General features: G+C 41.7%; 5 protein-coding genes across 9 annotated transcripts; 4 read left to right on the top strand and 1 right to left on the bottom strand.

The window, feature by feature from the left end:
• Window positions 1-22514: 22514 nt before the first annotated feature.
• Window positions 22515-30024, top strand: LOC131577461 (poly(A) polymerase gamma-like). Its single transcript, XM_058835334.1, has 9 exons — window positions 22515-22572; window positions 25249-25407; window positions 25514-25580; window positions 26224-26305; window positions 26389-26498; window positions 27082-27135; window positions 28208-28319; window positions 29202-29291; window positions 29882-30024. The coding sequence occupies exons 1-9, from the start codon at window positions 22556-22558 to the stop codon at window positions 30022-30024; spliced, it is 834 nt and encodes a 277-aa protein (XP_058691317.1). The 5' UTR covers window positions 22515-22555.
• A 26662-nt stretch (window positions 30025-56686) lies between these two features.
• Window positions 56687-84299, top strand: REL (REL proto-oncogene, NF-kB subunit). Of its 2 annotated transcripts, XM_058834326.1 has the most exons (10): window positions 56687-56818; window positions 61648-61790; window positions 64435-64583; window positions 68421-68512; window positions 78325-78465; window positions 82117-82221; window positions 82515-82727; window positions 83016-83084; window positions 83187-83261; window positions 83575-84299. In XM_058834326.1, the coding sequence occupies exons 1-10, from the start codon at window positions 56812-56814 to the stop codon at window positions 84270-84272; spliced, it is 1692 nt and encodes a 563-aa protein (XP_058690309.1). In that variant the 5' UTR covers window positions 56687-56811; the 3' UTR covers window positions 84273-84299. The 2 variants fall into 2 exon arrangements, with proteins under 2 accessions (XP_058690309.1, XP_058690310.1); XM_058834327.1 differs by lacking the exons at window positions 56687-56818; window positions 61648-61790; window positions 68421-68512 and having other exon boundaries at window positions 64489-64583.
• Window positions 84300-88541: 4242 nt separating this feature from the next.
• On the bottom strand, window positions 88542-111465 carry PUS10 (pseudouridine synthase 10). Of its 3 annotated transcripts, none has more exons than XM_058834328.1 (18): window positions 111279-111465; window positions 109610-109746; window positions 108340-108606; window positions 106972-107058; window positions 102782-102816; window positions 102220-102331; window positions 100558-100619; window positions 98013-98058; window positions 95773-95837; window positions 95270-95355; window positions 93067-93192; window positions 92202-92258; window positions 91212-91288; window positions 91063-91118; window positions 90823-90940; window positions 89603-89745; window positions 88957-89056; window positions 88542-88680 (listed from the first exon to the last, which is right to left on the bottom strand). In XM_058834328.1, the coding sequence occupies exons 2-18, from the start codon at window positions 109733-109735 to the stop codon at window positions 88642-88644; spliced, it is 1602 nt and encodes a 533-aa protein (XP_058690311.1). In that variant the 5' UTR covers window positions 109736-109746; window positions 111279-111465; the 3' UTR covers window positions 88542-88641. The 3 variants fall into 3 exon arrangements, with proteins under 3 accessions (XP_058690311.1, XP_058690313.1, XP_058690312.1); XM_058834330.1 differs by lacking the exon at window positions 111279-111465 and adding an exon at window positions 111219-111275; XM_058834329.1 differs by lacking the exon at window positions 111279-111465 and adding an exon at window positions 111126-111156.
• Window positions 111466-111477: 12 nt separating this feature from the next.
• On the top strand, window positions 111478-116402 carry PEX13 (peroxisomal biogenesis factor 13). The gene is made up of 4 exons (XM_058834331.1): window positions 111478-111664; window positions 113660-114357; window positions 114833-114958; window positions 115193-116402. The coding sequence occupies exons 1-4, from the start codon at window positions 111597-111599 to the stop codon at window positions 115486-115488; spliced, it is 1188 nt and encodes a 395-aa protein (XP_058690314.1). The 5' UTR covers window positions 111478-111596; the 3' UTR covers window positions 115489-116402.
• A 4057-nt stretch (window positions 116403-120459) lies between these two features.
• SANBR (SANT and BTB domain regulator of CSR) lies at window positions 120460-141568 on the top strand. 2 transcript variants are annotated; one of them, XM_058836817.1, is made up of 21 exons: window positions 120460-120624; window positions 123590-123755; window positions 125619-125805; window positions 128931-129024; window positions 130017-130255; window positions 131098-131156; window positions 131790-131950; window positions 132751-132837; window positions 132955-133065; window positions 134799-134922; window positions 135089-135241; window positions 135426-135631; window positions 136009-136108; window positions 136587-136619; window positions 137273-137372; window positions 138358-138452; window positions 138572-138600; window positions 138693-138766; window positions 139395-139483; window positions 139844-139935; window positions 140346-141568. In XM_058836817.1, exons 2-21 carry the CDS (start codon window positions 123606-123608, stop codon window positions 140380-140382), a joined length of 2220 nt encoding a protein of 739 aa, XP_058692800.1. In that variant the 5' UTR covers window positions 120460-120624; window positions 123590-123605; the 3' UTR covers window positions 140383-141568. The 2 variants fall into 2 exon arrangements, with proteins under 2 accessions (XP_058692800.1, XP_058692799.1); XM_058836816.1 differs by lacking the exons at window positions 120460-120624; window positions 125619-125805 and having other exon boundaries at window positions 123621-123755; window positions 138569-138600.
• Window positions 141569-141858: the final 290 nt, after the last annotated feature.

Raw genomic sequence — 141858 nt, 5'->3', positions numbered from 1 at the left:
ATAAAAAAATCACTGAAAGGCAGATGTTTAATTAGCACTAGACCCACAGTTTAATAGGATTTCATTTAGGCTGGGCTTCTCACGAGTATAAAATAGAGCGTGTGATGTATATTTGCAGGATTAGGGCTCGTGGGCTGACTGCCAGACCTACACTACAGCTGCACTGGGGTTGCGTGCAGACAATGCCTCACACACTGCAGCCTGCACCAGCAGCTCCTGCACCCAGACAAGGCTTTTGTGCCTCTCAGTTACCTCTGAGGCTGCTTCCTTTACTCCACTTCACCAGCCCAGCACATTGAAAAAAATCCAACAGCCACAACTCACATTCCAGAAATGTCAGGGGTTTGGTTATAACCATGACATGGGCAGCCAGTCAAGGAAAGAGGGTGTCTTTTCTATTTGAACTCTTCAATTCTTAGTCAGTGGAACCTCATTACGTTTAGGATAGGTTTTCAAGCTTTCCCTCATAAAACAAGAGCTAGAAAGTGTAGAACAAAAGCTCTGGTTTTCAGAAAACTCACTGAACTTCAGTATGAAAAAATCCCAGACAAACAAAACCCACTGCACATGGTTGGAAATAAGATCATGAGGAAAAGCACTGCTGTTCTTTAACTCAGAGTTCAGCTCGGTGCCATTTCCAGCCCCTCTCATCATTGCTTCTGGCCCACCTTTCTCCTCACCGTGTTGTACATCCCTGACCTCCTCCTTGCACCTAGAAGTGGCATTTGTCAAATCCCACAGTAAGACATCCTAGGATGAGTTCAGCTGCCAATATGAAAACTTTTCTGCAGGTTGAGGTTCCTCAACCTACTTACCTTAGCATGAGACAAGCTCCTGAACCAGTGTACAGGAGGCAGGGGGGAACTTTAACAGCACCAACTAGAGAGGCTTCAACTGATCTAGAATCAAAATTACATTTAGCTACAGCAGCAAAGCCAAAGCCACCGGTATCCAAGGGTCCAGCAGAGTAATTACCCACCTAGAAGAATTTTTTCCATTTCTAAGAGGTGTACAACCAAGCTCCTCTTTCAGATGTGCCAGTGTAAATCAACAGCAGAGCCCATGACAGCAGCAATCTGTTCAGATCTACCTCAGAGTAATTGACAATAGCTTTTGGCACAACTGACAAATGCAAGCGGGACAGGGTTTTAAAACCACATCTGAAGTTCTTACTGCAAGTGTTGTTATATGAACTTCTCAGTAATTACAACATCACCTCAGTAATTACAACTTCTGTTTTAATTCAAGCCAGTCTCAATTAAGTGGCAATTCTGTGGTGACGTGATTAATACCCAACAATCAAGTCAATAGTTTCCTACTCTCCACATAACGAAGCCATGAGCTAAGCAGTGTTGGGTGAACTCTGAGCTTACACAGAAGATTTTCAGGGCACTGAGAACCTGATCCATTTCTCCCAGAAATATTAAATCTAGTATTTTAAAACCCTGACCCAGGGAAAGCACTGCAGGAGCCATAACCAAGTTCAGTAGGTGGCTCTTCCCTGGACTGAGATGACAACACAACACCATGAAATTCTCAGAGCAAGAGATATCACTGGGGATATTCCAGGTGGTATCAAAGATTCATAAATAACAGCAACACAAAAATGATGGAAATTCATGGGGCACTTCAGAGTTGGGATAATCCAGGCAAATTCCAGTTTGAGGAATTAAGATTGTACTGATTCCAAATAACCACTAATCAAATGTGTTTCATCCTGGTCTGAAGCGTGGTAGAGCCTCACAACACCATTTACCCGCTGCATGTTTGGGTGTAAGGTGATATAATCAATCTACCCCGTTTTTACACTGTTACAATATTAAAAAGCATTTATTAATGAAGAAATTTTCACTTAAAAGGAGTAGTGGTGACAGCACAGAGGGGAATGTTTGTGTGTGGTCTTCTCATCAATGATTCCTCACTGTTTAAAACAAGGCAAGCCTTAAAATTAAGAGTGAAGAGGACAGAGGAGTCACAAAACAGAAGTGTTCCAAATAAAAGGAGAAAAAAATGGAAAATGGTGTCAAAAGGAACACATGAAATTAAACAGTGAACTTTTATAGACAATCTATAAGAGAAACTACATGAGGATCTATGAGGAATAATTAGTTCAAAAGTTAATTCATATGCTTATACAGCACTAAAATATAAAGTGGCTATTCCTGAGGGTTTTCCATTTTTGTTAACTTTTTAACTAAGGATAGAAATTTTAAAGGCACATTAAAATTATCATCTATCACTAAATTACATATTATACAAATGTAAATGTGATCACACCACACTTAAATTCTTATAACAATAAACTATTCTGTTTTCTTCCCCCTGACATTTACAAAATTCATTTGGAGGAGTAGGATATACCTTACAGAGATTAGTGATAAATCATGTATTTTTAATGAATATCAATAGGAGAAACCCCAGGACATAACCCACCATCTAATTTGATTAAACTGTGCTTAAGGCAACACCACCTCTCTGGCTGGGGAATAGCACTATAATGACTTTGTGAGCATTATTGCAGGCTGTTTTAATGATTTAATGAACTGACTCTATATTTAGTTCAATAGCCTTAAAATGATTAGTGTTTAAGAAAAATTAGCTCACTTTGATCTGATTCTATTTGATAGTAAGTTTAAATAACCTAACCCTTCAAAACACAGTGGAAAAAAATTCCTAGAATCACAGCCAGCTAACTGCTAGAAAACATTATGGCAATCATTAATAACAGTTCATTTATATTTAGCTACAGCATATGGAATGACACACTCATTGCCCAAGATGGGACACAGCAGCATTTATTAAGTTGTATTATATTATTTTTTGGTGTTTTTTTTTTAATGTGAAAAAATAAACCAAGGAAAAACTCTCTCTCTCCTGTATGCTCATTCAGTGCAATTATTTTTTTCCTTCATCAACAGTACCACTTAAGAATTTTAACTTGTCCAGAGTATGGTTCTGTGTCATCTAGAGACTGGAAAACTGTGTTGGGATTCTGGAGGCACAAGCTATGCTTGATGACATTAGTCAGTGCTGGCAAGTTACTTGAAGTGCTCAAGCCATGAATGGAGCACAGTCACGCTGCTGAGAAAGGGAAACAAAAATATGCCATAGTGCTAAAAATAACACTTCCAATAGGAAGTTTACAAAATATGGAGCTAAATTGGAGCTGACTTTCTGGAAGGCTGAAGGCAGAAACATCCACTATGCAGGGTTATCTCTGCACTTTAACCTGTGCAGACACTGTCATCCTTTTGTGATCCAAACCATCCCAGGTATGTCACATCAGCACACTCCCTACAGCAAACTGATGGAAGCAACAGCTCAAACAACCAAAATTATAACCCACAGTGCAAATTCAAAACTAGGAATCCAATTCAACCAAGAATCAAACCTAGAAGTAGAATTTTTCTCAAGAAACAGCCCTACCAAGAGGATCTTTTGCTGGTTGTAACAAACACCAAGGGGGAAATGCCAAGTACAAGCTAAAACTAGAGACAAGTGCAAGATACCCTCAGACCTCGTGTGATGTTTTTCCACTTCTCTAATACTATAATCATGAGCTGGTCCTTGGGTTTTTAGTCTTAAGCAGTTCACCTACCCTCTAAAGTGAGCTCCAAATTGACAGGCAGCAAACACCTTTCTCTCCCCAGTGAAGAAATGCCAATGAATTTGTTGCAACAGAAATCCCGGAGCTGATCCCACCACCCCAATGAACATTTTTCCCATGTCTCTTTACAACTTGTCTGATTGTATCCTTTGCAAAGTACAAGAGTATGATTTGCTCAAAAGCAATTTATTGGTGGCATTCATCTACATAAAAAAATGTTTGGGTACATCCAGAATGCTCACACTGCTTTTACTTATGGTTATTCCTTTGTGTCTCAATGCTCTGGATTTCCAGCCATCCATCAGGCCAGGTTCTCCCTGAGGTTGGCTTTCCAAATTATTTTATATAACCTGCGTTGCTTCAGTATTTTTTCGCAGACTTCTGATTTTTACTGTGTTGGTCACCCTTTATGTTCAGTGAGTACTTGCCAATGTTTCATGTTTCCTGCAGAAAAATCTGAGACCACCACTTGCATTCCAGACTCACAAAATTGGTAAATATCGTTATCACCAATAGAGTTGATTTATATCAAAATTTGTTTTTTTTTTAAATCTGCCAATTCTTCCTCAAACTGAGGACAACTTATATTTTCCAAGAAATTCCAGCATTTCTAAATTTTTATTAGAATCTAATCTAGATGCTATTTTTTATTTTATTAGAATAAAATAATAAATAGTGACAGTGACAATCAATAGAAGTTTAGTGTCTACCCATATGTTCCACTTTAATATAATTTACACAAATTATTGTGTAGAAGATAACAGTTCTCATATATTCCAACTGGTATCTTGTTAAGAGTGCAATTACTCAAATCCTGCTTTGAGTTCCAACATGAAATATGTCAAATAGTTCAATAAGGCATACATTGTCCAAATGACACACTCATATTACTAAAGCACTGACAAATTTAGTTAATTTTCCATTTCTGTCAAAAGCTACAATCAGATTGACACAGTCCTGTGGAACACTCCAATTTCCACTAAACTGCATTTTCTAACAGAAAACTGTTCCATTAAAAAAAAAAAGAAAAGAAAAGAAAAAATCAGCCAGCTCTAATGTGCCTGAAGTCTATGCAATTAAAAAAGTTTCTAAATATAGCTTTAATCATGGCCGACCCCAATCTTCTCAGAAGTCCTTGCCCTCCAGGCCATCCCAAAGGGATGGGAACATCCAGTAACAAGCCAAAAGTCTCATGACAGTGTATTGACCCCATTTGATATTTATCTCTAGCCATTTGTGAGAGCTTCCCATGAGCTTAATTAAGCTCATTCATTTCCACAAATTGTGGCATCCTAGAAAATATCAGACTTTCCTTTGATAGATGAGATTCAGATGTGGAAGTCTTATGGGAGGCAAGGTGTCTCTCAGGCTATTTGACAGAGTAGCTCATGAAACAACTTATCTAATCCATCCCCTCCACAAGGTGGGAGTGGAATGGATGTAGGATTGTGCCCTGTCCAAGGCAGACCCCAGCAAAAAGCCACTTGCTCTGAACTGGGAACACTCCCCCCACTGTGGAAAAACTGAACCCTTTAACTACAGAGGCAAAATTGCAAAGCCACAAAACAATTTCTGTCCTTCAAGGCGGTATTTAGAAGGGAAAACTCTTGCATCGAGAAGCAAAGATGTGAGAAGCAAACAGGGTGAGTGTTTCTGCACTTTGGGTTTGGCTTTGAGCATCATCCTTGTCTTTCCCACATAATATTTTTCTGTTTGTGCTATATTTGACTGCCCTTAGGGAATTTGTTTTGTGCAACAAAGCCCACTTGAGGGGACACTGTAACAGCCTTCCACTGTGCAAAAGGCTGCTGCAAAAACCCACTACTTATTCTGCACAGATAAGGCAAAATACCAGGTAAAGTTAATCAAACATGAACAGAGGAAAGCAGGAAGACTCACTCTTTATCATAATGGTCTTAAAGTGAAGCCAGACAAGCTTCTGTCTTGAATAACAGGAAAAATTGATCCTGCCTCAGGGTGAAATAATAAGCTAGCAAACCTCTTAGAGTTGCTTCAAGTTGGGATTTTTTTGTTGTTTGGTGGTGGGTTTTTTTAATTTAAGAAAATCCATGATAACTGCAGGCTGGAAAAAATGTAACTTAGTACCCTATACAAACCATTTCTTAATATCAAACCTAAGCAGGAAAAAAAAAGTATTCCCCAAACATAGAAAAACATTTTTTTAAAAAAATCTACCTTTCATTTCACACTAAAACATTCAATCACCAGGTATAAGCTTAAACTTTGTTGATTACATACTTTCCTCCCACAAGTGTTTTCCTTTACAAAGCTGCTTCAATCTAGTATGTGGTCAGCTGGAGACCAGTGCAAATATAAGTATTTTCCTTTCTTGTGTATATTTAAGCACTTTGTTTACTTTGGAGTTTTGGTTCATAATTCCTATGCTACCCTAATTGCTCCATTTACCTTTAACATATGTACACAGAGTCCACACCAAGGAGTTCAGGCATTTCATGCAAAGGAAGAGCATTTGGTCACCACACTAGTTCCATCTTTCCTAATTTTTCCAGCTCATTTAACACTTTTTCTACTGTTTTATGCATACTGAGCACCAGTCTCATCTCAGCTGTGTTTCCACCTTTGCACTACATGTAACCTGAAAAACATTTCCCTCTTGGGGTCCTTCAGATCATATAACACCTCAAAAAAAAAGCTTTTTTCCACTCTTCATATCTGGATCATGACCCATCTTCTTACTGTAGCAGAAATACAGATCTGTTTTAACCCATACATGGAAGTTCAGGATTTCCAATGCTTCTGTTGTTCTGAGGTTACAGTGAAATGTATTTACCAAGTTGTATACCTGAAATACGACATCACAACATAGTGGCACCAAAAACAAAAAGATATCCATGTGAAGTCTCTTTACCTACAGGAGTTAAAAACTCATCTGTAGCCAAAACAACTTTTTTTCTTTAATGTTCTTCTTTCTGGACATAACTTACCTGGAAAAGTGTAATGGATGTAAAGCATCCTGCTTTTATATTTTGCTTTTTTATTATTTGACTTAGACAAACTAAGTGGCAAGATAAAACATTTCATGCAGATGAAGGTACTTGAGGAAGCTGCCTAAAAATAGTAATATTTAATGTATATAGTGACTAAAAATAATCATGGAGTCAGCAGGTATTGAACAGCTACAGAATATCTCAGCCATAAGGATCTGTTTACACAGATACTTCTGTCCCAAGACTAAACAATATTTGAAAAAACACAATCACCACACAAAACACATCTCTTTGGGGAGTTTTGTTTTGGTTTTTTTCCAGTTACTAATATATCAGGACACAACATGGGTGTGACAGATAAAACCACTACTGAAGGGGAGGGTGTGAGAAACAGAGCAAGAGAAGCAATTTTGCTGCTCCATATCTTGGCCCCACACCTACAAAAATAAATGGCTTGTGGACAGCTAACCTCAGGTCAGCAAAGCTTCCACTATTAAGTAGTTCCAGCTGGTAGGGATTTCCCAATTCCCCACTTATAGGAGCCTCTCAAATTACTTGTTCAAATTCATGCAGATCTGGGATTCCAGATGCAGATTTTTAGAACAGCAACCAAGAAAATATGGTACCATAACATCAAAAAATCCTGTAAGTGAAATTACAACAGCAATACCTCCAGGAAAACTACATGCTTCCCATATGAAGCTTTCAGGTATGAGATGCACACAAAGCACAGTCAAAATCTGAAGAAAAGTGAGAGCCAACCTTATTCTGTCAACACTGACCTATTTTGTTCAGGTCTAACAGCTCAAAAAGCTACAAATTTGGTGAAACCTGAATTGTAAAACCATAATACTCCTCAATTACTTTTCGTTGGCCACACAGGCAAACCTGTCATTTGACAACACATCATGATCCAAGATAGTAAACTTTATCACTCAGGGGTCATGAGAAAATGGCCACAGGTACAGCTTGCTAACCCTCCCTAGGTAATTTTTCACAGTTATCATCCAAAAAGTGTAAAAGCATAAAAGACATGTTATCTTTGAGCTCCGTTTATTGTAACATGGGTGAGATTCCCTATAAAACCACTTACTAAGTAACTGTTGTGTGTTCTCCAAGACAGAGTCAAATCAGTAAAACATCATCTTGACAGTGTGTCAGGAACAAGACGACACCTCTCCTCTCAGAGACCAACACATCATTTATCATTCTGCTCTGACTTACCTTTGCTTCCCACCCAGCACCCAAAAGCACTTCCCTGCCTGGTTTCTTAACACAATGTTTGAAGACAAAGCTGAGCCAAGAATTACAGAACTTGATTCACGTTTTCCCAAATGCCAAGAATCCATTAGAGTTTTGCTCTTACCTGTAAGTATATGCTTGATCACAGAATTTTCACGTATGTTCATCTTCTGAAATCAATTGAGCAGTTTCTGTGGGGGAGTTTGAAGAACAAATCAACTCAATTTCTCAATTCTCCTAATAAAACTGTTGTCTTCAGAAAGTTTTGCACTTCATAAAGTGTTGCTGTTACAGCCTTCTTAGTGCCATAAACTAGCAGAACTTTTAGTTAGTTTTCAGGTTCCTGATCACCAGGTTTCTGCTGGGGTTTTGTTTGGTTGGGTTTTTCTTCCCCAGAAATTTGAGGAATGTTAGGAAGAATATAAGTATTTCATTGTGTAATAATAGTATAATCAAAATAACTTTGATTGCTTGAATTTATCATTGCTAGCAGAACTCCAGGATTTAGAACTTACTCCATGCTATTCCACAAATGATTATTCTTGGTAGTTTGTACGGTCCTTTACCCTCATAGCTTGTGGCCACCTTTATTTGATACCTCCCTACAGTCACTGCAAGCTCCTTACCTCCTCTGCATTTTGGAATCAGATCTGACTTGCAAGTGCAGGTCTTTAGTTTGAGAATATTTCATTTATTCTCATCAACACATTTTTGGGGTAGCCTGTAAGTAATCCATCACCTGATTTCTGCTTCATGGCACACGAAGATTATTTATAGTTGTTTTTTGTTTGAGGGTTTTTAATAACTATGTATCTTACACTCCCTCACACCTGCACAAACAAACTAACAAACAAAACCACAGCATGTTTTCTTCCAAAAGGACACTAATAATAGATTCCTAGTAAAAAATCATAGTAATGAAATACCATTTATTTTAGGAGACCTACTATCTTGCAGTGGAGTAAAACCATGCTCAAAGCACACACCTAGGCATCACGTGAGCCAAAGCAGAATGGCAATCTGCATTTTTAAATCATGCTGTAGCCGACCCTCGGGAGCTGCAGTTGGTGCAAAGTAGTACAAAAAAACAGGATGAAATGGAAGTTACACATGACACAGAGCAATCCTAAAACTGGTCACAGTACATGTAGGGGAAGAATATCTTTGCAGGCACAATCCCCAAAAACATATCTTCAGTCACTTAATCAAGGAGCAGATTGACCATCTTGCCAGCTTTCTATTCACCTTTTAACCTTTTCATTGCACTGTTTTGCAGAGTGGATTAATTGAAATTCTTTGCTCAGGTTTTATTTTTGAGTTGATGATGAGTACAGATAACACTCAGATTTCTTCCTTACACCTACAGCTGCTTTTCTGACAGTGCTTTGTTCTGTACCTCCAGCTCATTTCAACTTAACCTTTTCCAAATACCCAGATCCCTGCAAGAGGATGTCTACATTAACAGTTTAAAGTGTAAAAAACTCGAGTATTTGGCGCAGTTAACTCCAAATTAACCTCCCACCTTGGCTAAGCACAGATATGCAGTGCTCAGAATCAAGTGCTTGGGGCCAATGCTTTTCTTCCATTACCAGGAGAAAGCTGTCAGTGTAAACACTGTCTGCTCCTCTGCAGCTTAGTGATTGCTTACAAACCTGAGCCAGGAGTATCTGGTAGTGCCTTGCACCCACTTCCCTCAAGTATAAATGACTGCAGGTGGTGAAGGGTAGTACTGAAAGATCATTGAAATTTTCTGTTTGTTTTTAAACTGAACTATTTTATGGCCCCTTCTACAGCTACATACTCCTTGTTGTTTCATGCCTCTTAGCATGAAAACATCTTTATTCCAATCCTAACACTCCTCTCCACCTAAATCAGATGCTGAAATGTGAAAAACAGAATCTTGGTGAAAAAGTAGCACCTTTTTAAAATACAGTGATTAAATATTCAATAATCTTAGGGCAGAAGTAATTTTTATTTGCACTAGCTAGATAAACTGAATGACAAAGAAAATTATTCCTTAGACAAGAGGGGAAAAAAAGATCTCTTCAGATGTGACTTTTTAAATGCAGGTCATATGTTTGCTTTCCCCTAGTTGATGCAGAGTATTAAAGGTACAGCATATTAATTACCATGTATATCAAGACTCTACCTAATCATAAGGACCATAACACTAGACTAAATAAAGCCACTAGAAATACCTAAGAAGAGAGTAAAATTTGATTACAAACAGGAATTACCAGCACCAATTTGAACCTGTTTATTAACAGGTTTAATCCATAAATGCTCAGGCAAACTTAGAAGTAAACATCTTTGAGGGTATCTCTTAACACAGAAGCTTAAAAACAAAATCATTCTCTATTTGCACAGTCAGTCCAGGATTTGCTTTTGTTTCCATGAGCAAGGGCTACCCAGGGCATCAGTGACTTCTCTGTTTCCAGATCTGCTTCTATATTGGTTATACATTAGGATTTGCCCTTTCAAGAGATTTTTAGAAGAATATACAGTTGGTTCAACTATAACTTGGCAACTCTACACATGCCAGAACAAAGTGTAAAATCAGCTGTAGAAAGTCCTAATACAGAGCAGCAGGACTTTGGAAGATTTGCATATTTACAGATACAGAGAATTATCCTCTGAAAGTTAAATGACAATGGGAGGGGATATGTATTTCTAGACATAGACATGTGTCTACACAGAGCATGTGTAACTGCAGTGGGCATTTTCATCAATTAACAAAACCTTTGGGCAAACCCCAGGTGAAATAGATAAAACCTCTGTCCACAAAGTAAGGGATTAAATTAGTCTGCAAATCACTTCTGATATTTAATATTCCATCTGTTATATTTGCTTTGGCTAAAGACTTTCAGCTTGAGCAATTTCTACTCTTCCTAAATGACAGGTCTAACTATACACTTATTTAATGACTTATTTTTCCTTTGTCTGAAAAAGCAAGAATGCCCCCTTTTGACAATTCCATATATTTCCCCTATGAGGCCAGGAGAGGGAGTAGTAGCTTGTATTTTTCCCCAGGAAAATCAACACTCTGGACGCTAAGTATTGTATTCAGTTCCCCGCAGACAACAATCACATCCTTTGTTCATTATTTTTTATAAAGATCATGAAGTGATTTTTTTGGGGAGAGGGTGAGGCAGAAAAAAAAAGTCACTTTGAGAGGAGAACATCTGCCACAAGGAGTTTTCAGATGAGAATGACACACTCTGTAAAAGCTTAATCTCTTACACTTTGATGGTTGGAAAGCTATGCAAGTGTCTGCACAGGTTAATCTGTGCTTGTTTGCCCTGCTGAAGGTACAGCACAAATCCAGATCGCCTGAGGTCATGTAACTGAGCAGAGGCTGGCCAAGACATGATATTAGGGTCAATTAAAAATAGACTTTGTTATTCTTCTGCTTTCAGTCATACAAATTCTAATAAAAAATCCAAAACACAGATTTCTCTAGATTCCCACCCAAAATCTCAAGGCTGATGCTGACAGAAAGCAAAGATTGTTTGGAAGCACTTTTGCTTCAAGTTTGTCTGCAGAGAAACCTGAAACATGACTTGATATTCTTCCAAGGTTCTGAAAAGCTCACCACCTGATTTTAAACCATTTAAATTCCAGTGTTAGGAAGCCAGTCTGAGCTCTCTAGACAGACAGGCAAATGACGTGGTCTTTCAAAAGATGACTCAGAGGAGGAAGACAAAAAAAAAAAAAACCCAAAAAACTAAAAACTTACTTGTGTATTTTCCAGCTCCTCCAGAGGACTGTTATCTCAGCCTGAAAAACAAAAGGGGAAAAGTCCATAGATGAAATCACACAATGTATCAAGTAAGGCATTTCCAAGAGAAACAAATAACACGGTAGAAGGCACCAGGCAGATCCCAGTTTAGGGCTTCTCTCGCCCCCATCCCAGGCAGCAGGACTGGAAGCAGCACAGTCCTTGCACCAGAGACTGTCTCCCCTGACCCCAGGGACTGTCTGAGGGACTGACAGGCTTAGAGAGATGTATCAGACACCTGCAGAGAGCAGCGCCAGTCTCAGCCTCTCACCGAGAGTCAGCGCTGACCTAAGGGTGCTGCATTATCCATCTTGGTTGATATCAATATTTTTTTTCTGTAGTTCAAGCAAGAGGCACATCCCTGTACCTGTGTGATTCTGGAAAACAGAGATGAGCACACTCTTCTTGATCCTCACCCTATACAGCAACCATTAAGTGAAACTGCAGCCTGTTTCTCTCAGAGACAGATGTGCTTAAGGTATTTAATTAACAATGCGCAACAGTTATGACAATTGCACGATGCCTTATTCAGCTGAAAAAGCACAAGAATCAAGGCAGCAGCATGGAATGACAATTGAGATTACAGCATGGGGAGAAATCTCAGGTCAAATCTGGGAGAAAATTTTTTACCTGATCCAATAAGAAGTTAGAAAAAAAAATAAAGTTAACTTACAGCTGCCAAAGCAAGAATATCAAAAATCCTGCTGTGTACTCCTGAAAAATAGAAGCGTGGCTCCCTCATGAAAGAAAGATTCTTTCTGCATCAGTGAGAAATAACTTGACTGATTTCAAATTCCAAGTTTTGCACCATTGGTTAAGTTTCCTCTAACAGCACTGAGTTACTGGTTTAAAGTGCTTATTGAGGTCACTATGGCTTTTTACCATCCAGCTACCATATTTTCCAAGACCCATATGGATATTTGGCCACATATCTCTGATTAAAGCTAAATCATAAATAAAAAAATCATTCTGTGTCTAACTACCCCTGCAGCTCCTTGAGAAATGTTAAGAAACTACATTCATGCTATATTCTCTTTGGTGAAGTAGTGGAGAGAAGAATCATCATTCTTAAGCAATATTGCTTATAAACTAAGTTTGGCATTGGATCAGTGGCATTCACCAATGGCAGGGGCCTCACCCACGTAAAAATTGCAGTTTTCACAGAAGTGCTTGAGGTGGCTACAATTAAACTGTGCAAGTTTGATTATGTATGCAGATTTTCTCCAGCTCATCCATTTTTGAGTAACAAGATCTACCAAATCAGCAACATGAAAATATGAAACTGTTTGTAAAGCATGGCATTGAATATACCATTTAGGAACAGCCACTCTGAATACCTTGTGCTTTGTTACTCGGTTTACTTCAGTGTGATATGACTTAGCACATACTAAAATTTTTAAACTCTGTTTTGCTCCCTGGATTCCTTCACAAATATTCTGAAACATGTTACCTACGTGAGGGAGTGCTCCAAAATAAAGATTTCCCTTACAACAAAAGCCAAGAGCACCATCAAGGACATCTTCCTCATTGCTCCACCTGTTGTTTTTCCTTCCCATTTGACAACAGCTAAAAGCACACCAACAACTTCTCTACCAGAATTGGAAGAACAGTTTCAGAATGTACCTGAATTTGGCTCCATATCAAATCCTGTTCAAATCTAAGCAGGATGCTCACTTTCCTAGTGACTTGCAAACTTAACTATAAAGTTAAAGATTTAAAGTAGCTTTTCATCTTCCATGTATTATACAGATTTTTTAGTTGTCTCCATAGCATTGTAAGAATTGCTTCTACTCCTGTTAGTGTTACCAAAAGTTTTGTTTTCTTCTTTAAGTGGAAAATAAGTACAGTTGGGTTTGATTCCAATTTTATAAAACAGGGCTGTAGGAAGAGAGAATAATTTTCTGGAAGATTCAGAAAATTATTTTACATTACTTCAGCCTTTTTCTCTCAACTCCAAGGACATTCATCACTACATTCCTCTGACCACCTTTTTCATTATTAAGCAACCTCATAAGGATATTACTCTGATTTAGAGAATGTTTTACTGGAAGCAAGTTCCAAAGAGCCTCTTTCCTACTACATTCAATGTGTTGAGCATTCACTATCAGCTCTGGGATTTAACAAGAACTCAGCAAAGTCTGTTCTCATTCTCCATCAAAGATTAGAAAATTTAGGTGTTTCTATAGTTACAAAGAACTAGTTTCTGGAAAGTCCTTTATCAAGAATGAACTCTGCCTCACTGAAATGAGATTCTCCTTCCTGCTATTTTAAAAATTCTCAAGATCACCTAGCCAGTATTAAAGGGATTCCACTAGTGGCTATGCAACCAGCTTCTGCTACGCTCTGGTTCTCTCCCAGGAAACTGAAGGCTTTTATCTGTTGCCAGCTAAGAAATATCCACTAGACTGAAAATCCACTGTATACTTTTTGGAAAGCTGCAGGGCTGAAGGTAAAAGTTGAACAGCACTGAGGTTTCTTTTCTAATCTGTTTCAAGTTCTGCACTCTTGGATGCTGTTAATTATAGTACAGTATGAAACTAGCAATATGAAAACCTATTTATTCTCAGTCTTAGTAGTTGAAGGTAATTAATACTTTTATCTTCCTACGTGCTTCATTGATGGGGCACATGAAAGGATAAATGAAATGAATCCACATGTAGTTTAAAGGAAAAAAAAATCAATTTATAAAGTTACAGTCCCAGGAAAGAGGCAGGGCAGTCTATGCATGCCTCTTGCTTAGTGGAAAATACAGATTTCTACATGAGTAAAAAGAACCATCAAGATGCTGAGGTGCAGGGTAACAGTTCCAGATCTGTGTATGTTACTGCTTTAGGCCCAGCCTTTAAGAGAGACCTTCACCCAGAATTTACATTCCACCTCTTACTATTACATGATAACAAGATTTACACAGCATAGTTATGAATCAAGTATTTGGCAAGCAGCTCCTTCCACAGCCATGACTAACTAGGGGTGGAGAACACGGACCACATAAACACCTGAATGCCTCACCGCTTTATTTATGCCTGAAAAAATTAATTTTACTTCCTGATTGTTGCCTCAAGAATTTGTGGGCAATGAAGGAAATCCTAAAGCAAAACCAGGCAACCCATAGATTCAGTTGCACTCAGGAGAATGCCACATTGAGGGTGATTCTCACACAGCAAGACTGCTGTAGCTTCATTGCTAGAAGCTCTCAGCCCCGAGCTTCAGAGCTCAGTCCTCCCCTCACAGCAGAGTCTATTTCACACACTATGAAACAGAAGCATCATACACCGAATAAAAACCCCTGCAGAAGCCTTAAGTTTCTACTTCAGTATTAAGATGATGATTCCAAAAAGTACAGCTTAAGTCACTGCTTTCTAGAAACTTTGCAACTAATTGTATTTATCCAGGCATATGGCATATATCCAGTGCTTTTATTCACGTGCATTACACAACAGTACACAGAAATATTAAGAACCTGCTGGTCATCCATTGGGGAAGGAACCAGCAGCTTAACAAAAAGGATACCTGCACAGATATACACTACCTGGAAAATTCACAAAGACGTGAAACCAGTTTTTCCCTCCACTTTTCCAACAGTTGTGATGGAACATTTCTTCCCCCTGCCAAGTTTTCAGCAATCAACATGACACACTATTTTTGTGGCTATGTTGCTGTGACCAAAGTGACTTTATTTACCAAGAGGTGTCTGATTTTACCTGTGCAATGAATCCTTAGCTTTACTTTCCTGTAGCACCTCTACAAACAACCAGCAAATTACAAAGATTATAGTGTGACTCCAAGATCACGCTGGTCCCTGTTTTCACATTATGGTAAAATAATCCCAAAGTTTGGCAGATGAGAGCGTAATTAAAAGCACCCTTGCAAAAGTTTGCATTATTTCTTAAATGTCAGGAATAATTAAATGCTCCTGTGTAAAACAGCAAAGAACACCTAGAGACTTCTCCTTAAAGACTGAGCTCAGCCATCCCAGAAAGGAGTTACTGTATCTAGTAAACATCAATTAAATTAGGACTCCCCAGGGGGAAAACAGTGCTTCAAAGATGGGAAACCTCTTTGGCAACAAACTCCAAGAGAACCAATTTTCAATAATCTCAGAAAACAATAATCCTGTGTGTCTGAAATCTTAACATCAATCTTCCCTGTGAACACCTCCCCTTTATTCCACTGTTGCACACAGCAAGCAAAAACAAACCAAAACCGGAAGCTTTCAGAATAAAATGAAATGTCTTACTAGAAAAAGGACCAAATATCCATTATTTATGAGAAACCAGGTAGATGAAAGTACAATAAAGACAGTGGGGGGGATTATTTGCACAATTGCCATTTTCTTCTTTTCATACAGCTTAAAGAAAACCAAAACCAGGAGTAATTTATCCCAAGTAGGAACCCTTTGTATTTTTATTTGTCAATGCACCCAAGAACGAACCCTGTATTCAGGAGCTCAACAACATTTCAGCATCCCAGGCACTGTATTCCTGAAGCAGACCTTGGACTGCCTCATTTAAAAGCAGTTGTCATCAACATCACACAGATTAATCCACTGTTGGCTTGCTTGTCTCTTGCTTTCTATTCTCTTACTCAATTTTTACCTGTAGCTAAGAAAATATATGATATATTAAAAAATTTAAAATTTTAATTTTTAAAATTTGGGGGTTTTTTAAATGTTTTAGGAATTTGAACCTATCAGGAAACACTTGCATATTTGTATGCAATATTGGTTTTGTCCTATGTTTGTTTGCCAGTCATCAAGGCAGAAGTAATTGAATATGCATATCTACTTATATACACACAGATAGCCAATAAGTCCTAAAGAATATGCACATGAACTACATAATTGCAGTAACTTTGTTCTATAATGTTCCTCTTGCTTTTTCCTAATTTTTCAGCCCATTACTTGTCACTCTTCTTTGCATTATCTCATCTTCTTTTTCAGTTAGCTTTTGTTTATTTAAAAACTCATAAGAAAGCATCGCTTCCATGCTTACCTTGCACATAAATTCCCTGACTAAATCCCTGTTCAAAAAGAAATTATTATCAATTATCTATGGTTTACTTCATCAACTACAACAAAGAAAGCCTGTGAACAATGCACCAGACTGGATACAAGTGCCAAAATCACAAAATCCTCTAAAAGAAGCTGCGCTCTACTTATGCTCTCTTTTCCTGTTTCTGCATAAAGTTGAACAAAACACCATCACATACAAAAAGGTGAGGGGAAAAAAAACCTTCAAGAGAGCTTTACCACAAGGTTAATGGATATGAAAATTTCTCCCCACTTGCACATACAATTGAGGTGTTTCGGTAATTATCAGTATCCATTCCCCTCTTTAAAGTTTCCCTGCAAGCAGCAATCAGAATTATATACGATCTCTGCATGAAACTAATGAATTCATGACAAAGAAGACTCCTCAACATGATAAGAGATGGTGTATCAGGGGTATTAGCATCAGGCTTTAATGCTCAAAAACAGGCTCACAGCCACGTTCACACCATAATGGAGCTGGAACAGTACCAGTGTCACACTCCAGCAGCTGCCCAAGGACTTGGGTTCCCATCAGAGGAGTAAAGAAAAATGCAAAGATTAAACAGTTTTGTTCTCTTCCTAGATCAAGAGAATAAAAATTACACTTGTCTGCTCTCCATGTAAAGATTTTCCTAAAGATATTAATCTGTAGAAACTTCAGATCAGAGAAAATACTTTTTCAACAATAACAATTTACATCTCTTCAGTACTCCTTTAAAAGAAATATTACCTGCAAAATGAAGGTAGTGTGCTGAAGAAAAAACTGTAAGAGCCATATCCTGTTAAATTTGGGCAATACTTTCCTGGTAACTATTTCTGACCCAGGAGACTTTCTGAACCTATACCTACCACATAAGATCTTTTTCTTCTTCATGTGCAGCTAGCAGAGATCACTGTTCTTGTTACAAAGGGGTAATCTTAAATTACAAGTGCACTTTTCACTCCATTTTCTTCCCCAAAAGGAAGCACATTAAAGGAAAATTGAAAGGGCAAGGAATTTTATGCACTTAATAGCTTTGGAGGGTACCAGAGCTCAAATCAAATCTTTACAAAACCACAATACCCAGGCTCTCTATAGGACATGCAAACACTTCACCACACAAGGTTTCCCCTAAGAGTGAAACCCCAAGAAAATGAAGAAACCTACAATTCCCTATGCCAGCTCCTTATCCAAATGCTATCATCCTTAGACCTTTTTAAGCAGACCCTTTGCTCATGTTTAAGCATCACAGGTCCCATCCACACTTCCCCATAAGTGGGTATCCCTAACACACCATCCCTACATCTGATTCATGCTGGTAGAATAAAAAAAATCCCACTGTTTCATGGGCAAAAGTGAGTGAAGAAGAAAGGGAGACGGGGGATTTGGGCACGATTGCAACAAACACACAGTTTAGGAAACAGCTGGAAAAGCAAAAAATCCTGAACATCCTCTGCTATCATCTTGCCAGTTCCCAGACATTTAGATATGTACCCCACTATCAGATGGCAGAACAGCAGCGTCCTTTGGATGACTGGCTCAGGTAATCAAAGCAGAAAACAGCCAGAAATAATACTGCCAAGTGATTAGAAGAGAACTGGTTGTAAATTTAAACACCCTTTTGATTCATTAATCTCCAACAGCTAAAGACAAACCTAAAGCGAAATTGCCGTGATTGTAAACCAAGCACTCCTGTCCTGTGGCTATTTTTCGGCCTGCTGAGAGAGAATGAGCTGATCAAAGACAGACACTTCAGTGAGATTAGTGCTGCTTCAGTGAGCTCACAGTTAGTTCCCATCAACTAACCTGTTTTAGGAGCTGGTAACACCGGCATTAATCTCTGCTTCAATTGGAAGCGAAACCAGGGAGCGACCCGTCCATCTCCTGGTGACAATTGCACCTGCCCTGCGAGCCTGTGCAGGTCCAGAGAAGCCTTTTGCTGCTGATGGGCAGGGAAGAGCGCTACGAATTTCACATCAAGGGCACGAGCATTCAAAACTTCCCTGGGAAAGCAAAGCAGAGGTTTCATTTTGCTGGCTCATCACCAGGGGCACGTGGAAATCCTAGCAAGTGACTGCAGTGAAGAATCCCCGGGAATGGCACATATGAGGAGCTAGCAACCATTAGGAAAAACCAGCCTGCAAGGACAAGCGGCAGTGTGACAGTACAGTCCCAAACGGTGTTTCAGAAGCAGCTAGGAGTGGCTGAAAATATAAAACATTTTATGCATTTACAGTTCTCAGTAGCTTGTAAGGTTACAGAATTACTGCCCTTCAGCAAATTGATGAAATTCGAAAATAAAGGAAAAAAACCCAAATCCACAACAAAGTACTCAAATCCTTCAGCCACCAATTATTTAAATCCATCCAAGATTGTCTTCAGTAGCCACACCTTCTACTGTTCAGTGTTATCTCTCAACATAGATCTTCCATGTGATAGATTAGTGAATCCTAGAAACATTTATTACAAAATGCAGCTTTCTGGAATTGAATTTCGTATTTTAGCTGATATTCATCAGAGCCTAAATGTATATATACAAATTATTGCTGACAAAAATCTCTCTAGTGAAATATAGTGCATTACACAGATAAGATCCTCTGTACAAAGTTTGAATAAACTATTTTTTTTCTGATAAATTTCTGTGATGTGGACAATATTTTAATACCACACAAATATTTTCTCTGCAGCAGTCTCCCTCTCAGGCATATCTCACATGTTGAAGCAGAGAGTCAGGTGCAGTAGCTGGTACATAACTTTTCATGCATAAACCCTAAATTCTTCCAGAGATGGCTGAAAAAAAATCTGTTTAGGCTCATTCATTTTTAAGCATTAAAATTGTATAACATTTAAATGTGATAATCAGAAAGCACTTTATCAAATAAAATAGTAATGGTATTTTGCTCACTTGGGATAGAGAAAGACAGTTTTTAAAGAGGGAAAAATAAACAAGGTTACCACTTCCCACTGAAAAGGGAGAGGCATTTACAAGCAAAATTCCCTATGGAATACAGGGTGGCACCTGAATAGACCCAAGTGGAAAAGGGGTAAGAAACAACAACAGCAAGTTTATAAGGAATATACAGACAACTCCTTTTATCCAGGAATAAGTAGACTGTCAAACTTCACGAGTCTATCAAGTGCTTGGTCTTGCACAAGCACTTTATAAACCACATGACACTAACATCATTAACTTCACAGATCAGATTAAAATAATACCTACAGACTCTGACAAGTGAAAATGCATAGCCTAGGTGTTTATGAAATATATAAATCAGTAATACCCTCTAACAGGTTAAAAGTACTCAGATATCAACACATTTTTACTACAGAAAAGGATATTGACTCCTTAACAACTTGGCAGCAAATAAAAAAACAAGACAAATAAACCCAAACATCCCCCCACTTCACATTACTCTCAAACTAATGCTATCTGGATGACACAGACACACACCAAGAAAGAACCCCAAATACAATTTTTAATTAGCTTTTAGCCTCCTCTATAAGCTAGGTGCCACACAAAAGAATTTTAAAGTAAATGTAACACTCTCAGCAAAGGAAAGAACTACCTTGAAACAAACTGCCCTCAAACTCTGCACACTGTGAAACATGATATGGTTTAGTTACTACTACACATAAACTGTGGAAGTTATATAGGCAGAATACAGCAGCTATACATTAGAAACAAATAACTAATAGTAACTAACTAATACTAGACTAAATAAATGGCAGACAATGGGAGACACTTATTTTCTGTAAAAAAATAACAAAACCCAAACTACTCTCAGAAGAACTAATCCAGTCACCTCACGGAAACTAAAATCGATGAACTCCCTAACAATAAGAACCTTATTTAATTACTTTTCTCAGCACTATCCTTTTTCCAGAACAAGTATTTTATTTGTGAATCCAAGCTCTATCCATCATAAGAGTTCAGCCCCCTGACTTTTTATTTCCAAAATACCAAAATACCAAATTTAACACTTCCTGTTTCTCAAACTCCTCCTACCTTTTCTCTTTATTAGCTGAGCATTGAAGATGGTTAAGCTTGATTAGTCTTCACTTCCATTTAACATTAGAGTTGCACGTGAAGAGAAACTTCTGTGCTTGATGAGCTGTTAATTTTTTCCTAAATGTTCCAGTTAATTTAAAGGAAAGTATCACTTCTCCGTTAAAAACCTTCCGTCACATCTGTGGGCAAATGCAGCTCCCGTTGAGGAAGCATGCAGCAGAAACAGGTTTAAAAAAATTGGGTAATGGGCCTTGTAAACCCAGGAAAAATAAAGGCAGGTGTTTTCCTCACACTAAATAGCTGGTATGAACCTGAGAGAAAAGAAAAACATAAGCAGTATATAAGTTTTCCTGATTGTAGGATCACAGTACTGTTGCAAGGACCTTAAATTATTAAAGAAAACCCTAATGAATTTCTGAGAATAAAAAATGCTTGGCTAGAGGTGTAACAAAAGTTCTCAATAAATTTGCTTGATTTTTTTTTTCTTTACTAATATAACTCCTTGCAGAAGCATCGATCATATCAAAGACTGAAATGTTAGCACAAACACTACCATGCAAATATTCTATAGATAAAATAATTTTAAACTCCCTATTAAGTTATTTGAGTAGGGTAGTTAAAACTATCCTGCCAAAGGTACATTCATTTTGTTAATTTATTAAAATTTCAGGACAAAAGTTGTGTTTCTTCAAAGCATCTTGCAAGATAATATGTATTTTACCTCAAAAAAGATCTTACAACTCAGAAAAGTATAGAAATAATGTACGAATCTCAGAGAAAGGCTCTGATGTGACAAGACACCGGGGCAGCAGGAAGCAAAAATTTTTCTGAAGATTTATTCAACTTTACAGAAACATTATGCTTTTGATTTTTTAACTTTTTGCAGACTTGAATGTGAGTGGGGAATTATCATTCAAATGCCATATTCTCAGGGTAGTTTGGCTGATTTAATACTCAGTTTGTAACACACTCTGTTGGCCCAAAATTATTATAATTGTGGCATGAAGGGAACTTCTAAGAAAGATGAGTGAAGACTACTTACAGGAGCACATAGTGACAGAAGGGGGAATGGGTTCCAGCTGGAAGAGGGTAGGTTTTGATTAAATATTAGGGAAAAAATCTTCACTGTGAGGGTGGTGAGGCACTGGGACAGGAGAGGCTGTGGCTGCCCCATCCCTGGCAGTGTCCAAGGCCAGGTTGGACAGGGCCTGGAACAACCTGGGATAGTGGAGACTGTCCCTGCCCATGGCAGGGTAGAACTGGATGATCTTTAAGGCCCCTTCCAACCCAAACAACTCCGTGTTTCTATGAATATTTTATATGGTAACAATGCTGTGGTGGGTACTCGAAGCTAAAAATCCTGAACATTTGCTGACACTAGCAATGTGCGTTAAATCCTCCCGATACCAGCTGTTGTCAAGGGATGCTGGGCCTGCACTTACTGGATGAGAATACACAAATACAACAGCGATTCCTGGGGATTTTTTCACCCGTCCTCTCTGGAAGGGGACGTCAGGAGGCTGTCAGGAGCCCAATTCGAGCGCGATTCCTGTTCTTTTTTACCCCTCCTCTCTGGAAAGAGGTGTCAGGAGCGGGAACGTCCAGCGGGAGGGAGGGGCGGGCAGGTGCGACGCGGGACCTCCTCATGCCGGGGACCAGCCCAGCCTCGGTGGGTCTGTCAGCGCCACGGGGAAGGAATACCCTCCTCGGGGAAGGAATACATTCCTCGGAGAAGGAATATTCTCCACGGGGAAGGAACACCCTCCCTGCAGAGTGCTCAGCGAGCCCGGCGGCGACCTGAAGGGACGGCGGGGCCGCCCTGAGGGGACACGCGCAGCCGCCAGGGGGCGCCGGGCGGGCGGCGCGGGGGCCGCCGGGAAGGGGGCGGCGGTGCAGAAGGGCGGGAAGCGCGGGCGGCGGCGCGGGCTGTGCGCGCGCGCCATGAAGGAGACGCGCGGGTGAGGCGGCGGCGTGAGGCGCCTTCCCGCCCTGCCCTGCCCTGAGGGGACGCCGGGGGTAGGGGGGTCCCGCCGGAGCTGCCCCGCCAGGGGCCCCGGCGGGCCGCGGGGGCCGAACCTGCCCTCGCCTGAGGGGAGAAATTCTCGGTTGAAATAAATGGTGGAGTGCGGGTGGCGGGGCTGCCTCGCCCGGGTCTCACCGCGTGTGGCGGCGACGCCGTCGCCAAGCAACGGCAATGGCGGGCGAGGAACGGCGGTAACGGGGCTGCGCCTTGGTCTGGGGCTGCGCGACCTGCGGAGCCCTGCGGAGCCCTGCGGAGCAGTGACTCTGCCCGAGCCTCGGGGACAGGGACAGGGAGATTTGACCTGGCAGCGGCCGCCCGCGGGCTCCGCTCAGCATGAGCTGGTGTGGCAGCGGTGAAGGGTGGAGTTGGGCTCCCTTCGTCGAAGGTCCCAGGTGGTGTGGGCTTCTTCTTCTATCCTGGTGTTTCCCGGTTTCTGCTGTGGGTTTTGGTGGCTCAGGAGCTGGTTTCTGGTCGTCCTACCCCGCACGGATGGCTGAAGGCAGCGCCCTGAGCCGCACAGTGCGAACTTAGCCCTCCACCCTTGGTGTGTGGGGGAGACACGCCTTGCAGCTTTGGGAAGCTGTAAATAAGGGGCAAAACGTGGAATAAATCCGTTTAGGCTGGCTTTTTGTGTAAAAGTGTGATTTACCAGAACAAACACGCACTGGAGGTTTTTGCTGTGGTGCACAGGTTGCGACAAGATTTGGCAGAATGCTGAACTGCAACAGGTTTCTTGTTTAAACTGAAGGCTGATGGGTGAATAAATAGCGTGCCATGTGTGTTAGGATCCATAAGATACCTTAATTATGTGGTTATAAGCTCTTGCTCTCTAAGAGCAAAGTAAGACTTTATTTTTTTATTTCAGAGGGGCAACAAATTCTATGGAATTTCCCTCAGTGAAACTTTCCTGGTGTTGTTTCCCTCACCTCTTAAGTTGTGAGGTCAAACTATCACTAATATGTGTAAGCAACTGAAAAATATCTGCTGTCGATGAGGGAATTTTATATTAATAATATTAAATTAATAATAAGTATATTTGGTGTTAATAATATTGGGTTTATCTAATTGATATTGTGTTTTACGTCAATCTCCAGTCATATTATCTGTAGGCAGAATGAGGCAATGAAAGGCAGGTGGTGCCTTTTTGTACCTTGGAAAGGTCTTAAATGCTGGTGTAGTCTAAATCCTGTTCTTGTTTTGTGCAAACTTTAGGAAGCACAAGCCGTACAATGCAAGCAGTGCATAAAACATGGAAGTAGTTGCTGCTGGAGGTGTTTTAATTTAGTTGTAATGCACAGCAATTAAGTACAGGCTTTCCTTCATGGTTTGTTATGGAAACTATATCATAGGAAGGAAAATACTCATTATGAATATTTTTACTTATGAAGTGGAAATTGTCAATCTCTATAAACAAGGTAAATTAGGTCAAGGCCTAGTTAGGCTTGTAAGTAAATAACTTTTCTGACTGGGGATGCTAGTTGATAGCACTGCAGTCCTAATACCTGCCTCCCCAGCTTTTTGGAAAGCACAAAGTTTTAAAAACAGGCTTGGAGAGAGGAAAGAGGAAGAAAAAAACCCCTAGGTGACTGCAAGCTCTGTGTGTAGTTGCATAAGGATACTTAAAAGAGAGGGAAATCTCTTTAAGAGAGGGAGTAAAGGCAACAATTAGAAATAAGGAGCTGTGTAATAACCTGTCTTTAAAAAAATCAAGTGGTGAAGCTGGCCTTTGAGCACTTCCTAGTCTACTACTAGACAGAATGGGGTCAGGTACCTTAAATAGGTATAAAAATCTCTTGCCTAACCCAGCTGATCTTTGAAGCTGTACATCTGTGAAAGAGGAAAATATCCAGCTTAAATAATGGCACAATTATCCCTTGAGCCTCAGGGTCTGTTTCTGGACCCTGATGAGCATGATGAGACCTTTTGGGGTGTTTCCCCCTCTTGCTGCTGGTGTTTCTGTAGAGACCCTTGATCCATTAAGCACCATTCTTCCCTCCTGTCCCACTCCTTTCTCCTGGTTTTAGCTGGTAATGCAAAATAAGGTGCTTTTTCTCCATTTCCCCTTTCTAAAGCAAGGGATTTATATAGTAATACACTGAATTCATTGCATCAACTCTGTTTAACAGGCCATATGCCTTTACAATCAATTATAATGCCCTTCTTGAATAAATTGAAACCTAAAAAAAAAACATTTAATTAAGAAAAGTTTAATTTTTGTGTTTGGTGTTAGCAGGAAAGTGTTGGGAATATCCTTACATTGAAACTGAAATATGTCCAAAACTTCTGCTGTCTGTAGGGTTGTGCATGGTGGGTTTCAAACCTTTTCACTTCACAGTGATTAGTTCTGATGGGCTGCAGCAATGCAAATAAATTGTGTTAAGATGGCAGCATCTTGGATCATTTCTTACATCCATAAATGCTTTTTTCATAAAAGTAGTTGTGGCTTCTTTTGAGTGAGGTCAAGTCATCTAAAAATGATAAGATTTTTTTTTTTCTCCTTTCTGTCAACATTGGGTAAAAGGGCAGAAATGGATTTCTAAAGTGTAAGCTAAAGGGTGTTTTCTAATAAGATTTTCTTCCTTTATGTACCCATTCCTTTATTTTCTTCCAGTACTTCCAGGCAGCAGAACCAGCCTCAAGGGCACTATGGACTTACCTCTCCAATTAGCTTGGCTCCTCCTAGTGATAAAGACCACATTCATACCCAGAAGCTGATTGAAGCAATGAAGCCATTTGGGGTCTTTGAGGATCAGGAAGAACTCTATCACAGGTATTACAAGACTGAAATTTGTTAACCTCTTGGGTTTTTTTGCTTTTGTTTTTGTTTGATTTTTTTTGTTTTTTTAAAGCAAACTTAGCATGAGTTTTCTTTACAGGACAACTGTTCTTGGTAAACTGAATAACTTTGTCAGAGAATGGATTTCAGAGCTTGCTGAAAGCAAGGTAAGAACTTTTTTGTTTTTGTCAAAACAGCTGAAGTCTTTTGATTCAAAGACTACGGTGCTGAGATCTGTGCTAATGTTCAACATTTAACTTCTTAAACATCAAGTAGAGGTGTAGTAACTGCTGCTGAAATAAGTTATAAAAGGTATTTCAAGATCAAGGTTTCAGAGTCTTTGGGGAACTGAATAAACTGAATAAATTCCTGGATTGGCTCAGTCAGTTGTCTCATAGCTGTTAACAAAGCCAAAACCAAGCATTGTGCATGAGAAAGATGGTAAAATTGGCACTAATCTTGCCCCAAACAGCCTACAGCACTTAGTCTAGTTTGAAATTATGATTCTAGACATGCCCTTTGAATGGCTCTTAGGCTGTATTAATTTATGTGCCTCTGCTGCAGGGAAGTCTAATAATAGCTCTTAATTTGTATAAATTAATAAAAGTACTGCTACATCACCTATAATATTTTTTTTGAGTTGCAAGCTTAACTTAGTTCAGAAAAACAGAATCAAAACTGTAGTAAACTGAAATGTAAGGGAGTGAGAAGACATTGCTTATGGAGGCTGTTACAGTTTTTGTAAATAACTTACAAGTCAAACTTGCACAGAGGATAATGTTCATCTTAAACTTGCTCTTCTACCCACAGAATCTTCCCCCTTCAATAACAGAACAAGTTGGTGGCAAAATATTTACATTTGGTTCCTACAGACTTGGAGTACACACCAAAGGTAGTACTTCCAGTGCCTGGTCACAGTTCTGATGTTGCAAAGTGGCTTCCAACAGTAACAGAAGAAATGGAATCTCTTTGCAGGTTCAGACATAGATGCTCTTTGTGTTGCTCCCAGTCATGTGGAAAGATCAGATTTTTTTCAGTCATTCTTTGAAAAACTGAGGAATCAAGAGGAAGTAAAAAACCTAAGAGTGAGTAAACTCTCTGCTTGATAGATTGTGTAAGTTTTACAATAAGAATATTCGTGTTAAAAACTTGCATTGTTAGTGAATATCTTACAAGCCAAAATTAAATCAGTTTTGAGTACCCTCTAATATACTAGTTTATGCAGCATGAAAATGTTGCTCTCCAGCTCTTGACTCCTATCCCCAGTGACTACATCATGTAAGAGTTTTTGTGGTCCCTCTTCCTTCCCTGTGTTTTGGGAATGAGTCAGCTGTATCAAAAAGCAAGGTTGTCCCTGGAATCTGTGTTTTCACCTTGGCTGTAGTAAGTGCTTACAGCCACTGATACTGATGGTTTGTTGTGCACTGTTTGTTACAGTACACAATCAGCCTCTGAATCTCTTGCCTAAATAAGATCTTTTAGTAAAATCTAGTATTGGTACCATAATAGTGCTATCCTGCCTGGGAGTTATTAGCATTTTTTGTGTTTGGAAGGAACTCAGTCTTTGGACTGAGTAGTTCAGTGTAAATTCTGTATTTTATCCATAGTATAGGAAAAAGCTTAAAGTAGCAAAAGGATATCTTATTACAGATATCCTCTCCTTCACAGGCCATTGAGGATGCATATGTACCAGTTATCAAATTTGAGTTTGATGGCATTGAGGTAAGAATTTTAATTTTTGTGGGTTTTTTCACCTTTAAGCGAGAATTTATTTTTTTTTTTCTTGCTTTGGAGTAGGATAACTTTTTTCAAGGTTTTATGAGGTTGTTGGTACATTGCAGCATATTTAGGAAACTGTAATTAAACAGCCTTGACCGCAACCTATCCCAGAAGAAGTAAAATGGGATCTGCTAGGAAAATAAGCCCCTAGCTAGCCTGGCGAGCGTGGGAACATGAGGGACATCGTTTTCTAAACCTGTGCTGCAGACCAGGGGAGCCTGCTTGGGTAGCATTTATCTCCCAAGGATGTGCAGAGTGGGAGTAGAAGCAGTGTCCTTGCTAACTCCCCTGAGCTCTGACAAGAGCTCCCTTTCTGCAGGGGGTGTTTCTGTTGTGGTTCCCTGCACAAATCGCCTGATGTTTTGTTGCAGATCAAAAATGAAGTCCCTGTGAGACAAACAGCATAGAAAATGAAAAGTAAAACGACTCGTTGGACTCCTGCCTCAGTTTGTCAGCTGCAGGAATCCTTCTATCTGGAATACATTTCATGTAGAGAATAAATACCCACTTGCTGTAATAGCTAAGCAAGTTACTGCTTGGCATTACTATTGTGAAGACACTCAGTGATCTCTTTGTGGCCTTTAACTGGTACAGATATTCAAAGAATAATTTGCTTGCCTCAGGTTATACAGAAAACCAGATGCTTAAGGCCTTACGGCATAAAGAAAATGCTTTCTCATTTGTTGAAGTACAGTTGAGGCAATTTGAATTTGTCTTAATTTTATGGTTAATTTAAAATTGCCTTTTAATAGGAATTCTAAGTTTAGAGTCATCTTTCCAACTTAAAGAAAAAAACCCCTTCCTTTCTTTAGCTTGAAAAAATAGAAGTGGTTTTGTGAACAAGTAGGGAACTTAGAGCAATTTTCTTGTTTTCTGGCAAATCAGTATTTATCTTTGATCACATAATTCTGAATATAAATGTTAACCACATGAATGGCCAAGTGTCTCTCACTGGTGTCCTGTTTGCAAACAGTGCTGCATTGTCAGTCATGTTTGAAACTTTCTTCTCTTGAAGATTGATCTCGTGTTTGCAAAGCTGTCCTTGCCAACGGTTTCTGATGATCTCGATCTCAGGGACGACTCGTGCCTCAAAAGCCTGGATATAAGATGCATACGGAGCTTAAATGGTGAGCATGTTCTGCACACCTTCATGAAGACATTTAAATTGGCATAGAGAGCAGATTACACAAGCCACATTTCTGTACAAGGTGCAGAAACTGATCTCTGGTGTACTTGAGTTCTGAGGAGGTGACCGGTGGGTCTAAATTTAGATATTTCAAGGAGTTGTGTGTTTACACAGACCTGTGTGTCATGTTTGTTTGATTGGTTTGTGAGCAGTGCTCCAGTTTGCCCCAGAAATTCAGATGACTAAGTAGGGCCCTTGATAAGAATGTATGAATGATAAACAAAGTAGTTCATTAAAAAAAAAAAAAAGTAATTAAAATACCTGAAGTCTGACTTGCTCAATGTTTAGCACCGAGTGTTTTAATGGTTGCTGGTTGTCAAAAGAAACCTAGCTTCTGGAATCACAGAATATTTAGGGTTGGAAGGGACCTCTGGAGATCATCCAGTCCAACCCCCCAGCTAAGGCACGATCACCTGGAGCAGCTGTCCCAGGAATGTGTCCAGGTGGGTTTTGAATCCCTCCAGACAGGGACATTCCTTGACCTCCCATGGCCACGCATTTCAGAGTTCTGCCACCCTGCAATGTAAAATTCTTCATGCTGAGGTGGATCCTCTTGTGTTGTAGCTTATGGCTAAAACATCCAGTGGAGAGGCTTTATTTAAAAGTTGTTAGTTGTAGTCTAAACTGTGAAAAAGCTGTTGAGGGCACTGGTTACCTAAAGCGATGCTGAATGTTATGGGTAATCTATAATTTAATACAAAGCAAGTAATCCAAACCTGTTTTCCCAGACTTGAACCATAAGCTGTGAGGTGTTGGTGCTGTGTAGAAACACCTGACTCGTACCTGTTACAGGAGCTCCTGTGCTTCACCTTTTGTCTCACAGGCAGCAGAGTTACAGATGAAATACTGCGCCTGGTGCCCAATCTGGAGAACTTCCGGCTCACGCTCCGGGCAGTTAAACTGTGGGCAAAACGTGAGTGACGGGGTTGTTTGTGATCTTTAAACTTTTCAGAGGCACCACAGGCTCACTATTGGATGTACCTCAGCTTTGGATTGCTATTTAAATGACAGTTGTTTTATTTAAAACCCTTTTGGTTTAGGTTCATGGTCTGTCACTGTGGTAAATTCCATTTGTTTTTAGTGGAGGTGTGGAGTTCAGAGAAGAGGGGAGTGCTTGCGAGACACTGCTGCATTGCTTATTGGGAACCTGATAAGCAATGATAAATGATAAAAATCCCCAATTAAATGTAAAAGGAATAAGAAAGTCCCATTTGCCCACCTGGCTAGAGCAGGTACTAGAGGAGTGGCAGAACCTTTCTCTTAGGGGAATTGAAGTGAAGCAGTAGGTGTAGCAGCACAAACAAGTTTCACAAGCAGCAGTATTTCGGGACATGGTGCTGTACTGATTCTTTTTCTCATCGCTGTGAGGACCAGCAATTTGGCCTCACTGCACCGCAAAAGTAAATGACATGGAGGCTGAAATGTATTAAGTATTCTATAGATTGTGCAGCTGGTGCTGCAGATTTGAAAGAGCACAGACTAACTGTGTGGTATCCATTCTAGGACGTGGTGTTTACTCCAACATCATGGGATTTCTTGGTGGAGTCTCCTGGGCAATGCTGGTAGCAAGAATATGCCAACTCTACCCCAATGCTTTGGCTTCTACTCTCGTTAACAAGTTCTTCTTGATTTTTTCAAAATGGTAAAAGCTGTTTATTTCAATTTGCATAAAGAAGTAACACTTGTAGTTATTTATATCAGGATGTACATGGACAACATCCCGTGCAGCCCTGAATTGCAGAGCTTAAAATGGACGTTCAGTACTGTTTTTTTCTTCTGTAGGGATTGGCCAAAGCCGGTGTTGCTGAAACGACTTGAAGAGAGCTTTCTTAATTTACCAGTCTGGGACCCTAGGGTAGGTAACCATTGAAATCAGAAGGGTTAAAACTTTGTTCTGACCTGAGCTGGTGCTGAGCAAAGCTGTTGTAACTTGTAGGTGAACCCATCAGACCGGTACCATGTGATGCCCATCATCACCCCGTCCTATCCACAGCAGAACTCCACGTACAACGTGTCAGTGTCAACACGAGCTGTCATGATAGAGGAGTTCCAACGTGGTAAAGTACATTCTGTGCTTATTAAACAGTGTCATTCTTGCTTTATGGAACCATGTTACCTGAGTTAGTTTTGTTCCGTGAGGTGTTTCTCTGGGAAGTATGCTCATTGCAGGCAGTAAGGGCCAGTTTTCCAATAAACTCTGGGAAAGTATCTGCGTTGTGTCAGGAAAATTCCTGCTTTTTTTTTTTTCCTGTCAGCTACTGTTACAATCTTCTAAAGTTTGTTATGGTAATCTTTAAAAAATATTGATAAAATTTTCAACCATATTTGTAGGTCTTGAAGTTACAGATGAGATTCTCAAAGGAAAATCAGACTGGTCAAAGCTCTTTGAACCACTGAACTTCTTTCAGAAGTACAAGTACGTATGAAATCTGTTGTCTGAACTTGCAGTTATTTACTTAGTGGTTAGTATAATGGGTTTTAACTTGGGGTCTAAGTAGAAAATTGTATTGATGTGTTTCAGTTTAGGACTTTTTAAAGAAACTGGAAGTAGTTATATAAATTTTGCTACGTATTAACATAGGAAAGATAGGAAAAGCTGTCTAATGCCACTCATACAATTTTTCCTACCAAAAAACCCCCACCTGATATTTAGAGTGTAGAGTAAAATCTTGAGCTAGTGTACTAATTTTCCTTCCTTCTTCTAGACATTACATTGTGCTGACTGCCAGTGCCTTTACAGAAGAGCATCACTTAAACTGGTAAGTGCTGCTTTAAATGGGGTCCAGTGCAAAACTGAAACTCAATTCAATGTTGCACCATATTTTTGTTAATTGTGTTAACAAATAAAGTCTGTAACTATGCAGCTAGGCATGGAATACACCCCCTTCCCTCCCTGCTTTGAAGACCACTGTTCTACAGCCTTAGACTTACTTTCCTAAAGAGTTTTACTGTAATATTTAAAGACTAGATTGCACTGGTTTGTAGTCAGCCTATTCCAGACCTACTTTTCTTCAGTGAAGGGAGATTTGCCAATAATTACTTATTCAACCTGTGTGAATGTGCTGAGTCATTGTGAAATTTGAAATAAGGGGGAATGGTGAAGAATTAAGGCACACTTGTAATGTTTGTTTATTGACTTTCCAGTGGGTTTCTTTGTTAGGAAATTAGTACTTTGCTTTGGTCAAGTGAGGAAGCAAAACACCTCTCTGTAACAGACACCCGTTCTGAGGGCACCTTACTTTTATTTCAAAGTTTGGCTTGTGCTTCAAGTCAAATAATTCTTGTGCCATCTCTAAAAGATAGCATTAAGTTTAAAAATAGTTTTAGTAGGTAATACCTTTTATCTGAATGTTCTAATATATTCACCTAGAAATCTTACCAGCTGCAGCTTGATATCAGTCACAGTTGTGTACAACAAGGTGTATGGGCAGAGGGCCAAATAATTTTTAATGTGAAATGTTCTTGAACAAAGCCTATTTAATGTCACAATAAAGATGAGGGAAATTCTGGCTGTGGTAAGAGGTGATGTTTTTTGAGTGACAGAAATAGAGCCAAATTTTACAGTTTTGTAGCTTGGGAAAGTGATAAGCAGAAGATAAACTTTTTTCAGTTTATTATAAGAAAAGGTAGTTCACCAATTCTTGAGTGGATTTGGAAATAGATAATGTCTCTGTTATTCATCAACATAAGATGCTTTTGAAGAACATAGAGATTTCTGACTGCTTTTAAAGTTAACAGAGTTTTAGATAGAAGGATGAAATGCCAGTGCTTTACTGAAATTAAAGCCCTCATGGTCACGATTCATTTCTTAGGGAAGTTTCTGATGGGATTGTTGACTAGATAATTTGTTCATTAAAATAACTATTTTTACATTTCACTGATCAATCTGCAGGAAGAATTGCATCTTTACTTGGGTGGAACTGAACAGTTGTGCTTGAGCCTTTTCAAAATCACTGTTCTCCTTGATCATTGTGGCAAAAAGGAGTTTTGCTGCACCCCAGAGGTGCTGGGATTGGGCTTTTTTATTTTCATCATAGGTTACAGGTGGAAGTGCTGTATCTGAAGTGTTCAGAGTAGATGTAAAACTTACTTATCTCTGTCTTTAGAAGCAAAAGCACTAATGTCATTGGAAACATCTCAAATTACACTGTGTTTATGTGATATAAAGATCTGGTGTCTGTTCAGCTGTATGAAATTTGGTCCTTATTGATTAGTTAACACTGTATTACAAAAAGACATCTAACTGATGAGCTGGCTACAGTTAAAAATGAATAAAATACCTCTTGTTTTTATTAGGATTGGCCTCGTCGAGTCTAAAATCCGTGTGCTGGTTGGGAACTTGGAAAGGAATGAATTTATAACTATTGCACACGTGCAGCCACAGTCTTTCCCTGGCAATGAAGTTCTCTATAAACAGTGAGTTTTGTTACTTTTCTGAAGTAGTTTGGCCAATGTGTATCTTCGTTCCCCTCAGCTCATTGGTGAGAGAGATTCAGTGTGTTTCTGGCAGGGTCCTGAGCACATAATATGTTTTTAAAGAAGGGAGCACTTCAGGGAGAAGTGCTCTGAGAAGTTTAAGTCTGGGCTGGCTCTAAACTGAGAAAGTAAAATGTACCAGAATCCAAATGTCTGATATCTGTGTCCAACTCAGGTTTGTCAATCTTGTCTTTTTTTAGGAGTGGATATGTATCAATGTGGTTTCTTGGGCTTGTATTTAAGAAAGCAGAAAGTGCAGTAAAGACTAACGTTGATCTAACACATGGGATACAGTCATTCACAGATACAGGTAAGGCTCTATTTTTGCTCTAGAATTGTGGAGTATAATCTTCTTATTCCAGAAGAAGTTGCTTCACAAAATGAATTGTACTTCCTTCTGTTATTAGATATCTCTGTAGATACCAACATATAAAAGATGAGCTTGAAAAACGTGTTGACACTTTGTTGAAGTAAGGCCACCTTGAAACAAAAGTGTGTAACAGTCATACACTGTGTACCATATATAAAATAAGTCCTCTTATTGGAGAAATGCAGAACTGCATTTCTTGTAGGGGACAGTCAGCTGTGAAGCCCAGAGGTGCCCATTTGCTGGGGTAGCTATATTTGTCTAACAGTAGTCAGCTGCTGAACTTTAGAAGTGGGAAGTGATGTGTCAAGCTCTGAAATGAGTTGTTGATGCCTGTTGATGTTGATTTTTCCAAGACAGTTTGTGTATAATATGATCCCAGAACTGGGAAAGTCGCTGGGTTGTCACATTGTAATTACATGCAGTCTTGCATGTACATTTTCCTGTTCCTAGTCTGTTACTATTTTTGATAGATGTAGAAATAAATTAATATTGCAAGTGTTGTTAGATAATGCTAGGATAATAAGGAAATCAGGCTATTCTTCTGAGTGACAAGTGTATTTGGACAGAGTTCTAAACAGTGAAATCCTCTAAATGTTTGTTGGAGTTTATCCATAGTACCAGCATGAGTTCTGTCGTGTTTTGTTCAGGCAACATGAGTAAAAGCAGTAAAACCTGACCTTCTTCTTAGCTCCTGCTTGGGATATGAGAAAAGCACAGAAAAACGCATCAAAACTCTTGTCTGAGTTACAAGCCAGGTGGGGTGATTTCCTCAGACTTGCCCTGTTATCTGTACTTGCATGTTACATCCAGTGGCACTACGTTTCAATGGCAAATGTGAATTATGTTAATGAGATTTACTTGCTGCTAAGAGGCCAGAACTAATGGTAAATCCTCTATGCACAAACACTGTAAGTCACTGTTAGTATTGTCATTGTTAGTATGGCTGTGTGCTCTTACTTTAGTGAAGCACAGCCTATGGTGTGTGCTGGATGTAGGGTGTGATTCCAGAGAGAATTGAACAGAAAAGCTGTTCCCTGAGGGGTGGGGAATCCTTTGCCTCATGTGGGGATGACCAGGAGTTCTGTGCTAGAGAGCTGTTGCCATGTGCCATGACTTCGAGAGAATAATTTTAGAGGGCGAAGATTAATTTCAAGTTGATTAGATCAAGAATAGAAAGCTGAGTTTGGAACTTTATTTCTGTGAATTTTATTTCCCTTTTACATACAAACTAGTGAATTTCATTTGAAGCAAGTGTCCATATTGGTGTGTGTGCTAATATTTGTGCTTTTACTTCACTTCTGGTCTCCTGTAGAAAGCCTTTGAGTTGCATATCCTTGCTTTGTTTCCCACTCTGTATGTCAGTAAGCTCATCTGTATTTCCAGTTATGTTCATGATAGGCCAGTTAGATAAGCTTATCTAAATGTGACTTAACTGTGTTGATAGCTGTTGTGCTCCCATAGCATTTGTCAGTTGCCTGTTTGCAGGCAGCTGAGAAAAACCTGTTCAAATTGTAGTAAGTCTGTTCAATCAGACTCCCTAAAATCCAGTCTGGCTTCCTCGGACACATGGACTTTATCACTGCATATTTGAGCTCGAGGAGCTGTTGTGTCTGGTCTGTAGTGAGTGTGAAATGGGCATCACAGGTCACATTCATCTTCTTGTGATGGCTGGGAGTGCTTGGGCAGCATTTTGTGTTAACTGAAGCTGGGAACTCTTCATGTGGGCTGGGCAGACATGTTTCTAAAGAAACCATCTGTAACTTTGACAAGCACTAATGCAAACATCCCCACTAAGCTACAGCTGTGTTTGATGTCAGTTTACAGGCAGGCCAGTGCCCTCAACATCCTAAAGGAAGGTATGAAGATTGAGGCAACTTATGTGAAGAGAAAGCAACTCCATTATTTTTTGCCAGCAGGAACCTTACAGAAAAGAAAGAAGGTATAATAAAAATTCAGCGCTTCTGGTAATTTTTAATAAAAGCTTTAATAATTACTTGAAGACTTTATTTTTTAACTGTCGTTTCAGCAAAGGGTGTCAGATATTAGTCAAAATAATAGTGGACTTCAGTGCAAAAGGTCTTCTTTAGGTGAAAGCTGTTCGGATGGTTCCAAAGACAGAGATTCCAGAACACCCTCTAATTCCTCTTCATTAAATAAGATATCTAAGTTGGACATCTCTACAGCAGAGACAGAAAGGTTAGTGCCATAACCTTGGAACTGTGGAGAAGCTGCTTTTAACTGACTCACTATGTAAATGAGTCTAGGATTTCTTGTTTGGATCATAAGCATGTGGAGGGCTCTAAGAGCTTCAGGAACAAAGCTGGAATCTCCTTTGGGCACGTGGTAGGAGACTGGGTTAAAGGAAGCCTTGAAAAAACTAAATAATATCCATGAACACATAGGAATGAAGAACTTGACACCAGGGAAGTTATTTAGTCTTGAATGTAAATCTTCACAGGTTAGTGTGCAACTGGAAGCTGGGGTATTTTATGTGCAAGTAACTGTTCTTTCTAACAAAAAGTACTGTTGATACCAAGTAGATTAAGTTCTAATGACGTACTGATTTGGGGCTCAGAAGCACCAGAGCTGCTTCTGACTTAGTGAAGTGGTATGAGAACTCGGGCAGTAAAAGTGTCTGTCACTTCCTGGGAAGTCTGTTTATCCTTCAGCAACTCCCTAAGCACAGGAAGAATACGTAATCTTGAGAGTAATTGCCCAATCCTACCTAAATGTGTGATACCTGCTCTGTTCAGACTGCTTGATGCTGTAGGAGTCACACAGAAAACAAACCAACCCAAAAATTTGTGTGCACATCTGGCTAGAACAGAACAATGGTTCAAAGCAGCACAGTGTTCTGGGTAGACTAATTGGGAAAATGTATCAGCACATAAGGACTCAGTAAAGAAAATGCTTGAGTTTAAAAGTCTGAAATTCTGCAAAATGATGGTCTGGTGCTACATTGGCTGGGAGGTTGTGTTGTTTAACAGAGCTCTGACAATGAGCTAAGGAGGTGAATGTTTGTCTTGCATGCACTTTCTGGAAATGAGATATACAGTATTTTACAAACTAGCATTTTATAACTCTAGTGTTTGACTTTTATAGAAATGTTGAATGTCAGAGTTGTAGTGGTGCCAACAGTGTAGCTGAGCCGTCAACGTCTAAGGGACTTTGCATTCCTGTGACTGATCCAAGTATGTATTTGAAGTGGTAGGTGGAATGTAGCTTTTAATTTCGTGGCCAAACTCTAAAAACCAGGTGTCTCCTACAGAAATGGAGGCTACAGTTGCACTAAGAACATCGGGACCTCCAATTGCTTGCACCATTCCAGGATATAACACGGTTTGTCAACTCAGAACGTGTTTTGTGCACGGACAGCATAAATTAAGTGGGACTCTAATCACGGATCCTAGGAGTGCTTCACCTAAGCAACATTATTCACCAAGCTCTAAAGTATCTCGTCCACCTACATCGGGAGAATGCCCCCAAAAAGCCATAGATGGAGAAAAGGCAAGGAGGGGGGGCTAGGCCAAGGAGGGTTTCAAGTAGTATTAATTATTGAGGTAGAACAAATGAAATAACTGAAAATGAATGCGTTTATACATCCCCCAAAGGATTTGGGAATCTAAATTTAAGCATATCTAGTTCTACTAGAATGAAGATGTGAGCAATCATAATGAATATGAGGTATAGCTATTAACATATTTTCAGGATCTAGCACTTAATGACTGCTTCTCATCTGCTGCCAAGGTATCTAAATACTGCTGTACTGACTTATCACTTCAGTGACCAACTGCTGAATGAACTGTCTCATCTGGAAGCAGTTCTCAATTCAGAAAAAAATTATCTCCAAATGAAGAAGATATGAATTTTGTGGCTGAAATACATGAAAATATATGAAATACATGAAATACATGAGCTAATCTGTTTCTGGTAGATACTTTTTGAGTGTCTGTTGATAGTTTTGCTGCATTAGAAATCAGCAGCCTACTCAATAGGTCATTACTTCTGAAATGATAGTGTGGAGTTGCTTGTTAGATCTTGGTATGTGGAACTCTTAGACTAATATTGCATTTGTTTTATTGTTATGTGTAAATATCCTTAAGTAGCTGTTCCTGGAGCTTGACCTCTGAATGGAGGCACAAGCAAAGAACAGCCAGAAAAAGAACCTTCAGTTTTGACACTTATAAAGATTCATCTTGTAGAAATGTTGTCTAGTACTGAATGTTGCAAGTACAGATTTAGGGCTTTTTCAGAGGCTTGAAATTCCTGTGGGGTAATGGTGGACTTAGATAAATACTCTTTTAAGAGTGGCCCCTAATACATTTAATGTGTTGACTGGAAGCTGCACCCAAATAAGAAAATTTTAGCACAGCAATTATTTTGAGTCTGTGTATTTTGTTCCTCCAGCTAAACATGTGGGACTCCAATTTCACAGAAAGCGGATACCCTCAGGATGGGAGGAAGAGAGCTACAAAAAATGTAATCTTTAAGTGATTTTACTCAGTGGACTAACTGAAAAGCTGAACAGTTTAGTGATTAGACTGCCTCACAAATTCTCTCTGCATGTTTACTGATGGAAACAAAAATATGCTTTTAAATTTAGCTTATTTCAGTCCTCACTCCCCAGATATTACACTTTTGTGACTTATCTTTTAAATGTTTCTGTTAGATGATTTGGTAGTGTCAGTTTCTTTGGCATGCTTGAAATAATACTGAATTTTCTTTTTAAAACTATCTGATTCACTGCTGTAAATTAAAACTGCTATAAAGACTAAAGCATTTGGCCTCTCAAAGGGAAGATAAAGAGCTTCGTTATTCATGGTGCTTGTTACTGAGGCATAAACTCTTGAGGGCACACCTTCAAATCAAGATGAGATCTTGTTGGTGAAGATTGAAATACCTGAACCACTGTCTGTGTGGTTTTAGGGCTTTAGGATACCCAAACCCACCCCCCATGGGGTGGAGGTTGTTAATGCATGTATGATTTTAAGGTATCCTCGCTGCCAGAACTTGCTGCCTCTCAGTCAGGAACCTGGCAGTACTGCCTAACAAATCCCTTCTGGCTTTTTTAGGGTGTCCTTGATGGGAAATCCATGCAGATTCCAGTGATCACATCAAGGTCACAGGTATTTATTGTGCTTTTGTATTCATAGGTAAAGCAGAGCTTACGTTTTCATTTTATGTACAAAGATTTATGTACCATTAAACTTGGTGGTTTGAGGAGTGGTAGGGTTTTGCCTGTTGTGTTTCCAACAAATTAAATAACTGAACAGTGACCTTCACAAAAGTGAAGCCAAAGTTTCCAAGTTTTGAACTTGGAAAACCAAGTTTCTGTGCCCTCAGACACTGACTTTGTGTCCTGATTTGGTGTTCTTGGACTGTTATCAGTACTTGTATACTGATTTCTGTGATGAGACTTGGAAGCTTTGAAGTCTGTAGGTGACTTTAACTGCTCTGTGTCATGTAGAATGTTGCGAAATTGAGGGATATAAGACTGGAAGTGATCCAGACAGTAGAGACTCTGTTTTCCTGATCCTTGAATCTGAGAAAAATCTCCCTTTTACTGTGCTATTGAGCAACTCATAGCTAATTCCCCCCCTCATCAGGAATATTGTCTCAGTTCATGCAGGAAAAGAATTGTGCAGAAGGGAAAGTGCTCTTCCTCTGGATATGGTGGTGGTTAAACAAGTGCTGTGGTAAAAAGAAAAGGCTTCTCTGAAAATGGGTTTGGGCCATACAGGGTTGGTACATAAAGAATGTTATATTCAGCTAGGAAAGAAGTTATCTGCTGCTGCTTCTGAATTAAATATTTTAAAATTAATTCAATAATTAATTAAAAAAATCTTTTTTTTTCTTTTTTTTTTCCCTGTGGCATCTGTTTGTGTGTTACAGAGGCTTTCCAGTAAAGAACTGCCAGATTCTTCATCTCCTGTTCCAACAAATAGCATTCGTATTATTAAAAGATCCATCAAACTTACCCTTAATGGGTAAGTGGTTGATCTTCAGGTGAAGAGAATAATCACTTGTTACCAGTCCTTATTCTGAATGTGTTGTAGTTACTAAGAAAGGTAGAAGGTTACTGCAACTGACCAGTTAAAATCATGGTCTGATTTTTATGCTGTTGTTAGATGCTTGCTTCTTTTTGAGCTACTCTTTGCATGTGCTTGTAACAGTTACCTTTAGGAGTTTTTAAAAAGTCTAAATTGTCACCAGCTGAAACAGCTACAAAAACCAACCTGTCCTGTGCCTTGGATTCAGAATGTTTGTCATCAGGGTTAATGAGTTGCTGCAGCCATGTTCTGTTTTTTCCAGTGTGTATGAATGTGCTTGCCTAATTCATGTGCATGCATTGTTCTTATCCCCAGTTATTTTCCCATATGGCACACACACTCCTGTGCTTCTCTCACAGTGGTGCTGAGCTTCCTTGGCTTGCAGCTTTCCACTGCCTTGCACAGCCATGCACTACACAGGTATTGCCTCCCATGGAGGCCCATACATGCTTTCAGTATTGAAGGAAGTGCAGCAGAGGATGCTGCCAAAGTATGGAGATGATAGACATGTCCCATGCTGTGTTATCTGCTGCTTTTTTTTGGCCTCAAGACTGCTCCAGCATGAGACTTGAGAGGTTTTTTTGTGTCAGTGGGTAGTTAAACCCAACTCTGAACACGCAGCAAAGATGCACTGAAACATTGCAACAGCTGAGGCTGTCCTGACACTACTGCCCACCTGCAAGCTGCATGCAGAAAGTGGTTTCAGATAAACTCTGGAAACTGTTCTAAATGCTTACATGAAAACCTGTCGTAGTCTCCAGTCTGGTTCTGTAAACTGATAACACTGCTTAGCCAGCTAAGTGCATTAGGGGTTTTGGGGGGTGGGGATAAATTCTGATTATATGAAACAAGTATTATGCTATTTCTCTGTTGTAATTTCTTTATCATTTGGTGGTTTCATAAGTGAAATTGTAAGTTGTTTTTCCAGAGTATTTTTGTATGTACTGTAAAAAACTATCTTCAAAGTGAAATCTAAAATCTTCAGTCTCTTTTTCTTTTCTTTTTTTTTTTTTTTTTAGTGCAGATGGGATCTGCTTAAAAAAATCTAAACACCTAAACCAACTTTAAAGGGATTGGGAGTAAGGCAGTGCCAGAAAAAAAAGTGTTCTACAAAATGATAATGTCATAGAATCATTTAGGTTGGAAAAATCCTTTAAGTTAGAGTCCAGCTGTAAACCTAACATTGCCAAGTCCACAGCTAAACTGCCATGCTAGAGTGAATCTGGGAGCAGGAACACGGCTTTGCTTTCCTGCTTCTGGTAGATCTGGGGTTTGATTTAATGCCCTCTGCATTGTGCAGCTTGCAAACTGCGTGACTCACCTGAAGTCCCAGATTGACATGTGGACAGAGATACCCCTGAATTGTTTTAAAATGAGTTGCTTATCTTAAAGGGCAAATCTGAGCTCTGAACATCTTAAGTATCCACCTTAGTGACGAGACTGAAGGACTGTAAAGAAATAAGAGGTGGTATCTATCTTGCCATGCCTTAACTCTTTAGCATTCCCTCTGCCGCTAGTATCCCAAACCTGTGGAGAAAGCATGGCTATATTTATCACAAACTACTTGTTTTTTTCCCTTATTCTCTGGATTCCAGCTTGTTTCAAGTGCAATTTATCCCTTAAAAATTTACCTTAGTGGGTTTGAGGCCTTGTTCTTCCTTCTACCCTCCAAAACTTAGACTGCAAGGCTTTAATTTAGGTTAAAATTAAGAAACAGTACCCCTATTACTTAAGTAACTTTTAACAGAACTACACCTTGGGTTTATAAAATGGTTGCCTCTGTTTTGTGACCTGTTCTAAAACAGTGGTACTCAAACATTGTCCCTTCTGTGTACCAGTTGCAGTAGGTATACAACTCCAGCACCTGTGTAAATACAAATCCATCATGAATCTGAAAGAACTAAAGCTGAAGTAGGTGATAAGATAAACAGCAAAACGAATATGGGAAGTGTTTTGTAGTGGACTATAGTCCTGTAATATTCCCGTGCTTTTAAATTCTTCCATGTGAGTGTTCCAAGACTGTTTAAGGGATGATTTTCCCATAGGCTCTGGGTCCGCACATGCACTTATGCAACTCTTCTCAAACTGAAGTAACCTAGCCAATGGATATACCTTTACACATATCATTTTATTTTGCTCTTGCTTTGTGGTCATCTTCTAACTGCTCTTTATAATTTATTTTTTTTATTTTCTTCCTCACTCTTAGGGTTTTAAGAAGAATGTTCAGGGTTTTGAGAAGAGCATTCAGGAAGAATTTAGTTACTAGTTTCTCAGACTTGATCCATTGATGAATTACACATCTTATCTTAATGTATCTTGACATATAAGATGTCAAGTGTGATGTTAAGTGATGTCAGTGTTCTGGAGTTTCCCTGGATGTTGCAGAAGTTTGATGCTGCCCCAGGACTCTGCAGATTAGAATTCAGCTGTTTGTAAATAAAGTTCAAACTTACTCAACTTCGGTGTTCTCCTCTGTTAAAGTGATTGAAAGGGAAATTACTCCTGCATAAGGACTCAGAGAGGGAAGCTCTTTGATATCAGACTTCCTCCAAACGTTCCTCTTTTCTCTCTGCTTTCTTAGCTGGTTGCTGGGTGTCTGGCTTGAGCACAAGTCCCTCATCTCAGTCTCTTCTAAGAGGAGCAGCTCTGTATTGAAATTGTCTGATTAGTAACTTTGAGCAAGAACTTCCCTTGCAGGAGTTAACATCTGTGGTTTTACCCATTTAGGTACAAGCAAAGAAGCAGTTAATGTGAAGTCACCTACATTTTGGCTGTAGCAATTTATTTTCCTGTAGAAAGTGAGAGAAAGTAACAGACTACTTATTTTGTGCCTTAATGAGGAAAAAGCAAAGAGGAAAAAAGGTATCTTGAAATTTGTTAAACTTGACTGAGGGAGAGAGGGGGCTTACTATAACCGTCTTATGTAATGCTTAGTGACATAAGCTGTTGAGCCTAAAAAGACCAGCAAAAACTCCTGGCTGTATTTTTGTAATTACCTCATCACACTTCTTATAAAGAGTGTGATCCTGTGCGTTATTCCAGTAAATGAAGAGCCGTGGTTGGAGGCTGCTGGTGAAGGGCTCATACTCAGCCCTGTCCCAAAGGCAGTCAAGTGGCCCTAGGGCACAAGCAGGATTTTGGTCCTGTGGAAAAATCCTCTCCTGGAGAGCCCAGATGGGTGCTGCCTTCTCCCTGCCTCCCTCCCTGCCTGCCCCGGGGTGGCTGCGGGGGCTGTGTGCCCTTTCCCGGGGCTCGCAGGGGACCTGTGGCCGTCCCACGCCCGGGGCTGTTTCCTGCCTGCGTGTGCTGTGCCAGCGCTGCTGTGGCCACCTCAGAACGTCACTGCTGCCCTGGGCTGCTGCCACCGGCCGGGGGAGACACCCACAGCCCGCTGCTGTTGGACCTCGGCTGTTACTGGGGGAGGATCTTGACAACGCAGTAGCCTGCAGACTGATTTTTCTCTTATTCCAGAAAGTGCAGCCTGTTAAACTCTCAGCTGACCTTCAAGAAATTGATATGGGCTGCTCATCCTTAGGCAGTTCCTCTTTCCTGGGAAGACACTGTCTGAATCCTCCCGCTGTCTTCTCCCAACCTTGTTTCTTATTCACACTTCATCTTTTTTTCATTTCTTCTGACCTCAGACTCTTGGCTGTTTTCCTTTTCTCTCTGATAATTCCCATTTCCCTCTCGCACCTGAGTCCCTCTTTCTGAATTTGAACTGGGTAACACGTTACTGGGTGATGATGAGTAAAACTCCCGTGAGTCCTGAAACCAGAGGAGAAATAACCTACCCTGTTTCAGTTTCAGCCTGTGGCAGCCTGGCAATCAGCTGCCTACTGTGGGCACTGTCCATCTCACTCTCTGCATGTGTGCAGTGGAGAGAAAGCTGAGAATTTCAGCTAATAAAAGCAAGTCTGGCAATCATGTGCAAGGTCAGTCTTTTCCAAGGAAGAGCAAAAAATCCCAGTAGTGACACCAACACGGTCTCCTTGCTAAATTTCATGTCCCTGTTTCTGAAATGCAAAGAAGTTTCTTAAAAGCTTAAGAATTCTTTGAATATAGTTAAAGCATATATTCCCCATGGTCATTCGTAGAAAAATGACTGCGTCATATTTGTTCTGTTTTTCTTAAAAACTCATCTCAAGGGGCAGTGTATGTGATCATGTGAAGAAAAGGTGTTGGCAAACTGGGAGTAACTGAAACTGTGGCCTTAAAATAGGAAGTGTGGACTAGCCATAACCAACAATGTGTGTTGATGATGATATGATAAGAATAAAAGGCTGTAGCAAGTAGGTACTAAAGCTAGAACATGCTAGAATTTCTTTTATCCCTGCAGTTTTAATTCTGCTCTGTTTTTCCAGTGTGGTTGCTTGGCCAGAACAGAAAGTTATCCCACCTTCTCTGAGTGCATGCACACACGGAAGAAAAGCTGAGGTTTTGTGAATCACTTGATGTGTAATTCTTGGCCAAATGCCTTCAGCACCGCTTTGGAATGATGTTTGCTGTGATTTTGTTAGGTTGTTTTTCCCTTTTTTATTTATTTGATACTAAATTTTCATTTTATTGTGTACAGCCTTAAGCAGAAAGGCATAAACCTGTCATAATGAGCAATCCAACAGAGATTTCTAATAACTAACCTAAAGAAGTACCAACTATTTTACATTTCTGCATTTTTGCTCTCTTAAATGAAACAGGCATTAGACTGTCAGGAAACTGAAAGCTGGTGCTGGCTCTGAATTGTATTTCTGAAACTTAAGTCTCTGTTTCTTGCAAGACTTGTGACTGGTCATTACATTCACTTTTGGTTTTGTTTAGATGGTGTAGCTTACGTTCATTTTTTCCACTCATTCTGAATGTTTTTACAGGTCTTTAATTAATACTGTGTGTTATTTGCTATGTAGGATAACATGTTGGGAGAATCTGTAAAGAAACCCAGTATAGGTTTTGTTCAAAGCATTTACCAAATTTGCCAAATCATGAACTGGAAAATCATGGAAACCGTATTTTCTGTAGAGTGATTCTTTGTAGTAATTTAGTTAAAACCAAATGAGACAAAAATATGCCCCTGGGAATTGTATTTTGAGGAAAATGACGGTGTTGTAAGCAGTGAAGTACTAGCAATGAGAAGGCCAGGGAATCCCCTGTTTCTGTTCCTCTGTTCACCCACTAAATAAATCCTGCCTTACACCAGATGGTAAATTGTGCAAGTACAGAGATGTTCACTTTGCTGTAATTCAGGGTAAATGTTTGGTACGTGCCTGTAAAACGATCAATCAATTTACTAAATACGATTCCTCTTACAGAAATGAGTAATCAGCAGCATGTTCATTTTCTCTCCCATGTTGTGACTTCAAATGGGGAAAATTCAGTAAAGGTGATAACTCAGTTTTCTCTAGACTCTGGTTACTTAAAGTTGGTTTGAGTTCACCTTTCAGTAACAAGTAAGCTGAGATGGATTATCCAGCAGCCCAACCATGGAGCTCAAGAAGAGGTTTGTATGTTCAAACTCAAATCTTGTGTTCAACCTTAAAGGTCACTCCTGATTTCAGTGGCTGTGATGTCAGTGGGGAAACCCTGCTGCACTTTTGTATGTCCTTGTGCAAAGGTCTTAAAACGTCAAACAAAAGCAAAGCCATTACTTAGAAAAGTTTAAGGCTACAGAATAGAAACTAACCACAGGTTCTCAGTGACTTCTAAGCAACACCACATTATTTCATCAGCTCCTGCTTGTATGAGAACTTCAGCCTGTTCTCAGTCACTCTTTCTTTAGCTTACATTGTTTTGGTTTTTGACTATTCTTAAGAAGATGTTTTGTTGACAAACATGGGATAATCTCTTTGTTAAATAGTGGACACCGCTAGCACCAATGTTTACGATGACCTCTGATCCAAAATAATGGGACAGAGTGTCCACCAAATTTCCTTATTTGTATTAAGTTCTGGAATTAAGTATCATACATTCTTTTTCCCAAGGCTTTCCTTCTGCTTTAACAGACGAACCCAAGTTGTAGAGATTAACCATTTATGAAGGGCCAGACAGAAATTTTGTGGCTAAAACCAGAAACTGAAGCCAAGTTCCCTGAATCTGTGAGACCCTTTTTCTTTAGAGTCAGGTTGTCTATGCCCACAGTGGGGATTCCCAGTGCATAAGTTACTGTATCTGGCTAAGGATTGTTTTAAGGGTTCTGTATTTCTAGAGACTTCTGACACCAGCTATTGGTTTTTAATCCACTATTTACATGATAGCCCCCACAATAGCCCACTATTCTTTCTTGTTGCTTTTCTACAGGCTTGCAAATTAAACAACTTTTCCTTTCAGACTATCTTCCTAACAACAGCAATAAAAAAATCATATGTTTGTTTCCTGCTTATTTTCATTTCTCTGTAAAAAATGTCACTAATAATTTTAGTGCAACCCACAGTGCCACAGGACTGCCAGATGCAAGTTAACACCTTATTAAGTTCTCACAGGTAAGTTCTTATGTCCTAATGTTGTGGGGGTGAGTGAGAGTGCTAAGGAGGGATCCCAATAATGCTTGATAGTTAAACTGTAAAAAAAATAGTGACTTATTTTCTAAGAAGTATCTTCAGAAAAAGAATGGATGCTAAGTGTACATATTTATTTTAAAACATTATTAATGTTACATGTGTGAACTGGTATATTGCTATACCATTCTTGAAAGAATGGCAGAGTTTACAGTAAATTTCTGGAATCCTTCTCTCTTACAATACTTCAGTACTTACATGAATGTTCTGTTTACAAGGCCATGGACTTTTATCACTCAGAATTCCAGTCAACTCAAGTGGAAGTGTTGTCTGAAAGTGAGGTGTGTGAGTGGGTCCTTGACTCTTAACTGTTGTGTATTGCCGTGAATGTGTTGTTGCCTGACCCCAAATTTAATAAACTTATTCCCAGAATCAAACTTGTCCAGTGCAGTGAGCATGCACAAAGAGCATGTCTCCAGCACCAAGAATGTGCTATTGCTTCATGAGTTTCTTAAAGCCCCTCAAAGCTGCAAAAACACTCAGTTGAGAGGAGCTGATGTTAGGAGGGTGAATTTTCTGAAATTCCCAAATAACGCTGTTGAGCGGTCTCTGCTTGAACGTGTTACGAGCCAAGATGGAGATTCTCTTGTAAAGGGAACCACAGAGAATTGTGGCTCCCCTCCATCTTACTGAGGCTGGTCCAGGAGTTTATGAAGATACCAAACATCTGTTCGTAGAGCAGTGCTGTGCATATGCCATTGGGAAGCTCTGGGCTGGAAGACAGCCAGTAACTTTTGCAAAAGTTGAAAGAATGGTGGGTTAGAGGCTTGTGAAGGGGAGGATATTGCAAAAGAGAAGTGGACAGGGTTGCTAGAGCATAGAATGGCTGTTAAGGAGAGGGGAAAAAAGCCCTTTAGTAACACATAACTAAGCAGTAGCTACTTTGCTATGTATTGTTTCTATGAACCATAATCAATTGAGGTTTTATCATTCTAGGAAGTTTTTGCTGCCACCTTCATCCTCAGCATGCTTGAGTCCTTTCCTGGCTGGAGAGTTCTGCTTCATCAGCTGCAGAGAATGGACTTGCCTGTGTGTAGGTAGGGAGCCAAACACTGGTAAAGGGAGCAAAAGGAACACCATGTTTATTTATCCCTGGTTTTTGTTATTTCAAATTAATTACAGGGATGTTTTTGAGGCATGGTTGTTGACCACACAAATATAGGCTGTTCATAATGCATATAGTCTGGGAGAAACTGTAATTGCTATGCTAAATGTAATTTATTCTGTGGTTCCATTCAGCTATACATTTAATTTTATTTTTCCATTCTTCTTCTAGGGGCACTGGTAAACATTCTTCTAAGCAGGGATGGTAATGATGAGACAGTAATTGTCTGAGTAAATTATCCAAGTGGCCGCCTTTCTTTTTTTTCACTTCCTACATTTCTGGTGTCCTCTGGCATCAGAACAGAAGTATATGCTATGTAAATTAAAAGTTCTGTCTACATCACAATTAAAAACATGTCAGATCACATGGTTTCCACTTGACCAGTTACAGCAGTGCTGTTTTGCAAATATGGTTTTAACCGTGTTGCAAGTGTGAAGCCCTGAACTGACCAAGTCTGTAGTAACTGGGTCACCTGCCAGAGTTTTTTGTGATGTAGGTCATGGGAATATTTGCAGAAGCAAAAGTGTTGTAATTGCATAGCTGTACCAGTATTTATGTTGACATTGAAACATAAAGATGCATATTCAGGAGGCAGAAACAATACCATGTGTAATTAAGATACGCAAAAGGAATATAAATTCTAGTTTTAAAAAAATCCAGCGGCGAAGCAATGTGAATTTTTGAATTAATGTCATTACTTCAGATCTGTTTCCTAATGGGGGTTTTGCACCCCAAGAGCACAGACACTGCCCACTGTTGGGCAAAGAGAATTAGGAGCAGTGGCATAAGAGAATTCAGGAACCCAAAAATGAATCCAGTACATCACATGTAAGGGTTGGGTTGCCGTGCAACTGAGGAGCTGTAATCTTTGACCATCCTGCTGTGCTGTGGAGGCAGGATGAAAAATCCCTCCCAAATTGTCCCAAAGCCCTGGGAGTTTCAACATAAACAGGTGAAAATGGTGAAAAGGGGTAGCAGCATCAATATCCAAGACAACATCTGTCATGGAATGGAATGTTATCTTGGAAAAGAACCTCAAGATCATCTGGTTCAACCTTTCTTGGCAAAAGCACAGTCTAGACAGGATGGCCCAGTGCCCTTTCCAGCTGAATCACAGAAGTGTGTAACACTGGGGAAAAGAAAGCTGGAATTAATGAAGGAGTTAAGGACAGCTGGAATTAAAGCTTTCCTTGCAGCAGCAGCAGCAGCTTTCTCCTGGGAGCCATAGTCTCACTTGGTGGGTCGGGTAAGTTTGAAAGACTTGGGGCAGTAAAAGTCTCTGGATGTGAATCAGGTCTCACTGCCAATCTCACCATTGCAACAGTCTCTCTGCAGGCTGTTTATAGGGGGTGTGGAGTATAATGAATATTAATTAAGTGTGGTAGCCAGTTTTACTTTAGGCAAGTGTCTCTGCTATTACCATGTCTGAATCTCCTGGAATCAGCCAGCTACAGAATTCACTTCTCTATAGCATCCATGCCTTTGGGAACAGATTTGGTTTCTCTCTTACTGAACTCTGAGTCTCTAGTATCTCTAAAACTTTGAAGTGGAATTAAACCTGGATTAGTTAACTCTCAGGATTTTGCAGGGTAAGAGAAGGTGGTAAGAAAAATTGAAATGGCTGTATTTTTTTTTAAAAGTAACAAACTTCTTTAGACCTATAGATTTGGCTTTTTATCTGTTTTTTTTTTTTTAAGCAAATGATTATGTATATGAACAGAAATGCTTTTGAAATTCAGTGGGAACATTGGTCTCAGTTTAATTTCATTTACGCCGATGGTTATTTATGCAGGTTTCCTTTTAATGGAAGCTCCTGGAAAAGGCACAGTCAGCTCTCTTTGGCTACTTTTCTTGGAGATGAGAGCTCAAGATAGTACACAGAGACTACAGTTCTCTGCTTTGCACGTGGACATCTTGACCCTCTTGTTCTGGGAGAAGCAGAAAAGCAGGAGTATGGGAGCAGTGGGGGAAGCAGGATTTGTGTGCCCTGTGAGGAAATTGTGGTGGTCACCATGAGGGACATTTTATTGAGACACCACAAAGCCAAAGGTGTTGTTCACTATAATTATGGCAATGGTATCAAGGGCCTTAAGGAACCAGCTGCTGTGACAACCAGGAGTAAAGCCACTGGGACTTTAATCCAAGTGCCCTCCATTCATTACTTTCTGCTCTTTTAATCCTGGAGCCTGTAATACTTATCTTAGAATCCATGGGGCTGGCACAGTGGAAAGCTTTAGGTAGCAGGTGCCTGTCTCAGCCTTTGAGGAACAGAGAACTGAAGAGGTTGACTTGCAGCACTGCTGACTTGACTTGCACCCCTGGGTCTCATTGGAAAATAATCAGAAATGGAGCTGGGACATCAGTGACTTTAATAATTTGTCTTTTTTACATCTGCCTGTTAAGGAACCTTTCCATAAAGCATTTGCCTGTTCTTTATATTCAGCTTTATATATGACATTGCCTTTGTTCTAATTAATCCTTTTGGCCACTGGCTGCTGTCAGCTCTTTCTTGGGTTAGGCCTTCTCCCTCCTCTGGTTCCTGCATGTACTTGCCAGAAGCAGCTTGTGGTGTCTGTTGTGTTTCCATTCAACAGGCTGTGTATAGAGCTGTTATTTCCACTGCACAGAGCAAAAAATCAGTTCAGTTCCTTTTTTTTGGATGTGTATTGCACAAGAGATCTCTTGAAGAAATAGTCTTCTTCTTGGTTTATCATTCTTTTAATTTAAAAAAAAAAATCAGATTGGTATGTGTGTTCTTGCATACAGTGAGTAAGGTGCATGGAGTATTTTTTTCAGGCATCTGAAAATGCTCTGAGTCTCACAGTGCCTGACACATGGTAAGTAAGGCACAATATTTCAGATTGAAAACCCAGAGATTGTTGTTTGGATTTCATCTGTTTTCAACAATATTAAGGCTCGCAAGTGGAAATCCTGTGCAGGTGAATGAGTATTTATCAAACTCATTGTTATATGAGAGGTTAACCACAACATTGATTACAAAAACGATGTCAAACTTTCCCCAAATGTCCTAGAAGCAAAATTGACAGGTCATGTAGTAACTGCCAAATGAACAAGACAATGAAATAGCAGAACTCATCACTGTTCTGGATGAGAAGTCAAGGGCTTTCAACCCTGTCATTCAGAAAGCTCAGACTAATAATGATAGCCTTACTAAGATGTAGGCCTCGTTAATAAATCTACATTATTTTAGTGCAGCATGGCAGTAAATTGGCTGCACAGGCACAAGGTGCAGACAGCAGCAGGGTGAGCAGCCTGGTTGTGGCTTACTCCGAGTTGCTTGTGGCCACCGACTGCTGGTAAGGCTTTGCACGGTGAGGTGGCACCTGTGACACACAGCCCCGGGCAGTCTGTAAGAAAGGGCTAATGCAGGGCCAGATAAGATGTGTAGTGGCCAATTTACAAACTGCAGGCTTGCTTTGCATGTGTAGGAGGACTTGATGTGTAAAGGTGTTACGTGTTGACTTTTGGCCTGAAGAGTGGTGTCACTTTCTGTCATTCCTGGGTGTGATTCTATAACTGTAAGGACTGCAGGAGTCATTGTATTCGAGGTTCAAAATTAAGGTGTGAGACTTCAAATTAAGAGGAGATATATCTGGTGGGGATGTACCTAAACAAGGTACCTTTTTCACCTCTTTAAGGTGTCACTTGTCGCTCTCTGCAGCTCCCTGAAAGAAGGTTGTGGCCAGGTGGGGCTCTTCTCCCAGGCAAGCAGCGATAGGACAGAAGTCTTAAGCAGCACCAGTGTTTGTGTTGGACATTATGAAGAATTTCTTCACAGAAAGGGTGACTGGATATTGAGTTTGGCTTCCCAGGGAGGTGGTGGATTCTCCAACCCTGGAGGTATTCAAGGAAAGACTGGATGGTGGCATTCACTGCCGTGGTCTGCTTGACAAAGTAATGTTCAGTCAGAGGTTGAATTCTGATCTTAAAGGTCTTTTCCAACCTAATTGATTCTGATTATTGGCTGTAGATACAGTCTTTTGAGATTCTTGAAGCCCAAGGGGATGTTAAGTAGCTTAAACTCCTTGTGAGCCCTGAGGAAAAAGGGAAGTCCTGTAATAAAAAACTGGATGAGCGATTGTTATCCTGTGGATAGTGGATCCAGTGCGTGATGACTGGCTGGTGTGTGCTGGAGTCTGAGGGAGAAGCAGAATTACTTGAGGCATACATGGCCTGTATATTTTTATGCAGTTTTCATTATAATCTAAGGTACTTTAACAGCCTGCTGTTTCCAAAGGGACAATTCCTATCCTTCCTTCTGCCTCCTTATGTTTTGTGGCTTCCCTTTGAAAGCAGCCACAGTGATCTGGCTAATAGAGGTAATCTATTTTGAAAAATTCTGGGTTGAAAAAAGGTTGTTTTCTGCTGACTTAGCTCCTTCTGCTCAGCTTGAGCTCATCTCTTCCCCAAGTTCTCTCCCTGCAGCTCTACTGCCTCAGATGAATCCTGACTGTGTGACCACTTCAGAGGTCACTAATCAGCTTCACTGTAATGAGAGGCTTTTATGCAGCACAGTGGAAAATGAAAACACTGCTCCATCTTTTTCTTTGCCTGCCAACAAACATTTAAAGTTTCTTCTCTGTAAAGTAATGCAACACCCAAACTGTGGGATGTGTTTATAGCACTGGGATGAGTAGAAGGGAATAGGAAACACTTGAGAGGGCTGGGGAAGAAAGGAAGAGCCTGAGGAGCTCTGCTCTGAATACTAACTCTGGAAAGGAAGGAGTGTGAATTAGAAATTTCAGGGAGGTTTATCAATTTCTCAGGCTAAAAATACAGTGTTATGCTACAGTTCCATGACGTTAGCACTCTGTCAGGAAGCAGGCACCTCTGCCCAAATTTGTCTTCCAGAAACTTGTTCTGGCCTTGGTGCCACCACATTCCTTCCTGCTGGCAGAGTCATTTCAGTGATTGTACATGGAACTGGCTCCAGGAGAAAAACTGAGCCAGACAGCAGAAAAAAAAAACCAAACAATAATCTTGTTCCCTCCAGGTTACTTTTATGCATGTTCCTGTATCTCCAAAGGAGTGCTTGGAACAGTGTAGGAATGCTCAGGAGTCACCTGGATGGAAGGAGACAGGGAGGGGACTCTGTCTTTATCTGACACTACTCCAGTGTTCATTTAACTATCATTGTTTTGTGTTTGGCACTTTCACGTAACAGAGTGGCTCATTCCCTGAAGAAGTTGCATCATGAGTGAATAAGGCAGAAGTGTGGGAGCAAGGAAGTATCTTCTCTGATTTTTATTGGGGAAATTGAGGCTTAGAGAATTAAACAACTTGCCTAAGAGTAGAAAGGCTGACTTGCCAAGAGCCAGATTCCAGTCTTCTGAATCACAGCCTTGTGCCTTATCCACAAGACCAACCTTTCTCTATTAGCATTTCTTTTCTCTCCACCCTGTTTTGAGGGAGGCACAGGTAGCATTGTTCTATGTCAAACAAACTGAGAGTGTGGTACAGGAGCGCTTCCAGCAGAATGACTTGAACAGCCTTTGAGTTTAACATTAATCTGGAAGCCATGAGTTTTTGGAGAATGGCTTCTTCATTGGAACCTTCCTCAGGACCAATAACCACAAAAGCTTTAACCACCAAAAGGTTTGACAGTGTTTAAGTAAGACACCTCTGAGATTAAAACATATACTTCAAACAGCAAAAGGTTTCTTGAGGCATAAAGGATTGGAAATTTCTAACCTGGTAGTAGGTGAGGCTTCAGATAGAGTGGACAAGAAAATAGGACTTTAACTTTATTCTTTAAGGAGAGAAGAGAATGATTTTATTAATACTATTCTTATTCCTAGTATGATGTACCTTATTAGGGAGCCATATGCTGCAAGTGCCTTAGTGTCTGCTTAACCAGGCCAGTGACAAGGGCCTTATCTTTGATCGAAGTCAGATAGCTGGGAACAGGAAATAAAGACTTAACAGTTTGCCTGTGCTGCTCTCCTGTCACAGCCAGCTTCATTGAGCAATGCCTGAGCTGAGTACCAGCTCTAGGCTTGAAAAATGCCATGTCAAACACTCAGTCCTTGGCTGCAGGAGGTTTTAGTTCTGGCTTTTTATCCCTCCTCTTTACCCTGGCTTGCCCCATGGCGTTCCCTGCCAGAGCAGGGAGCTTTATTCCTCATAGCAATGTAGGTGTTAACTGTGCTAGCACAGCAGCCAGTGAAAAGCAGCAGGGTAGGACTCGTCCTTGGACTTGATAAGTGGAGAGAAATGGAATCTTAAAGCACTTGCTTTAACTGGAAGACAGGAAGTGAAGCACTGGATCAGACTGGCCTAAGAATTCTGGTATCTCGCCTCTGGCTATAGCCAAAGTCAGCTGACAAAAATAATAGTGAAGCACCTGGCTTTTGTTATGCAATGCTGCAGGAGGGGAATTCCGTCCTGTTTTTGCAGAGATCTGCATATACCCAAAGCTATGACATGTTCTTACATTTCATGGCAGTTGCTGATGAGGTTTTTGTGATTGCCAAAGCTATACTGCAATCCTCTAGTTCACCTCACTCTCCCGGGATAATCCCTGTGCCGGGGATTCCGATTGCAGCGGAGCAGAATTGCATACGGGGTAGTCAGGGACAGAGGAATATCCTCATGGTTGCATGGCTTTCTGTAAAACCTCTTTAATTTACTTAGGTTTTTGCCTTTTTCTTGAGAAGGCTTTTTGGATTCCATAGAGTTTAGGAAAATGAATGTTTTATAGAACAGCTATGCTGGTCTTAAACTAAAAGCTCCCTTTGTCCCACTGTTGTGCTTTTCCCTGGCCATTAGTTTATGGCTACTGCTAAAGAAAACCCATCAAGAAAACATCCTGTTTTTCATGCTGTTCTTTCTCCAATCACTTTGTCCAGGATCTTCCTGAGCCAGATCTAGTCTGTGTATTCTGATGATGGGAGTTCATGAATTTTACACAATGAAACTCTTCACATGGTTGGTTGTCCTCTTATCACAAGTTGTTTTATTTGAATGAAGAGAGATTAAGTTTTTGGGATGCTATGAAAAGTGCAATCCATTAATATTTTTTCTTAAAAATAATATGAAGGAGCATTTTGTACCAAAGATGCTGGTGTGTATGTGAGATACCACCTCAATTTCGAACGTGCAATCTTAAGGATTATCTCAGAGTAGCCTGTTCCTGCAAGCCCTAAGAATTAGTTCAAAAGAGCTGGGGAAAAGTAGGGAATGTTTATTATGTTTTAGTCATAACACAGTATTTGTATTGCCTGGAATACTGCCCTTAATTTCACATCGGTTTAGATTGTGTACCCCACAATAAAAGTTCCCTTCTGAAGAAATCAGAAGATACTTCTGTTTTGAGCCACAGCCTCCCTGGTCCCTTGGTCAGTGTTTACTCAGTAGTGTCATGGGCTGGAGAAATAGGTGGGAGCTAGGGATATAAACTGTATTTAGGGAAGCAACAAAACTAATTCTTTCTGAGATGCTACAGTTTTTACTGTCAGAGATTTGGAAAACCAGCCCTTGGAGAATTAAGGGAAAGTATTTAGTCACTTCATACATCTGTACTCACAACTTGCTTTACATCCAAACTCAAAACTCACATCTACAGCTTCAGCTATCCCATGGGAATTGCACCCCTTTCCTTTTAAAAATCCTGTCCAGGTCACCTCTGTGATCTGCAGGGATGCCCCCAAATTGGGAGCATTTCTCTGGCTGTTCAGCCCTGTGAATAAAGACTTGTACAAAACTTGCCCCACAAGGTGATCAATTAAAAAACTAAAGTATCTTCTAATATGAGTTGCTGACAAGCTGATTGTTTGGATGAGGCACTTAGCAGAGAGAATTCAGGTTGTGCATTTTCCTGTTTGCTGCTTTTGTTTCAGAGCAGCACAATTTTATTTGTGGTCTCTTTGTCAGTTCATGCTTTGGGGTCACGTGCGCTTATGTAGGTAAAGTCTAGGTTTGATTTAAAATATTAGATCCACTTGACTGCTTTATTATATATTATCAATCATAGGGAATCCAAGAAATCCCTGAAGACATACAAGTCCAGTCTGAATTTCTTATACTTTCAGGGCACTGCTGGTTTATATCTTTTGTGTTGTTTTGGCTTTTTTTTTTGTGGGAAAGAAAATAAGAAAATTATGTTCTTCTGGCAAGAAACGAACCCACACCCATGGAATTATTTTATTATAACATCTGAATAATGTATTTTTTTTCTTCTCTTTAATCATCTAAGGCTAATGTCACAGACATTTTTATTATCCTGTGTTCTCCCTAGGATTCTTCTACTCCAATTTCAGTTATTAGTTTGACAGGGATACCAATCCTACCATGTGACAAACCATGAATCTTTAATGAGGGAAGTTTTGCTTGTGGGGTGGAGACAGATAATTTTTGTTTGTAGGAAATATGAGGATAGTTGAGCAAAACTAAGGTTATAAAGAAAAGTCCTGTTGAGATGGACTACAGAGCAGGAAGAATAATAAGCATTTGGCAGCCTCTTCTGCTTAGTTACATGGCTTGGTGTATGAATTTACAGATAATAGAACAACATTTTCAGCTGTGCTTCATTTCTGTACATTCCAATAACCTTAGCTTTAGAAATAGGATAGCAGGGGAAAAAAGCAAAAACCTATTGGTTTTGTACCTCACTTGAGTGTTCTTTCAGGCTTTTCTTATTTTATTAATTTTTTTTTTCAGGGATGCTAATTGATTAAACTGCATTTTCACATGGGACAGTTTATTCCACTCCAGATTAAAGATTTAAGAAAAAAAATTTAAATTTTGTTGTTAACTAAGGAGTCTTACACCACAGCTAGGTGTGGCCTTCCTGTTCCTTTGTGTTCCTCTTTTTTCAGGTGTTTTTTTAATTTTCCCCCAGATCTGTTTGTTACTGACCCCTCCACCTGATCCAAGCATGGGGCTGTTCCCAGTGTTCCTCACCTCATCTTGCTGTGTTGATGCCAAGCTGGGAGATTCAGGATCTGGGATGCTCTGAAGGCTTGGTAGATTTAGAGCTGGTCATTGTGACTAAATCAGCTTGTTGGTGATTAGTTCTTACCTTACCTGCAATGTTGGTCTATCCCTAGTACGTACAGGTTAGTTATCGAATCACAGAATGGGCTGGAAAAGGCATTCAAAGCCTGTCTCGTTCCAACCCCCTGCTTTGGGCAGGAACATTTTCCACTAGAGCAGGCTGCTCCAAGCTCCATCCAGCCTGGCCCTGAACACTTCCAAGGATGGGGCATCCCCAGCTTCTCTGGGTGGGCTTGTTCCGCTGCCTCACCCCGCTCACGGTAAAGAATTCCTTATCAGTATCTAACGTAACCCTGCCCTCTGTCATTTCAAGCCATTCCTCCTTGTCCTGTCACTACAGCCCGTGGTAAAAGTCTGTCCTTGTCCGTCTTATAAACCCCGTAAGGGGCTTAGGTAGGCGCTGGAAGGCTGCACTACAGTCTTCCCTGGAGTTTTCCCTTCCCTGGGCTGACCAGCAGGCTCCATGCAACCGAGAAAAAGATGGATAAGGAGAGCGCTTGGTGTCTCGAGGCTGGGAGAGCGGGGGGTGTAGGAGCGATGCTCTGCAAGGGTGAGGCTATCGAACGAAACAGGCTGTGGGTGAAATCAGAGCTGAGCTTTTTTCTCTGTACTTTGTGCCGGCGGGCAGGAGCGGAGGGCAGCGCTGTGCCCGGAGCGGGGTCTCGGAGCGGCGGCGGGCGGGGCGGGGGCGGGCGGGGGGCGGCTCCGCACCGCCCCGCGGCTCGGCGCGCACGTCCGCCCGCCCGCCCCACGGGAAATTCCCCCTGAAAAGGGCGGCGAGCCCGGCAGCCGCGGCCGTCCCTGAGTCCCTGCGAGGTGTGCGGGCCCGGGCCGGAGCCCCGCGGCGCAGAGGCCGGAGCGGAGCTGTCAGCATGGCCGGTGAGTGGCGGGGATGGGCGGGGGGAGCCCCCGGGGCTCGGCTCGGCTGTTCGCACCGCGGGGCTACAGCAGCCGTGGGTTGCTGGCGTGAGTCGCCGGGGGATCTTACGAGGCTGTTCCGTCCCAAGCGGATCTCTTAAGGCTTAAAATTGTGGAGTGGAAGCGGTTGGGTGTTAAATAGGCACGGGGGTCTCGTGTTTGGGCTGCAGGCAACAGGCTGGAGGTTGGGTGATGCTCGTCAGGATCCCGTTTACATCGGAACTCGGCTGTGAGAATGCAAATGAATGAGAAATAGTGATGGCACAAATGCAAAGTAGTGCAGATAAGGGATCGCGCTTTGAGTAATTGCGACAAAAAGCACAATAAAGTTTCTAGAGGCTAAATTAGACCGAGTTCGTCATCCTTTCGGGAGGCATCTCTCTGGTATCTTAGGGTTAAAAAAAAAAAAACAACCCTAAATTTAAAACTTGGCTATACTAATTAGAATAGTATTTCTAGGCAAAGCTGCTTTTCAGAACCTGAGTGTGTGTGTGTTCTGTTCCCACTTAACAAGCTACGAACTTTCACTCCTGATAAATATACGTGTGCTAACAATCGACGTGGAGAAAAAACAGCCGGTGTTGTGCTTTAAATGTTAGGATGTATTTTAGATTGGCAACAATGAGGAGAGAGAAGTTTCGGGTTTTTTTTCCTTCGCGTCTTTATGTATTTTCAGTGTAATTAGGAAGCAGATAAGGAATTTTTTCAGCGGGGGAAGTTTATAACTTCCTGGTACTAGCTAGCTTTTGTCGTGTGCTTTTTTTTTTTTTTTTTTTTTAAGTTGCCGTTTTGTAATGTAACACGATAGTGAAGAGGAAGTTAATGAGCGTTGTTTGGTCCCTGTTAGAATTTGTGCAGTTTATGGGGCCGTAGGTAAATTACTGCGTTCCCAAATCAAATCCTGTTAGATTTCCAGTTTCTTTTACTTAAACCGGGGTGTGCTGTAACAAAGCTTTCACTATCCTCCCTCTTTGCCTGAGGTGTTGCAGAAGGTTACAAGTGGATAGATTCTTGCTTTTTTAGAAATGACAGAGTTAGGGCCACCAGGGATTTGTTCAGAGCAGTGACATCAGAGTTAAAGGGTGACACTTCTCCCAGCTGGGTCTCACTGCAGTCACCTCGGGCCGGAGGGTTTCGGGTGATACTTTCACATCTTCCACAAAGACCCACAGCTGCTCTGCTTTCACATGCAGATGTTGATGGAGAGTCTGTTCACGGGGCACCCTGGCTGTGCAAGAAAATGACAAATTGGGCAGTTCCCCCAGAGCCTGCTTGCTTGGAGCAAAGGAATGAGACAGAGTCCTTGAGCGGGCTGTCACTTTGCTTGGTGGCAGCGTGTCACACTTCCTCCCTCATGGCACAGGCTGTGTTAAACTTTAAAACATGGGTTTCTTGTCATGGAGAGGTCTGATGGAAGTCTCTTCCGAGTTTTAGGGATTGTCCTTTTGTTCCTCTTTGTATTGCTCAAAATGTGAGAATAAAACACCCTTCAGTTCTTGGATGAGCATAACTGGCTGAACTCTCAGAGCTGTCACTGCTTCTGCTTCTTTTCCTTGCTGAACTCTCAGAGCTGTCATTGCTTTTACCTCTTTTCCTTGCATATATAATTGGGACACTTGATCTCCTATATTCTCTTTAAAATTATTCAGTGTTGTATTCAGGGCAGGAGGGGGAAAAAGCAATTCAATAATAAAAGATTGACAGGCAGGTTATAATGTGTAGCACAACGTTTCTATTGCTAGCATGTGTATAGGCAATTAGAATTAATTACAAAGACAAATTAAACTCTTAAGAACTTAGATGAAGGATTAGCTAATTTTTTTTCTTTTCTCCTATTTCAAATGCTTTATGGAGTAGTTGTGGGCAGGCAGGTAATAAATTTGAGTAGCTGTGCATTTCTCTTCCAGAATTAGCGAGAGTTTGGGTTTTGGCGTATCTCAGATTTGTTTGACAAGCAAAGTGAGACCTGAGGACAGGTCTGTAGTGACTGTGTGGGAGCTAACAGACCTCTGTGTGTGTGTGAGAGAGCAGATTGTGAAATAGTTAAGCTGTGCCACTTCACAAGCACATTGCTGATTTACAGAAATAGGGAACACTGGACACTCGGCTGCAGGGTGCTGGTAATGCCCCTCATCTACACAAACACTTCTGTGTGTTTCCTCTCTACACAAAAACGTGATGACACTGATAATCACAGCAGAGATGATAACGTGATTCTTGAATAGAGAGAGAGGCAGCCAAGACCAAATGAAGTTTAATGTTTAATCTCTGGAGGCTGCCGCGTCACCGAGCTTTACTTTCCCACAAGCACACCTGCTGCCGAGCGGTGGGTTTACCTTCAGTCACATTTGCTTCAACCACAGCCCTGTAAAGATCACTGAGCCCAGAGTTTTAAAATCAAGGGCTCTTGAGAGGTGAGAAAATAGCCCTCTCAAGTGAATATTAATAGAACATGAAGGGAAATCGTTGGTTAAAGCAGCAAGAGTTAAAGACCTCGAGTGACTGCGCTCTTGTAGTTTCGAGTGGTGAGGCTCTGGCTAAGTTTTGACAAATGCGAAGTCTGTGGGTGTCCTGCATGTCTGTTTAGCAGCTATGTAAGCATGAGAATCTCCTAGTCAGGAGATTAGTAGGCACGTTGCTGTAATGTCATTTTAACTTGTAAAACAGATTTTTAGTTTAGTATATGGATACTTGTGTTTGTGCTGATCAGTGCAATAGCATAAGTAAATTGAAGCATGAAAGTTAAAATAGTCATACACAAATGTGTGAGTGTGGTTTTGTGAGAAGCTCAGACTTCTGCTCTCCCTGAAACCAGCTTTACATCATTTCTAGGCTTTTTTGTCATCAATGCCTGCCTTCCCCTTCCCTTTTGCTGGACTTGCTTGTTTTCCAGAAAGAGAAAATATGCAAAGCTCCTCTAAAGGAGAGTTAGGTAGAATGGGGAAGTATCCAGAAAAGGGATCCTGAGTAACTGCACCTTGACTAGTGGCTAATTTGTACTTAATGTGACAGCTCATGGCTGGTGATAAGAAAGGTATTTAAAATCTACCTGATGGGAGGTGATCAGTTTAGAAGCTGCATTTTGACTGACTGTTAGAAAGGTCTGTAAAGAGTCCTGAACCACAGTTCCCAAAGGTTTTGACCCCAAACACAGTCTGAAGTGGAAGTGCATTGTGCTTTTGAAGGTTTTGCAGAGGCTCCCGTTGTTGAAGACCATCCCAGCACAAGAGCCGCTCTCACACAGTGGTGGATGCAGTTCCACTGCTGCCTGTAGGTGTGTGACAGATAAATGTGCTTTCAGGTCAGACTGAGGTGATGTCTCAGATGCTGTTCTTTCCATCCATCCCTTCTCTGCTGCTCTTGATTACTTTATCTCTTAGGTTATAATATTTTCCTACTTTGGGTATGAACTGCTGCAGTGCTGGAAATGTTTTGCGATCAACAAATCCCAGGGATAAAGTTCAAGCCTTGTGTTGGTAGGGGTGCCTAAACCATTGTAGGTGCAACAAAAGAGAAGTCTTTATTATGGAGTTAGGGTTGGAATCCACCTCTTTGCCAAAACCTGTGTGCTGTGGACTCACAGGCAGCATAGACCTTGGGCAAAAGGAAGTAGGGGTTCTTTTACCCTTTCAGCACTTTCAATATATTTAATAACTGTTTTGCTTATTATGTTGAAGTCCAAGCACTTTTTTTTCAGTGCTGTGCCACAGGATATTGTCTGTCCTGTTTGTTTGTGATGCTCAGCCTTGCTTGAGGAGGATGCCATTATATGAAGATGACAGAGAGCTCAGTAGACATTTCCATAAGCTACGTTCTTCTGATCGTGTAGCACTGTGATGATTCAACTTCACCAATATTTACTCAGCCTCTGTTTGTTTTTCACATGCCATCCCACTGTTGTCACTGTTTGATTGACTGTCCTGTTTGATGTTCTCAGTGAGATATATTAAATAGCTTGTTACTGTCTGGCAATAAAACATCACTTGAAAAGTACTTAGACTCTTGCTAAGTTCATGTCTTTCTAACCCTCCCCATTTAAGAGTTCTGCTGTCTCTTATTCTCATCTATCACTCTGTGTTTTCTGGAAACCTCCCTTCTGACAAATGCCCAATAGCTTTTCTGAGGTTTCATTGTCTGGGGAGATACTGCAACTAGAAACCAGCCCCATGGGAGATGGGCAGCTCAAAATGTAGAATTCAATACGAGCAATCAGGTATTTTTTGAGCTCACAGTGATAGTATTCCTCCCAGTAGGGTGGGGTTTTTTTTTGCATAATTTGAATAGTTTCTGCTGCACTGTGATAGGAGCTAAATCAATCAATTCTGAGCAAACATCTTCACTTTCAGAGGATGCTTAAGAGAGCACAACAGTTGACAGCACCAGTGCTTGGAGAGGACAGCCATTCTTAAAACTGCATTATTCCTAAAAATGTTAAGCATTCCCTCAAAATAACGATTTGGGTTTTGTTGTATAAAGTCTTCTTTCATCAGACACGTCTTCTATGATGGTTATAAGAAGCTACATTCTAGATGAAATGGAGGGAAGGGTGTCTATTTTTGCTAATTACTTCCGTGGCATTGGTACCATGGATCCATCCAAATCTGTTCTCTCCCCTTCTACCCCACCTTCAACATGTCCATGTACATAAAAATAGAGTAGATTTTCTGATAAGGTAGACCAAGTGGAAAAATGGTAATGTATAACAGGAGTCTAGAAATTCTAATTCTTGCATCTTCTGCTGCTTTTTAAGCTCTACTGTGTCCTAACATTGAAAATATTTTATTTTTAAGGTGGCCTTGAGCCCTACATTGAAATATTTGAGCAACCCAGGCAAAGGGGCATGCGTTTCAGATACAAATGTGAGGGAAGATCAGCAGGCAGCATTCCAGGAGAACACAGTACTGAAAACAATAAGACCTTCCCTTCCATCCAGGTAAACACCGCTTTTATCCGGGAATTACCATTGCCCACGTTACCGTGGTGCTCGTAGCTATGTGTTGGACTCTGCACAGTAAACACAATGCTTTTCATCTCACGTTCTGGGATTCTTTCCTTGGCATGCAAATGGAGTTGCAGCAGAGTGGGAAAAGAGTTACTTGCTCCTGGTCACGAAAAGATTTGGTTTACAAAAAGAGGAGAAGGTGCAGAGGTGGTTTACAAAGTACTGCTAGAGGGGACGCAGTGAAGACTCGAGGTCTGGGAGCCACTCATTAGTAGCTTTCTCTGTATGCACGTTTGCTCTGCTTTCTTAGTTAGGTGACGTGGGTTTGGTTTTACGGTTTGGACTGCAGCACAAATTTTGGGAGAGCGTTGAAGGAATTTGCCTACAGAATGTGGAAAGGCTTTGAAACGTTGCTGGGCACAACATGAAAGAAGGTGCTTTTTACGAGCGAACGATCGCCCGTGATGCGGCAAATGGGCTCTGCAAAAGGCACCAGCGTGAAGTGTGTGTAGTCAGAACTTAAAAATGAACTGAGAAAGGGGAATTGTGTCCTCAGAGCATCTGCAGTGATGATGAGTTGGGTGGTTGCACCATAGGTGGTGGGTTGGGAAGTCCAGAGTGAAGGGATTCAGAGGAGCCCGGAGAGCTGCGATCAAAGCAGGGACGAGGACAGAGACAGTGGAGCTGGAATGGAACCACTTGGGGAGTAGCTTTCATTGGTTGGACAAAGGAGACCCCTAGACAGGTAGGGTAAGAGAAAAGAATTTCAGGTCCCCTATCTGATGTTTGAGTTGCCAGTATTTCCTTGATCTCTTTCAGTTTGGAGGAAGTCTGTCAGAGCTGAGATTAGAGGAGAAAGCTTACATTTAAATGGGAAGTTAGTTACGAGCACTTGCCATCCTCCTGCCCAGGAACAGAGGCTGTGTATCTGTGTTTGCAGAGTGTGCAAGTATAAAAAAAACAATGTGGAGCCCAAAAATGGAGTCTCTGGAATCACAGCAGGAAGAGAACCGATAGAGAAGATGTGAAATATGACAAATATGAGATGTTTTATGCTGAGGCACAAAAGCCCTTTAAGAGGGAAAGTTTGAGAAGGAGAGTGTTGGCAGTCATGTGTTGAGCAGCAGAGTGAGTCTCTATTGCATAAAGCAACTGTGGAAGCTGGTCCAGCCCTGGAGCCAGAATTACTAAGGGAAGAAGCAAAAAAGGTTTCCCTTTGACTATCACAGTGCCAGATTTGGTTAGGGAATGCAGGAAATGGAGATGGTGCCAGACTCATTTTTTCAGCACTCTGCCAATTGAACAAGGAACTGTGTGGGCTGTTGGCAAGAGTAGAGGCTTGCACAGACTCTCAGCCTAAGTCTGTGTCAGGGCACAAGCTGAATGGGCTGAATCAAGCCTTGATTCCTCTTTTCTTGGACTGTGCTGTACATGAAGGCCAGGCAGAACCCAAAGGGGAGATGGGACATGGGTACGTGACTACGCAAGCCTGGCCAAGTTTGTTCTTTTGAAAGATGACTATTGATGACAGAGCTGATTGTACTGATAGCAGGTGATTTCTAGGTGAATTCCTGCCTCCCTGAAGCCCGTGGGAGGCTTTAGTGCTGATTAGGTTCCAGGGGAGTCCCCTCTAGAGATGGAAATGTGAAGAGAGGGGCCAGGAAGAGATTAAATTTCATGGTGTGGTTATGAAGATGAGCATCAAGGGGGAACTGGGGAACCAAAAGCAACTAGATTAGGCTTCATGTTCATGGGGCTGGGTGTGAAATGAGGGAGAAATGATGTAATGGTTGAAGAAAGTGAAGGAGCAGTGGAAGTACCATTTTAAGGGTAAAAAGTAACAGTGGCTTGTATAGATATTGTAAGACTGAATAGAGCCAAATTGGAGATTGATGCAAACAGATGATTACAGGTAAAAGAGCACACTTCAAGTCAAAAGGTTTGAGGTGTTGACTAAAAAGGATTGTGATGGATCCTTGGAGTCTCAGGAGGAGGAAAGAAAGGGAAGGAGAGGAGCTGTGGAAGTGGAGGAGGAAAGCTCACCTCTGCACAAATGTGTGCCTGAGCAAGTCTTGTATTTGCTTTCAAGTTTTTGTGTCAAGCAATTTAGGCCAAACTGTTTTTCCTCCTTTTTTTTTTTTTTTAATTTTACACTCCCCCACACTTGGTGACTTCACTGGTAGCCCTATGCTTGAGGTTGCTTTTATGCACCTGAGAAAGGAGCATTGAATTAGCTAATGACTGCTGTGAAAGCTCTGGTAGGAGCTTGAGACTTTGGTACTCCCCCAGCTTGAATGTAAGATTGAATACTCATCTGAGAATTAGTTGGGAAAAAACCCAACAGCTTCAGAGGGGGTTGTGTCATGCTGTATCTGTTAAGATCCTCTTTCACTCCTTAGTGTTCCATGCACAGGTAAAATCCTCGTCCCTGACGCTTTTTGAGGTTTTTTTCCCTAAAATCTTTGGAGGTAGACTTGTTCTTCAAGTAACATTTCTGTATGGTCACCTGCATAGCTCTGGTGTTTCTTCTATAGAGTGTTTCAGGATAAAATTTATTTTCTGTAACAGGTGGGGACTGATACCTAAATTCTTGAAAATATCCTGTTGGTTTTTTTGTTGTTGTTGTTTTTTTTAGATTCTGAACTATTTTGGAAAAGTCAAAATAAGAACTACACTGGTAACGAAGAGTGAGCCCTACAAGCCACACCCTCATGATCTGGTTGGAAAAGACTGTAGAGATGGCTACTACGAAGCTGAGTTCGGGCCAGAACGGCGAGTCCTGTCGTGAGTAATGGTGTTGCATGGGACTTTGATTAATTATGCAAGTGATTTGCTAATCTTGTGTTTTAAAACTCACACTAATGATTAAAATAGCAATTAGAATGCTGTATTTGCTGTAGGTTACTAATCCATCTCTGGGAACTTCCCTTGGAAGTATTTCCTTCTTTTTTCAATACTGCACTTGTGCTTTTTCTTTCCTGTCGCCCTTTTCTTTATCCATTCTCCCAAAGTCTGTCTTCTTTTCCCTTCTCCCACTTACTTTTTTTAGCTTTGTTCATTAATACATCTTACTCTTGAGCATGACTCTTTCCTGCATGTAAAAATGATGAGTAATAGAAAGGGTAGCAGCATTAGAATTCGTATTTTGTGGTGATGAGGGAAGTTCACATCTTCCATAGAAATTATATTTGGACTTTCTGGAGAAAGTTTGTTGTGGCTGAGTATCATGTAATCTAGAAGACAGTGGTTGTGACACATCTAGAAACGTGTTAGTGTCTGTCACTGTTGTTGCCTGTTGTTTGGGTTGGGGTTTTTTGAGTGAAAATACAGATTCTGCTCAGGCCCAGCTCTGAAGAGTAAGTGTGCCAGGGAAGGATCTGCTTGTGGATGCAGTGAGGAAAACTCAGGATGTGTTCTCAGAGCTATTAAGAATATTTCTATTACAGTTGTATTTGATGGTGTTTCCTCTAAGTTTACCAAGTCTCGTGTAATAAAATAAAAGCAGAATAAGCTGCAGCAAACATGGAGTGATTATTGCTGGAGAGGGGAATTTAGAACTGGCAAGCTGTTTGTGGTTCACAGTTTGCAATGAAGGAAATATGGAAGTAGGCTATTGCTTTGGGGTAAGCATAACTGACCTGGGAAGTAAATCAGGTAAATATTTCAGTGTATAAGTAGCTCTTACACACAGCTCTCAGGCCAATGGGATTCTGTTGGTGTTGGTGAAATTACTCCATGTTTACATGGGTTTAGTCAGTAGGACGCTATGAAAGGAGGGAGCTGAAGACACATCTGTTTTGAAGGTGGTGATTGCCTGACAGTGAAATAAACAGTGGAGATGCTTCTTCAGCATCCAGCCCAGGCTCAAGGGATCGCGGATGTGCTGCAGTGTGTTCTGGTGGCACAGGGCACGCTGACTTGCAAACATCCTAAACTCTAACAGGACCTTGCACCTCCTTCTGACCACCCATTCACCAGCTTCCCCTTTGTCTTCTCAGATCAGGCTTTCTCAGCCAAGGTCAAAGGAAGTCCTCTGTTCTGGCCCATCCCACTTCCTCCCCTCAGCTCTGTGCCTGCTGATCCGAAGCAGAAAAGCCTGATTGCTTAACATCTTTCCTGGCCCTGTGTTCCCATCACTGAGTGCAGGAAGACACTGACGATTGTTTCTCCTTTTGGCATTTTTTGGTTGCACAAGGTTCACTGTGGAGGCACAAGGCGAGCCTGTTAGAGAGGCCATTGCAGGATGTCATGCCAAGAAGCACTGGGATGCTCTGCAAATATTTATTTGCAGATTGTGATTTCATCTCCTTTACATGTTTGCATCGGGTCCTGTCCTTTGGCATAATGCCACACCTCTGTTTCACTTCAGGCACTGCTGCTTGTTTGCTCCATCCATGAATTCTTCTCAATATTTTTAGGATATGAGCCTCTCAGTTTCCTACAGAATAGTAAGTGGGCTGCTTTCATTTTATTGATAATGTGAAACTGTGAGCTTTGTGTTTGACACTGGAGATCCTGATGGGAGGAGGCTCGACACATTCCCTTTGAAATGTTTCCAGCATCGGTACACTCATTTTTTTTTAACAAATCATTGGTTGCTTTAAGATGAAAGAACAGTATGATCCATAATTGGATCTGGATGTTTAAAGTCATTTTCCTTTTTGTGGCTGGTGACTCAATCTTCACATTCTTCTCTTCAAGTCCATGTTGGAGAAAAGCTTCATCCAGTACTGGTGAGCAGGAGATGTCCTCTGTCAATAGTGTTTCTGGCTCTTTACTCTTGCTGAGCATCCTAAATTGAGCAAAAATCCAATTTTTTTTTTTTTTTTTTTCTCCTCAGTACAAGTGGAATTATTAATCACAGATTTTTGGGCTGCTCTGAGTAATTACTCTGCTTTCTGCTGTTCAAAGTTCCCCATGTTTTAAAGTTCCCAAGCGTTTTGTTCTGCCTGTGGTATAATGATCTTTGTACTGCTGCCCAAACTTGATCAGAGCCCTCCCTGGCCGAGACATCAAGGCAAGAGTATGAAAGTCAGAGCTTGTAGGGCTGCCTGTGTATTTTTACTTCCTAGTTTCCTCTCTCTACAAAGATGATATTGCTTTTTTAGATGTTTTTCATTTTTTCTTTTCTTCCTACTTCTCCCTCTCTCTTCTCGTTATCTCACTTGCTTCCTGTCAGCGCCCATCGATGTGAAACCCCACAGCCCTGCTGGGGCTCTTGGCAGTTCCTCCTCTGGCCCAGCCTCTGCTTAGGCGTGGTTAAACACACTTTCACTGTGACAGCTTAGAAAACATTGATAATCTGAGAATTTCAGGCTGCTGAAAAGCCTCCTGTCCATGAGAGGCTTCCTTTGGGGGTAAAATAAGGAACTGCCCCTGTCTGTGGGCTTTGAAGTGTGCTTCAAACAGTCTGTGGAGTACAGTGGGTGTTCTGAGGAGGGGGAAATAATGTGTGCTGTGATCAAGCCTTAAAGAAAGTACTTTCTCCAGGAGCAGGTGGAAATAGGATTGCTCACCAAGGTACAGTCCCAGTCTGAATGTCAGTAGCCACGATATGAAGGCAGGGTGCTTTAGTGAATTATGAGATGCTGCTGTGTTTAATTTTCCCCTAGGTCATATCATGTTCAGTTTGCAAAGGAAGCCTGTGCCTTCCTCTAGTGAGCAGAGGTTCTGTAAGCAGAGCTTGGTGGCAGAGGGTTTGGCAGACGAGGGAGTTCAGGGAAATTAAACTTAACATTGTGCTGGGATAGTCTTGTTCAGAAGTGTACAAGCACTCTGCAGGAACAAGGAGCATCTTTAGGTGCAGTAAGATGCTCTTCTGCTAAAGCAAAGAAGGTTTGTGGAGTTTCAAAGGAAGGGAAATAGCTAGGACTTCTTGAGAAAGATGCCTACTGGCATAACCCATCTTCAGAGCTTATTGTAACATCATGAAACACGGATTATTTATTTAATTCTTCTTCTTCTTTTTTTTTTTTTTTTTAAACTTCCTGCTCTACATCCACTCAGCTTTGGTGATGTCATGGTTTTTCCATGTGGGAAAGAGTCAGCCTGCCTGGGACTCCCCCCACCTCCTGCATCAGGGTGACCTGCACTTTTATGCAAATCAGGAGGAGCTGCAGCTCTTCTGAACTTTTCCATAACTATGTGAGATTTAAAAACCTGTTTTGACCTGTTAAAAAAAACACATTTATAATAGTATTTAAGACTTACATTCCTTGCTAAAAGCAGGAGAACAAATCCTTTAACTAATACAAATTACCAGATTTATTTATTGCAAAAATGATTGCCACTATAAATCACCCAAGACTGAGTATCTAACTTTTTAATCACTGTAGGTTTTACTGCAGGGTAATAATTTTTAATATAGAAATACATATAGAAATATGTCCTCAATAATGTAAATTATTTAGAATTTTTTTTAGTCTTTTTTTGTTTCTGTGTCTGCACTTACTTTAGGAAAAACAGCATCTCTGCTCTTCAGGTCTTGTACACCCTTCTCAAAAGAAGCTTTTTAAAATTTCTTCCACTGGATGTTATCACATTAATTAACATGAATATTTTATTTAATAGTCTACACTGAAGATGTTATTAGTTGCTGAAATCTTGCCACATATGCTTCAGTTTTCAGAACTTGGGCATTCAGTGTGTGAAGAAGAAAGACCTGAAAGAATCCATTTCTTTACGAATCTCGAAGAAAATTAACCCTTTCAATGGTGAGTGGAAATCAGCTGATTCTCTTGGCAGGGTGATGGGGTTTTGTTTGTCCTGTCCTGCCTTTGCATTTGTGTTGGAGCTTTATTTTGTGTTGGAGCTCTCTTTCTGAGGAACAGTCTTCCCCTTCTGTGTCCCTCCCAGTCTTCCTTCCCAGTCATCACATGATGACTCTATTTGGACAGTTGCCCCTTTTTTTTTTATATTGAGTTTTTGTGATTCCCAGCTGCAGTCTGAGTTGCTGCTTGGACAGAAGGAATGGGATAGCAGCAGAAACCTTTCCTGGAAACTTCTACAAGTGTCTTGGGAGCTGGATTTCCCCACTTTTGGCAGTGATGAGAGTAAAAGACTGAATTAGCATAACTCTGCAACAACTTAAGCCAATACAAATCTCACTTGCCACTGTCTCATCTCTTGCTGTGTTTTGGTGACCTGGTCAGGGGGCTGGTAGCCCCTCACTTGATTTCACATGGGAGCTCAGAAATCCACAGCAGGATTGCAGTGTCAAGGCTGGGTTGGCCAGGGTTTGGAGCAGCCTGCTCTGGTGGGAGGTGTCTCTGCCCTTGGCAGGGGCTGGAACAAGATGATCTTTCAAGTGCCTTCCACCCCAAACCATCCTGTGATGCTGTGGTTGGGCTCATCAAGGTCAGAGGCAGGACCTGCTGCTGCAGAACCACACCTGTGAGGGCTTGCCCACAGGGTTCTGTTTGATGTGACTGATCTGTGGGCTGCTCTCAGAAGGAGTCATCCTGCTCTTCCCTCCATCCCTGCTCACACACTCCCACCACTTTCCTCACACCACCACGGGCAGGGGCTGCGTGGCCTCGCAGCGAGTTGCTCCAATGGAAAACCAACTTGAAAACAAAAAAAAAAAAGAGTGGTTTCCCTTCAGATGCACTTGCTAAACCAACTCCCCTCACAGCAATTTAACTGCCAAGTTCTCTGCACAGAAGGGGTGGGGAACACACTGCAAAGTTTTGGGCTAGCTGGAGTGGGACCGACACATGCAGAATGCAGGCACAACTGTGGAGAATTAGATGAAAAGCATAAAACCCCCCAGATTGTTAGCTAAGCAGTGTCAATGTAGTCATGAATTTCCCTACGTGTGCCAGGAGCTTGGAGACACTTCCATGGATTTTCTAATGCCCACAGAATTCTTGCTATATTCAGGTAAGATCCTTTATGGAGACATGAGAGCTGGATTTCTGAGTGGCTTTAAAATGCATGTCCCTGAATCAGGACAAAAAGAAGGATGTTGAATTTATCACAGAATAAGAAATGTCCTAGATATTTTTCTTAATTTTGGAGCAGCTGTTTGGAATTGGGTTGATGGCCCTGATGACCCATCTGAACAATTACCCTGGTTATGATAACATTTGCACAGAGTATTTTGACAAGACTTCAGTTCATCAGCACAATTTAAACACTTCAAGGGCTTGAATTATGTTGCCTTGACTCAGGCAGCTCTACCTTGATTTCAAACAATAAAAGGGGGACTTTTCTGTAGAAGGAAGTAGATTTTTACAGTTGGCACTTAACTCCAGATTCACTAATAAATTCTGGGTGATTTTGCTTGCTGGTGCTTGATAGCATCCAGGCAGATCCTGGGCTGCTTCCCAGCAGTCCAGCAGTGGAGGAGGCCACTCCAGCAGGGGAGAGCCTGCCTGGGTGACACACAGGGCAGCAGCCTGCTCTGGGCAGGGGCTGTGCTGACAAGGGGCCGCTGGCCATCCCCAGCTGTGTCACTGCCCTTTGGCTCATGTTAACGTGTCAGCACAAAGCAGAGCCACTTGAGAATGGCCTCCAGGGCAGTCCCACACTGAGCAGAGCCTAGAAAGGCCTGGGACCAAGGTCTAATAAAACAGGATTGGTGACAGGAATATTTTTATGTGTTTGTTTAGTTGATCAGAACAGGGCTTTGTGAGCAGCAGTCGCTGCAGTGTTCGCTGCTTGATAAGGTTGAAAGTTTTATGTGTGGATTTAGTTTGTTTTTTAAGGTCAGAGGAGTGTTGGTACATTTTCCAGGATAGTGCAGGCTGTGCTAAATCCATCCTGCATTGTGCTTTACCTCTGTGTCTTCAGAAAGGCATCTGACATCCCTGTTCAGAGACATTCCGGAGCTGTGCATCCTCTAAGCAGGTCGCAAGTTGGTGTTACTCATTTCTCGTATGACATCATCAAAGAAACTTCATGGAAAACGAGCCTTCAGGGTGCTTGTGTGTTGGTTGGCTTTTCCTTCTCTTTCCCACTTTCTTCTGGAACAAATATTCCCTGTCCTGAGCCTCCTTTTGGGAAAGAGAGCTTTGGTATTGACCCTAAACAATTGATGCCTGCCTCGGAATCCCTGGGTGATTGGAATTTGTTTGCGGATCACTGCCGTGTGCCCAGCTGGAGGTGTCTGCATCAGAGTCATTCTGCAAGTGTACCTGTGTAAGGCTGTCTCCCTGTGAATTCCCAGTGTTGGCTGGCAGCCTTTATCCCTTGTGAAGTTCAGCACAGGCTGTAGGAGCTGTGTGCATTCACTAGGGTGGATGACTGGCAATCAGGTTGCTGCTCTTGCGTTAGCCTTGTTTGGGAGAGAGGGAATTGCTGTTTCTGCACCGTGTTCATGATCTGTTGTGTTCCCAAAGCACATCCTATATATTTTTGTCATCTAACAGTCTCAAGAATTCTAGAAATCCCTTTAGCCTCTCATGTCTGAGGACTCCTGGGAAATGGGGCACTGTGTCAGCCTAACATGTAACTAGGACTCCTTGGCATGGTGATGATGATACAAATAGCACATGGTGATACAAGCAGCAGAAGGAGCAGAGTTACTCCTCCAGTGGAGCTGGTCCATGTCTGCTTTCTATGGTGTTTGTTTTCTTTTAGGAGCTGTTGAGTTGTGCCATATCCTTGTCTTCCCATGCACTGTCTGATGTACAGCCAACTCAAATTAAAAGAAGAGCCAATTTTCAGTTAAGAGCTTTTGTGAGTGGGTGTGACTTGACATAGAGACAACAATTGAGTTAATAACAGCTCGAGTTAATTGTCAATGAGGAAAAGCCCTAAGTGTTTTCTTTAAATTAGGGAAAAACTGTACTCAGTGCAGTGTTACAGAGGACTGACCTTTTTCCAGCCAAATGCGTGACGGTGTGAAAACCCCGGACTTGTCTTGGAGTGAGAACCCTGGAGAATCACCAAATTCCAGGCAGTTTTTATCAGAGGGGATAACCTGACTTTCCCTGGAGCTTGCCAGGTTTAAGCTACCTGCTCCTTTGCAATTTCTGGTGCTTACGAGCGGTGCAGTTCAATTTTAGGCTCTCCCCCACACCTAAACACGTCTGCCTGTGCCTCCTCAGTGTTTCCTTTGCCGTTTCCCCTTTCCGCCCGCGAGCAGCTGACCCCGCGGCGGCTCCGCGCTCATCGCCGTCTGTGCCGTGACGCCCCCGCCGCGCTCTCCTCCTGCCCACGCAGTCCCCTCTCTGCAGCTTCCTCCAGCACTGCTTCCACGAGAAACCTCCTCTCCTCTGCCCCAGGATCCCCCTCTCCTCTGCCCCAGGATCTCCTCTCCGTGGGGAGTTTTGTGGAGCCGTGGATTGCACGAGCAGCTCTTGGCAAGGATTCTTGGGCTGGGAGTGGGTTGAAGGTGTAACGATCTCCTGGGATATCACAAGGAACTTTAAGCTTCTTTTCTTGTATGAGCACAAATGTGCAGCCCCCCAGTTAAATCCTGAGGTGTAAAATCATAGCAGTGAGAGTCATCAGCTTTAGAAGAGAGAAAAACAGAGCAAACCCACTTGAGGGAAGCTGCGTGTCCTGATCATGGCATGACTTTAGTACTTGCCTTTGGAAAGCTCTTTGTTCTTCTGTTCTCATGCAAATGCTCCTTTCTGCTTATTCCAAAAGGTGTATGTTAATATAAAGGACAGCCCCCTTTCACATTATTTAAAAAGGAAAATTACCAAGTAGCAAGACAAAAATGCTGACTACTTGATTTTTTTATGATAGAAACAGGAACTGCTAAAGAAAGGTATTGGGAATGCACAGAGGCTGATGGATACACTCATTTAAATCTGTTTTTCACATTGAACTTAAAACAGGAAAAGAAGCCAGCAAAACATTGTCTAGGCAAAACAAGTGCTGCATTTTGAAAGTTTTAATTTGTATTTCCATTTCCTTTCCTTGGCCAGGCCTTTCACCTTCCCTGCATTTCTTTCTTCTGTAAACCAGGGAAATGTACCCATAGAAGTCTGGGCATTTACTGACTGTAGAATAGCATCTGAAGTTTAGTTGTTTGCACTCATCAGCTCCCTGTGTTTTTGCTTTCTGAAAAATGGGTTGCTGATGCATGTTCTGTTTCAAGGTACAAGTAAAAGTTTCACTTTTTTCTGCAGAATTGATTGAAAATTACGTTTTTGTGGATCTCAGTGGAGTAAAACAGGTGTGGGTGTATCAGGAGAAGAAACACAGTGCTGCCACAGTGCTTCCCTCCCCTTGTTCGCAGCTTCACCAGGACTCTTCCTCAGGGACTGTGGTCCTGTCACTATAGAACAAGGAGTAATGGGTTCAAACACAAAGAGGGGAAATTTAGGTTGGATATATGAAAGAAATTCTTTAATGAAGGTGAGGCCCTGGCATAGATTGCCCAGGGAAGCTGTGGCTTCCCCATCCCTGGAAGTGTCCAAGGCCAGGCTGGACAGGGCTTGGAGCAACCTGGGACAGTGGATGGTGTCTCTGCCTGTGGCAGGGGGTAGGATCTGGATGATCTTTAAGGTCCCTTCCAACCCAGACCATTCCATGATCCTGCCTCTCGGGAAGCATTAGTAAAAGGCTACACCAGTGCAGCTGTGGCTGCAGCAGGGACAGAGGCTGGGGGGATGAGCTGGCTCTGAAATGGACCTCCTGGGCACCAAGAGGGACCTGTGACTTGCAGAGACTTTCCCTGCCTGGTTGAACCTGGCGTAAATCAGCACCAGCTGTGGAAGAAGCTCCACTTCCACCGATTCCCTTGTGCCGGGGCTGCCTGTCGTGGGAACCAGCTGGCTGAACACAAGCCTTTTCCTCTTCCCTTCTGGCAAGATAGTTCTGAGCCAGACCAGTTCCTTGATCTGATTCACCACATGAGAGCTGAGCCAGCCCGAGCAGTGCTGGAAAGCTTGGGCAGAGCCACCTTTTGCAGCAAAGCCTCTGGCATGGACCGAGTTAGACTGCCCGGTCGGTATCAGGGCCAAGGGGGGTATCTTTGTACTCCAGGAGCAAAACCCTGGAGGCAAACCACCTCTGTGTCATCCCTTAATGAAACTGAGCTCCCAGCATATCCCTAAATTAAAAACCCTCATCTGCGTAAGAGAGAAACAACTCATGATGATTATTAATGCTGTGTGTTCCCCACACATGTGGGGAGTGATGTGTGATGATTATTAATGATGTGTGATCTCTGGGGTGTTTTAACTTGTGGAAGGTCATTCTCTTTGACATCTCATGTGGCTCATGTGGCCCTGCAGCCCCTCACTGAGGGGGAAGGTCACAGGATGTCCCTTTTCAGGGTGAGTTGTGCTCTCCACAGAGTCCCTTCTCTGTGTCACACCACATGGTTTGCCCTGGAAGTTTCCATGCAGGTTAAGTTGAGATGCCTCCAGCTCTGCCCACTCCAAAAGGCTGACATCATTAGCTGGGTGCTGGGCTCTGTGTGAGGGATCTGCTGTTTGATAGGTGTCACATTATCAGTCAAAAAACCAAACCCTTGATAATTTTCTTCAGTGTTCAGAATAAACTTTCACTTTCCCTGAAGCATCACCTTACAAGTGAACATAAAAGCACTTAATCCCCCATTAATTTAATCATATAAATGGCATTTTATTGGCCTTGCTGGATGTTGAAAGCTGTTGAAATACTACAAAACCTATAAAACTATAATTAGAAATTAATAAACAGGAGGTCTGACATTACCAGCATCTTTAATTTTGTGTCCGAGCTTAGACTTGCACGTTGGTGTGTTGGACCCAGAAAGTCTCCAATTTTGTATTACAGAAGCAAATCCAGCAGCTTCTCAGTGGAATTCAGTGGAATCTCAGTGGGGAATCTCTGGATTTTACAGACAAAATCTTGGAGACAGGGACAACCCAAACCTAATCCTTGGGAGCTGCCCGGATCAGCCAGCTCAGGTTGGAAGGAGTTCACAGTTTAGATTGTGTGGGGTGTTTTGCCCACACCAGGGCTGTATTGGTCTCAGATAATGGGTTAGGGAATTATTTTCAAGATAATTATTTAGTGGAGTTGAGGAACCGGCATTTTGTTCAGAAGAGTCGAAAACAGATCTATAATGAAATTATTTACTGGTTATTGTAGCGCCTTTCCAGATGAACAGCAAATTCTCCCTGGGTTTGGCTGTAATTCCAGGTACTCCTTTTTCAACCCTGTTGCCAGAATCTTGGTGAGCAGAGTTTGATTTCTTTTACCATGGTGCTGCTGGTATTTTTATGGGCTTTTTTTACATCATATTCCACCTTTACCTTAGAATTTCAGTTATTTTTTAAATACTATTTTCATTTCTGTGAGTTATTCTGAAAGCTCCTTGTGAAGCATACAAATAGTCCTTCATGTGTTCCTGTGTGCAGAGAGAACTGGAGTTAAAGGATTTCTGCTGGATTAAGGCGAGGTTTGCCTGGGCCATCACAGGAACATACCCAGGCTTTTGGCTGGCTTCCAGCTCCTTCAGCTGGATCCAGATGAAGACACTAAGGTGTGGTACCACACAGCGAGCAGCAGTCAGAAGAGGAAGTTGAACCCTTGCCAAAACCAGAGAACTTCTTCCCTTTTTGTGTTTCTTTTTCTTTGGATGGTTTTTTCACCACACCTGTGCCCCCAAGCCGCCGCACCGGGCGATGTTTTTACTTCACGTGCGCGATGCCCCCAATTTCGGTCCCGCTCGCGCGGGGCTTGCAGGGCTCGATGGAGAGTGGCTGCTCCTCCTCTCCAGCACATAGCATTCCCAAAATCTTCGACAGCGTTTCCTAACTTTAATAACTTCAGGTTTGTCAGGTTTAGCCCCGTCTGTTGTCCTTCTGCACAGGAGTTGGTGGAACAACACAGAGTGACGTGACCATCCTCCATCCGGCCGCGCTCCAGGCGTTACTCAGGGTGTTTGTCTGCCTCGGCTATGTTTGCTTTTAATATTCCCAAGGTGTAAGCCAGCATCCATTCCAAGTTAGTGGCTGCTCTCAAATTGACTTCAGAGGGAGCAGAATTAGATGTTTGTTAAAAATAACATTATTTTGTTTTGTTTGCATGATTGTCTTGTTTTGAAATTGGTGAAAGCTGTGCGCTTCTTCATATGCACTTGGAATCTGGTCTCGCTCTTTTTTAAAGCGTGTCGTCACAAGATGGAGTTGCAGCTGTCTTGTTCTCCTTTTTTTTGCTCTCTTATGTCCTTCTTGTCTGGTTAAAAATAGCCCAAGAGGAATCACTCTTGACTGAACACTTCCTCTTTCAAACTACAGATTTTTTAAAATTCTATGAAATCGTTTATAAAAACATGCAAATGAGGAGCAGTGGGTTTTGCTGCAATAGAATGAGCTGTACGCAGTGATTCTGTCCCTTGTCGTTCTTGGCACCCCACTCCTGTGTCAGGTGTTAAACAGATTTATTGGGAATTTGCGCAAGTTTGTAGCATAGGAAATGATGTCATTTGAACATTAGCATTGCAAATTTTCTCCGTATCTAGAGTATTTTTGCTTTTATAGAGTACTCTTGGGCTTATGTCTGCTGTTAAATGTTTCTGAGGAAGAGACACATTTCCCTGTGGAAAGCACAGAGCGGGACTGGGGCTCCTTTAGCGTGAGACAGGGACTTGGTTACGCAACCACAAAGTCCTCACTTTTGATTCAGGGTCAGAAGCCAGATCCAGATTTCGTGCTCAGCCTCCATCTACAGGCAGCTTACTTAGGCAAAGGTACTGAATCTCTGTGCTTCGTTTAGAGGTTGGGTTTGACCACCCCTTGGGTCTCTGGAAGGATTCACATAGTCACCAGTGGCTAACACAGCGCAGGAACATAAACACTGATGACAAGGTTATGGATGCTCTAATCCCATCTCATCCCAATCTCATGCCCATGTCCAGGGCATGGATTGGAGCTGCTCCCCTGACAGCCCTTCTGCAAGGTGCACTTTGGAAAATGCACTTTTCTGTCTGTGTTCTCTGAATCAGGCTGTGTCCAGAGGCAGCTGGGCTGCAGAGTCAGGCTGAGGATCTGTCTGTTCCAAATCTGTTTCCTAAAGATCCTATTTCAGGTTAGCAGGTGAACTGATGAAGTGCATTAAAGCATAAAACTTTGTGTATCTGGTGCCACAGCACCAACCTGCGCAGAGCTCACAGGCAGAACTCCCCTGGGCCTCACCACTTCTGAAGCTCACACAGTTGTTGCTTCGTTTTGTACTCACTGCTGTAGGTGCCTTGGAATATTGCAGATCTCAGGCTTGTAAAAGGGAAAGGTGACTTGATTTCCCTTTGCAGTGGAGACCAGGAGAAATTGGTATTCAGAGCACCAGAAGGACTGAAAATGCCAGTGGAAAGTATTCTGAGCTCATCACACTTACTATTTCACACTATCAAAAGGTAAAAGGAAGAAGTCATTCAAGTGGGCATTGTGGAATCCCACTCGTGGCAGGGCGGAGACCTGAGCCAGTGATAAATGCTAAAGGTCAGAGCAGGCAATCTAATCGGTACAGCATGGTCCTCAGACTTCTTATCACAGCCACATTTAATCTTCTGTTCCTGCTAGAGCCCTTTGAAAGGGAGGGGAAGAGAGTGGAAAGCTGGTGCTCTGGTGACTTGGCACACGTTGGCTTTGGGTAACTGTGAGGAGTGGGAAACAGCTGCATTGCTGCTTGGAAGGGTTTGGGGAAACAAACACTTGCAATGATTTTAATTATCTGCACTTCCACTTAAGTGAAATTAAGCCAGTTTCTCATTTTTACTAGCATTGAATGTCAACATAATGGGTTAGTGTCACACCTTAAAGGAAAGTGTCAAATTCAGAGCGGGCTGCTCTTCCCGGAATTGTCCATTAAGCTGGGAATACATGGAATGTTCAGCGATGATAGCCCAGGCACTGTGTCTTGTAATTAAAATGAGGAGTGAACAAAATTGAAGTGCTGAGTTTGGGTTATGCATTGATGGGTTTTACCCTGGGGGGAATATGCAAGGAAATGGATCCTTTCCAGCCAGGCTTTCCTTCTGGTGTTACACATCTGTATCCTAATGGCTCCACTAATCCCTGCTCTGGAAGGTGTGACACTGCTGGTGACAGGGTGGGGAGGTGGTTTCTGTTGTTTCAGCATCATTCTTGCCCCAGGAATTGCCTTCTGCCTCTTCTCCCATCTCAGTTTCTAGAGGAAAATAATGATACCTTGTAGCCAAAATCTCTCAGCGCTGCAGAAAATCTTTAATGAGATCCTAGGATCCCTTTGTACCAAAATATTTCTCTTGGGCAACAACGTTAATTTTGTAAATTTTATCACATGCAAAGAAGAATAAAAAATTACTTTTAAGCTATAAATACATAAAACTGTTGTGGCGGGCAAGGTGAGGAACCCAGACACGAGAAACAGCTGGAGAACTCGGACAGTTGAACCTTGCTGGGTGCAGGGAAAGCGTTAAAGGCTTCAGTATCATTTGTTGTGAACGAGGGATTAATTCATGCAGCCCCTGTCCAGCTGCCAGGCACGTGTGCCTGGGCAGCACCATCTCATTTACTGGTGAGGATTCATCCCCAGTTTGGTAAAGAACTCGTGCTGGTTCTGTGACTGACCCTCGGTGCTGTCTGTCCTTCAGTGCCTGAGGAGCAGCTGCACAACATCGATGAGTACGACCTCAACGTCGTCCGACTCTGCTTCCAGGCTTTCCTTCCCGACGAGCACGGCAACTACACGATAGCCCTTCCTCCTCTGATTTCCAACCCCATCTATGACAACAGTGAGTACCAGCTCAGCCAAATGTCTTGTCTTTCTTTTCCCTTTTGTTTTTCTCTTTAGCTTGGGATGAGAAGTGCCAGCTCTCTGAGGGCTGTGCCAGTTCTGGGTCGCGTCTGTGGCTTGGGACTGCCAGGTGCATGGCAAGTCACAGTGAGCATACATTCAAACATTATCCCAGGGTGAAATGTTGGCCAGCCAGAGTAAGGATTGCCCATGGCATTCATGGACTCACATGCAGGAGTTTTTCCAGCCCTTGTTCACACACAGCAGCAGTGATTGGGAGGAAAGGCCCGTGCCTGACGTGCCAAGTGACTAAAGTGACAGTAGTGAGATGGATGGCTGCCTCAAGGCTCATCTGTTTTCCAAGGGAGTCCTCTGGAGCCTGTTTGTGCCCTTGAGGAGTCTTGCCTTTGCTTTGTGAGGGCTCTGGAATGGGACTTGCAAGAGAGATTTATCCCAGTGGGAAACTGTCTTAAGGCCTTTTGTGTCCTGGTTGGTGGCTGTTTCACTGTACAGGTGGAGTAATGGAGGAGTCCTTGGTCGTGCTCCAGGAGGGTGCAGAAGTACATGACACCTCTTCTTGGCATTGTTTTCCACATTGTACAAAACTGGACACCTGTAAGGCATCAGCAGCTGAGGATTTTAGTCCCCAGTGTGTGCTGGACTCCTCTCTGGGAGCAGAGTAGCAGAAGAGCTCCTAATCCTGGAAAACTTTTCTGCAGCGTTTTTCATTTCTGCCCCATGAGTGTTTCCATGCTAAATATTTGATGTCCTCATTTTAGCAGAAAGTACTGAATAAAATGAGATCTGCATTTCCTAAAGTCATTAGGATTGTGTTGATGTGGGCACAACCATTGTGAATATGTTGAGTATGAGCTCAGATGGCTCTGATATATTTAGAGTCTCCTCTAGAATGATCTAGAAGGTGGAGCTGCGAGCGTTACTGAGAACCCTTGCACTGAAATAATCAGGGCTGAGATGAAAACTGATGTACCAGATTTGCAGCTCTGCCTCAGATGCCATTTAGAAATGTGCCAAATCATGACTGCTCGTCCCGTGGGCTGACGTCAGTCCCGCGGAGCCGCCAGAGGCCGGGGCTGAGCGCGGTGGGGGAAGCAGGGGCGGGTGCTGGGGGTGTCTGTGGGCAGCACTGGAGGCACCCAAAACTCTCCCTGTAGCGTAGCAGCCGTGTAAATAAACCCGTGCAGAGCTGCGACCGGAAATGGTAAGAAAGGGCCCTGCTCGGTTTCAGATCCCAGCTGCTTTGAGAAGCGCCAGCCCGGTTGGAGCTGCTCTGTCCTGCGGCCAGGCTGTGCCCTCAGGTCACAGCGACTGCAGGCTGGGCAACCCTGGGCTCTGAGGCCTGAGCCTTCACAGATCTGCTCGGATTAGGAGCAAAGAGATACTCTGAAAAACAGCTTGGACGCTTCAAATCCAGTATTTTCCTCACTTTCTCATCCTTCGTAGTCTCCACTTGCTTTGGGTAGTGAGACACAGAAGAATCACTCTGACATTATGCAGGCAACCCCATTAGCAGAGGCTGCAAATGCCTCAAATTCAGCACGTTCTGTTTCCAGATGCATCTAAAGTTAACTGGCTCGGAACAGAAATTTCCCAAGTTGTATATCAAAAACTCTGAGGAAGAGTCAGATGAGGCAGCTGAGCATTTCTGAGAAATGAGGTTGGACAGAACATGTTGTCCTGCCCTGGCTGAAAGCAACGTGATTTTCAAGGAGGAGCTCGTTTCTCTAGGGGTTTGTCACCAGGGATGTGGTGTAGGGGAGTGAGGAACAGGAATTGGGCAGGAGCTGAGGTGACAGGGATGTGGAACATTTCCCCCTGAGGCAGGTGCTGGGCTCAGCACTCCTGCTGACAGCACAGCAGTGCATCCACATCTGCTGTGTGTGTTGATTTCCCTTCTGAATTCCTTCTCTAAGGACAAAACAACAGATTCCAGTGAAGGAGACTGTCCCAAAAATCGGTTACAAGGACCTAAAGGGAACTGCAAGAGAGCTGGAGAGGGACTTTTCACAGCAGGGCATGCATGCAGTGACAGGACAGGGGGTGATGCCTTCAAATGGACAGAAGGAATGGTTAGATTGAATATCAGGAAGAAATTCTTCTCTGTGAGGGTGGGAAGGCCCTGGCACAATTTACCCAGAGAGGCTGTGGCTGCTCCATCCCTGGAAGTGTCCAAGGCCAGGTTGGACAGGGCTGGGAGGGGAAGGTGTCCCTGCCCTTGGCAGGGGGGTTGGAAATGGATGATCTTTAAGGTCCCTTCCAAGCCAACCCACTCTGAGATTCTCTGCTATTGAGTGCCATTCAAGCACACAGAAGTGAAACATTGGTAAAATTAGGCTTTTCCTCACAATTCTTAATTTACCCTTCCTGTGAAAAGCGCACCATGACGCTGTCGGTCACATGGCCCTGTGCTGTTTCTGGGTTTGTTTGGTTTCCCCTCCCTTGAAGGCTTCTGATTCATTCAGCAAATGAAGTGGTGTGTGTCATTTAGAACATGAGGCTGTAGCTCCCACTTACAATAATGACAGTAATAACTGCAGATAGTAACTACGTAATTGGGGACTGGTGAGAGGTTACCAGGATCTCTGCTCTAGGTGTAGTCTGTGTTGTGCTGTGGCTGTACTTGGGTAGGAATTGATTCCAACTGAGAGTCTAAAGTAGATAGGTTTGGGTTTTTGTTGTTGGGGTTTTTTTTGTTTCTTTGTTTTCTTTTTGAGTCCGACACCATGAGCTTTGGTTTTTGTATTTCTTCTCTGTGTCTGGAACAGGGAGCCTGTAGTGGTGGAGCCTCATGGAGGATCAGTTTTGTGGTGTCAAAGCAGCACCACCTTGATCATTCCAGACATTTCAAATGTGTTTGGAGCTGCTGCTCCAGAATGGAGCCAGACACCACCAGGCAGAGCGTGGCTCCATCCCATTGGAGTCACCCATAGCCGTGAGATTGTTTGGAATGCAATTTGTGCAGCCTTCAGTGGGGGCTAATTCATGGTGAGAGGCAGCTCTCCATCCACAGCTGTCCTGAGGCTGTTCACATAGAGCCTGGGGTCCTCCAAACTCCAGTCCTGGAATTTGAAATTTGAGTTTTGGGGTGAAACCTGCTGCCCTTGGTGAAGGTGTGAAATTATGGTCCTAGAGCTGTTCTTGGACACCTGCAGAGGGGAACAGAGGAGAGGCTGGATGACCAAGGGTCTCTGTGCATAGAACTACAGCCAGACCCTCAGAGAGGGGAATTCTCCTGACTTGCTAGCCCAGCTCTTTCCAGAGAAGTGTGACTGTACGAGGTAATCAGTCACTCACAGAACTGCTTTGAGTTCTGGAGCTTGCAGGACAGCAGGGCTGAGTACAACCACATCAGTGGGGGCAGTATTTGAGTCTTCTCTACAGTAGTTATGGAGTGGGTGGCACAGCAGTGCTGGTGGCTTGTGTTTGGAGGCAAGCTGTAGCATCATGGAATATCAGACCCTGATGCTGGATTTCCTGTGTGGAGTGATTTGCTTTGTGCAGATTTCAGGGTGGCACATTTCCCCAGCTGTTGCCTTCCCTTCATGTGCCTGAACTCCCAGCACCTCCTATCCAACAGTGACAAAGCCACAGTAATTGTATGTCACTAAATTCACCTGTTTGCTTCCAGGAGCTCCCAACACCGCAGAATTGAGAATTTGTCGTGTGAACAAGAACTGTGGAAGCGTCAAAGGAGGAGATGAAATATTTCTGCTGTGCGACAAAGTTCAGAAAGGTAACCTGGACTAGGTTTTTTCTCTCCCTTTTTCCCAAATAGACACATTCCATGACCATTTTCCTGCTGGGGGGCTGGAACCCTTCACCACACACCTCAGAGAGGTTTGTTTTTGTAGCTGGGTGGAACAGCTTTCAGGTTCATGGGATCTCAGCACCTCTTGTGCCTTTAAAGTTGAGCCATTTACTTTGCATCTGAATTCTGAGTCAGGCTCCTCACTTTGCTCCCCTCTTCCCTGCTGCATGTTTCCAGTTTTCCAGCTTAACAAGCATTTTCTGTTTCTCGTGGCCTAGATGACATAGAAGTCAGGTTTGTCCTGGACAACTGGGAAGCCAAAGGTTCCTTCTCCCAGGCCGACGTTCACCGCCAGGTCGCAATCGTGTTCCGGACGCCGCCGTTCCTCAGGGACATCACCGAGCCCGTCACGGTGAAGATGCAGCTGAGGAGACCCTCTGACCAGGAAGTCAGTGAGCCCATGGATTTCAGATACCTGCCAGATGAAAAGGGTATGGTTCCAATGAGATTAGATGGCTTAATTAATGAAAAATCTACAGCACTGCTTCAGCACAGTAAAGCTGTGGGTTTTAGAAGTTACAGCAGTCAGTTTATTCCCTCTTTCAGTGGAAATACCAGAATTATTGTTGGGTAACACTGGCATGGTTTGTTAGTGCTGCCATGCCTGCAGTATTTTCCCTTAAATAATTCCTACTACCACTTGGTGCCACTAGGAAGTTCCTTTAGGCCTTCAATAAAGAGAAGTGCAACACTTTCCCCTTCCATTCCTTTCTCTGTAGATCCATATGGCAACAAAGCAAAAAGGCAAAGATCAACGCTGGCTTGGCAGAAGCTCATACAGGACTGTGGTAAGGAAGACATTTGTCTTTTTCTTCTCATTTGAGTGAACTTATATTTAGATGGAGCTGTTTCCTCTAAATGCTGCACGCTCTCTTTGTGTCCCATCACAGGATCAAACACGATGGAGAGGCCCAAAGTAGCCCCATTCCCTGTTGTCACTCCTGAAGGGAAGCTGATTAAGAAAGGTAGGTTTTTGCCTGCAGTCTGACAGTGGTTTAAACAGATAGTCCCCTCCTCTTTGCTTGAAATTCGAATCTCATGAGGGTTTCTTCCTGTGAGATGGTGGTACTTCTGACTGTACACACAGAAAGCTCTCAGTTCTTTATGTCACTCTCAGTATGGGCTGTAGGGGGGTGAGGTAGGCAGCTCTCTTGCTGCTGCCCAGAACTCTGGGGTCCATTCTGGGGAGCAGCAAAGCAAGCAGACACTGGAAATAACACATGTACAATCTTGTTCTAAGTTGGAAAAAACCCCTCAAAAGTGATATTCTCTCCGCAGAACCAAACATGTTTTCCTCCACGCTGATGATGCCGTCAGGGTTGGGAGCCCTGTCCAACACGAGCCAGCTGTACCCGGGCTGCTCGCACACGCCGGCGCTGGGGCCGGGCAAGCAGGACGTGCTGTCCCCGAGCTGGCTGCACGGCTCCGCGTCCCCGGCCGGGCTGCTCGGCTCCCACCTGCACAGCAGCTTCTCCACGGAGCCCCAGCCCAGCGCCCCGAGCAGCAGCTCCCTCCCGGCCTTCCACGACAGCGCCCTGGCCTGGCCCGACGAGAAGGATTCGGGCTTCTTCCGGACCTACGGCAGCACCAACGGGCTGGGAGCCGTGGTGCTGTCGGCCGCCGAGCTGCAGAGCCTCCCCGGCGGCTCCGGCGTGCTCGGCATGGACACGGACGACGTGAACTGCGGCAGCATCAGCCTGGAGAAGTTCAGCGCCGTGCTGGGCAGCCACCGGCAGCAGCTGCAGCTGCCCACGGCCAACGCGAGCAGCGGAGCCGCCGCCTTCGCCTCCCAGCCCGGCCTGGCCGACCCCGGCTACGGCTTCATGGAGCAGGAGGTGCTGAGCGAACCCAGACTGACCAGCGGCCACCAGGGCAGCCTGGCAGACGGCCAGTTCTACGACACCGACGGTGTCCACACTGACGAGCTCTACCAGTCCTTCCCCTTCGATAACATTTTACAGAGCTATAACCCGTGAGCTCCCCGGGCGCTGCTGCGTGGAGAGGAGTCATTTACCCTTCTGGAGTCCCTGCTTTCTCTTTCAGAATGTTGCTGTGCGAGTTCCATGACATAACTTAAAAGGTTATTTATTGCAGCCCATAGTGGTGCCCGTAAAGTGGGAGGTGGGAGTGGGGTCTGGGGTTTCTGTAGCTTAAAAGTACCTTGTAGACGTATTTTTGCGCTGTTGGAAGTGGGAACTGTTGACACTTAAAGCTTCCTTACCTTTGGGGACTGTAAAAGCTGGCATCTTCAGAAGGGTTAAAATTTCAAATACTTCACGGGGTTAAAGTTGTTTCGAAATAGGCGTTTTTGCTATAGAAATTAAATTGAAATTTTGATAGGACAGAAATTAGGAAACAAAACCGGCACGTGAGCACTCGAGTTCAGTCTCATCTAATGAATGACGTCTGAGTTCTGCACAACTTACTTGAAAGGTTTAGGTTTTTAACCCCCTTTCTTTAAATATTCTTCTCCTAAAATGAGAACATGTATTGATTTTCCATGCTGTCACCACACTCCATTTGCTTTGAAGGCAAATTGACTCGTAAATTTTTTTTAATGACTATGTCATTGTTAGATATATTTAAAAAGACCGGAAGGTTTGAGTTTTTAAATAGTCCAGCTCTGTTGTAAAGGAAATCACTGCACAAGAGAAGGAACAGAAAGTGAGGACTTGTCTGCACTTCATCCAGAGTGCACTATTTTACAAGCCATGCCCCTGTTGCTTTAGGAGTGAAGCTGTTATTGCTCTGCAGGTTGTGTGTGAGTGTGTGTATGAGTGTGAGTGTGAGTGTGTGTGTGTGTGTGTGTGTGTGTGTAGCTGCGATGCGAGTGAGATTTGGAAAGGCAGAAATCTCTGGAGCCGAAGTATCCGCTTTACTCTTTCCTCAGGTATCCCGGCAGTTTCCTGCTATGCAAGTGACTGCTTCAAAGGTGGCTCACATCCTGCCTCCCTCCCCAGCACCACCCCCTCCCAGGAGAGCAAAGCCAGGGGCTGCCTTGGTGCAGCCTCACCTCTGTTAACAACTTTTAAAGCCATTTCAGTCAGTACTAATTAAAAACACTCCTCTGTCCTCTGTATCAGGAACCAGAACTTCCCTCCCACTTGATTCCCAGTCTTCGCTCTTAGCCCGAGCAGGAGCTGTTCCTGACACCTCCAGCTGGAGGTAACTGGCTGGGTAAGACACTCTGGCCTTGGCTACTTTATTATACTGTTATTTTTTAAGAAGCAACACAGAGAAATGTCTGAGTATTTCTTAAGTGCCACAGCTGCTCTTTAGGGCAGATAAAGCTCAAAGGTCTCCGTTGCACAAATTGCACAATCAGAGCAGCGACAAAAAAAGCAATAAAACGTCCAAAACCCACCCTCCCAAATCACAAAAGCCATTTGAGGTGTAGAGTTGTACACAAGGAAAGGTGCTCCAGAACCCCTCTGTGCCTTACAGGAAAGCAGGGATGCCTTCCCTGCAGGAATCCATTGCATTGGGAGCACTCCGGTGCTGCTGCTGGAATTCCATCACATGGGCCTGACGCTCAGGGGAGCTCCTGAAACTGCTTCCCCTAACTCAGGTGCACAACAAAACTAATTGACTCTCCCTGTTTTAAAGCAGTTTTTACTCCCTTCTGCACCTCTCCTCCACACTCTCAAGCAATAGAAAGACCAAAAAAAATACGCAGAAAGTTTGAAATGTGTTGTTTATTCAGTTCTTTTTTTTTTTTTTGAAGTTCTCAGTTTTAAGTATATTAAATGTAAACATTTTACTCACTTCATAGAAAGCTCTTTATAGTACAATTTGTTTTTACTGTATAATTAAATATTTTCAAAGTTCTGTTTTCCTTTGTAAACGAGTTGGTTTGGTAATTAAAAAAAAACTGGTTATACCAAGAGCTCAGCTTCTGCAACCTCCTCGGCTTCATGACCTCCCTCACCACGGGAAAGGCAGGGAAAAAGGACCAGGTAGGTTATTGGTTGCTTATCCTGGAGTTTTCTGGGGTATTTTCTGTTCCCTGTTGCTGGTGGCCACTGTAAAACCTCAAGGCAAGTGAGGGCTCACCTTCCTCAGCAGGTTTTGTGGCAGAGCTGTTGGGTTTTTAGGCAGAGGGGCCAAGGGCACAGATGCTTTTGGCTGAGCTGCATTGCTGGTACAGCTTTCTCCAGGCCCAGCTGAGCTGATGCAAAACCAAAATGCAGGGGGAGGCATTAGAAGAAATACAAGATGAAATCTGGCTCTCACAAAACACCCACTTTGAGCACTCACAAAAATACTCCTAAAAATCAGGTGAAGGCCCAAGTACAACATGAATATTATTGCTGCAATGTTCAGTACATGATGGTCCCGAAACTGGACTGGAAACAGAGTTCAGAGCCCCAGATTACATTTCTCAGTTTCATATTTGCACATGGTTGGTGCCCAGGAACTGCCTCAAGAGCTCAGGGATATTTGCATATCAGCTTCCCTCCCCCCATTCAGATACTTCAGATTTACCATAAAAACAGGGAATTTTGGGAGAAAAAAAACTGGGAGAAAAATTTTGGGAGGAAAACCTGGGAAAACTTTGGAATTTTTCTCTCTGCCTTGCCCAGAGAAGAGCTCAGACTCAGCACACCAAGGGTCACCTTTATGGCCTTGTTTATCCTGGATTCTGCCTGGGATCCCCACGTGCAGCAGGAGCTGCAGAGGGAAGAGCCTCGTGTGTCCTTGGCACTACTGCAGCAGCTCTTTCCCTCTCCCCCTTTTGGCTCCATTTCCCCTTGGAACAGCTCTTCCCATGCCTGTTGTGTCCAGAAAGCACACTCTTGTTGACATTTTTTTTTTCCCCTTGTAGCTTATGGAATTTATAAATCACATTTTAGTTCAATGTGCGTTTTAAGAAATCACTCAAGATAAGAAATTCTATTTTGTTTTCGAATTCAGTTTCTCTGGTTTTCCATCATTAATGACACTTCCTTCCTAGCTGCAGATTATTATCTGAGAACTGCTCATGGTATCTGTTGCTCATAAGAGCTTTAATATTAAAACCAAAAATAATATTGCTGTCTGAATCAAATTTTTGTGTTAGAAAGTCAGAAGCTTCTGAATTACTTAAATTACAGACACAAGTTTTGACAGCCCAGCACAGGCAGAGCCTTAAAGGAGTTCCTTACAAATGTATTTATTAACACTTTTAGAGCCTCCAGCTCAGACTGTCATGGAGCTTTTCTAGAATCACTGAACTCAAGGGAAGACATCCCAGTCATCCTCCCTGTCCCCAGACAGTGGCTTGTCTTGGGAAATGTTACCCTCCTTATTCCCACAATGGTAACAAAGAGCTCTGAAATTCCAAACCTTAATTCCTTGTTGATAGTTTAAACACTCTTCTGTAGTTCAGGGAAGCACCTCCCTCATGGATTAACGTGATACAGGTATAAAAAATCACTTCCTAAAGATGTAGGTGGTGCTTAGTAAGAAATATTTTAAATAACCAAAGAAAACCTCACATCTTCCCCATTCCAGGCAAGTTCCTAGGCAGTGTTCAACTCTTCCAGGCATCCATCCAAGGTGAAGTACAAGAAAAAATGTATTATGCTGCTAAATCACAGCTTTTTATCTCTCTCTCGATACCAGCATCCTGTGGTACCTTTTGTTTTTGCCTGCACTTTCTTGGTATTCCTGTTTTTCTTTAGATTCTCATCATGCACCACTGCCAGGAGTTCCCAGTCTTTTTATATATTGTGACTCACTGGGGAATTCCTACTCCTCAAGAGGGATGATGAGGCCTCACCTCTTGTTTCTAGGAAGCATCCCCAATGTTTTTAAATGAGAAAAACTTGGTTTTAAATGCAAAGTTTTTCTCTGAAAACTATTTTTTCCCTTTGAAATGCACTCTGAGAGACAAATCTGCTCATCTCTACTGCCACTGATCAAAAAGCAGTCAGGGAAACTTGCTGCAGGCACTGTCCTGCTGGCTGCAGCCTCCCTGGCTGGTGGGGTTTCCTGCATGAACTGCTCAGAAAAAGCTGGGAGTGGGTTTCAGATAACTCAGTGTTACCTGCATCCACACAAGGAAAGCTGTAGTATCCAATACAAAAAAAGTTGAAAATAAAGTCTGGCTTGATGGGGGGGTGGTTATAAACATTGGCTCCCCAAAATCTTTTTATGTACAGAAGAAATAAAAGTAAGGCTAGAGATTGAACCAACACTGCCTGGTCCAGAGTGTGTAAAGGAGAGCTCCAGGGTATCCTTTGGCAGATCAACGTGATCCAAGCGTTCCAGGGACACCCTTGGCACCCAGGCTGTTACACTGCACAGTGTCTGGTCACCAGCTGCTGCCAAGGAGCTGCTGCTTCCTCATCCCAGCTCCAGGAGTTAATCAGCCAGGGTTGGAGGCCAGTCAACATCAACAGACTAGAAAAGCAGAAGGGGAAAAAAAGGCAGCAGAGTTGGTATTTCACAGATACCTAAAGAATCACAACTCCTTTTGCTACTACTTGGCAGCATCACCCTCTGTTGGGCTGCATTTACAAAGAAGTTAAGTAGGAAAAACTTATTTTACAAAGGAGCAGTAGGAAATGGATCCCACGGCAAGGAATGTTGATCCACTTAGAGCAAGTCCATGGAAAGCATCTCACCAGGGCAGCTCCCTTAGTAATTTCCAGGAAAGACAAACAGCAACCAACTTACTTCTACATCCAGCTCCAGAATGTCAGCAGTTCTGTTCAGAAGGGCCCCAATGTTGGGCTTTGTTCTCCCAAAGTCTCCATGCACGAACTCTTTAATGTAGCTGGAAAACACTGGCTAAGGAGAAGTGGATTTCACAGGAAAGAAATCAAAAAGTGGGGAAAAAAGTGGTTTCTTCTAAGTAATTTCTTATTATTGTATTAAGCCCATGCCTATCTTTAAGAGAGCTCCTAATTCCTTCTGGTTCTGGTGTCATAACTGCTCTGCTGACCTTTATTTTGTTTCATTCCAAACTGAGTAGTGACTTTAGAACAAATCCATAACTTGTACATAGCAGCCATCTCCAGCCTGCACTGAAGTGCATTAAATATTGTGGAAAAGGTCATTTTTGTAGGTGAAAAGTTTTCAGTTAAATTAGAAAAAGCTGAAGTGTATTTTAACCAGCACATTTTTATATCTGCCACATAGTTAATGAAAATTCCAGTGTGAAATTGTGACCTAAAAGCAAATATTGTGCAGCGACGCCACTGGGGGAGAGCAGGGATTTCAAAACACCGCAACCACCCGAGCAGGAAACTTCCCATTATCCCAACCATTCCCAACAGGAGGCTGCTTGGCAGCTGCCTGGTGTCAGGGCAGCCAAGGATACGTTCCTGCCTGAGTCTTGAGGTGCAGGCGGAAGTGGTGCTCGTCAATGTACTCGGATTTCATGGTGTGGATGAGCCGGCAGCGCACGGCCAGCGGCCGCCGGTGCAGCACCCGCAGAGGGGTTTTCTGGTCCAGCTTTAACTCCTGGCACAAGAAGTGAACAAAAATGTGAGGAAGGAAATGTGCAAGAAGGGTCCACAGGTTGTAGGAATCGTGTGTGGTGTTAACCAGTCCCGTCTTTTTTATCTTGTGTTCTGGTAGTTGAGTAATCTCAAGGCAAGACCGGTTTTTTTCCAAGTTTATCAAAGGAAAAAGAAGAGCCCTCTCAGAGGCCAAAGGAGGCCTCACATGAACACAAACTAATGGAATCACAAATACAGAGGAATAACCTTGAAATCTCCATAGCCCTTTGCTGGAATGACTCCAGGATTTAGCAGCTCACTCAGAGCCTCAGGGCAATCAGAAAAGAAAATAAATCCCACCCACAAAATGCTCTGTCTAAACTACAGCCAACCCCCTAGAAATAAAAGTGAGGGGGAGAAAACCTTAAATGAGATTAGATCTCAGAACAGTGTTTTCAAAAGTTCATTCCCAACTCCCTTTCCCAAAGGAGAGGAAGAAGTTGGAAAGGCAGCTAAGGGAAGCTAAAGGAAGAACTTCCCAACAATTGTCTCCCTGAGCTGTAATGGCTTTAAGAATGAGCTGAAATGGTGCAACACACCAAAAACTGAACCCACTTCTTCATCAGGCCAACATCTGGATAAAGGTCTCATTCCTGCACATGCTGAGCCTTCCTGAGGCTTCTTTGCACTCTGACATAGACATTTCCACCTCCAAATTGCTGCAGCTGTGGGAGAAGAGCTTTAGAGCAGAGCAAAAGAGCTTTTCTGCTCCTTTCACTTACACATGATGCTATCTAAGGTAAAAAAGGGTGCCAGATTTCCTCCTCTCCCAGGTTCTGGTCTCCCGGAAGGTGAACATTACACAATGATTTGTTGTCTCTGCTAAAATCCAACCCCTCCTGTCCTGCTGGAGTGACTGGTGAAGGAAGGAAGGGTGGTATGGAAGTCCCTATAGCAAGAGAAACCCTGATTAAAAAAACCCAACCAAACAAAATCCAAGCACAGAGCAAGAGACAGGCCCATGGATGGCCTGTGTTTAACTCTTCCCTAGGGCACCAGGACAGGTGCTATTTAAATGACCAACAAGAGCTCCTGCTACCTTGATATCATCTAGAAACGCGATGTCTTCTCTCTGTATTGCTTTGTCTGTCCAGATCAAGGCACTGTAGGTCTTTGTCTTCTCCTCCTCACCTTCCTTCATGCGACCAATTGCCTCTCTAAACAGAAGGAATTAATTACTCACTTAACATAAGCACAACTACACAAGGCTGTGAGCGAGAACACTTCTCAGCTCCTGAGTGTCGCTTTGAAATCGACAACGACGATGATGAACACTGACCTGGTGACAAGCTGTAAATCTCGAACCCGTATTTTGTCTGAAGAGTCATTAATTGCCTGTGATATTTAAAAGAGGAATCAGTTAGCAAAGCTGCTGGGCTGGAGAGGCAGCACATGCTTGACGAGTTCCGTGAGGTGCCCGTGATTTACCTGCTGCAGCCTCTTCATCTCCTCGGCGGTGAAATGAATCCTGCGAGGATTCACCAGCTCGATCGCAAAGGGCCTTCCTGGCACCAGGCACGGGCATAAAACATAAAAACATGTTGTTCTAAATTAATGCTGCATTTACACAGGAAGGCTGGAAGGTGTGAAGACTGTCTGCTGTTACACAAACAGGGAGAGGACTGGCGGGCTGAGGGATGGAGCATCAGATGCAAGGGAAGAAACAAGGGACTTTTTTTTTGGCTACTAAACCCCAGTATCAGCAGTAAGTGCAAATTATGACTTCCCAGAAGACATCTTGTACAAGTCTGTGCTAATTAAAAAATAAAATAAGAAAAAAAGCTAATTAGCTTATTTTCTGTCACCTACAGCAATGCCCAGGTGCACGGCAATGTTAAATCCCACTCCCTCAGCTCAACATCTGTTGCCAGAGTTGTAACTCTGTGCTCAGGGCCAGGACAATCCCCAGCACAAGCCATGCCAAGAATCACACTACAAATCAGACAGCTACTGAAATACAGAATCGTTCATTTTTACTTTTTCTTTCCCTCCTCCCTTGGCCACAGCAGCTTCAGCAAGTTGGAAAGACCTGACCTTTGTAAGGGACTCAAGTTCAAACAGCAAACAAGGCTCCCCCACTCCACAGTCACAGTGGGGGAATTAGAAAGATCCAGCAGAAAACAAGACAGGAATCAGTCTGACATAAATGACTTAAAAGTAGGGAGTGAATAAAATAAAATACTTTCAACTAACTGTGCCTTTCCATGCAGTCAAGGCCACTGAAAAAGGGCTCCTGTTTCAAGCTGGTTTTATGAAGCTGTTTGGTCTTTGGGAATAAATATCTAAATTTCACTAAAATGCTTCAGAGATAAAATTCCAAAGCATGCCTGGCATGCTTGGCATTCAGCAGGATCAGTGAGAGGGGCTCCACGCACCCATTTCATCTCTGTGTTTCACAAGGGGTCTTCCAAGCCTTACCATTGCCTAGTGTCCTTACATCCACATCTTCTCTTCCAGAGGAACTGAAATTAAAGCCTGTAACAGATTTGAACAAGGAAGGTGAGCTTTTATTTTACATTTGTAATACTCTCTACAACTTTTAAAAGGTGAAATATTTTCTTTCTAAACTTGTTTGCAAAAGCTACTTCAAATCTATTTTATAAACTGGAGCCTGCACTTCACAAACTGTGGGAATTCCTATTTATTTCCAAGTTTCTTGAAGAGCACTCCCAATTCCTTGGCCTGAATGAGGTTGCTACAACCAGCCTAGCATATCCACTGGGAGGAGAAGAGGGGGAGTAGCAGGGTTTTTTCCAAACTAATATTTAATGCAATTTTTCCTTGGGCCTTCTATGTGTCTAATTCCACATCTCTTAGATGACAAATGATGGGCAGTGATAATTTCATCTGGATAATCCCTGGAGAAGCATTTAGCTTGTGGAACTTTATGCACTGAGGAAAATAATGAATGGAAGTAAAAAACATGAGGGGGTCAAAAGCCAGGCAGATCCTATGAAATACCTTCAAAAACCTTCTTGGTACAAGTCATTTTATGAATTACCAACTGTTAAGAAGTTTGGTTAAGCAAAAACACTACCACATGAAACCAACATATTTGCATCATCAGATCCACTGAGGAGCTACTTGAGCAGGATAAAAGGATCTAATTACTTCCAGATCACAGCTAAATAAAGTTTACAAGCTTTGACTTGGAAGGAAACGAGGGATAGAGAAACATCATTTTTTCCCATTATACTCCCATATTAAGTGGGTAGCTATCAAGAAAAAAATCTTCTAATAATGATGAGAACTATGTGTGGTAGGAGATCTCCTAAATACTTACTGTCTGCCTTGAATTCTGCCATTAGATGCTCTGAAATTAATTCTTCCACTGAAGATTCCAGCTTCCTCTCCCCATCAATAATCCAGGGAGTCTGAGGTAAATTCCTGGAATATTTGTTGTATCTTCCTGTAAGAGACAACCACGGTACTTCTAATCATTCTACAACCGTGAGCAAAAGCTGCAGCCTTGCACAGCACATTTAACTTCCATGGGAAAATAAATTGCCAGGCTTGAGCTTGTTTAATGGCAGGAGCATTACACCAGCCCCGTGGAACACACGTGGCTGTGTCCAGGAGAGAGGCAGTAGCCAGGGTGGCCACTTAGGCTGGCCTTGGAGAGCCTGTGGCTGCAGTCCTGCCTCCAGGAATAACCCTCCTGTGTGAAATAATCCAGCTTCCAAGGCAGTTCTGCCATTGCCTGAAGGCTTAGGAAAAGGAAGCCAAACTAAAACGCTTTGGCTCACCACGAGGAACGCCATGCAAGGAGCAGAAATTCCCAATAATAAATTAGGAGGAATGGCAGGAATCTTGAGAGGGTGCCACATAAAGAGATTGGCATCTTTGGATGGTCCCAGTGATGCTTTCCTGGCACCTCCTTTACAGGCTACAGCTAAAGAACAAGCCTGACATGGATGAGCAATACCAGCTTTTTTATGGACAGGTTTGATAAGAAGTGAAAATATTCCCAAAGCAAGGAAATAATTCCTAAAGGCCAAAAAGCAACCCCCTGCTAAAACTGCTTTCAACCTGAAACCTTGCAAATATAAAATATAGTTCAGAGTAGCTCTGTGCATTACTTTGGGCCTCTGACATCTCAGGGGTTTGGGGTTTCTATCATATTTTCCTATCTCGAACAATGTTTCCTTTTTGCAGTTTGAGCAGCAGAAAAAGCCACACAAACAAATGGGGAAACTGAGTAACACAGTTTCACTGGGGCAAATAATGAAAGTAGGATGACTCATCATTCAGATAGAGCCTCACACTGCTAAATTCTCTTTTTCATAAAATGGAAAAAGGAGAACAAGGTTTGCTTTTTTTTTTCTCTCTCTCAGCTCCCCATTTTAATAATTTTAACTTTTGATCTGAACAAGAGTAGGTTTAAAAAAACAGAAGGTGTTTCTTGGTTTGGCAGCCCCTAAATCCTTAAAAATGGTTGGGATGGGAAGTGGTCGCTAAACACCAAAGGTAAGGTCAAAAGGACAATGTTGTGCTTACAAATTAAGATCCCATCTCATTTATTAAAAGCAAAATATCTGCACTGTACTCAAATTCTATTCTGGATTTAGTTCTTGAAAAATTAAATACCTGCCTGGACTGTTTTTATGTTGGAGCAAGATATAAACTATAAATGACAAGACCAGTATTAAATGACAGGCAGAAAGCAAACCCTCAGTTTTGCTCCTCATACTGTTGAATTCTGATAAAACTATCCAATAAAGCAATTTAAAATAAAACAGTGTGTTTGGAGAAGTCTAGAAGGAACTGGATATCTTGGATTCACAAAAATATACATCTAACTGTCCAATCAGTAATTAAAAATAAGGAATGGTTATATGAAGAACATCGATTACCCTGCCATTCACTTTTGCACTTTTTCATTTTCCGTTTCTTTATATTCAGGATTTTTATCATCACAGTATGCTGGATTTAAATTACAGGTTGGGTTCTTTTGAACAATCATCAGTTTGCATGTATTTAAATAAGCTGTTCATAGAAAGGACTAGAAGAATGGCAGATAATCTGGCAGGCAGAGGATAAAAAAGTTAAATCATCTCAACTCAAGGACACCCAAGTGTTGCTGCACTACCTGTCCCACCCAAACCTTTATAAATCCCATGAGGATTTGCAGTTTTGGATGGGATAATATGCAGAGAAATCCAGATGGTGAAAACCTCTGAATCCAAATCAAAACTCAAGGATGTGAACAGCACTGCTGGGAGCTTGCTGGTGTGGAGCTGCCTTTCCCAAACCATTATTCTGAGGGGATTTGTAATTTCTAACTTTTGACAAAATAATATCTTCAGCAAAGATCAAATATAATTTCTTCCCCTTTCAAACCGCTCTTGGATAGAGCTGGATTTGTTTCTTTGCTCCTTACACTTCATTACAGGAACTAACAAACAGCAAGGATCCTCTGGGTCTCAGGACAGTGTTACAAAGTTCTCTTCAAGATAACACATCAGCAGAGAAATGGATCACTTTACCAGCCACAAAAACTGCACCATTATTGCACTGAATTTCCAGAGCATCACAGAGGTTCTTTGGTGAACTTGGGGGACACGGAAAATGCCTGTATTAAAAGTAAAAACAGAGTAAAACATATTATCACTACCAGAACATGATGGAGCATCACCAGAGCAGTAAAAAGTGCCTACTTTTGGCTTCCCACTGTGTGTGATTTTTACCATACTAACAGTACTAACAGTGTTTTCTTAAAACTTTTGGAAATATGGGAATATTTCTTGTAAAGGGAAGCTTGCCTTACAAACTCTAAAGCTCTAAAGAATCCTTTCAATTAAAAGATCAGGAGTGATTTTCTATTGCCAGAAAAAAAACCCCACATTTTAACCAGTAAAGCAACAGAATTTAAACAATCAGAAGTTCTTTTAAAGCCATCCCACCACTACATACCTGCTGAATATTTTCCCCCCTTCCCCAATTCTATACAAAAGCACAATACTAAGAAATAGTTTTGGTGTATACTTACTTGAGAAAATCCTCTTCTTTTATCTTCTCCAGGGCTTTTATAACTGCCATTCTGGTGAAAACAGACTGCACAGTGAAATAAAAAAATGAGTCAAGGACTAAGAAAAGCAAAGAAAGGATATGCCCGAGGAAGAAAAAAGCACTGAAACTTACACTGTGCAGTTCTGTCACTGCTCACTTGGGAGCCCAGATCCAAATTTGCAAAACAGTTTAAAACCAGAATCCTAAATCCATGACAGAAACCTAAACTAGCTTCATTTTCAGGAGTTAAATATACCTAAGCTCAGCTTTCATGTCAGTGATTGCAGGCAGGTAGTTCTGCTGAAAACAAGCCTGTTGAGTAGGAATCTCAAGTTTCTGAAGTTCAAAAGTTGATTGATTTTCAGAATTAATAGCTCTGAACGGTGGGGCTGGGCAGTTCCTCCTATGGAAAACAAGCAGCTTCCCACTCCCAAGCTGCAGCCAAAGCTGCAATGCCAGCACCAGGAGCAAAGTGCCGAGCTCTGTGCACAGCCAGCTGCTGCTGGGATAACTCCAGTGAGAATTCACCTTCCTGGGACAGGAGGAACAAGTGTTCTTACAGCTGAGGTGAAATCCTGCTCTAGGAAAGCTGAGGACAGGAGAAGGTCTCTAAATGAACCCTCTAATCAAGCATGGTCAGGTCTTGAAATCCACCTGGGATGGAGCCTGCTTCACTGTCAGTTTCCTCAAGGTAAAATGTTTTTTCTTGCATCTCCTCTGAACTCATTTCAGTGTATTCCTGCTGTGTCTCGTCCTCTCACCACGCTCTGTGCAGAACAATCTGGCTCCCTGCTCTCAATAATCTCTTTTGGCACTAGGAGGAGATTCAGCTGGATCCTCCCCAAAGCCTTCACCAAGAACCTTGAAGAAGTTCCTCAGCCTCCCACACCAGGCATGTGCTCCAGCCTTGGGACTGCCCTGACGGCTGTCTGCTGAATTTCCAATTTAATGGTGTCTTTATTGCAAACTGGATTGGAGATTTGGGGGAAAAAAAATAAAAAAATACTGTGTCACTCTTTGGGACAATTCAAGTCTTGGCTCTAAAGAGTTCCTGGGTGTCTTCAGGAAAGCTGCTCTTTCTCCTTCTAGGCATAAATTGGAGATAACAGCACTTCCCTTCCTGATAGAACAGATGAGCAGGAAAGCCCTGAAAGCAGCAGCAGGTTAAAATAACCATCTACACAGACAGCACAGAAATTTTCCCTCAGAAGCCAGTTTTTACACCACTTCTCTGATTAACACAGCCCTTGAAGCCCAGCTTCTTTGTGAGGACAAACCTCTGACAGCTCTTCAGAGCTGTTATTTTTCTTTAGATTCCCCTACATTTTGTTGCCTGTGTGGATTTAACAGCCAGGCCCTGCTGGTTTAGCTCCTTATGTGGGATTTCCCCCCTTTTAAAGGACAGCAATGCAGCAAGCAGTGAGTTATAACAATACAACCCTGCTAAAAAAAGAGCAGCGTTTATTGGTCAGGTGGAGCAGAGTCAGCAGAATTCCTGGGCCAGATTCTGCCTCTGCCAGATGTTGGCAGACTCTTCACCAGAAAGAATAAAAGGCCTTGCAATGGCTTCTGACAGGAGTTACTTGTTCTCCCTCTGATCACATCCACTGTCCCACTTGTATCAGTTTCCCTCCGACTGGTTTTTTATCCTCGCGTGTCCCCTTTTCTGTCAATGGTTGCGTGCGTGCTCAGGGTCTGCAACAAGTGGCAAGGTCCCTTTTCTCTCCCCCCTCCTCCAGAGGCAGAAAGGATAAAACCATCCTGCATGTATCCTGGCTTTCATTCAGATCAGAGCACATGAAAACTGCACTGTGATCATTTCCCTTTTGGCTGCCGAGTCTCATCTTCACAATGTGACTTATCTGAACTGCTTCACCCACAGAGAGCTTGAGGATCATCTTTTATGCTACTTTTGATGCATGACAATCAAATTCCTACATCTTAAGGGAGGTATTTACAGAAATAAATTCCTAAAATTATGGCCTTTAGACAGCCTGGAAAATGAATGACCCAAAGAAAAGCACTGAGCTCTTGGTTTTCCTAAGCTGCGAATTGTGAAGTGAATAAAGGAGACAACTTTATTTTCAGGCAGTTGAAAACTAGAGAGCTTTTTGATGAAGGAAAAGCAGACATTGAGCACTGACTGAATACCCAGGCAAATTGTAGCTACTGCTGTGAAATTCTGAATGTCAGAGCAGAAATACAATGATGAGATCTTACCTGTTTGTTCTTCGCTGGTTTGAAACAGTCTGGGCAGGCTGTGGCTCTAAACACAGAAATGAAAATTAGCTGCTCCTCTTACAGAGAAAGAAATAAACAGATACACTCACAAGCATAGCATGTAAATGGTTTTTGTACCCATACATCCAGTGTCTCACTTCCACAGCTTAGCTCAGAGCAGATCTTCAAACTCCCTTTATCCTAAGCCACGGACGGTGCAAGATGTGCATTGCTTGATCCAGAGAAATCATGGACAAAGCTCTGCTCTTCTGCTCTGACCAACACCGTGTCTCAGGTTTGAGATGGGATGGAAAAGCAGACCAGTTTATCTTTTAGTCCTTCCCAATCCTTCTCAATAAAGGTCATGATTAATAATTTAAGTTCTAGGCAAGATTTGCTGACACCTTGAAATCTGTACTTGCCGCTCTTAGACAATGCTCACTACAAACCTGAGATTCAAACTGTCCCTTCTGGAGAGGAAAATTCAATTTCCCACTAAAAAAGTAACTCCAGGTGTTCACCACCACTTGTGCTTTGCCTGTTTGAAAGGAAACTATTGGCTTTTCACAAAAGTGAAAGCCAAGTCAGTGAAACACTTTTTCTGAGTAGTGTAGAGGAAGTTGCTGTTCCTATTAGTGCATTTCTATGCATGCAGTCAGAGATGATTTCTGGATTTCTGTGTTTGTAGTCAGAGGTATTTCTGATCTCCAGCTCAATTTATCATTTCTTGTTGGTGCTTTTCAACACCTCTATAACCCCTTCAGACTAAGGGAGCAGGTTTTGCTGTTTCTACACAAACAACTTCCCTGGTCAGTCTGTGACCCAAAGCAATGCAAACTCCCTCTTCCAAAAATTTCAGTATTACCTTACCTTTAACTATGAATTGACAAGAGCCAATTCAACCTTCCATGTCAAACCATGGGTCATTTCAGCACCCCCACCTCCACACAACCATGTAAGAACAGGTGAGAAACAGCAGGTGCCATGCTTGGAAATCCAATCCAAAAGCACACCTGGAGTTCTCCAGGTTGAGACAAAACCCTACTTTGCTTCCACAGAAACCATGACTATCACTAGTACTGTGATAATTCCCAAATTTTACCATATTTACATGAAAACCAAAGCACTGCCCAGAGCCAGCCACTCACACAGGCAGAATGCCTTGGCACCTCAGGAATTACTGTTTAATTAAATTAGGTGATGTGCTGTTACTCCAGAAAGTGTCTCCAACCTTAATTGCTGCTTAAGTGTGCTACAAAGAGAAGGCAAATAAAGGGAAATTGTCAGGTCACACGGAATAAACCAGAGTAATTGGAATGTGGAATGGAACTTCTTTACAGCTTTCACCTCTACAACTGCTGTGCTTGGAGCACTAACACTGGTATCATAACAGGTTCAACAGCAATATTCCTGAAATGCCAGAAAAAGCATGGAAGGATGAGCACAAAATAGCAGTGAAGAGGTTTCAGAGGAAGGAAGCAAAATGAAATAAATTAGAACAAAAGGGTGCAGGATGCAGAAACTTCAGTTCTCTACAGGATTGTGGATTGTGGGAACCATTATTTAGAACTGTAGCTTGGCCCTACAACTTTCTCCCTCTTTTGCCCAGTCTTGAAGAAGCTGGAAAGGAAAGATGTTCAGGAAATATTGGTAATAATTGTTCCTAATACTGGTTCCTTCCTAAATTTCCATCCCCTCATCCCCTACCTCAAGACAAACAAAAGATGCAGTTGTGGAAAACCAAGAAGGATTCAGCACTTAAAGATCTGGCTTAAATTGCCAGAAGAGAAATCAGGAAATAAATAAAGGCTGCAAGAGAAATCTCCAGTCTCAAGAAATTAATTCATGTTTCAATAGACACATCTCTGCTCAGCCTCCTTCTATGCTAAGACTTAATTTGCAGTAGGTGCAAATTAACTGAGTGAAACTTTAGGTTTTCCAGGAAGCATCAACAAACAGGAAGAGTGACCCTAATTTTCCAGAATATACTACAGCTAGAATTTGAGAAAACAGATTAAATGGCAGCTAAATTCACAGAACTATTTTGCTTCTTTGTGTACAGCAGGTGCCCTGCTGGGCCAGGCCAGAGGCTGTGTGTAGTGAGGGAATTTCTGTTTGTTTTCATCAACCAGCTACGTTGGATTAACTCACTTTAAAGCCTTTCCTCCATGTGTCCTATAGGAGCAGGAAAAATTTAGGTATGATCTCAAAAGATTCCCCCACCTGCAATTACATGGTCCAAATTTTTAAAAATTATACAGGGAATGTTTTTGAGGAGGGCTGAAATTGAAGAACTTATCTGAATGCTCTCCTTCCAGTTCAAATCAGAATTTTGGATTTTTTTTTTTTATTGGCATCAAAGAGCAGAATTAACCAGAGATGGTGTAACTTCAAGCTCTGCAGCTTTGTGTGGATATGAAGAAACCTAGATGCAGACCACATTCTAGCTTATAAATACTGCATATTTTGCTCTGTAACAAATCCAAACCAACAATGTTGCACAACATTTAGATAAAGATCTTTTGTTACTTGTAGAAAAACTTACAGGAAATGGCACTCCTCCTCTGTTTCTGGGTGAGCAAAGACCACGCTAACTTCAAACAGACTCTAAATTAAAAAAACAGAAAAAAGAACAAGGAGGTGGTAATAATTTTTTAAACAACCAGGGAGGACATTCTCAAAACAAGTAGTTTTAGGAAAACAGTGGAGACAAAGGAGAGAGTAACCCATTTATTTATGTTTAAAGACATTAAAAGCTGTGCCAGAGCAGCATTTGCCTTTCTGAAGCCACCAAAGATGACGTGAGAGCACCTCAGAGCCGTGAGTGACCTGCCCCGGTTCCATCCTGTGCAGGGCTGAGCAGAGGCAGCCAAGGCTCAAAGCCTATTACGGTCACTAAACCCCAGAGCCCTCCCGGGAGTGCAATCAAGATAAAAACCCTGCAGTAGTCACCACTGTAAAATTTTGTCAGGGGCTTTCTTTGCAATGCCTGCATGGCCTTGGGGCAAAGCAAGGCAACACGTCCTGGTGGATTGACAGCTAGCCCAGGAACTCCAGTGTAATCTCAATTCTTCCCCCAATTCCCTCTCTGGCCTTGGGCAAACAACGCTCATTACTTCTGTTACTCAGATACCAGCACACCTCGGGAGGGCTATTGAAAAGACTGGCTAATATTCAAGTGCCTTGTAGATAAAGGGCACTAGAAAAACAACTTTTGTGGTACAGGGGTGTCTGGAGTGGCTCCATGCCCACGTGGTGTGTGGAGCTTTTGCTAACTTGGTGTGCAAGAAGTTTGTTTCTTCCTGGATCATCTTCAGAGTAACTCAGTGGGGTTTTTTCTTCCCTAAGACAAAAGGGATGCTTTCAATTAGCACTCCTGGGAAAACACAGCCTGTAATTATTATGGAAGCTGACAAATCAACATAAAGACTAAGTGAATCTAGTCCTGGGGTCAGTGCTATAGCTGGTGACAAGTAAAACCTACAGGCAGCCAAATTTTCTGGCTACAGAAAATTTACAATTGAAGGTGCTCCTGAATTTGGCAACACCTGATTGCCATGTTCAGTCAGTGGCCTTCAGAAAGATTTTTAAGGATATTAATCAGAATCTGCAAGTTGAAAACAGTTTGGAAAAAACCACATTTCTCTTGCCTGCTTAGTGATATTGCAGGTCCCAACAAGCTCATTTCTAGTGTTCATTAAAGTGAACAAGGGCCAGTCTTTTCTCTTAAAGTACACTTCAGAAATTCATTTTATCCATAGAACCTGAGCAACTGAGCTCCAGAGCAGTAGCAAGTGTTGGCAGTGACAGGAGAGCAGGGAAGGAATGTGTGAGCACTCCTCAGCCTCTGCAAAACAGGGTTCCTGGAATAGGAGACAACTGGAAAACTCTCATTAACAAAAGGAGGATGGCATCACAAGAGATTTAGCACAAGCCTGTGGTTTTTTCAGAAGATGCAATGATCTGTGTGTGCAAAAATGAACAGTGGGCCCCTCAGGACTCTCACTTGGAGATCTCTGGTTAAAAGAACTTCCCCCTTGCTTTTCCCTACAGTGAATTTAGGAGCCTCAACTTGTTTCTCTCTTAATAAGGAAAAAAGGATACATTTTTATTTCCCTACCATAAGCATATAAATATACACACCCCAACATGCATGAAAAGAGAATGATGAAACAAAGAAGGAAGTTTTCTGTTATTTATACAAGACCTTTCCATCAGCAGGAACACCCAACTCTTCTGACAACTGGGGATGAATTATCCACTTATAAGCTTCTTTCAGCTGAACGATGTCATCCTTTGCCAAGGGAAGGCCCAGATTTCTGAATCACAAAGAAATAATGACTTGCACAGGGGTCTGTCAAAAATAGATACATGACGTACAACATTTCAAGAGGACTTTAGTAACTACTGCCAAGTAAAACAGATAATTTTTTTTTTCTGTGAGCTGAGGAAACTGATGCCAGAGCTTCCTGGGAGATCAAAAGTTGCAAGAGTCTTTCCAGAGTCTGCCCAGAGAAAAGCTGAGGAAGACAGAGATGCATTTCAAACCACTTGTTTGGGAAGTTAGAGAGCAAAAGAGATAAGAAACCCCAAGTAAGTTCAAAGCAGGTTAAAAAGAAAGAACAAAACACACAAAACCCATCTGCCACCTTATTCTTTGTAAGCATCAGGTAAACTGGACTATGAATCAACATTTATATAGAGAAAAGTATGTCTGTATGAAGAGTTCTTGTCAGACAGACAAACAGACAGCAAAAGCAATGGCTCACCTCATCTGCTGCTTCACCCCCAGCCAAGCAGCACGCTGCAGGTCACCAGCCATGCCCAGGGAAAAGAGAGGAAAAAACAAAAGCAAGTGAAATTAAGGCTCAGAACTCCCAACAATCTGAGAGACTCTTTGCAAAAGGAGAAGTGTTTTTAAAACTTGTGACAAAAAGGAAGTATCAGGAATTTAGCTTTTGCTTCAGAAGTGGAAAGATGGAATTGCTGTGAGTTTTTATTTCTAAGACATCACTTTGCTTTTCACGTCATAGCCTATCTGGCTTTTAAAAAAAAAAAAGAAAAAAAAAAAAAGAGGTATCATTAAACACTTTGAAACCTGCTATTAATACTGTAACTACAAGAAGACTGTAAGTCATCAGTTATCTTCCATATATAAATTAAAAGGGTCTAAATGAATGGTATACGAAAGCTGATTGACATAAATTAAGAAACCCCCAAATTCAGCTATCATCCATTATAAAAAATTGAAATTAAAATATACTTGGTCTTATGGTAATCACAGAATTGGCCTCTTATTTACAGCACACCATTCAGTTTAGGTGAATAGGCTAAATATGGAAAAGGTGAGGAACAGAAGGAATAATTCTAGAAATCAGATGGGAACCCAAATGTTTGAGTTCATTAACAATTAGAAAAAAGAGAAAAACTCCTACAGTGAAGCACAACAGCATTTTCAGCTCTCCTCTACTAACAACAACTACAAAATACATTAGGACTGGCAGGAAACCACTTAACTAATTCAGCCTGTGTCACCATCCTCAGTGAAGATGAATTCCAAAAATCAAGTTGTTTGATTTGAATCCACCGCAATTAAGGTTTTCAGCCTATAGGCAGCAGACTTTTAAATCCCTTCCCCGTCTTTCATTTTTTCATATACTTAAAGAATAACCTCCTCCAAACTCTGCTGAAAGAATCACTGTGCATTGTCAAGAAAATAATTCTAAGGAAGAAGTTTGAAAACAGGTCTCGAACTTCAGGAAGAAGGGTCAGGATCACATGGATATCAAAAGAAACCACATCATGGACCCCTTTTCCATACGGATTAGGAACTCAACAAAATAAGTCTATTATCCTTCACTTGGTACATCTAAAAGAATGAGGAAACCCTAAAGACAGTGCCAGAAATTCAGAGGGAAGAGGGATGGTGGAGAAAGGACACAAACTTTGTTAGATCCATGATGCACAAACCCACACTGCTGAACTAAACAAATGCAGTTGTAGTGATGAAATCCCATTTGCTCAAATCCACTGTGATTCAATATCCTGCATTTGAAGACAGTATGAGTAAGGCTGCTTCACTTGAAGTATATTGTAATCCTGTTTGCATAATAACCCAGATAAAATCATAAATAAAAATAGCTTCCATTGAAATTCATTGAGTGTAGCTCTGAACTAGAGGATGTAACAACCACAGAACTGGGCCTAGGAATCTGCATTTGACAAATGCCAACTTACAAAGAAACCTCTCTCATGCCTTGATTCAGAGCACATACAGGTTTGGGATGGTTGGGACTCAGGGGGAGGCTAATCTCACTCCTCTTCCCTGTTTTCTTGGGATAAAACTACAAAATAGACAAAACTTCTGCACAGGAGCAGCCATGCTAAAATGAGACCACAGGTCAAATTTCATCTCCTATCTCTCTCAACTTCCACGATGAAAGAGAATTAAAGAAATTACTTTTCCCCTTCAATTAAGTGGAAAAAAATAGATGAGGGTACTGCAAGCACAGAAGCCAAAAGATCCCAAATTCCAAATCGCATTCAACCACCAAGCCAGTCAAACTCCTCTACTGTCTCCCAGCTGAATGTGGAGCAGGGGATCAGATCCCTCTACTTCGTAATTACTTCATGTTTGTGAAGTGGTTTGGAAATGAAAAATGCTCATTACAGAGCTGAAGCCTGCAGGGCAATGCTCAGCAGCAAATCCATCTCTGGAACACACCAGCCCAGGCACTGTTATCGATTAGGAGCTGCAGGATATTATTCTGGTGCTATCTGAGGGAGCACAATGGCAACAGTTGAAATACCCCGTGCAATCCCAGCCACAGCATTGTTTCAGTGCATTAGAAAGGAGCTTGGAGATGGGGAATTCCAAGATGAGGCACAGGCAGCCCTACAGGGAGTAATGACTACAGATGTTATTTGCATCAATGTCCTTGTAGCAAGCACCAGGATGATGGATCACGACTGAGACCACAGGCAGAGCCAGCAGTCACCCTTCTGAAGGGCACCACTCACTTCATATTCTAATAGAGCTGTCTGACATAAACTTGGGACTCCTGTAGTTATGATTTATTTCAATCAAATCTCCTACTTGTGGAAGGAGGCAATTGCTTCCCTGCATCACAGATACAAATACTATGCAAATGTAGATTTTATGTCCCGCTCTTCTCCAGCTCCTCTCGTACATTTTAGACTTGGCAGGATGACAACTGTCATAATTAAATGAGATGAAGGTAATACTGAACGGCAGTTTCTGATTTTTTTTTGTTAAAAAAGATGATGGAGAAACTCTGTGTGTCACACCAGAGGGCAGAGGGAGAGAGGCTGCCTTTGGGTGCTCTTTGATGATAGGATTCCACATGTTCTTGTACACAGCAGGTCAAAGAATTAAAAGCAGAATTTAACAAATTGCCTCTTTTCAGCACAAAGCATGTTGAGATACTCTGATACCTGATTTTGATACTTTCAGGCATTTTTACATACTGTATTGCTGCTTTTCTGTGGTGGTAAAACAGGTTCTCACCTGTCTTTTTTAAGTGATAAACCGATAGGAGGTAAATAAAGCCCCATGATTTTTAAAGTTCTTTCTCCACCATCACCCCTTTTCACCCCTGCATTTGGAGCAAACAGCTGCTTTGGCACTTGACAAGACTGGAGGGATGGAATAGAAAGGACAGCAGGATCTTCTAAATCCAAACCTTCTCCCAGTCAAACCAAAAGTGCTTCCAAAGGGAACAGATCCAGTTTTGGAGCTTCCTACTCATTCCTTTCAGTCCATCTATTGATTTGTGGGCCCGCAGAACAACTCTGACTCCCTTGGCTGTCCCAGCACCGCTGCTTTATTGGAACACGAGCCCCAGGCAGTGAGGACATCCCTCACCTGAACTGCAATGCAACACCACCCTCTACCGAGGCTTCCTGCAAACATCAGGGGCTCTTGGATCGCCTCAGCTGACACCAAGCTTACAGCTGGAGTAAAGCTTGCTAAAGTCTGACCTATGTTTGGGGTTTGCCAGAGCATCACAGGCATCCCAGTACTCACCTAGCCTGAAAGTGCTTTTTGACAGACCTCATTTTCTGGAGGCATCAAAAAGCAAACTGGGAATCAGGGCGGTTCACCCAGCCAGAAAGGACAAAGCAAACACAGCAAGTGTGCTCAGTTGAAGATGGAAAGTAGAGAACCTTTATGCTCCAGAAGATTTTGGAGTAGAATATTTGTTATCTATTACAGTGGCACTTGCCCAAGATGCCACAGCACAAGCCACCACTACTCGTGCAGGAGGTTATTTACCAAACTCTGGGAGCAGAAGAGACCTCACCACAGCTTTACACAGATATTTAACACCATCTCCCCTTCCTTCTGCCATGTTCACTGAAGCCTCCACTACATCTTAACTCCAGCAGGCACCTCCTGTACAGATTGATGTGCTGCCCTTTCAAACACCACTTTTGCATCACTTTTAGAACAGTGCTTTTGCATTGTTTTCTAGCAGAAAGCAGAGAAAGACTGCAAAGTATCTCACAACTAAGTGTATTTTCCCATCATTTAAAATGCTGAACACTTCAAGAGTTCATCCTCAAATTCCTTCATTTGCATTCTGCACTACCAATTATCATTTATCCCTGGAAAGGCACCAGCTGTGCAGTTCTGTCTCTGAGAAGATCCACAAAGCAGGGCTGGCATCTGCTCCAAAGGGAACAATTCACTGAGGGTTTCAACAAACTCCTTTTAGGTCTTCAGATGGAAAGTAACTCCTGGGCTAACTGAAAACTGAAGTGACTCAGGCCCTTTATTAATTACAATAATACTCACAAGGAAGGGGAGAGGAGATTTCACTTTGGGTGTTTTTTAAATAATGTCAATTAAAAATCAAACCACTTCCAGCTCACACATTCTACAGTTACTTTCTTAAATATGTACTTAATTATTTAAGTTATTATTTGAGTTACTTACCTCCCTGACAGACAGCTGTGGGGGTAGTGACACAGAAAATACAAAACTGGTGAACTGGTAGTCAGCAGAATTAACTTTTTGGCACACCTGTAAGAGAAGGAGCTTAATATGAAACCACAGCAATGGGACTGAGCTGATAATTTTTGTTCTAGGATAATCTCTGTGAATTCATGTTCACACACACTCAGAGAGATGCTCAACTTACAAACCAGAGTAATCACTAACAACTTATTGAAATATAAGCTTTTCTGTCCTGTTAAAAAGAGTTACTACTCAACAGTATCCTTGGTGCTATGAAACAACCAAACTCACTATTTTAACACCAGGACCTATTGTACATTGAAATTTTAGGTGAAATCAGCATCTCAGATAAGGAAATTTATGTATCAAATAATTAGGTTTTGTGGTGCCTCAACAAGTGCTGCCAGATTTTCCATTGCTACTGAAGAGAGTAGCTCTGAAGCAAATCTTAGCAGTGGATTCTGTAAAAAGATACATATTCTGCCCATGGAAACAAAAAAGAAACAATTACATTCTGCAACAACAGAAACGATACACTATGATTTCTGTCTAGTCCCATTTTTGATACATTCCTGCTATTAAATCAAATCCTTTTCTATCAAAACTCTGTTAAATATCTCAGATGCCAGTGTGAGTTTTCTAGCTGATATTTCAGTTTGCCACATGAGCAGTGCAATTGCTCAGAGATGGCATTTGCAACACCCTGTAACCACATTCTCTCCTATTTCACATTTTCTCTATTTTCCACAATCTGTTGCATCACCAAAACGTTTTCTTCCCCTCTGGTACTTCATAAAGACATGTTCATGCTGTATTAGAAACGTGTAGTTCAGAGAACAGCACTTGATGACTCCTCATTTTCCTGTCACATAAAAAAGGCGAACAGAGATCGCCAGTTCCACCGAGGTTTTCCTTAAAAGCAGCTGAACCTCAGGTCATGTCCTAAATTCATGTAGCCACATATCTGTTAGTCCTTTTCTTAGGAAAGTGTGCTCCCTGCAGTCATTCCATTGCACCTGCACTGCTATTTTTATTAAAAAAGTGCCACTATGACAAAGCCTGGGCAAAATTCGGTCCCACCACAGATGCAAATTCCCAGCTGCAGGTATGCAAATACTGCCCAGGAGTAGGATGGAGTAGGATTCTGCCTTCTACATTTCAAATCTTCAAAACAGGCAAATGTTTTGGTCTGCTGTCTGGTCTTTCTCTTTCAAAAGAAAAAAAACCCATTTATTTGGAAAAAAAAAAACAGCAAAAAAACTTCAGTGTTTTCAGTCACCTGCTCTGTCCTGTAGGCCCAAACATACACAAGCTCCAAAAAAGTACCCCAAAATGCTACAAATTTACCTTTTTTACAAAGTCAGCCTCACAGAACTGCTGGAGAATTCCCAAACACACGTTGCAAACCTTCCCAGCCGAGCTCTCCATGGTAGCATTCCCACTGTCAGCCGAGGGCAGCTGCGGGATGGCTCCGTTGTGGTTCACATCATCAGCACCTTCTTCCCTGTGTTCAAGTCTGATTCTCTTACAAGGTGGGTCAGCCACATCCAAACAGACTGTGCCTTCATTTTCCTGACTGTTCTTCAGAAATTCCTGCAAATCCTTCAGCAGATCCTAACACAAACAGAGGAATCACACCATGGTTTGTTTGTTCCTCTTTAACAAGCACAATTCCATAAGGCAGTATTATTCCAGCTGAGGCTTAGTGTATGTAATTAACAACATGGAATTTATGCCCAAAGACATCTTTAAGACACAATTCAACAGCTCCAAGCTGCATTTCTCTCAAAATAGAAACTACCAGAGAAAATATTGCTGAATAGACTTGTTAATCATCCAAGAATGAAAATGTTTTCTGACTTGCAGAAACACATTTATCTTTGCCCCATCACTATTCCATGAAAAGAGACACTAAGTGCTTTCTTGTGATTTAGACTATGTTAGAATTTAATTCCTTCAACTCCACTAGACCAGGAAGAGAGCTGGCCATTATAACTAAAAGAAAAGAGGGCAGACACAAGTGGGGGTGAAATTAAACACCCAGAGTTCTTACACAGAGTAAGAACTTTGTATCAGGAGAGAAGCCTTCAAAAATTAAGCATTACCTGCATGCCTCTGATTACTGGAAGGATGAGAGACAAAACATAGTTCAGGAAGAAGGATTTATTAAAAGGCTTTCAGTAAGGAAGAGAGCAGTTACTGTGCTGCAACTCAGAGGAAAATCAGGTAGAGATGCAAAAAGATAAAAAACGGCAGAATGAACAAACACTCCTCAAATAATTGATAAAAAATGGAAAAGGATAGGGAAGAAAGATGTTAAAAATGAATTGTGGAGAGTCTAAACTTGAGGAAAGGTAAAACAATCAAGAGAGACAGCAGCAGACACAAGCATAAAGACAGGGGATTAGAGCAAGCTAAGAAGGAGAGCTAATAACACTATGGTTCTCTGATTTACCTTTTTTTTAAATTTACCTTTGCTCTGCAATTCTTCAGTTGCATCCCCCTACCAATTCTGCAATTTCATGCAAATTTCCTTTACATTAAAGGGAAAAGCACAGTTTTCCATAACTCCTTTTCCTTTCAGGCCAAGAGCCCAAGAACACAACAAAGGACAAACCTGGTGTGGATGTCTGTAGAGCATCTGTGATCCCACGCAGCAGAACCTCAAAACACATCGTGGGCAAGTGCCAGTGTTGAGTAAGAACTGAACAATTGGTCTGTCCTTCTCTGTCAGTGAAGACATGCTGGGCAAATCTAAATTTCAACATATTGAAGTAAAAAGAAAAGCTCAGAGCTAACACAGTTCAGCAATTCAATAATAAAAAGACTCAGCTGAGACTTAACTGCAGCATATTTGGAGTAACTGGAGGTTTTTTTGTCCTCCAGAGAAAGTTTGGGATACATGTTTGTTTTAAATCAGAGGCACAAGAGAAGTGGAAGACCAACCCAAAAAAGACCACTGAGTGGAGGAAAAACTTCTGTATTTCTTAGGTTTTTCCCAGAAAACCTGACCTTGAGTTCTGACCAGGAAATGCTGAGATTTTGCCCAGTGTTACCTTGGATAAAATACATGACATGCTAATCTTTACTGAATGAAGGAGGGTGGAGCTATGACATATGAAGGCAATTTTAAAATGGGAATTCCTCCTAAAATTGCAGTGACTAAAGAATCAGTGTGTTAAAATCACAGGGAGAAAAAATAAAATAAACAAGAGGCTCAAGCCATCCCCTTTTGCCACACAAAGTTTCTCCAATTTTTTTAAGATTTACTTCCCTTTGCAATATAGGACTTGTGTTCTTGTGAGAAATCTCACAATGCTTTTTTTCACCCCTAAAATATTACGGCTAATTTGGTTTCCTATCGTTCTCTCTGCCCAGAACTTTAGAAAAGACTGGTTTGTTTTTTTTTTTTGCCAAAATTTTGTGACGGTATTTTTTTGGAAGAGAAATTCCCAGTGATGTGCTCACCCTTCCTGGACATCTAGGAAATTTCAGGAGGCACATCAGGATAACCACAGTTGTTCAGACCAAAGGTTTAATGAGTCAATTGTCACTCATTAGTGGGAACAAATTCAGCAAGGAATTCCACAGTACTAATGAACCACCTGATTTTGCTTTGGGCTTAGCTCCTGCAAGCAACATTTGATAATCTCCTAGTTTTGTGTCCCAAGGGATGGGATATATCCATGTTCTCCATGCCAGCCCCAGACTGTTACACCTGCAATACCCAGTCCTGCTCAGAAGTTCCTTGCACAGCCATGGAAAACCTCCACAGCACGGAAAAGTTATTGAATTCAATGAATTTCCTTAGTCCTGGGTCTGGATGCTTTATGGCAAGCTGTAAAAACTAAGGGCTACCTGCAAAACTTCAAAGCTGCTTTTAGAGAGAAAGAACAAACAGAAACAAACACACTTTTAGGTAACTGCAATCCCAGTGCACCTCCACTGACTCAAATACCGGCACGGTGCGACACAAAAGGGCAAATGTGGCAATATTCCTGACATTTGGTGCCGCTGTGAGGGGAGGAATCGGGGCCGCCGCTCCGCCGCAGCACCTCAGGGCAGAGCTCCGAACCCCTCATGTGTGAGGGGGAAGGGGAGCTCAGCAGCGCGTTCCGGCTCCATTCCCGCACCATTCGCATTCCCGCTCCCATTCCCGGTCCGCTCCCATCCCCATTCCCAATCCCGATCCCGCTCAGCAGCACGTTCAGGCTCCGTTCCCGCACCATTCGCATTCCCGCTCCCATTCCCGGTCCGCTCCCATTCCCAATCCCGGTCTCGCTCACCCCTCGCTCGGCGGCCCGCGGAGCCGGCACAGGCCCGCTCAGCAGAGCAGCGGAGCGCATCGCTCGGCCGGCGCGGCGGGGCGCCGCGTCCGCAGGGCGGCTGGTGGAATGGCTCGGCGCTCCCGCGTAGCGCCTGCCAGCGGGCGGAGCCGAGAGAGGCCGAGCCCGAACCGAGCGGGGCCGAGTGAGGCCGAGCCCGAACCGAGCGGGGCCGAGTGAGGCCGAGCCGGGGTCGAGCCCGAACCGAGCGAGGCCGAAGCGGAGCCGAGCGAAGCCGAGGGAGGCCGAAGCGGGGCCGAGCGGGGCCGAGGGGGCGCGATGGCGGCGACGCCGCCGCCCAAGCCCTGGGAGTCCCGGCGGCTGCCGGGCACCGCGCCCGCTTTCCAGTGAGTGCGGGCGTCCCTCCCCGGGTGTTCCCGCCGTGACGGTCCTGGGTGTTCTCTCCCTCGGGGCGGCTGGGCCCGTTCCCCTGGGGCGGGCTCAAAGGTCGGGCCCGGCCGGGGCTCCGGGGGACGGGCGGGGGCGCGGCCCGGGGCTGCCCCGCGCCGTGAGGGGCTTGTGCCGGGCGGGGAGGGGAGGGCTGCGCTCGGCGTGCGGGGCTGCGAGCTCGAACCCCGCGGGTGTCAGAGGGAAGCTGCGTCTGCGGTGTGGGGAAGGGAAAGCTGTGTTGCCAGCGGTGTGAGTTCGCAGTCCATTCCTGGCAGCATTGAAGGTCCGTTCCTGGGAGCGTTCACAGTCCTTTCCTGGGGCTGTGCAGCTCCGTGAGCTCCCCAGCCTCTGCAGGACATGGGGAGCTGTGTGTCGCCCCCAGGACTTGGGAAAGATTGCTGTGTATTGTCAGTCTCGGTGTTCCCGACTTCTGGGAGCTCTCCCAGAAAATGCAAACATTTTCGTGGAGAAGGATGCACAGAAAGCGTTTGCAAACTCCTTCCTTTTTATGGGAAGTTAAGGAAGGCTCGCTCGGTGGCTGAATACTCGTCTTGTTTTTCACCGGGTGTTGGTGACTGCAGCTGGAGGGAGCTGAAACTGGGCAAAAGGTTGGCCCAGCACTAAACATTGAGCAGAAACTTAGCTGTGTTCTCTGCAGCCTGCAGCGAGCTGAGCCAGCAGTTTGGTGTTGGTTTTTCATTCTGAGTTTATTTACCCCATTTTAAATAGCTTCAAGCAGCTTTAAAGTGGGGTGTCCCAAGCTGAGTACCGGAGAGAGGAGTGCAGTGTGACTTACTGAATTACAGCAGCTCTCTTTGCCGGGGTAATAACTTATTTTTCCTCCTGTTTCCACCTGCCGAGAGAGTTACAGTCTGTGATGGAAAAAACGGCAATGTAAAGATACAAATATTATTCTTTGCTGTGGAAACCTGTAAGTTTTGCTGAGAGGTGGCTGTTGCCTGCCTTGTATGGAAATAGTACAGCAAGCAGCAGCTCCATAGCAATTCCAAGCTTGACTTCCTACTTTTTTTTCTGGTCTGCAGAAGTGGGAACTCGTGGGATGAGGCAGTAAGCATGGGAAATAAAATGTTTGACTTTTAGGGTGATAATGTGTGAATGAAACACATATTTTTATTAATCTGGCAGAAGTTGGACAAAAAGCTGCTTGACAGAATTCAAATGCCAGTCAAGTACTTCCAGAGTTTTATTATGAAGGGAATTGATAAAACGATTTAAACTTATGGGCATTCAAAGGAAAAGAAAAATTACTAAATTAAGACCTTTCTCTGCCAGCACTTCTCAGTAGTAGATTCAATCCCTTGATAATCTGCACACAGGTAATCAGGTAGTGTGGGTAGAGAGGGAAACTGGGCACCCCAAAGCCCTTGCACATTTTGTTGCATAATTACTTACATTCTCAATTAGGTCATGCCACCCTTGAAGAGTGGATTCAGAGGAGATCTCAGGCTTTCTTCCTGCTGTATCATTGGCTCATTGTGTAGGAGAGCTGGGAACAAGGGTTGGAAATAAAGATTTCAGATTGGAAAGTTCATAAAAGTTTGTGTTAGAGCCTATGAGAGTCTTTCATGTGCAGAAGAGTGACATGGGTGTTAGAGCAGCAGGTTTGATGGCTCTGGGTTGTGTTTTTCATGTGTTGATACATTAAACACACAATAAATGATCGAAAAAACAAAGTTTTTCCATGTTTACATTCCAGCTCCATGTTCATGCTGAATATCTGATTATGGGGGTTTTATTCCCCTGAAGGATCAACGTTTCCTGACCAGATTTTTTACTTCCAGCAAACGCTGACAATTCTGAGTCTTGAGCTCCCAGATTCCCTATCCCCGCACTGCTGAAACTCTCTGTGGTACTTAGTAGCTAGCCAAGGGCTCTGTGGAAAGAAGAACTTAAACTTTGGCTGCTGACCTTGATTATCTGAATTCATTTAGGTCTGCTGACTTGGGTGACAACCTGCTGACCAGGCCCGGACAACCCACGGTGGCACGAATCCCTCCACCCATTTTGCCGAGACCGTCGCAGCAAACGGCAAGCAGCAGCCTGAGCGCTTTCAGGCCAGCCTATAGCAGCTCTTTCTCTCCAGGCTATGGCTCATATGGCACCTCTTTCTATGGAAGCTATAGTCCCTACAGCTATGGCTACGGAGGGCTGGGCTATAACCGCTTCTGTGCCGATGGCATTCCCCCCAGCAGGTTTGTGCAGCAGGCCGAGGAGAGCAGCAGAGGTGCCTTCCAGTCCATCGAAAGCATCGTGCACGCCTTCGCCTCGGTCAGCATGATGATGGATGCAACCTTCTCTGCTGTCTACAACAGCTTCAGAGCTGTGCTGGATGTGGCCAACCACTTCTCCCGCCTCAAAATTCACTTCACCAAGGTGTTTTCAGCTTTTGCTCTAGTGAGAACTATAAAATACCTCTACCAACGCCTGCAGCGCTTGCTGGGTCTGCGGCAGAGCTGCGAGAACGAGGATTTGTGGGCTGAGAGTGAGGGCAAAGTAGCTCGTGCTGGCCTTGAAGACAAGATGGCTAACTCTGCAAAATCCTGGCCTATTTTCTTGTTCTTTGCTGTTATATTGGGAGGTCCCTACCTGATTTGGAAGCTGCTTTCTACATACAGTGACGAAGAAACAGGTAAAGATGACCTGCAGCACCAGAGAAGTGCAGTGTGTATTGCTCCTTTTGTTGTTGCCTGTGTAGTGGTAAATCTCACACTACAGCACTAGTAATTAATAGATACTGAACAGTAATTAATAGAACTGAATTCTAGGGGGCACAGTACTGAATTTCAGGCATGTGATGCAAGTGACAGCCTGCTTAAGTAACCTGTCGTTAACATGTGATTTCCTGCTGAAGCTTTCTGTGGTTCCAGAATCATGGTTCCTCTCAATTTCTGGTTCCTTCCTATTAGATGTGGCAGTTTGTGTTGGCTGGGACAAGTGTTGGTTGGATTTGCTCAACAAATCTTGCTTTTCATGTTGCTTCTGTCACTTCTCTGTGGGAAAAGTGTTAGCAAGGAAGTGAAAGTGTTTTCTTCATTTTCCTTTGAAAAACACACCAAACTTTGTAACTCAAAGCAGATAAACTTGTGATTTGTGTTTGCAAACAGTGTCTAGTAACTGGGCGAGTGGAGAAGATGACCATGTAGTTGGAAGAGCAGAATATGATTTCAATGCTCTCTCAGAAGAAGAAATTTCTTTCCGTGCTGGTGACATGCTAAGATTAGCACCCAAAGGTAAACTTTTGATTTTCTGATTATTTTCTAATCTCATATGAAGTTATAATGTAAAAGTCTAAAAATTGAAGCAAAAAAGTCCCCAAACCACCTTATTTGACCAAATTCCTTATCCACACTGATTTTTCCTCCCTGTTAAGTGATTACTTCCATTCAGATGAAACTTACAGAGTAGTTTTGTTCCGTTTTGTTGAATTGTCTTGTAACTTAATGCATTTGCATTCTCTTCCTCAGAACAACAACCCAAGATCCGTGGTTGGCTTCTGGCTAGTTATGACGGCCAAACGACAGGACTTGTGCCAGCTAATTACATCAAAATCCTGGGCAAAAGAAGAGGTAGGAGAACAACAGACCCGGAAAGGGTTCCAGAGCAGCGGCCAGCTTTCCCCAGCACAGCTGTCAGAGGAGCCCCTGCTGCTGTGACTTTAGAGGAGCAGGAAGCTGCTTTTGAAACTGTTTTTGCTGGATGCAGCAAAGTTCCCATTGCGTCGGACTCCGCTGTGGCCGGTGGAGAGAAGCAGGAACTCTGATGCACTTTGATCAACAAAGCGACTGAACTGTGCTTTATTGATACCACTTAGGGTTTGTTGAAAATCTGGTTTGTAATGGAGCACTGTGGGTCTGTACCAGTTACTGCTGCTAGTGGTTGGTGAAGGGATGGAGAAATCATTGCTCAAATTTGTGGTATTTATTTTTGACTCACCTAAGGCTGTACGTCAGTGATTCTATCCACCCACCTGGCAGCAACTCTGAGATCTTGAGATAGGAGAAATGAGGCATTTAGAAAAAAGCAAACAAAGGGAAAAAAAATAGGGCCTGCCATTCTTGTTTAGGGGACAAATTAACACCCAGTCTTTGTAGGAGTATTGAGCCTCTTGAATAGACGTGCAAAGGGAAGGTTGATTTCTGTAAGCTGTCCTCCAGAACTTCACACTCAGAACCATGAAGGAGTAAAACACATTGGCTCCCTCTGAAAGGAGGGAGAGTTGCAGAAGATGCACACAGTTGAATAGTTAGAAGGTTTAAGTTGCTTTTCATAAGAAGTAGGGTTCTGCCATAAAGAACTTAGCTCTTAGAATAAAAGGGAGAAACTTGGGAGGAAGGGAGGAGAAACAGAGTTTAGAAAGGGAGAGCAGTGAGGCATCACCAGTAGTTCTAAGCAGTTCTGTTTTGTTTATTAAAAGGACATTAGAATAAAGGGTATTCTGCAGTCAGGCACTCATCAGTTGTTACTCCCTTAACCAACTTTGCATCACTCTTAGCCATGTTGTGTTGTAGCCTGTTAGCTGCTTATCTATCAGCCACCATCTGCATCTCAACTTATTTCTGTCCTTTATTTGATTTTATATGAGTGTCAAAATATCTATCCTGCATTTTTCAGCTTGAGTTGGAACAAAGCCTTGAGTTGGGGGAAGCTGAAAGTAATTGGAGCATCAAAGAAAAAGCAACATTTCCTGCTTAATTGTCTCAGTTAGAGAAGGTCTTGGACAAACTTTTTATGCTGCCTTTCTGGTGGTAAATTTTACATCTGCCCATAAGATTTGAGGCCTCCAGTTTATCAAAAGCCATAAAAAATATTAAGACTGTTCAGAGTATTTTCTTCATATGGGTGTTTGAGAATTCTGTCCTGAAATACTGTTTTGTTTTTTTGTCAAATGAAGCAAAAATAATTAAAACTTTTTTTTTTTCATGTAGTATATATGTATAACATGCTGAACTTCTGAAGGTTACATCAGTGGGTTAAATAACTAAGTTTGTCTTAATCATTAAAATAGCTGTTTTATTTTAAAGTTTCTTGAAAATGTAAGTAGGGCACAGGCCTTTGCTTAATTGACAGTAGTTTCAGTTTGACCATTGATCTTCAACACCCAATATGTGTTAACAAAGCTTTCAGTATTTACATTTTAACTGCATTTGCTGGCCTTGGGTTCTTAGAAGTCTGTTCAACACAACAAAACTGTAAAAAAACCTGAAATGAGCACATTTTTATTAGAGTGGCTGAAAAAACAAATATTATGCTGGAACCTTGATTTTAAAGTAATCTCTGAATGCCTGTTGTTAATAAATAGAATATGAGTTTAAGTGGTTGTGGTCAGGTATTGAGAGATGGTGATTAGAATAATTTATAGTAAATTGTTAGATTTTCAAGTGCAAATGTAAAGGAAAAAGTGGTTAAAGGGCAAATGAAAATCTTGAGGTTTAAAACATATTCCTGAGACATTGCCCTGTGTACCAGGGCATAGAAGAAAAATATCTGTATTTGAAAATTATATCTGTTGTTGAAATGAAAATAGAAAAAAAATCTGAAATCTAAAATACAGAGGGGCAAAAGGGGGGAGGGGTGTATCAAGTGTACAGTTCTGTGTGCAGAATGTGTTCCTGGAGGGAATTAATTTACTATTCTGAGATGTAATTAATGAACTGTCAGCCTCTCTTGTCAGTGAAAGATTTTAATCAGAGGAAGGGTCTTTAAATGAATGAATAAACAGACCCCAAACTTTTTTGGGTTTTTTTTGTAAGAGTATCCATTCAGGTAGATTTTTTGTTTTTCTGGCTGGGTTGTTGTTTTCTTATTTTTTTTTTTTTCTTTCTGTTCTGTCTTCTGGCTCAGAACAAGTTGAGAAGACAATGCCATGATGTTTGTTAGAATGTTTTAAGTCTTCTTTTTATAAAGACAAGTTTAATTTCACTTCCAGGTCATGCTATTTTGATAACAATTCTTTTAGCAGGAAGATAGGTTATCCTTACCTAAGTTGTCTTTATATTTGTTTGACCTAGCCTACAAGTCACTGTCATCATTGTATCTGTTAAATCTCAACAAGAATTTTGATCCTTTCAATCTTGCAATAACCTTAATTGGAAAAGAAGGCTCTGAGGAAATGAAGTCAGTTATTTAACTCACAATTAATTGTACTGATTGCAGAAGGGTATTAAAGTTCATTGAAGTCAAATACACGCTACAATTCACTGTCTGTTTCTGTCTGTGTGTCAGGCTACAGAAAAAAGACCTAAATGAACACTGGGTGGAAAGGAAGGCTGGTGGACAGGCTGCTCAAGACTTGCACAACTTTAGGAAGGGGAGAAGACCAAAAGGAGCAGGTGTGGCTGCACCAGGAGAGTGTAGAAGAGGAGATCAGAAAAGAGAGATTGTTGAAATATTGCTTAACCTAAGCATTAGGCAAGCAGCTCTTATTTTGAGGTCTGTACGTACTAAGTTACCTTTATGTTATTCTTTGGAATTATTTATATACCTGTAGCGGAGCTAGAAGTCTGTAACAGAGCTTTGACATCTATTTACATAAGATTTTAGTTTATTCTTACTTAAATCTTACTGATACTGTTTAGTAGATCAACTATTTTCTGCTTGAATATGTGAGCTACTGACAAATGCCACTGCTGAGTGGTCCTCAGGGTGCAAACAGAACGTGAGCATGCACAGGGTCAAAGCTTTGTTCAGCTTTCTGAATAATGAATTTAAAAAGCTCTGTTTGTCTAGTAGAAATAAATTGGACACTTTGCACAGATTCAAAAACTCTTCCTTATGTGGAATTAGACTCCATCTGGGATATTAAGGTTGTTCTGACTCACTTGGTGGTCTTGGTGAAATTTGCTACTGAGGTAAATACAAAGCAAATGCAGTTTCTTACAAATCTCATCTGTTGGCAATGAAAACTTTCCAGAAGAGGTGAAAACTTGGAAACCAGCACAGAGATTTCTTCATAAACAAGCGCAGAAATACTCTTGTGTGCAATCATAGCAGAACTGTGCTTGTTTTGCAAAACATAACACAGGAAGTTATATTCTTATGCAACTCCTTCCAGATTTTTATTCATGCAGGTGTGGCCCAAGTATTGAGATTGGTGAACATTTTTGGGTTGTAAAGGCAAATAGTAATTTGTGTGTGTCCACAGGTGGTGAGGCCTATCCTTTTATCTTCTCCTTGTATCTTGGACTGGTTCCTTTGCAGAGCAGTTTGAAGCAGCTTTGGGCTGATAAATCTGTCCCCTGGGTTCTGTGGCCATGTGGAGCTCAGCCCTCAAACAGCTGGATAATCTCTCCTTGGAACAAGTGTACTGGTGTAACTGGTTTGACTGGTACCAGGCATGATGTCAGTGCAGGGCACCTCTGGCTCTTTCTTACCTGCTGTGAGCAATTCCCTAAATTTCACAATAGTCACAAAACTATCAGACTCGAGCAAATGACGGGGATTATTTGTGCTGTCAGAGTATAAACACAGTCTTGTGGTTCTAGAAATGAAAAATACAAAGTGATAGTTCTACTACCCTTGAATTATTGTGACTGATCTAGCACAGTCTCCAGAACAGCATATGAGTAAAATTTAAAATATTGATTTTTTTTTTGTTTATTCTCAAATACTGATTGTGATATTTTTCTTAATTAAAAAAATAAGCGGGGGGGGAGGGGTGTCCGAATTTCTGCCGAACAGCAGAGATTAATTAAAAAATCTGTTGTGCAGTTCTCTGACATACCATCATTTTTCCATTCCTCATTAAATAACTGGATGTCATCATAATGCAGCAATATTCCAGCATTAGCTCATTCTGTGGCTGGCTGTGGGGTGGTGTGAAATCAGTGGGTTTGGCTTTCCCTAAGGGAAGCTTTCAGACTGACTTAGAGAATTTAGATTTCAGACACTTCTCTAGATCAGGGGAATAATATTTTCTGATTTTTTCTGTGTTTTCTTTTTGCATTCTCTGTGTTCATTGTACTATTCCAGAGTTTACAAGTGGAGATTTTGGAAAGAAAATTATTAATGCCCCTGATTTTTGCCAGTTACCACCAAAGAACAGAGCTTAGCAGCGGGATTGGGAAGGATTGTTGTGTGGGAAATGGGGATCCGGGCTGGTCTTTATCAGGCACGGGTGGCTTCCCACAGGAAGCAATTTTAAAATGTTTGGGAATACTTGGTACAGTAGTAGATATGCAGAAGGAACCAAACAGTGTGGGTGAAAAAACAGGATTGGGACTGTCTGAGCCTTTGCAGAGTAACTGGTGGCCACTCCCAGTGTTTGGGCTGTTCTGTGTCATTAGCTCTAATTTCAGTGCTCTGCTACTGGGTTTTTATGGTTAACAGCGTATAACAAATGAGCTGGGCGATGCGGCAGCAGAAGGAGAGGGGCGGCGTGACGTCACATGGAGCGAGGCCGCTGCCGCCGTGACGTCACCCCCCGCCGCAGTGAGCGGCACCGAAGTCACTTGTCCGAGGCGCGTCGTGACGTCACCGTGACGCCGCGCGGGGCGGTGCGTTGCCGAGGCGACCGGACGCCGCGCGCGGGGCGAGAGGGGGCGCTGCCGCCGCCGCTGCACTGCGGCAAGGCGGGGCCGCCGCGCGCCTGGGGCGGGAGCGCTCCGCGCCGCCCCATTGGCTGTGCCCGGCGAGAGGGGGCGTGGCCTCGTCACCCGCCCCGCGCCCATTGGCGGGGCCCGCCCCCCCTCACGGCGTTCCCGCCCCTCCCCTGAGGGCGGGGCCGGGCGGCGCCGGCAGCTGAGGGCGCGGCGCAGCGGGTGCGGACGGGGCGCCCGCGGGTCCCGCTCGTACCTCGGTGGAGCCGAGTCCCGGTCCCGCTGCTGCCCCAGCACGTCACAAGGAGGAGCCCCTGCCCGTCCTGTCCCGTCCCGCTGACCCCGCGCCTGGGAACCGCCAGGTAAACCCGGGAGAGCGCCCGGGAGGGGTCCCTGTGGAGAGCGCCCGGGGGGGGCGTCGGTGTCCCCGCTCTGAGGCTGCTGCACTTGTAGGGTGTCTGAGACCGGTTTTTATTTCTTTAATTTAAACGCTTTATAATTTTTAATGTTGGCTGGTACGTGGGCAAGCTGCAAAGTTGCTGTTGTTCCTCTCCCCCGCCTCATTCTGCACCATCACTTCCTTGCGTCTCAGGGCTGTGGATGGAAACCTCGTGCCCATCCCACCATCTTCACCTTCCCTCAGGTTGTGCGGGTGCAAGGGGTAGTAGTTCTTCATCTCTTCTTCATTAAAAAAATAACTTTCTATGATTTGCTTTAAATAATAATAAAAAAAACCTAAACAGATTGTGTGTTTCCATAATGAATTAACTCCGGAATCCTTTGCACCACTTGATTTGGAATTCCAGTATTAATAAGAATTCCTGTTCTCACGTATCTTTCTATGTTGTGCGTCTCAAACGAGTTGGTCAGAGTTAAATAATTTGGAAACTTTTTTATTCTCCAATTTTCATAGTGGAGGAAGGGGTTAACCTGAGCTTTCCTTGCAGTAACAGAGCAGAGAGAATCTGTAGAAGTTGCTTTTTCTCTTAAGAATGTGATTTATTACAGGCTTTATGTTGCTGCTTTTAGAGAGTTCTTGCATGAGACAGAATCTTGCACGTGTCTTTATATTTCCAACAGGGTTTCCTAAAGGACAAAAAGGCAAATATTGAATGTCATGTATAAAGCTGCAAAGAGAAATCCCATGCTCTTTCCAGAATATAAATAAAAATACTTCTGTATGCCTGTAATTGTCTTCCCTCATTTGTCTTTGCAGTGACAAGCATATACAGAACTGTATTTTAATGTGCAGAATAAGCAAATAAAGAAACCTGTATGAGAGACAAAGACTTGATTCTCTCTGAATGTGTCAGCACGTTTTAGAGCACCTGTCATCCCTTCATGCTTGGGCTGCTTCATGGTCCACAGGGTTGGTGTGTAGTAAACTCGTTCCCACTGAAGCACTCAGAATTGTTCCCTGCAAATTACAGACTCCTTTTTTTTGTTGGTTTTTTTTTTTCCAAATGGTTTTCCTTCTGTTTTCCTTTCTTTGATTACCCAGTGTAATCATCCCATAGCAGTAGCCCTCAAAATGGTGATTTATGGAATATTGACGTTGCTGGTAATTTTACTCACATTAAGCCTATTTTATGGTGGGAAACCAGGGGATTATAATACTCCATCATTTACTTATCTCATCCAAACATATTTTTAAACCAGCTGCTCCATGTGTATGAGCTAGCACAAGAAGTCAGCTCTGTGTTTCATAACCACTGGGGTTTGCCCCTGGTGCTGACCTGTTCTGGCCCGGTTATTTCTCCTCCTGACAGCAGAAACGGGAGCTGTTCAGGGGCTGAAATGTAATTGCTACCGACATCTGTCTGCACACTGACAGAGAGAAGTCTCCACCACAGAATCACCACTGTGACACTGCTTGAAAGTGCTCTCAGGGTGAGGGATAAGGACACAGTGACTTCAGGGACTGATCCACTTTTGCCTGATAGTGGCATCTATTTTACTTGGAATTTTGGGCTTGTATGATCTGTGAGGACCTTTCTATTTTAAAACTGGCTATTTGGTGTATTTTACAGCACATTTCATTTAGACAGAATTGCTAAAATGGTATGAATTTTTCTATAGGACTTCTGTTTTGTGGCTTTTTTTCTTCTTTTTAAATCTCATGACTGTGGGAAAGGAAAGATTTCTCTCAGTGGGTTCTGGGTTTTTTTTCCTTCTGATTTAATTCAGCTGCTCTTTTGAGAGGATGAAAGCTTACAGTTACCTGCTGCTGTGATTTCTGTTTCAACCAACAAAACAAGCAGAAAAAAGGGCTGGAACAGCTTCTAGAGGGAGAAAAATCAGGGCTATTTTGTGTATTTTAAGCATCTTTTCTTTTAGAGGGTGGTGCAAAAGAAGCATCTATGTACAGTATGCTTTTAGTAATAAGTTATCAGGTGTTATCTAGTTGTATTTTCTCTCAAATTATCTATAATTCTTGCTTTATAAGTCAAAAATCTGTGTGTGGCTTTTAAGTTCTGTTATTAAGTACTTCTAAGTCCCTCCTGAGCTCTTTGGCCATGTGTTACTTGATCATGAAACTCTTAATTAATGGCTGGAGTTCTTTCCCAGCATAAAACAAATTAGTACTTTGAACTTTTACTCTGTTCCCTGGTGCTATACATAAAATCCATTTAGAGAAACAAAAAAAACCCCAACCTAAATATAATCCTGTTTTATAAAGTGTTTTCTGCTGTTCTTATATGCTTTGTTCTGGTGTTCAGCTTGAAGCTGAGGAATAAAGGGTTTTTGGAACTGCTAATAAGGAGTTAGGAATGTCTGGTGTTTGGGATGAGAGTTGAACAAGATTCAGGTGCTATTTCCTGGCTCCGAAATGTTGATGGCCCTTAAACTGGTATTCTTGTTGCTTGACTTCTAAATCATGGCAGTCAGGTGTGCTGAGCAGATGGGCACAGCAAGAGGAGAGAAAGCCGAGAGTAGGTTTGTGGGAACTGTACTTGAATGTGAGTAAATTTATATTAAAATGCCCCTCTGTAACTTAGGCTGTTTATTCTGAGATTTTTGAAGCCTTTCTCTTGTGTTCTCTTGTCTCTGAGGCCTCAGAGGTGTGATTTCCCCTCTGGAAAGAGGCAGCTCAGAGGATCTGTGGATAATACCTGCTGCTCTTGGGCTGGGTTTGGTACGTTTTGCACATCTGCTTCTCCCTCAGGGCTTTGAGAATATGTAAACTTTGTCAAAAAAAGCCTCAGTACTTGACTTTAATGCTGGGGTAAACACTTCCCCCAGTAATTTATGGAGTGCTGCAGGTAAAGTAGATCAAGCTTTAGCAAACTATGCAGTGAGACTTGCTAAAAACTCTTTCTTTTCTAGGCTTAAGTAGCCAAAGATGAGTCGTGGATTCTCAGAAAACAATAACTTCCCATATGACAACAACCAAATGGTTTTGGATATGATCCTGTGTTCCCTAATTGGTGTTCCTCAGCCTATCAACTGGGACAGTGTGGCAAGGCTGGTTCCAGGATATACATCCAAAGAAGTGAGTTCACTAATAAAAGAATTTGAATGCTTTATGGAGAAGAAAACATTTCTGGGAGGGAGGGAGGGAGGGAAATTGAAGTTAAGGGGTTTCTTTCCTAAAGTAATTTGCTGTTAATTGAAAATATTAAATGAGCAGTAGATTGAAAAGAGGTGGGGAGTTTTATTTTGTTTCTACAGAATCTGAACATTGAGAAATGCTTTCTGAATTGTCTTTCATTAGAACTTCTATAGAATAAGAATTACCAGAAAGGAAAAATTAAAAAGTGGATTTTAAAAAAGGTAGCTGTGCTACTGCATTCCAAACTCCATAACTAAGACTTGTATGGAAACGATGCCAGTGCGCACTAACCCTGTGCAGGTTGTAGTATCCTTGCTAGGAAACCAAGTTTCCTACTTTTTAAAAACCTAGTTTTCAAAACCTAGTTTTCTCTATGCTTGTTGTTCCAGCTCTAACCAAGGAGGGGTTACAGATCTCTATCAGGTAAAGAGTGCAGTTGCATCTTTTTTGATCCTTCCAGATGTGGATTTTTCTTTCTTTCGCTGGAGTAGAGTTGGAAGAACCTCTGTAAAATTACTTCTCTTTCTGGATTGAAAGTGAAATGCTTTTTTTTTTTTAAATAGTAATTTTGGTGTTTTTCTGAGAAGGGTGTAAACTAAGAAAAGTCTTTTTGCCCTTGTGATTCAGCAAAGCTGAAAGAAAACAAGCCAGTGGTCTTGACTTGCTTGCAAACCTAATCATGTGTGTCAGCTCACATTTATAGCAGTGCTATTGTGCGTTGCTATAACCTTGTATTTCGAACATAAAAATAAAGGATTGGGTGTAGAAGCTTCTGTGGAATGTTACTGCCTTTCAAGTGCCTGGCTGAGTGCTTGGGGACGTCTCTGCTGTTCACCTTTCAATGTGCAGACAGCACTGCGCGTTAAGCAGATAAAATAACACTGTAAGCGAGCCCTCTCCTCAAATTAATTTGTACTATTGATTAGTACATGTCTGATTACTCTGTTTTTAAAGAACTAAATGTCTCAAATATGTGAAGTTTCTGTTTAAGGCAGTTACATAAAAGCACAGATATCCCTTTATTTATCCCTTGTATACGTGTGACTGGCATCACAAATTTGAGACACTGTGGGTATCAGAAGGATGTCCCTGTGTGGCCCTGGCATGAAGCAAAGTGTGTTAACTCAACCCAAAATAAATAAATAAAAACAGCTGCTAATGGAGCCCAACACCTGTGTCACAGGAGGTGCACCTGTAGAATTAAGTAGATTTATTTGTATGTGCAAGTTACCTCTGTGTAGGACTTTGCTGAACCAAACCTATAATTTTGGTTGTGTTAGAACAAATTTATAGAATGGAAAGACTTTCTAGTTCATCAAAAACAGGTGATGGGAAGTTCATAGAATTGCAGTGGAAAGCAGCAGTGCCTTTTGTCCACATTGCAATGGAAATCGTAAAGTAAAAGAATAATAGTTGTGAATCAATTACTATAGCCACTCTTGATAACATTTGACCACGTTTATGGTAAAAATACTAGTTACAAAACGAGAATTCAAACTCTTCCCCATAACTTGCTCTTTGAAAACTGGGCTTAAAATCACAGGGTTTAAGGAAATGAAAGTTGAAACAGGTTCTATCTAATTTTTTCTCTATTAGAGTCTTTAATTATGGTAACTCTTATTTTGCTGTGTATTTACGTACTTTGCTGATATCACTAAATAGGAAGCATTCATGAGTTTGATATCAGTAACTGATAACTTTCACATGCAAAAATGTGCAATACAGTATCCATCTCAAATCATAGCTATTAAAAATGTGCTGAAAGCTACTGCTTCATTGTCCTATCATTTAATCTTGTGACAGTGTGCAAAAAGGTTTGATGAACTAAAAAGCAGTGGAAGTTCACCTGTTGACAACCAATATAATCCCCTGATGGCTGCTGGTGGGAGTCCTGTGGAAACTTTAGCTACGTACATCAAATCCTCCTTGCTCGATTCACAGACAGAGTTTCAGGAGCCTGCTATTGGGCAGGATTCCATTACTATAACTGGTATGTTTTTAGTCATTCTGAAATATATTGGCTTTGATAATCAGTATGTGCATGCTTCTGTCCTGAGTGGCTAAGTCCACCCAGGAAAAATAGTCGTTCCTCTTTGGAGAGTTAAGTATGAATATAATGCATACAACAAGGCACTTGCCATTAGTTTAGTTTAAGAATCAATGTTTGCTTGGGTACTTTTGATAATTTGTCCTTCCAAGAGGCGTAAATCCTTCTGCTGGATTCTGTTTAGGATTTTTGGTGGTGTGCTGTTAACCCTACAGCCATTTGAAGTCAGGTTAAGCAGCATTATTAAAGTAACTGGAGAGTATTGTGAAGAAAAGCTGCAGGAAGCTGAGGGGGTGATCCCTCAAGGGCAAACCTTCCTCTCCCAGATACAAGCCCTGTGTTTGCCATGGATGGGCACAGAGGAGTTGGAGCAAAATGTAGCTAATTTATGCTTCAAGACTATCTTGAGATGCCATAAAATGTCTCAGTCAATTATGTGTTCCAGTAATTATTGGGCAGAAGAGGAGCAGACCCAATAGTTGTAAATTCAATCACAGCACAATTAAATATTGTTAACAATTCCTTTAGTACTACTTCTGTCAGAAGTTGTAATTAAATGTGTGTTATTCTCTGATTTTCAGTACAGAGAAGTTCCAGTGACTTTAGAACTTGGTAAATGCATTTGCATGAGAAATTTGCTTCAGTGATGAATAAATAATTTGTGTTAAAAATTAAGATGACAGTGAAACGTTTAAACAATGTGTTCTCTGTTAAAATGTCCTTTACTACAGCTTTCACTGTCCTCTTTGCAGCAGGAAGACATCTGTTTGAACTTTGAATAAAATGTTTTTAATAACTCTAATCAAGGGATGATACTGGAAAACCGTATATGGAGTGTCACAACTGAAAGTGTTTCCCATCAGCTTTCAATTACGTGGTTCCATTGCTGATGTGGGATGAATGCTGCTGGCACCCACAGGTCCCTGTTTACAGGATTAGCAGCTTCCCAGTAGGCAGTTAAGGAGCTAACTCTGCTTCTAGAACTCATTAGACAATTAGTGCATGTTTTCTTTTTAACAGTGTGCTACATGTAATGAGTATTTATGCAGTTAAGTCCACTAATGTAATGTTTCCTTCTACAAGATCCTAGCCTGAGATTATTCTCTGTTTTCTTTGTGACTTTGGATAAATAATTTGCCCTGTTTGAGTGTAATTTGTTGATAGGAAATTAGGGTAATTAATCTTTTTTTCTCACAGGGTGGGGTGAACTCGCCTTCTTAGTATTTGTGAGGTACTTCTACCTTTCAGAATTGGGGATTTGAGTCAATCCTATTTGTAAATGTTTTTTTGTTTAATTAATTGCTTCCTAGTGGATTTATTCACATTAGTTTATTGTTAGGATCAAGAATTTTGGGCTTGTTTGCCTTTGTTTGTAGTCACAAGTAACACCAAGAAAAAGCAAATCAGACCATACTTGTTCTGAGCTGGATTCTGGTTTTGGCCGAGTTATAAAAGATCATATAATACTTGCTAATTGCAAGGCAAACTGCTGGTTAGTCCTTCTGATTACATCTCATTACAGTAAATAAGCAGGGAGGATAGCCTGTCACCCAAAGTATTTGTTACAAGGTTTCAAAAGTTAATCAATTTGTAACCTTTGGTGGCGAGAAGAAAAATATAAGCGTGGTGAAGTTCAGATGTCCTCATTAATTTGGCTGTGTTGCATATTCTTATCAGCCTTATTGCCTTCAATAAATCGCTTCACCATGATCACAATGAACTTGTTAATATATTTGCAGACAGAACTCTTTCATACCATCTATTTTCGCAGTACCTTCTTTTATAACTCAAACCTTTGATTCCAGCCCAGGGTTCCCACCTCACCTGCAGTGAGGATGGCTGTCCAGAAAACTGTGGCTGGAGCAGCCTTTTCCAAGATTTTACTGGGAGTGAATCTCTCCCTTCTGTTAACTGTGCTCCCTCATATTAAGGTCTTTCTAAGACTAAACTGTGCAAGCACCTTTGGCTGCACCTTTGGAGAAAGTTTTGTTTCTTCTGCCTCCAGTGCAGTAATTTTGCTTTCCTGAGGGGCATAACTGCTGTGTTCTGAACCATCTAATTTTTGCTGTCAGTCTGCTGTAGTTGCTCAGCCATTAGATGAAGAGGTCTGTCTTAATCTTCTTCAGCCTCTTACATTACTTAGAAGGGAGATGATGTTTCTGGAACTCCCAGAAATCTGAGAGAATGGCATAATCATGGAAAATCACCACCTTATGGGTTTTCAGTGGAAGACAGATATGTGCCCTTGCATTGTTTAAAAAAGATAATGATCTTTCTGACTTCTAAGCAAGATCACTGAAGTTCCACGTTGCAGCAATCCATGCACAGCTGGCGAAGACCTTCATTGTTTTAACCCTTGATCCAGAGCTCTGTGGATTTGGTGACTGAACTCCTGAGCTTCACTAGGTTGTTGTGTGCACTTTCCACTGCTGGTAGTGCCTTTGTGAAGACCAGTTATTTGAAGTGCATCTGTCCTTTGTTCCTGGAACAACCTCAGTGGTGTAGCTCTAGGACCAGGCAAATTTCATGGTCTGCTCTCTTTGAACATTGTTTGATATGATCAGCTGGTTTAAGCCATATGTGTGAGAAATGTAGCAAAACCAAACACACCCTAAGTGTCTTCTGTGCTTCTCTTTGCAAGCTGCTTATTTCCAAAGCTGGCACGTGGTAAGGACTGGGATTGTTCTCAAGTTATGTCCTGGCAGAAGCTTTGATGTGGCAGAGTCTTAGGAGCCACGTCCCACAAAGCAGACCAGAAGAGCTAAGGGGATGGGTCACATTCCCAGAAGGAAGTGCTGGAGGCAGTGTGTCTCATGCTCAGTGTTGAGCTAGGAGTGATCTGGATTTGTAGCCAAGTGTCTGGGCGAGCCAGCAATGCTGTGAGTTCCCATGCATGGCACTCAGAGCAGGAATCTGGATTGTTTAGTAGCCCTTATGGAAACAGATTTGTTGCTAGCTGTGCCATTGCTCCACCATGACAGCCGTACTTCAGTTGCATTTCCAAGATGCTGAAGAGCCAAAGGTCAGGAGCTTTTGTTCTAATGCAGCCTTTTTTCCTTACGTTGAAGGAAGACCCAGTGCAGCCTCCTCAAGGAGCTGTTCTTCAGAATCTGAGAAAGGTCCTGTACATAACAGTGGAGAAAGCACTGATGAAACCCAGGGGTAAGAAGAGCTTTGTGTGTTTGTTATCTAGGGGATTGTAGAATTGACAAAAAGACGTCTAAATTGCTGTAATTTATCTACTACCAGAAAGAAAACAGCTGGAAACAGCCTAATGAATAAGAAGTTTGGAAACCTTCCATTGCTACAGAAATTCAAGGAGTTGGTTTGAGAATGTGTTGTGTGCAATAAGATATTTATAACTCTGTGCATACTGTTCCTCTGGGTGATTGATCACTGCTGTGGCAGGAATGAGAAACATACCTGGTTTTATAAAGGAATGAAACAGGACTGATGCTCAATTGCACTTTAAAAAATACTCTTGAACATAGTTTTGTCCTGTGTAAAAGCAGGAAAAGAAAGCTGTAAATGAAATTTTCCCATGGCTTCCAATAGGCACCCAGGTCACTTTTATTCCATCACATATCCCTGTTTTCCACACTATATAATTACACATAGAATAATATTTGATACCTAAGCATCTTTCTGTAGAGACAGCATTTACTGATTCTAGCTTTGAGCATTTCTTAAGAAATAGAGATTTTTAATACGCAATAAACCAATTCTTAATTTCCACTGATAAAAATTGCTGTTACTGTCCTTGGTGCCTCAGTGATTTAGGCACCCATTTCTGGTTATTCTTTGAAAGAAATTAAGAAGGGAGAAAAAATAAGTTCTCCATGTAATTCAGGTAGTATCCTATAACAAACAGGTAACAAAATTGAGGAATGGAGATAGAAATTTTCTATTTCTGCTGCCTTAATTAAATCATTCTGATTATCTGTAGAGGATATGCCTCTGTCTTCTTCACCTATTCAACTATAGTTTCTATTAATAGTTAATAACCACAATTTGTTTTCCCCTTGTTAATAAAACCCTGTTGGTGACATCTGGGTTGCAATGCATGGAACAGAATTGGAGATGAAGTCGTTGGGATTTGATGTCCTGCTTGGCTTAGGCTCTTAATTTGCTTTGTGGCTTTTCTTTCTTTCAAGGCCAAATATGGTGATCCATGTGTGTGATGAAGCCAAAAACCTCAAGGAAGATTTTGTGTGTCCTCGAGACCTCTTGATTTCAGAGATGAAATACTTTGCTGAGTACCTGTCAGTGGATGCCCAGCGCTGGGAGGAGGTGGACATTTCTGTGCACTGTGACGTTCACATCTTTGACTGGCTGATAAGATATGTCAAAAGGAATTCCAAAGAGTTTGAGGCTAATGAAATGCCTACTTTAGGTAAAAGCAGATAATTTCTTGTAGTTCATTAGTTCTGTATTAATTGAAGATGAATGGTTTTAATGCAGTTCATCCTCAGTCTGTTTCTGACTGTTGTCAGTTATTAGAGTATTGCAACAGAGATCTTCTGGTCATTTCAGCAGAAGGCTCTGCTTTGCCAGCACTGACAGCTTTGAGGAAACATGCTGAAAGTTGAAGCAATAAAAAAGCCCTAATATATTTTGGGGTGTGATGTCTTTAATTAAGACTCTTCAGACCTCTTCTGACCAAGGACAGAGTGGTAGATTTTAAATGCTGATGATTGGTTTGTTTGTTTCCCCTCTGCTCCCTGTTGGTACAATTGCAACGTTTTCTACAATTTCAATGCAATCCAATACAATGGTAGAAGAGCCTTTGTGGATTTTGAGACAAGTTTTTAATTTTTTAATGAGCTTTGCTACCACTTTTTAAAATGTAACTATTCTCTTTGTAACTTGCAATGTGAAGGTTATCTTGAAAAAAAATCTCAGCTGGATGTGATGGCTACAGATGGAAGATAATCTTATGTAATTGTTTAGTCATTGTGTCCCTGTGAAGCCTCATTTTCTAATTTTAATAAGGTTCCCGATTTTAACAAGTTTTCCAGGTTATAATTGTAGTCTGGCCACTGAAATGGTAAACCAAAAAGTTATTTCTTAAGATGGTTATAAGGTTCTGTATACTAGAAGATGGAATGACAAGTTGATTGCTAAAATAATGGCTAACACGGATGCTAAATATGAAAAGGGAGGGATGGGATATGAAATTAAAAAAAAACCAAAACCACATGTAAAAAACCCTGCCTTTGTTCTGTTGCCTTCTAGAACCATCAAATGTCATCTCAATCCTTATTTCTTCTGAGTTTTTGAAGATGGATTCATTAGTAAGTATTAAGAAAGATTGATTTTTTCTGACATGAGGGCACAGTTAATTACCAGGTGTCTTAACAGCTTGTTTGTTGTGCTTTGGCTGTTACATAAACAGGTGCTGCAATGAGAACATTTTGAGGTTTTTAACACTTTTCCTATTCTGTGCAGTACTCCAATATTTGCAGAATCTCGATGCAGTAAAACTTAAATTATTTCTAAGTGTGATAGTGTGATCTAGAGTGCTTGTTTTATATCCTTTTTGCATGAATGATATGCCTGCAATTTAGGATCTGATTTTCCAGCTCTGTATAAGGAATAACTGCTGACTTTGTTAAAATGTTTGTCAAAAGTTCTGTCATTGGGGTGACCCACAGTAAAGCACAGATGTTGAAGTTGGGATCCATGTGTTTTGTGCTTCTATTTTAACAAGCAATTGGAAGGTTACTGAAATTTTTGGAGGAGAACATAAACTAAGTAATCTTAATTCAGCGTCTCCTATAGGCAAATCTGAGGCTTGTTTTTTTATTTTGAAGTTGAACTGAAATAGTTTTCCAAAACATCACACTTGAAATAAAAGTCTTGAAGCAATTAGTATGGGGGTTTTCTGTCTAGAATTCCTTAACATTCATATTTCTATTTGTTCCTAGGTAGAGAAATGTATTCATTATTGTCACAAAAATATGAATGCTATTGTAGCCACACCATGTAACATGAACTGTATCAACGCTAATCTTGTTACACACATTGCTGATCTCTTCAGGCACAATGAGGTGGAAGAGCTGAAGGACAAAAGAGACAAATTTAAGAGGTAACTTTTTTTGCCCTGTAATACACTTCTGAAGTGCTGTTGAGCTTTGGGATCATATTTCATAACACCTAAGACTGTGCAGTTTGAAATTGTATGTTATATATATTCTCATGGAATGTATTTTTAATGCATGATATAATGGTGTGAGTTCAGAATTTTATATTAAAATTTTGAGCAAAAGCAAAGAGCCACACTAGGAGCATGGCATGGGCAAATTATTCATGAATTCTCCCATGGGAGCTAAGATTAGGGTGAGAAACCTTTTATGGGATGACATGCTCCTTATTGGTAGAGAATGGTTTGGCTTCAGCATCCTGTGAACTCCAGTGTTTGGACTTAGAATTCAGGATGGCTGGGAGGCTGAATAGTTGTGCTGGAATGTTCTTTCAAACATCAGGACCTCAGCTCAGTATCAAGATAAGGGCCAATTACTGGAGTGCAGACTGACAGGCAAGCAAGGTGAAAGGAAGGGAGGATTTTAGTCTATAGGGATGAAGGTTTAATTTTAGAATGAAGTGCAATTTCACAGCAATACTCACTAATAAAAGGTCTTTTAGTCAAGGTAGAAGCTGGCAGTTAACATTGGCAAGCATTTAAATAAAGAAAAAAAAAATCAAAGTATCACTTTTGTCAACCTTGTATAAAAACGAGATTAACATGATAATTTAAAGGAAAATTATATTAAAATTTAGATTCTGTGAATGACTTTGCTTATCAGAATGTGACTGTTAACATCACTATACATAAAGCAATTTTCAGGTTTTTTTCTAATGGGTGAGCTGTGTTGCTGTCATTAATAGTAAACTTTTCTGCAAGAAGATTGAGAGACTGTTTGATCCAGAGTATGTAAATCCAGATTCTAGAGGAAATGCAGCAACTTTATACAGGTATGGGCTTTTTATATGGTGGTTTCAATAACAAGGACAGTCCCTGTGTTTAGAAGTCCTGCTCTTACTCCAGTGCTTTCTTTCTTTCCTCCTTTCTCTTTTTTTTTATAAATCTAGGTGTTGTTTATGTAAAAAGCTGCTAACCAAAGAAACTGAAAGGAGAATTCCTTGTGTACCAGGAAAAATCAACATAGACCAACATGGGAATATTGTCTATGTTCATATAAGGTAGTGAATATATATATATATAAAATGCTCTTCAATTCTGATTTTGGGTGATTTTAGAAATACTTACATACTCAGATACATTACAAAATTGAGTCACAGATATGTAAAGAGTGTATGAAGCATCTCAATTTCTTGTATTACCTTGCAAAAAATGGGGTGTGATTGTGATGATGTACTACGGAAATTCATTCAGCAATGCTGCTGCTGAATGGAAATGGGAAAACTGCAGCCATGATTACTGGGAGGGCTATTTTTGGGTTGTGCTGCTTTAAATAGAAGATACTCAGCTAATTCTTCCATCAGATGGTTTTAAGGTGTATGCAGTTGATGACAGATTGAATTAAATGCTGCATTTCTGCAAGTTTTTTTAGTGAAAGATAGACCTTAGCATGTCAGCAAAGAATGGCTGAAGAGGATTTTCTAGTCTGACTTTCTACTGTCAGATCAAACGCTCAACCTGCTTAAAGGCTGCTATAAATAAACGTAGCCAGTTGTTTTTCTGTTCCTGAAGTATTTGTCAGAGGAGCTTGCAGGACCTGTTCTGTATATAAGCCTGATTCATTCGGCACAAATGTTTAACTGAGTTCTGTCTGCCTGATCCATGGCTGTGAACAGCTGGATTCTCCTGTTAATGAAGATGAGTCCATGATCAGCTGCTGCTCCCTCCCTCCCCACATGTCCCCTTTAAGGAGGATGGTGGGAGATTAATGACAGGAGACCTTTCTCATCAGATCCATTTTGTTCAGAACAACCAAAACAGTTCCATATCAGCTCCCACCAGTTATTCCAAGATTTGGAGTTAAGTTCTGCCTAATATCTACATAGAACCAAATCTTGTGCCCCTGTCCTGACCTATTTAAGGTCATTGGTGATTAGTCACATAAAATTCATTAATTGTATTACTTCACTTAAGCTGAGTGTATGTGGCTGCTCTGCAGTTCCCAGCTGATAAGTGTGCAGGGCTTTAAAGTTACTCAGAGGATTATCTCGATTCTAATTATTTGCCTTGTGCTACTTATGATGCTTTGCTACACAGAATATGTTCACTGAGAAGTGATGCTGCCCACTAATGAATTCAGGCTCAGGAGCTAATACAATTCTATCTTTAATGATTTAAAAATAGGTTTCTATTTATTGGTCCTCTAGTGGTGCCTAGAACTAACTTCCCACTGGAAATACTGCTTGCTTTGTCTAGGTTAGGCACACATTTAACAAAAATTGTCCAGGTCAGGGCTTAAAATTGGGAGGAAATTTTATCTGCTCATTCTGGAGATAACATGCCCCACTGCAAGTTGCATATCCTCTTTTGAATTCTGAAGAGGTGTATCTCATTTGAGCACAAGGAAGGAACAAAGTCCTGTATTTTTAAGACTACAACTGCCAGGTATGCACCTTCATCAAAAGGGCACAAGCTTGTGTTTTCAAACTGTATTTCTTAGCTAAGTAATTATTATTGTGTTGCAGATAGATAGAAGATGTTTATCTTAGCTTGTAAATTTGCAGTATGTGGATCTTGAGATGAATCAAGCTCTAATTCTTTGTTAGGAGTGAGTTTAGGATGTTCTGAAAAAACAAAGGCTCTTCTGTCATGCTCTGAATTTAGTAATCATTGTCTCATATTGTATCCCTTCTCTTGTAACTACTGGAAGCTTTCCAGATTTTCTGCTCTTTCTCCACTTCATGGTTCTGGTGGCAGGATCAAAAGAGTCAAGACTGATTTTTTGCTTTTTCAGAGACAAAACCTGGGAAGTGCATGAGTATTTAATTGGCCTTCACGAAGAACTGAAATCCTGGCGGGACGTTTATTGGCGTCTTTGGGGGACTGTCAACTGGTTGACCTGCTCAAGATGTAACCAGGTTAGGTGATTTCACTTTGGCTTGTGGTGGGTGACTTTTGGGGGGTGAAGCAGGGATTAAAGCAGTTTGGAAAATGTGGTAATAAAGCTCGGTACACATTCTTTATAGCGCACAATTTTTACTTCCATGGGTCATCTCACCTCTCCCTCTCTTTTTGCTAATGTAGTCTTTCCTGTGCACGGAATTCTCCCACTGCCAGTACCATTCGCAGCCGGTTCTTTATCCAGGTGTAGCAAGTGCTCTGGGCTCCACTGGCACAGGAGTGTATCCCTGTTGTAACCAAAAAGTTCTTCGGTTTGACCCTACAACCCTCCCAAAGGTACTTCAGCTCAGCTTTAAAAGAGCAGGACACATGGTGGGGTGGGCAACAGTATGTTAGGAAAACTGACCTTTTTTCTAAGTGAGGATTGTAATTCAGAAGTTGAGCTTTTGTTATTATACTGGCTGAAATCAGTTCTTCCCATTAACTCAAATATTTGATCTTTGGCCTCTGTGTATTGCAGGGCTGCAAAGTGAGGGATCATATGGTGGAGTTACGTCCAGAAAGTGAAGAGGGGGATGCTTTGCCATCTCAAAGTGAAGAGGGGGATGCTTTGCCATCTCAAAGTGAAGAGGGGGATGCTTTGCCATCTCAGACTGCTCAGATCCTGAATGATCTGCTGCATCATAGAGATGTTATAGTTGTTCCTTTCACTAAGGATGAGAATAGGTAAGAACATTGTATTGTGTTACTGAAATAATTAAGCCTTCAACAGTGAACACGTGTCCTTGTTATATTTGAGTTCTCTCCCATTTCAAAATGAGTCATAGGACTTTCTAAGGGTAATTTATTTTTGGTTGTTTACTTGGAAATTGGGAAGTGAAGAACAAGAACTTTTTCCTTTTACTTTTCAAGAAGGCTTTTAGTCACTCCACCTCCATAAGCATTCACTGTGAATCTTTATATTTTAATGTATTGCTATTAAAATGTTATGTGGCTGACTTGGAGGTCTGTCTGCTCTCTTGATACATGTTGAGAAAATTGAGACTGATTCTGAAGTAGTAGAATAGAAATATTTATTTTTGGTTTATTTATTTCTTTCAAAGTGATTCTGGTATTGGGCTTGGTGATGACAAAGGCCTTGAATGTGATGTGCTTGTAGAACCAAATACACCGTGGGGCCCCAAAACTGGAGAAATCAATGCTGTGAGTTCTGATGCTTTTCCTTCTTTATTTCTAATAGTGAGGACTCTTTGAAGAAGTTCTTCAAGAACTTTTAATAAAAATAAACACTGGCTGAGCACTATAGGATAGGTACAAAGTACCTGGTTGGTGAAAAAGCAAAACTTTTCCTGTGTTGCTGGAAATACTTCAGTACAAAGATTCCCTCCTATTTTGGACTGATTTTTGATGAAAAAAATGAGCTGTAAATATTTTCAATGCTAATCTTACTTTAACTAAAACATGAATTGACTGCATTTAATTGGTCATTGTTTTTCAACCTGGTTTGGTTTAGTTATTCCAGCAAAATTTAGAGTTCAAGATGGGAGGAGGCCTGGAAGTTACCAGTGTAGAGTGCTGTTCTGTAACATACCACTCCTATTTTTAGAATTCCTCTCACTTTTTTATTTTAATTATTATTAGATCTTTAACTTATATGCCTTTTCTCTCTTTCTGACTACAGTTTTTGTCTCTGAAGAATTGGACTTTGCAGCTGGTTAGTAAAATATTTTACTGATTTTAAATATTTGGTTTTCTGCACTAGCAGATAACTAGCTTTGATTTTTTTTTGTCTTGTTTTCTAACAAATGAGACAAAAAATGTATTTTTTTGCTTTAATTTGGAGGTTGCAGTATAGCAACAGTTTTTATAAGTATGGAATGTGTGAAATACTACTCTGGCCTTAATATAAATGAGAAATTCCTTTGAATGTTTTTATAAATGGCAACAAGCCACACTAGCACTGCATGCATCAGTTATTAATAGTTTTTTAGGCTGACAGAAACATAAATCAAAATCCAAGTTTTTGAGTATCTGTCTCTCTTGGCTGGTCTGAGGTGCTTCACGTCTTCATGGTTAAGCTTCATCATGTCTCATTACAAGGCACTTATTATCACTTACTTTAGTGTGTTTGTATATTTAGTGTATATTATATATATAGTGTATACTTTAGTGTACATTCAAACAATGCAAACATCTCATTACTGAGCATTTCCATAATTCTGTGCTTATCTGTTAGAAATTATTCATGCTTTTGTCACTGAGACAGGGAACTGTACTGGATGGCAGCTCCTACCAGACAGATTAAATCATTATTTAATAGAAACCCAGCCTCACTTTTAATCTCTGGCTTTTCCTGGTGTTGGTTAGAAACAGCAATCACTGTTATCTGAAGAGGAGGAGTACACCACGGGCTCAGAGGTCACTGAGGACGAAGTGGGGGATGAAGAAGAAGTGTGCAAGAAACCAGGTACATCAAGTCTTTACAGTCCTCCTCTCTGGAGTTATCAGATAGGGATTTGAGGCAGCAGAAGTCCTCTGTAAGCAAATTTTGAATATTAGGCATTTCAAAAATAAAACACAGTTACTTGAATTTTATCCCTAGTTTTTCTGTGGTTAGATACAAATTATCTGACTGCTCAGTGCCATCAAAAATCCCTGGCAAACATGACAAGCTGCAACTATTCATGTCTGAAAAGTCCCTGTAATTATCAAGCACTTACTTTGCAGGAAACCCTCAAATTAATGAAATTTCATGTAATAAATGTTGGAAGAAAAGGTAGAAATTACATGGCTGCTTTTACATGCAAAAAAAAAATTTGCAGAGTTGTCATTTGATTACATGGGGGAATGACTGGTTAATGTAGCTAAAGTTGAGTCTGCATTGAAGCTAAGCTTTATATGACCAAAAAAGACTTTAATTATTTTTATTTTTTTAATGTGATAATGGGTTTAGGAACATGGAAAGCCAAAAAGCAACTTCTCCTCTTCACCCTACTAATGATTCATTGGAAGAGAGGCAGTTCTTTGTTCTTTTTATCTTTACTCAAAGGGCAATTAGAATTGTACCAGTTTAAAAAATTATATAAGTTTTGAAAGAAAATGTTTGTAATTTAAATTTAAAGTTGTTTGATCTGCTATTGCTCAGAATTTAGTCATTGAATTAATATGATCAAAAAACATAGCTTGTACGTGCACTTATTTTTAAATGTAAGAAAATTATGCTGTTATGTGTAATCACTCTGCATTTTAAAAACATACTTGAGTTTCTCTATATTTCTCATAGAAAAAGTGTTTGAGTAATGAGTGTTAGCATGCCTGCAACACTAATAAAAGGAAAACAGCCTGTTGATTTACACTATTTGAAAGAAATAGAGAGGAAAAAATGCTTCAGTAGCTCTGCAGTTGAGAAATTCCAAGTATCTGAGGGTATGAATAAATATTTCTTCCATTAGCAGGGAGAAAGGAGAAATTAAAGAAATCCTACAGGCACCCCAAGAAAGCGGTTTCTTCACCTAGTGTTCAGAAAAGGGAGAAGCCATCTGATAAGGTAAAATCACAGCTGTGAATCCAAGCCCTCTGGCTGGCTTAAATAATGAGAAATTTTCTCTAAATTTTGGAGCTGACCTTAGAAAACCATATTAAATGTGGTTTTTTTTCCTTCAGCAGTCAAGTTCCCGAGATGTTTCTCCGTTCATGTGAGTCATTTTTAAAGCCCTTGACCACACATTTTAGTATCTCCCTCATTTAAGCCGTTCCTGATGAGAGTGTGTGCACCTTTCTCTTGCAGTGTGAGCATGCAGCAGAACAAATGGGATGCCTCCAGGTCCCTGAGATTCAACCAAGATGCTCAAAGAGAAGATGGTCTGTTTCTGCATGAGTTTAGCTTTTATAAAGTTAATATTATGCAAAGAAAATGATCCAGTTAATTTTCTTAAAATGTAGTTACACCCCTGTAGGGTGAATTTAATCTCAGATACAGCAATGGGATTTGGGGTGTTTGTGTGATTTATGTGCTTTATTTGGAATGTCAGCACAGAACCTACAGAGATGTAGTTGTGTCATCTCATGATTATAAAAATATGCAGATATTTCTTTCCTGCATCCCTGTGGCATTTGTTGTCTGTGCAGATAAATAAACATCCACTTCCATCTCATTCCCAGTCTGACTAAAACTATTCAGAATTGGATTAATTTTTTCTGTCTTTTTTAATCTCTCCTGAGACTCTTGTATGAGCTTGCTGTTTTAAAAATCCTCTGTCTGAAAACCATTTCCTGAGATTTTGATCTCAGTGTAGTGCCTCAGGCTGATTCTGGTATCTGCCAAGGCTGCTTGAGGATTCAGCAGGATTTAGGATCTTGGTTGTTCAAGATTTTTATATGAACTAAAAAAAATTACAAACCCAGTATCACTAAAGTCTGTGTCTATTCCTCCTTGTGTTCAGTAGCCATGAAAACCTTTATTCTAAATATCCTTTCTTATTTCTGACAGATCAAAGAAGAATGTCTGAGATCACAGGGCACTTAATAAAAATGCGACTGGGAGACCTTGATCGAGTCAAGTCCAAAGATAGCAAAGAAGTAAGTTTTGTCCTGGCAAAATGTAGTGTTTGCAGAGTTGAAGTGAGCCTTGGTTAACAAAAATATTAACCACAAATTAAAATAACATCTATTAAATACTTAAGCTGAAGAATTAATTTTATTAATCTTCATTTTGTCCCAAGCATGATTTTTTGAGGATTAGAGTTTAAAGTAATCTTTAAAGGTCACTGCTTTTAAAAACTGCTCATGGAAAATAGAATGGGTTTAAAAAAATCAGTATTGGATTGTAATAATGGGCAAAAGTATGCCATAGGTTGTGCTGAATGTTAGTGTCACTGATAACATTGAAATCATATCGAAACTTGATTTTTTTTTAAATTTTTTTTTTCTGGATTCCAGTATGCAGGAGGCATTTATTCTAGACTTGAAGCTCAGATAAAAGCCTCAGCACAGATGAGTGCACGACAAAGCAATGCTGAGAAGAATCCCAAGTAAGATTTTAAAATCAAAGCAAGAAAAACTCATGGATTTTTGGGGGTGTGGGGTGGTGGGTTTAAAAGAAATACTTTAAAGAAAAACATGCCTCGTTTCACACATTACTTAAGGATCAGCTTCCACCAGGTTAAGCCATATGAGGTGTGAAAGCTTCCCTTTGTCTCCCAGTAGAGCTGGGAGAATGAAACTCTTGGAGTTGGGGGAAGGTTCACTGCAGCTCCAACATCATTTTCTTTTTGGGAAGTTAGGGAAAACCAGAAAAGTGTTAGCTAATACTTTTAGCCTGTTCTTCATCCACCCTGTAAAACAAAACTAAAACACCCACACACATCAAAAACCTGCATTAATAATGTAAAATACCCTGCATTAAAAATGTAAATATGTTTCTTGTGTGTTTTTAACCCAGGTCCAAAGCCCGTTTTGGTCAAGGCCGTCCAACATAAGGAGTCATGGACACACTTTAGCCAGATCTCATTACTGCTTCCTGAAACTCCACTGCACTCTGACATATGGAGAATGCACATCTCTGAAAGCTTTCCAGTGACTTATTTATTACTTTAAGCCTTGTAAATTATTTTGTGCTATAAATGAATGCAAACCCGATAAGGTCTGTACTTATTTTAATTGTAAATATACTATTTCTTAAAGTTAAAAATTTAATTGCTTTTTTTAGGCTATTGCGTTAAGTTGCATAGAAAATATTTTATAAATCTACAAAATTAAATTATCAGACTAACTTTATTTATGGGGGAAGACACAAATACGCCTTTTGGTATGCTAGAAATACTGAAAAGGAAAAAGCAAGACTACTGAATTCTGAATGCAGTCAGCAGCATTAACCAGTCTCCTCGTGTATTTATATTGTGTTGTATTTGATGGTACATTTTAGGTCAGTCTTCTGGGGATTTGCATTTAAAGTCCATGACAATACCTGTCACTTAGGCTAGTTTAAGCAAAATTTTCATGGAGTTCTGGGGCTTTCTTGTGTACACCACACAACTCCCACTCTTCTGAAGGTGGGTAGCAGGTAGGGACTAGACCTCCAAAGATGCTCTCAGTGCCATGATGGTGCATCATTGCATCTTGCATGTGAACCATTTGCTTTTCTTGTATATGAAATTTGTACCCATCCCAGTTCCTGACCCCTCCTGCACAGGACAGTGCTTTGTTCCCTTCTAAAACCCAAACCTTGTGATGCAAAGCAGTTCTATCTGTAACTGATGCTATGCCACTAAATTTCTGAGCAGATCTCCTATTAATTCTGCATCTTGCAACAGAAATGTATCATTACAAAGGCTTGTGCACGTAGATCTTTTGGGTCTAGTTACTTCCTGAAACCTGCCTGATTAATACTGTTTAGAAGTCAGATGCACTTTCAAGTTCTGTATTTGGAGCAATAGAATACAAATTCAGGGCTACCCAAATGAAATAACTTGCCTAGAAAATACATTGCATATTAGCAGAGAAAATGGCAATAATAATGATGGCTGAATTCAAGGAAACACGTTCTGACTTTTTGAAGCAGGTGGAAAGAGAGCTCAGGGAAAGCTTATTCCGACTCCTGGCTGTACAATAAATTGTGAGTTTGGAATTAAGTCAGCAAGTTCCTGGGTGGGAGGGTGGGAGTGGGTTAAGGAGAGGGAGATTTGTTGAAATGCTCTTCTCTCCCCTGGGCCTTTTTTTGTTTGTCTTGTTTCTTGATGATTTTCGGTAGCTGTTAGAGGACTAGGATAGCAATACTTGAAAATACTGCTGTCAAGGCGGAAGAGTTTTATTGAAACAATTAAAAATCAGTATTACTTGTGTGTTTTGTCCAATGCTGTAGCAAATTTGGAGCCCAGTGAAACCAACAAGCAAAATTGGATTCAGTGGCTTTGATTTTGGACAGGAGCTGTAATTTTTCAGGAGTACTTTAATCT

The sequence above is a fragment of the Poecile atricapillus genome, chromosome 3, assembly GCF_030490865.1.
Source record: "Poecile atricapillus isolate bPoeAtr1 chromosome 3, bPoeAtr1.hap1, whole genome shotgun sequence".
Classification (NCBI taxonomy): domain Eukaryota; kingdom Metazoa; phylum Chordata; class Aves; order Passeriformes; family Paridae; genus Poecile; species Poecile atricapillus.
The sequence above is the reverse complement of the archived record's forward strand: the minus strand, read 5'-3'. Positions and strand labels throughout refer to the sequence as shown.

Excerpts from the sequence above, each read along its gene's own strand:
- REL (XM_058834326.1), top strand. Across the intron at positions 64,584-68,420 it reads CCAGAACGGCGAGTCCTGTC|TTTTCAGAACTTGGGCATTC; the intron begins GTGAGTAATGGT and ends CATATGCTTCAG. Across the intron at positions 82,222-82,514 it reads GTGCGACAAAGTTCAGAAAG|ATGACATAGAAGTCAGGTTT; the intron begins GTAACCTGGACT and ends CTCGTGGCCTAG.
- PEX13 (XM_058834331.1), top strand. The coding sequence starts at position 111,597 with ATGGCGGCGACGCCGCCGCCCAAGCCCTGGGAGTCCCGGCGGCTGCCG. Across the intron at positions 114,358-114,832 it reads ATACAGTGACGAAGAAACAG|TGTCTAGTAACTGGGCGAGT; the intron begins GTAAAGATGACC and ends GTTTGCAAACAG. Across the intron at positions 114,959-115,192 it reads GCTAAGATTAGCACCCAAAG|AACAACAACCCAAGATCCGT; the intron begins GTAAACTTTTGA and ends TCTCTTCCTCAG.
- SANBR (XM_058836817.1), top strand. The coding sequence starts at position 123,606 with ATGAGTCGTGGATTCTCAGAAAACAATAACTTCCCATATGACAACAAC. Across the intron at positions 133,066-134,798 it reads ATTGTCTATGTTCATATAAG|AGACAAAACCTGGGAAGTGC; the intron begins GTAGTGAATATA and ends TTGCTTTTTCAG. Across the intron at positions 139,484-139,843 it reads AGTCCAAAGATAGCAAAGAA|TATGCAGGAGGCATTTATTC; the intron begins GTAAGTTTTGTC and ends TCTGGATTCCAG.
- LOC131577461 (XM_058835334.1), top strand. Across the intron at positions 26,306-26,388 it reads ACTTGGAGTACACACCAAAG|GTTCAGACATAGATGCTCTT; the intron begins GTAGTACTTCCA and ends ATCTCTTTGCAG. Across the intron at positions 27,136-28,207 it reads TTGAGTTTGATGGCATTGAG|ATTGATCTCGTGTTTGCAAA; the intron begins GTAAGAATTTTA and ends CTTCTCTTGAAG.
- PUS10 (XM_058834328.1), bottom strand. The coding sequence starts at position 109,735 with ATGTCTTCACTGACAGAGAAGGACAGACCAATTGTTCAGTTCTTACTC. Across the intron at positions 108,607-109,609 it reads TCTACAGACATCCACACCAG|GATCTGCTGAAGGATTTGCA; the intron begins GTTTGTCCTTTG and ends TGTTTGTGTTAG. Across the intron at positions 91,289-92,201 it reads TGTAAGGACACTAGGCAATG|GAAGGCCCTTTGCGATCGAG; the intron begins GTAAGGCTTGGA and ends GCCTGGTGCCAG.